Source organism: Pagrus pagrus (assembly GCF_965226575.1).
Source record: "Pagrus pagrus genome assembly, chromosome: 18".
NCBI classification, from domain to species: domain Eukaryota; kingdom Metazoa; phylum Chordata; class Actinopteri; order Spariformes; family Sparidae; genus Pagrus; species Pagrus pagrus.
In genome coordinates this window covers 17,329,148-17,473,326 of record NC_140202.1, presented here as the reverse complement: position 1 = coordinate 17,473,326, position 144,179 = coordinate 17,329,148, and the positions used below count along the sequence as shown (strand labels likewise).

The 144,179-nt window shown below is 42.8% G+C and overlaps 4 protein-coding genes across 5 annotated transcripts; 2 read left to right on the top strand and 2 right to left on the bottom strand.

Moving 5' to 3' along the window:
* Positions 1-54,855: 54,855 nt before the first annotated feature.
* ctsl.1 (cathepsin L.1) lies at positions 54,856-58,019 on the bottom strand. The gene is made up of 9 exons (XM_084381179.1): positions 57,959-58,019; positions 57,594-57,698; positions 56,990-57,132; positions 56,683-56,880; positions 56,403-56,594; positions 55,924-56,089; positions 55,705-55,810; positions 55,145-55,248; positions 54,856-55,032 (listed from the first exon to the last, which is right to left on the bottom strand). Exons 2-8 carry the CDS (start codon positions 57,691-57,693, stop codon positions 55,149-55,151), a joined length of 1,005 nt encoding a protein of 334 aa, XP_084237305.1. The 5' UTR covers positions 57,694-57,698; positions 57,959-58,019; the 3' UTR covers positions 54,856-55,032; positions 55,145-55,148.
* Positions 58,020-63,723: 5,704 nt separating this feature from the next.
* vgll2b (vestigial-like family member 2b) lies at positions 63,724-69,576 on the bottom strand. Of its 2 annotated transcripts, none has more exons than XM_084382201.1 (4): positions 69,264-69,576; positions 68,480-68,825; positions 66,083-66,535; positions 63,724-64,759 (listed from the first exon to the last, which is right to left on the bottom strand). In XM_084382201.1, exons 1-4 carry the CDS (start codon positions 69,348-69,350, stop codon positions 64,716-64,718), a joined length of 930 nt encoding a protein of 309 aa, XP_084238327.1. In that variant the 5' UTR covers positions 69,351-69,576; the 3' UTR covers positions 63,724-64,715. The 2 variants fall into 2 exon arrangements, with proteins under 2 accessions (XP_084238327.1, XP_084238328.1); XM_084382202.1 differs by having other exon boundaries at positions 69,391-69,576.
* Positions 69,577-79,127: 9,551 nt separating this feature from the next.
* ythdf2 (YTH N6-methyladenosine RNA binding protein F2) lies at positions 79,128-87,801 on the top strand. Its single transcript, XM_084380816.1, has 6 exons — positions 79,128-79,329; positions 79,555-79,579; positions 80,804-80,883; positions 81,847-83,538; positions 85,382-85,447; positions 86,424-87,801. Exons 1-6 carry the CDS (start codon positions 79,303-79,305, stop codon positions 86,445-86,447), a joined length of 1,914 nt encoding a protein of 637 aa, XP_084236942.1. The 5' UTR covers positions 79,128-79,302; the 3' UTR covers positions 86,448-87,801.
* Positions 87,802-107,564: 19,763 nt separating this feature from the next.
* On the top strand, positions 107,565-141,387 carry msrab (methionine sulfoxide reductase Ab; the record flags this gene model as incomplete). Its single annotated transcript, XM_084381901.1, is given in 7 exon segments — positions 107,565-107,606; positions 107,610-107,877; positions 114,034-114,102; positions 114,644-114,763; positions 119,058-119,162; positions 129,778-129,884; positions 140,651-141,387. Coding segments are annotated over 7 exon segments (885 nt in total). The 3' UTR covers positions 140,825-141,387.
* Between the last annotated feature and the right edge of the window lie 2,792 nt (positions 141,388-144,179).

The following is a 144,179-nucleotide window of genomic DNA, read 5'->3' as shown; positions in this document are numbered from 1 at the left end:
GCTACAAACTGTAACACAGGGCTCCTCAAAATTTGGCAAATTCTTGTGAAGTTAGCTGCTGTCTGAGAAAAACCAGCCCCTCCTCCCTCTACCAGCAGCACCAGAAGGGAGTGAACCACATCAGCAGAGGGAGGAGGACTGATACTGACTGGTGTCTGTGTTCTTCATTCTTTCTAAATATCTCTCAGTATGTTGATGTCAGGAATTATTTATTTTGCTGCCATTTTAGGTTTGTTTCCAGTGAGTTGTTATTGAGTTTATAGCTATTTTGCTGTTGTAAACGTTACTGCCATTGCTCTAGGTAACATATTTTTCAAAAAGCAGTTGTTTCATAATGAAAAAGAACCAATAAAAGTATTGATAAAGGAACAGAACCAATGAGGAGCATCAATAAGACGAGCAGTGTCAGTAAAGTACTAACCACACTCTTCCTTAAGTTCGGGAAGTGTTGGTGTCTCCTCCTGTGCAGATCTAAGATGCTTCTGCTTTTCAAGGCAGTTGCTTTAATTTGGCCTCATGCAGAGGACTGTGGGGCCGTGAGAGCATTTGTGCTGTTTGATGTAACAAGCTGACCTAATTACCCACTAACAAGTTACATCGAGGCACAGCTGAGGACCAACATCCACTCCAACATCATTGGTCCTGCTCGCTCAACTCCGAGACTGCTCTGTGATTGGCTGTTGCTAGGTTACCCCTAATTGCAATTAAAGTCTTTTCAGTTCAGTTCAAAATTGTCGTCGCCTAATTAGGGAAAATGGTTTTCAAACACAGCTCTCAGTTGAAGCCTTTTCTAAACTGAAGTGATGACCTCCACAAACACCAAATGTTTGATGTAATTTATCACGCTGCTTGCTGTTGTTTGAACGTGTTGTTTGTATAAACTCCAATCAGCAGAACCAAAAGTACGAGATAATTACGTCTATTACTGCACGCAAATGTTTGACGGATAAAAGAATTGGAAGACTTGACTTTTTGCTTGATTATTTGTGGCTTCCCCCTGCAACACTTTTGGACACATCCCCAGGCATGTTTTGATGTCTAAATGTTATTTTAATCACTTGTAATTCAATATTTTATCAGCTCGCTTTTCTTTTGCATTGTGGGTAAAACATGGCACCGGTTCAGGCTCCATGAGCCAGCAAAATTAACGTCATGGCTCATACTGGGGTTTTAAAATAAACGTTTCCCACAATAGTTGTTTTTACACCACTGACAAATGTATTAAAAACCACTCAATACATTTCCTGATGAAAAGCCAGGGCCCCCTGTAGGTTTGATAAAACTTATTTAAAAGAATAATTATCCCCATTAAATTATCTTCTTCCTGCTTCAACAGTGCAACATCTTTCTGTGCCACTGAACGTCCGTCCTCGTGACTTGTCGGAATTCTCCGGTTGACCACATGTGAAGATTCAGCTCAGAAAAGGAGAAAAACTTGTAAGAACAGAGCGAGACGAAAAGATTTTCCATCACGTCTCAGTTATTGATGAGCCTCGGAGTGAAGCATGCTAGCTCATGCGGAGGATTCAGATGCTCTCTCTATTTACCTCCCCCATTCAGTCTCAATTTTGCTCCCATCCCTTCCCCTCTATGTCATTTGCCCATGACAGTTTTATCTTTATGTTGTCCATCAGTGTACTCTCCCAGGTCTTACGCACTCCCCATTTTTACAAGAGGGGGCAGATGTCGTCTTTGCCGCAATCAAACTTTTATGTGTTCATTTATTTCACCTCCTCATCAGGAAACTTTAGAGACGGGAAGAAGAAAAAAAATCATGTTTTGGACGGTTGGAAAATGTCCCGACCTCTTGTTAAAAATATGCATTTTAAGTGGTTCTTTCACTTAGCAGCGGTCTAGCCTAGGTGTCGATAAAGAGAGGACATCTGTAGAGCCAGTGGTTGGTTTTTTCCATTCTACTAGATGCATGCTACTAGAAACAAGGCGGTGCAACATGGCAAACTCTGTGGAAGTGGACCTCTTTAGATTTAAAAGACTTGTTTTGAGGCAAAGAGAACATTATACACTTATCAAAACAATTATGAATATTTTATTACATGTCTGCCAATAGATCCTCCTCAATCCCCTAATCAAAATTCAACACACTGGACCTTTAAGGGCATTTCTACATCCACTGACGGACACATGAGGGAGTGAAAATGAAGCTTTGGCCTTTGCGCCTGTTTACGCAATGATTGAGATTAATAAATGAGAATCAGACGCACACACAGCTTTGTAAATACGCTGAAAAGAATGCACATTAATAGTCGTAAATCTACACAGAGTTTTATGGATCTGGCCCCAGGTCTCCGGGGTGTGAAGCCCAGCGCAGTGGAGCTCATCCCACTTTTCCCTCTCACTCTCATACCTCATCTCCCTTGAGATTTCCTGACCCCGTCATTCTCCAACTCCTCTCTCCACTTCCCAGTCAGGAGGCTCCATCTCTCTGTTTTCTACCTCGTCATTCAGAATCAATACCGAGAAATACTTATATCCTAAGTCTTTCCTCCTCCTTTCTCCAGCAAGATCCCACCGCCGCCTCTCTCCTATCTGGGGCTTTTGTTCTTGATGAACTGCCTGGCTCACAACTGTTTGCATCCTGCCCTCCGATGCCTCATCCTCATCACCTTCAGAGAATAGAGAAATTCAATATGAATTGCTGTCATTATTGCAAGGACAGGCTGAGAGAGAGAGAGAGAGGGAAAGAGAGAGATGGGAAGAGATAAATAGACCAGAAAGCAAAAAAAGAGAAAAAAAAAAAGAGGTGGGAGGTGAAAACGGATAAAATCTATATTCACTCCCTCTAACGTGCCAGCGATAACCACAGAGGCCAAGCTCCTCTTTACAAAGCCGTCTAAACGAGGGCGCGACTAAAAGCCCTGAGAGCCTTTCAGCCAGGCCTCGCCACAGCTAGCCTGTCAATACAGCATGGCCACAGGCTCCGTGAAGATAAAAACTATACGATAAAGGGAAGAAAAAAACCTGTGCACCCCGAGGCCAAGCGCAAGTCCGACATACAGTTCCTGTATTCTCTTGTCTCTAACAGCATGCGAGTATCCAGTCTGCATCCATCATTGATTACTCAATTACATGAGCTTGAAACAGAAGAAATACAGGAGCGTTTAGAGGGCAGTTTATTCCTGAAATTACACACAGACAGGAGGGGAAATGGGCTGAGGCAGACAATGAAATTATGGGGGGATCTGGCGGGATCTCAGGCTGTGAGAAAACAGGAAGGAGAGGTGAAGTGGAAACTATCACCATGCATGGAAAATAGTGCTTCATTGCCTCATAGTCAAAGAGATTATGTCCTGTCTAGTCTTTATAAATGAGTTTTTCAGAGAGGAACAAGCTGTTTGTCACACACATGAAATCCTGCCTCTCCGTAGCCTCACAGTATTGAATTAACCACCTGTCCAGAGCTTAGATTTTGCATTATAACTTTAATATTGTATTTCTTTTTATTTTAAGTCATTAATATTGTACCAGGGGAAGGGTTTCCAACACTGTCCAGCTACATTATGTACATGAAATGTCTTTTCTTTGCACTTTGCACTCTTTTTTATTTGTCTGGAGGTGAATCAGCTCTCAGAACAGTTGACAGAAGAGTGCATGATCTCAATGAATAGACCAAGTGTGCCAATGACAAGTGAGTTGTGACTAAGCTGGCAGCAGCATTGTAATAATCAAACTATTTATATGATTGGTAATAAAAAAAGATCATGTACAGTAAGACACTTTTGCTACATAGATGATTCATAAAGTATGTTCTTGTTTGTTAACAGTGAAATAACTATTAACTAAAGTGAATTTACGATACATTAATGATGAATAAATAAAGTGTGAATATAAATTTGTATACATTCAACATGATGTACTATGAATATGTATTTCAAAACATATGAAGTTGACGCTAATTTCAAATATGAGCTTTAGTGTAACTTGTAATTACAAGGAGGAAATGTTGTCAAAACACGTGATATGCAATATTAAAACAAATGTGGTATTTAATATATTAAAACCTACATATATGGAAGATATATTTCCCTTGTGTAAGGGTAGACACCAGATTTACATGAACGTTTATCTAAAAAAGGGACCATGGATATATCAGCGCAGCCCCAAAAAATGAGCATGTAGAATATTATGTAAAAAGACTGATGACAGCTTGCAGGTGCTTTGAGTTATGGCCCGCTCACAAAAGCCTCTGATTAAATTGTCAGACCAGGAGCATTTCCTTTTCTCCTTCTTCATTTGATTATCCCACAAAACAAATTCAAGGTTTTGCGGCAGCGCTCGAGATTCACAAGGACATAATTTATTCAGCGTCTTGATGAACTGCATTCTGGAATATGCAAATATTTTGAGTTGCTAATATTATTAATGGTCATATCAAGTGAATACAGCTGAAATGCGATCATAGATGACTCCGTGCTTGGAGGCCCGATCATACATCCCACACAACATATAAAAATGAGCCAAGTGTAATCGCTGGGGAGCCGAGCCGATCAATAACAAGTAAATAATGAACTCCAGACCTGCTTTTAGCTTGAGGATTGCTGTATATTTACTATCGGCGTTACACTGAGAATATCTTGTTCAAGCGCCAATGGCAATAAGGTGCAGATGGCTGCTGTGGTATACCTTAAAAAACAATATTGTGACAGGGCAGCTGCAGTATGGGTCAGTGCCTCTGTGACGCTGCTTCGATCCACAACAGATGGGCCCTGCAGCAGCGCTGGAAATCCCCTGGTATTTTCCACCAAAAAAAACAAAAAAACAACACTGAACTCTCTGCCTCCATTTTACATCCAGGAACTGTGTTTATTTGAATAACTCCTCCAAACCCATTATCTAATGACATGACTCAATGAGTCACTATCCCCCAGATACTGCTGTGGGAGAAACATCAGGTTTTTGGCAGAGAGCGACTCGAAATGCAGTGGAAAGGGAAGAGTTTCAAATGAATTTCAGAAGAACAGAATATTGGAAAGATTACAGCACATCAAATCTGCATAACTACAGGGAATATATGTGACTTCGACAGAATTACCTTGACACACTTACTAACTGCCAAAGCTTTAACAGTGCTCATTTTTCTGCAGGAGGATTTAGAAAAGTTCACAGACTTTCACCAAAATCTTATCAACACGAATGCGTCACGCTCGCCAGACCCTGACCACATCCGCTTGGAGTTTACCTTGAACTCACCAGAGAGAGAGAAACTGTTCAACACAGCCCTCTGGGGGCCCATGAAGAAGCAGATGTGTCTGAGGAAGGGCCTAATGGGAAAACAAGATTTAAACAATGGACCAAGTGTGACGAAGATTTGTATTCTATGTGTGTTTGTGAGTGAGACGATTTTGTAAAAACATTTAATGAAAAAAAGATGAATGTTGCTGTATTTTTTAAACAAGTTATCTCACATTTAGGAGACTAAAACTACTCGGTGAAGATGTTGGAGACTGTTGAAGACTGACAGTTAAGGTCAGGGAAAAGATTGCCTTCACGACTAAAATAAATCAACGCTTTGTTGGAGACGAGACATGAAAACACAGTCTGGTGCTGAAATCATCATCCACCTTGACCTCATTCTACGTCTTTGCAGCTGAGAAATGTCACGCTTTTGTCTACCGTTGCTGATGTGTTTTCCTGCTGTATAATTACATGACGGCAGGATAGGAATGTGGATTATTCAAAGTCAGACAGTGTATCATTTTCACATTAAAAAGACTAGACCATTGTCAAGCATTTTGTTGAGTTTTGTACTTACATTTTCAAAAATGTTTCCAACAAATTTGGAGGAATATGTCATTTTATTCAAGGTAAGTAACGGTACATTTCATCTGGTCGCCGTGAGGAAGGAAGTTGGCGAACGTGACCCAACATACATTTCTCCAATGAATCAATGAAGCAATGAACCTTGAACATGTTCATTTTAACAATCAGAAAATCTGTATGTGGGTGAGCACATACAGTCATCACCGGCAGCAGGGGCAATGTGCCAGATTGTGCTTTCTTGTGCGCTTGCTTAGGTAGGTAAAGATTTCTGGGCGGCCTTTAGACTACTCTTTGTGCCATTTGTGTGGTTTCCATGGATTCAAAGTGATGGATTACTTTCCATTGAATTGGCTGTTTCCTTCATCCCCAATTATTCCACAGGTGGACAAGGTTGCAGCCGCTGTGTCCAGTCTGCCTCAACTCTAAGAAAAAGAAGAGAAGGTAGAGTAATATATTAGTTTAAGCAGTAACAGTTATATAACGTGTTTCTAACAGGATTTGCTGTTATAGTATTACAGTTACTACATCCAGTAACACGTTAGCACCCATGGTAAAGTTGGTTAGACCAGCGACTTGTTGGGACCAGTTCAAAGCAGCTCATGATGTTCAATATTGACATGCGATACATGGATCAGTTAGATTCTCCACAAGTTTAGTTGTTCAGTTAATTTAGCAGAAACCATAAGAACCAAAGAATCGTTCATTCAGACTTGCCGGCATGGAAAGCAAAACAGACTGGGAAGAAAAGTGTCAACACTACATATTGTCCTTTGAAGTCCATCGCTCAATGCCTGCCAACTTTGTTTGTCAAACAAAAACATAACTTCTTTAAACAGGAGACATATTTTCTTTTCCTCCTGACGGGAGTTGGCTGTGTTTGTTTCCGTTGCTGCCTACATGAAAGTGTCCCCACATTTTTCTTTTTAGTTTTCACTGCGGGACAGCCACACGAGTATTGCAAGCGCTCTCTGTCTATTGACTTTGAACAAATCAATTACACATCAAAAATCACTTTCCCTTTCCAGCGGTGTATGGATGGGTAGCTGGGTTGCGTCGGAGCCAAGCTATTTCAGTGGGTTACGGTGCAAAGTCCCGCCTCACAGGCCGCTTTCTTTTTGGGCCTGGACCGACCAGACCGAGCACAGTTTTTGCAGTAAGAGGCATCTTTCTCCTGTTGTTTTCTAATGCAGCGCAACTCAGAACAGAAGGAAAATGCTGATAAACAAAAAGGTTTTATAGTCAACAGAGACCAGGTTAAACTGTGGCTGTAGTAGTGAAACATAATTACCCTCTTTCTTCAAATTTTAGTATGCCTAGCGGTGGAGATAGTTGTTCAATAAAGTGAATGCTTTTTTTATTGCTCTTATGTTCAAGCATTACAGGAAAAAAATGGTGTCAAATTCCTGATATGTGTACATTTACTTACCCAAGATAGCTGATTCTGATTTCTTTATTTTTGCAGGCATGGTTGTATGTGTCATTTTATATCTTACTTCCAGTCCAAAAGGGCGTTTGAACCTGTTTGAGGCTCTGATTGGGCTATTGTGGTATCAAATCTGGCAACCCTGGTCAAGGCTGCTCACCTGAAACTTTTTGTTAGCTGATACATAAGATAGATAACCCAAAGTAAGGATCACAAACCTTGGATCCATGAAAAACAAAACGCAAAAAAGAAAGAAATGTGGTCTACTGAGTCTCATTTCTAACTCGCTGGAATGAGTTGATGTATGCAGAAAGCCTATCAATGCTCCGGCCCGCAATGTCTTTTGCCATCTGCTAAACATGGAGGATCGGAATGGGCACCGCCTGCTGTGTTCTTGCAGCAATTAGGTCCATTGATCGCTCTGCAGGGTCGCATAACGGCAAGCAGTTTGAGGACCAGATGCACCCCATGGTGCCAACACTGTTCCTCCATGATGTTCCCCATATTCCAAGATGATAATGACTCCATACTCTGCACAACACACACACGCACACACACACACAAAGGATAAAGGAAACACATCACATTGCCCCCGAATCGCCAAATCAATCCATTAGTGAACCTTCAGAAAAGCAGATGTCTGTCTTCTTAAACTTTCCAAGGAATAAAGGTTTTCCTCCTGTGTTTCATCAATGAGCCCCAATCTAACACAGTTAAGGTCAGGAATGAATAAGTAGGTTTGAGGTGAGTTTTTATGAAACGGTTTGCATTTGAATAGTGAGAGACAGACTCGGCTGATAAGGTCGTCTTCTTTGGTAATCTCTGACATTTAAAACTACTTGATGATGCATGAAAACTGTCCCTTTTTTCCTATTCAGTCACATCTCGTTGGCCATTTTGTGAAAAGAACAACAAACAGGTGATACTTGAGGTATATTCCTCCCCTTTTTATTCCTTTCTTTTCAGTTCAGTTGGGGGCAAGATTGAAAAATTCATGTCGGGATAAAACTGAGAATTCATCTCGAGTCCAACATGTTGTGCGGACATGGCACCTTGACCTCCCAAGAACAAAACTGCGACCACAAGTCCTGAGATTAGTCATTTTCAGCGGGAAGGGGGGGCAGTACATGTTTCAATCGATGAAAATGTCATCAGGGACAAACCTATTTTCCTCAGCTCTGTTGTAGATAAATATTGTCCAATCCTGCACTGTCAATCCCCCTCTGCTATCAAACGGAGACCACGCCACCCCCCTCCCCCCTCGCTCTGCTACACACATGGATACACTCGCATACACACACATATCGCATCAAAGATTTCATCAGGAGTGAAACACAAAGAATCCAAGGAAGGTGTAGCGGCTGGTGATGGTGTTTGTGTCAGATATGGATTTGTCAAGTGCTGATAAATTACATGTTTTGAAACGATAACCCCTATCAATCTTCTCGGTGCTGCTTTTGGCTAACGCAACGGACCCGACGCACGCTGAAACACACAAAATCGATGACACAACACTCATGCACGCACACACATCAGAAAGAGGGGTGACAGAAATGGATAGAAAGGGAGAACGAGATATGATTTATAATTCCTGCCTAGCTCCATACAGCAACCTATCGTATAATAACTGTGATCAGCGGCGGTGTTTTTCGACACCCTCTCGCGCGCACCAAAAAGAGCAGGCGGGGGGTATATTAGCAGACGATTTCAGGGATCTGAAGCATACAAACAACTTGACATTTTCGCGCTGAATGAAAATTAGGACTCTGTACATGGCACCACAGCTACTCATTGGAGTAATGCGTGATTAGCAATCACGGATGAATAGAAAGAATGAGGGCTGCGAAATGGAGGCACTTCTTCCACGGTTCTCTGGTCGAAAGCGGTGACGTCGTGGGCTCGTCTGACTTCCTGGCTGTGGAATCTTCTAATCAAAGATGGCTGTTGCATCGGATTAAGACGCTTTTTCCTCGAGCGTTACTGAGGAAACAGAAAAAGTCGAGCCTTTCAATCAAATGAGCTTTCATAGTTTGCACCGTCAGATTTATTGGAAATAAAAATAAGTTGGCGTGTGTGTGTGTGATGAAGTTATCCTGTTTTAGACTGCTGGTGCATTGTGAGGGCGCACATCTGTCCTTCAGTGACATAAATGCAGGACCTCAGCTGCAGCAACAGTCCCATCCATCGCTCACACTGGTATCATGGACCAGGGCCCTGCGTGTGTGTGTGACGCCAAAAAAGGGACATCAATTGTGAAAGTAAAAAACGAGTTAGGCATGGATGTTTGTGTGGCTTGCACGATTCTCTATGCATTCATGTTTGTGTGTGTGTAAATCGGGCAGGTGGCCATCACTGGCAGAGCCCATCTCCGAGGATATGTGTCTGAATACAGAGGGCCGTTGTTAATGAAGGGTCTGTCTCTCTGTTTTCCACATCTGAGGGTCCATACAGACCTCCACAGGCGCCCGTTTCACAGTGTGTGTTGGCAAGACATTCAGTCCCATCACACTGGGACTCTCTTCCTGTCGAACACCAGGGTGTCGAGGCTTTTCACACCACAGATCAGAGTCCAAGCCAAAAGGAAGAATGGGAGAAGGTCAGAGGGGTTTGTAGACGGAGGAAATGGTATCAGGATAATGGCCGCATGGCTGAACAAAACATCAGAGTTTTCAGGCAGGGATATGGTACCAGGGGAAGGAGCAAATTGGCCAATCTAACGCTGACTGTCCTTTGTTTTAACAATTACATTGTGTCTTTTGACTGTGAAATGCACCACAGATTTACATAAATTTTAATATGTTGTTTATTGTCGTTGCCTCTGATCGCTATGAATTTTAACGAGGGTATGGTCAGATATATTTTAAACGTACTGAATACAAATAAAACAGCGACTTTTAAAGTAATGTAATACACTGGATTACAAAAAGAGAAGGGTAACACTCTACAAACTGTGGGTTGTTACGAAGGAGCATGTAAGGAACGGATTAATAATGACTTGATTTTTTGACGGTTCACAATAGTTTCCTTTTGTGTCATGATTTGGCTCTGAAATCCTGTCAAGGTTTGGATTCCAGTAATAACCGCCACGTGTCTTTTCTTTTCTTCCAGTCAGACTTCAACTTCAACTGTTGAACTCAAACTAAAATGAAATAAGAACTTTTTCGCTGTGAGACACAATAACTCACCAATTCCCCCGCAAGAACATAAAAGACATTAAAAATGATGAAAAAGAATAGAAAAAAATGTGGAAATATTGTGCAAACTGGGAGGTGAGCTGTGGTGAATCAGCACTGATGATCCCTTACAGCTTGTTACCCCCCGCTGCTACAGAATGAAGCTCAGGCTGTCTTCAGCTGGAGGAGTGGACCTTTCTGAATCACAGAGGTTTATTGGAAAGTAAACAGTAAGTCACAGCACTGAGAGCATCAAAAAACTTGCGATAGATGTTTTCAATTATTCTGTGAGTCAGTTCAAGTAAGCTCCAGAAGGGTGAGACCAGAGAAATGCAGTAATTCTTAGTTGTCTCCATATGTGTCTGAACACTCATCTCTTCCACTTCACTGGCTTCATCGAGTGTGTCACTGCTACCGTTCTCATCGCATCTTGTTGATCTTTTAGTTCAAAACGCCAGAGTCTTTAATAAATTGGCAGAATACCAGTTTTGAGTAGCTCTATTTCAAATCTCATGACATGAAACAATTTCAAAGCCGGTGTGCTGAAATGAAGCGGCGCTGTATGTGCTATTACTCACATATTCAAAGCAACACCTAACGGTGCACTGTGGGTAGTCTGGCCAGGGAGGCTATACAGAAAAGTATTTGAATATTAACAATGGCAGCCACATGGTACCTCAATTTGTAAGCTTGTAAGCAAGTTAACTTCCCAGACCACACAGGAAAAAAAAAAAACCTGCTCTCTCAGGCCAGATTTTTAATTAAGAAGCTAGCCAGAGGGGTTATTGTTTTCACTGTGTGGCTGCAAACAAGTTGAAACTTTTCCATGTTTCCTTCATTATGCCAGCCTTCTGAACCAGTCTGTAAATGTCTGTGCAACACGTTTTCCTTTCTTTTTGCAGTCATTCTGGACCATCAGATTGAATTACCCAACATGCCCGAAAGATTTGGCACAGAGGGTTTGAGTTCCTGAGCGGGATGATAAAAGCGCTGTATGATCCAGGAGGCTGACGTGGTCTCTGAACATAGCCTATTATTTACGGAGACTGGTAGTTATGAGATTACAATTCATTATTGTTAGGCAATCAACTGCGTACTTACAATCAAAGTTATTAGACGGGTTTAACATCTGCATGTAATATAATGTAATTCGTACTATCACTTCAACACCAAAGGCTACACAGGCAGTTAATCATCTAAATGGCTGAAGATGTGAGCCGTTGCTTAGCCCCGTCTGTGATTTAAAGCGCTCCCTAATGTACAAAGAGCTGAGGTTATGGGATGGGACAAGTTGGGAGCTTATTTTTGAGTTTTGACAGTCTGGTCATTTGCCATCTCCACATCTGGACCGTTTAAAAGTGACAGCTAATGCTAGCTGGACCCAGTCCTTTTGTATTATGCAGGATGAAAACAACATTATGCGGTGGCTGTTTTAAGGGCGGGGGTGAAAGAAAGGGGCAGCAGCGACATGCTGTGAAGCACCAGCATGCAAACAGCTGTAATGCATTTATGGCGAAACAGCTCCAAACTAATACGATTTTATTATGGGACTGTTTTTTTTATGTAATGATATGTTTTAGAGGTACAACTACTCCACCTACAACCACACAGGGACTGTTAACTATTAAACCATTTACAGGCACATAGAAGCCAACTGACTGCATCATGTTTTCTTCACTGGAAGGGTATCGAGTGTGGCTTTTCTACTGGCTCTTTGGGGCATGCCACGTTGAACCGCTCAGCCCTGGATGGACCCTCTCTGGAGTAGGGCCAATGTGTCCGCCACTCCTCCACGCCGGCTGCAGTGAGACTCATGTCTGTGCAGGAGACCGAGACGTTTTTAAGAGTCTGTGTTCAGCTTTTGTGTTGTAATGAATCTCTTTAGTGTTTCTCCTGCAACCCTGTTTGTACCTTCAGATATTTATTTTAGTGTTTCATCGTGTTTGTTTTAGCTGTTTTGGGAGTTGTGTTCAGCTCCTGCCAGTGAAAACACAACATTTCCTAATTTTGCTGCTTACTAATAAAAGCTTTAATGAACTAAATAACGACACCGAATTAGCTGAGCGGGCTTTAGCAGGGATTCTTTGCAACCCAATTGCGAGAATAAGTGTTAACTAAGTACATTTCTGCAAAAAATACAGACAAGTTAAATTTTCTATTTCTCCCTGGTCACAACACTGTGCTGTGCTCATGCTCTGATTAGGTTTATGCACAAAAACAACTTGGTCAGGGTTAGAAAAAAAAAAAGGTCTGGCTTCCTGTGAAAAATAGCCACAAAAACAGCTGGAAATGTCAGCAGGTCTCCTTCAAAAACACTGCGAAATACAAACTTAACAGCATGGAGACTGCTCAAATAAAGGGACAGACTTCTTGAATTTCCAATGAAACATAATAAATGCTCGGTGATGGGAAGGAAAAACGGGGAAAGTGCTCAGAGCACCACAGAAGTCGACAGCCTGCCTCTGAGCAACACCGTCTCACAGATGTCAGTCAGCTCCTGCCATGGGAAACATCCACCCAGACGCTTGAGGCTTAGAAGCTGTTTCTACAAATGTGTTCTGTTCAATATGTTCTTTTGAAAAATGGCAACATTTTTCTCAATACGAGATATAGTTTTCACAAAAAGTGAGGAGAAATCGAATTTCCGCTCGACTTTAAAGCGTTTAAGTTTGACTTTGGTCTGTTTGTTGTGTCTGATATCTTTGGAGGTAAATATCACTTTTGTGCAGAACCACATATCACCAGCTAATAAAGTGTTATCCTTATAATAGCTTCAACTTCCTGCATGAAGAGACCTCTAAATCTGATAATTTGATCATCTCACTTCTTTTTGTTGATGCACTTCTCTCTTTGTGTGCGTGTAGTTTTTTAAACCCAGTCTCACCTCACTTCTAGCCTCCTTTGACCATTTCTCCTCATTAAACGTTCCTCCCATCCCACTGACAGTTTGTTGTGCACTTGTCTGACTAATCAGAATCTCCTGCTGTTTGAATGAGGTTTAACAGTGTTATGCAACATTGTTTCGTAACACTAATCATTAAGTTCAATTGATTGGCACATTAATCAGAGGAGTTAATTGGACAAGCACATGAATGCTAATAAGTGTCTGATTTGACAGAAGCAGAAATCTGTTATGAGATCGTACATCATCATTACCCACAAACCACTGTAACCCGCGCAAAAGTGTGAATATGCAATTTCATGTGCATGTCTCAGATAGATGGAGTTCCTTATAATTACGCTTTAATTGGATGTGTATCACTGAGAATTAGGGGTGGGAGTAAGTGGGGCAAAGTTAATCTCTGAGACTATAAAATTGGATTGAGTTGAAGGGTAGAAGAAGGTGTGAGGTCTTGTTGTTTTTTTTTTTTTATTCCTTCCTTCCCTCTGAGTCAGCACTTCCTCCAGCCAGCTTTATTCAGGCAGTTAGCGACATCATTAGCGAGAGTCTTGGACAGTGTCTGACCTTTTCACCTCTCAGCAATCACACCCTGCATCATTTCCTGCAGACTACCAAGTTTGGTCAAGTCCCTGTGGTGTTCTATAAGTTCATTAGCGAGGTGACGTGACAGTGCAGCAAATAGCTTTTTTTCTCCACGACAGTAAAAAAAACTAGAATCTCACAGGAAGTAGTTTTCTGTGTTTGATGACAACTTTTACAACTCCTCAGCAAATAAAGTCCTCCAAAACCACAACTGAATAAAGAGTAAGAGATATTTATACTGAAGTTATAGCAAGAGGTCAGCCAGTCCACCAGACTAATAGATCAACTACCATTATGTCCTCTTCAGGCTGAGCTCTGTTCATTTTGGTGGTCCCTTAGTCTCACAAAGCCAGGCCTACTGTATCTCCACAGCACTGTGTCAGCAGTCTAGCGACACCCATTATCATTCGGCTATAGGGGACAGTAAGCTCTAGCTTGTTTGTATTTGCTCAAACCAATCACAATTGTCTTGGGAGGTGCAAAGCCAAGGATGCAGCAGCGGTGCCCCTGCAAAAATAATAGGGACTTTGAGCAGCGACGGACGAAGGGATGGCTACTGCGTTCAAGAAAAAAGAAAGTTCAACTTGTCAATCTCAACACTTCCTGACACTGTAGCCCAGCTGTCTACGAAGGGGGAAAACCTGGTTTGCGGTAAACGTCACACCTGCTTAGCATCAGCTGCTGGCAATGAAACTTTGAGCATGTTAGCACTTAGTTTGAAACATTACTGTGCCTGGGTATGATACTCTATGCGTATGTCACAATGCTGGCTAGGCTGTCATCCAAAGCGACAGACTTGTGGTCTCATGTTTGAATTGATCATCTCTGCTCTCCAGAGGGCTGGCACGCTGCCCGGTGGTAAACTCCATGCCCTGCAGAAAATAGCTGGATCGATTGATAGATTGTCAGCGTACACGGCTGCAGAGATTTGAACTACATTAGGCGCAGATCAAACATGTGCCACCCTCATGAATAAGTCTAATTGATCCATTGGTCAGTGGCGCCTTCTATTACTGTGCTAATAGTCCATGTGTACAAACAAATAACCTGTAACCAGAGCTCTGACTGTGGACGTACAGTTGATTCATTTATAAACAGAAAACTTAATATTGTGAAAGGCACTGATTAAAAGCAACATCAAAAAACAGGCTGCACAGCATCTAGTGACAAGTTTGCCACCTGCTCGCCTGGCACTAAGGTGTCTGCGCATGCGCTGACTGACATAATGTAGAAAACAAGTGCACATTTAAATTTAGCAGCGCTATTGGTAAGTTAAGTTATCAGGTAACTTCGGGAGACTACTGTGCTCCTTTGATATGGAGTATCTAACACATTAGTACTCTATTTCTTCATTTATTGATCCGAATAGACAACCTGTGGAAGTGAAGACAAATACGCGATGAGCAAAAGTCCTCAGACACTAAAACTAATCCTACAGCCAGGTTTTGTGTTTGTGCATGTCACACTTTATTTCAGTCTCCGCACAAAGATCTGGGGAATGTAGGTCTGTTTTCGTCAGTCTCATTTGGCTTCTCTGTTGTCGCGTTCCCTGGTGATGCAGCCGCGTCTGTGCGAGAGTATCAGTGTCAGCCGGCTGATTTCTCAGCGCAGCGTGGCCAACGTGACTGTTTATTTATGGCAACAAAACATTATTCTCATGCCAACGAAAAGGCCAAACGCTTTGAAAGGTGTGGCAGCTGCATCCACACTCCCTCTACCTGAGACTGTTATCAACGAGAGCACATGTTGGAAGAAGGAGAGGAGGGAGACTTCCAGACAGTCTGGTAGACCACATGTAAACAGCACTTAGAGTAAAGACAGGTCTGCTGTTAGACTGATTGTTCAATTCAGCTGTTGTCTGGCTGGAACAACGCGCAGATATAAAGTACAGTGCACATCCAGACGTAACTGCAGGTGCTTTAATTAGAAACTAAATAATGAAACAGAATGGACGAGTGAACCTAAAGCAGGAAAAAAGGACTGGTGGCCAGACTGAGGGGGGAAAAAATGTTTCTTAATCATAGCTTTGTGCCTTGGAGCATGGTAAGTTTTAATGAATGATTGAAAACCAATCATAAATGGTGGTACATTAATACTGCAGGAGGCTGACTGACCTTTTCCTTTGAACTGAGTGAAAAATGGCATTCCAGCTGAAAAATTTGATGGATTTTTTTTCCCTCTGTCACCTATTACGTGTTTCCCCCCTCCTTGTACAGCCACCCAATCCCTTAAGAGATTTCAATTAAATTGTCCCACTGAGTTCTTCACTTACTTTCCTTAATCTCTCTCTTGGCTTGTGGCGAAGTGTGATTTTGTTTTTTCCCCCCGATGTCATTTCCAATTTAATAGAAGTGCATTTTTTGTTCGCCTGTGTTATGAATTAAAATGGAGTTCTTTATGGGCGGAGGTGCATGCTGCCATGGTTGAGCACCCCTTCATTCAAACTCTCTGTACCTTGAAGGTGAATAGTGCATTGCCAATGTGAACTCCATAAATTGAGTTGTAAGAGTTCTCCTTTTGGTGCTGTTGAGGGTAAGGCTCCAGACTCGCCCTTGAGAAGGTGTTTTGCTCCTGGTGAATTATAGATGCAGTCAGTCCGGGTAAGTCGGTTCACTCAGAGGGTTATATTTTCTCGGGAGACATGAGACTCGCTGTGATGATGAGCGTTATCTCCATTAAGAGAGACAATGTCATGGCCGTTTATGTGATTCATTATTGAAAAATCCAAATTAAAACCGGCCGTTTGAAGCAACTGCTCTGGTAATGTTATAAACAAAATAACACAATCATCCCTCATACATTTCATGACTCAAGTATGACTCATGGCAGCTGACAGATCACAAATCTTTCAAAAATTTTCTCAGCTAGGCCTCGCGGTTCTGGGCTTCGGATTCAGAGGCATTAGAGGCTCTAATGAGGACAGCCCAGAGATCTGTGGACCGTGCAGCCCATCCTCTCATTTCTCCACAACATGAAAAGACAAGCAGAGAACCGCCCACAAGCCATCCTCGAATAAATGATGAAGCTTTTTGTGCCTGTAACACTTTTTTGGAACGGCCCAGCATTCCCTGGGAGACAAGGCAATCTTTCACATCAAAACTAAAAGACGTTTTGTTCAAGCAGCTCCTAAAATTACTCCCAGCTGACACACAGCTTGTTAGCCTCCCCAGTAGCCATCCCTGGGACATTTGGCATGAGGAGGGACACAGACAGTTACGTAAAAGCTAATGAGTGGCTGGCATTGGACTGACAGAGCCCTTGGGTGTTTTCTGCTGACTGTCTTTGTATGTGTGGATGTGTAGATGCGTATGTGCATCATTAATGTCCTGAATTAGACCATGCGTCTGTCAGTCTTCAGGCCTGTACTGATGGCTCGTCATTCATGGTTGGTTAAACGTGGCTGGTCAGTCAGTTTATTGCCTTCTACTTGCTTTCAACCATGCTTTCAGCCACATCAGCCTATGGCTTACAAGACACCACCCTCTGCTGTTTACAGGCAATGCCACCATGCTACTGACATGACTCAATCATGATTTGCAGTCATATTAGCGGTGAGCTGACATGCAAATTGATCCTTGGCTAAGCTGCTGTTGCTACACCTGTCTAGCTTTTCCATCAGGTGGTGCATATGTGCAGTTTACAATAATAATCATGGTCATTTTTAATAATAGCTTCTTGACTTTTGAAGGAAATGGACAAAAGCAGGTTTCTCATTTTCTTTTCTTATTTGCAGTCAATCATGGCACCTGTAACTGGCGTGTTTATTAGCTAGCTATTAGTTAAATCGGTAGCACTAATAGTATTGGTATCATTAACCCCTTAGCTGGTTGAAAACTCTTTTCTCACACATATTTTTAATTGTCTCCAGCTGAGTCGTATGGAATGAGATCCCAGCAAGAGGGTCTTAAATATGCATTTGAAGTCTAGATATATATACATTGTATATATGATACCATGCTCATTAAGTGCCATGTAATTATGCAAAAAAGACTGAGGCTAAATGCTCCAAGTCCCCGGCATAAAGTCAGCAGTTGATAAAACATCCCGACATGGAAATAAAGGAGCTGCATGTTCTTGTAGAGCTGATTAGTCCTGCTATAATCGCATTAAGGCAGAAAGAAACCTAATCTTACTTTTTTTTTTTTTCTTATAACGCCATTCAGATCTTCACTATAGAAATGCATACAGTCACACTGTTGGGGAAGGGCGGCATGTGCAGTGGTTAGCACTGTTTTCTCACAGCAAGAAGGACCGAGGTTTGGGGACCTTCTTGCTGTGAAGTTTGCATATTCTTCTTGTGTCCGTGTCGGTTCCCTCCGTGTACTCTGGCTTCCTTCTACAATCCAAAGACATGGAGGATGGGCTGCACCTGTCCAGGGTGTACCCCGCTGCTTGACCAATGTCAGCAAATCAGTACGTGAAATGCATTTTGCAATTTGATTACATAATCTTTTCCCACCCAACCTTGAGTGTCTTCCATGATATAGCCCCACCATATCTTGCTTGACAGGCCTGTCTTGCCTAGTTACAGTTGCTAAGCTAAGATTGGACAACTACTGTCAAGGACTTGAAAGGCCATCAAGTCAATCAATTACTTCATTCCGAGAACAGAGCGTGGACGAATCATTGAAGTTTCTGTAAAAACTCAGTCAGTTGCTCTGAGAGAGAAGGAGAGGATGACTTTGTGATTCTTCAGCAATAATCAGCGGGGGCATTTGAAATGGAAAACCAGACTGAAGTAATAATTCTCCCTCATCTTGAAGTATAATTGCAGTGAGGCATTTGAGGGGAAAAGAGCAGCAACTAAATTTCACTCTTGAAGATTTGAAGCCGTTTGCAAGTCGTACCTCAGGAAGTGTTTTTTTTCGCTGGCGTCATCACGTCTGATGGCCTGAGCCCCCGTGTATCTGTCGCAAAATGTGATTTTTGTGTCGGCTACATTTATTTTGCAAGCATTTCACGTTTTTCTGGCACGATCCTGCTAAGTTGCATCGATTTGTCACGAGAGATATTAGCCTGTCACGACCCAGGTATATATTTTGTGGAAAGATTAACATTCCCCCCTAAGCTCAGAGTGCAGCTGCCATTTTCCAAAGTGCTTTATACTTTCTTCCTTTGCTTCAGAGTCAAGAGCCAAAAGTCTTAAGCGGAATATTTCTGCCAATATATAGATCATGTGCTGACACTCTCCACCATTCCCCTGATTTATTTCTCTTTCTCCTCACACTTCTTACTCTATATATTTTATTTCTTCCTCAACTACAGCTTTTGCTAGTTAGTTGAGTCTCAAGTCCTTCATCGTGGAATAAATTGCAATTTGAACTTTGTTTTCAGTGGAACGAACAAACCAGTACTGATTTTGTGCAGCCATAAAAACAAGATAGACTAGATTTACAACCTCATTAGCAAAAAGCCCATCCAACTTGGCTTAAGAGTTGTGTTCTGACAAGCATATATCACAGATGGCAAACTGTTGGGTGACTTTAAGAAGTAGAAACGGAGTGAGATAAAGCGAATGTGCTCTGTGCTGAGATACAGAAATAACGGAGGGAATGGAAAGAAGGGAGAAGTGATGCATGAAGAAATGAGCAGGAAGGAGGACGCGGAGCAAAGGTGGGGCGCAAAAGATCAAGATGTTGCATTGAAACTGCAGGAGCTTAGTGTCGACACAGCAGGAGGCCAGTGGAGGCAAAATCATGTCAGGGAATATCACGCTGTCACAAATCACATCGCCAACTCCCAGCTGAGATTGATCCGTCAACCTTCTGCTACCCGGCCTTAGTTTTTTACTTCCTCGCGACGCAGCTAAGACATTTCTCTGCGAGGAATTGCTGTGTTGTCATGAGCAGGTGACGGTGGTACCAGTGTGGGATCGCAAGGTCAGGGCTGTGACTGGAAGTGGCAGAAGAGGATTAGTGGCCCAGTGAAGGGAGAGAGCGGCCTCCCCTGCAGTGGAGAACCAGCTGGTCAGCAGGCCGGCCAGCCCTGCTCCATCTGTCAGTCACCTGCTAGACCCGCTGGGAGCTCTGGTAAATCTCTCCGCCTCCCGTAGCTCCCCGAGATTATGTCATTCAGTTTGGTCCTGCAGTGCTTTATCTGTGATGGAGGTCTCACGGAAAGTGGCATCAAAATCAACATGAAAACAGAACAAACATCTAAAAAGTGACAGGTAGTTGAATCAACAGAGCTTTTGGACAGATCGGGAGTCAAAACTGGCTGCAAACACATGATCTGTAGTTAACATGAAGAATTGAAGAAGTGCATGAAGTATAGTACATGAATAAGTAATGTACGCTCGAGTTTAATCTTGGGGCCTCACATAAAAAAGTCCCGAGATTTGACACAAGCCAATGATCAAGGGTCATTGACCAAGCTGCCATATTTTGACGCGCTGAGACTAAGAACCGGCTGGTCTTGGCAGATGTGCACAACTTGACACATTGTCAGATTAAACGTGACCCTCTGTTATTCAGATCCAGCAGAGAGTGGACAACGATGGGCTGAAAGGTAGTAGTGCCCCCCTGTGCCAGTGGATCTGCTGGGCAGAAACCTGACGCTCAGAACAACTGGAAGGAGGTGGACAATGGCGGGCAAATATTTTGTTCACAGTGAAAATATTAATTATGGTTTACACTTGTGATGTCGATGATGAATGCGATGATTGTTTTGGACGTTCCATCCAATTTCAGTCAAACAAAGAGCTCCTCTGTGCTGCAGCAGGTGCAGAGATTACATCAACAAAATGTTCGCCCAAAATGTCATCAGTCGGATGAGGTTAACGGCTTTGTCGATAGGCAAATGGTAAACAGCGGAGATTTCCTGCTACCTGGTGTACTTAAATGCACGGCACACTTTGCCTCTGCATCTTGCGGTGACCTAGTACCATTGATAGTCTGAATGAAAACAACAAAATTAGGTGACATTGGAAGATAATTCATAACTGGAAGATCGTGTGATGAGGAGATTTTAGATTGTTGTGCAGATTTTGATCCTAGAAATACCTGATATCACGTTCATGTAGGAGCTCATCGCTAATAGTGAGAGGTTGATTAAAACTTATCTTCGCAGGGAATGCCCACATGATGACAGTGTAATGTACAATGAGTGAACGCTTCCCAATCAGACTGGTTAAACCCAGATGTTTCTGGAATCTTCTGAAGACTTCCCAGGAAATGTTATTTTCCCAAGCCTTCAATCACCCCAGTTCTGTCACCGCCTCTGTTCCGTATCTCATCCATACCCAAGTCAGGTACCAAAAACAAAAGGTGTTTTTTTTTTTTCCTCCCTCCCTTTTCGAGACGATGCTGCATTTTGTTTTTACTGCTGAATCCCTCTGACAGCTGTTGTGGGTTCCTGTCAAAAAGTGTTGTTTCATTTTTTTTTTCATTTCTCAGTCTCCGTCACACTAACAAGGAGTGAATAAACAGAAGGTAGAGAAGAAAAAAAAAACAGCTCTGGAAATGCCTGTGCCCAAGAGAGTCAGCAGATTTCTGGAGCTTGGAGAGGTTAAACTCTACGACATGATCTTTGTTTTCTCCTCCATCTGATATACATGCAGAAATGTCGAGAAAAAAAATTAGACGGCAGGCTGAGAGTTGGAGTAACAGTTTTTCGATAATGGCTCGGTTTCGCTCATGTTGCCGCCTTTGTGCTGAACACTGAAAGCTGCTGTCTCTCCCCAACAATAACAGATGTCAAAATCATGTTCTCCTAAAAGTTTATAACTGCTGTGTGCTTATTGCAGCCATCTTAGTAGAAAGCCAATTGTGTTTGATTGACTGTGACTGTGATTGGCAGAAACTTGGCTCTATTGTTTGGCCACTCATGTTATCACATTTGAGAAGCCCGGTTAGCCTGCAGCAGTAAAAGCAAGAGGGGGATATTGGCTCCTGAGTAGCTGGCATTGAGCCTCTTTCAGACAGGCAATTCCAGGGGAGCAATTGTCTGGTTTAATTGCTCTAAAAAAGAAAGACAGAGAGGCGGTGAAACTAACAAGCTGTCTACAGAATCAGTAATTTACAGGCTCTGTGATAAAAACAGATTTATATTTTTCTATTTTTTCCCCTCACTCTCTCTCTCTCGCTGTTCCAGTTATAGTAAAATATTCACAGGGTGGGTTATTGGGCCTGTGTAATTTGCAGCTGAGATTTGCACAGTAGGACGGACAGAATGATTTCTCCAACTCTCAGTCTGATTTGATGGGCCTGAGATGTCTACCGCTTCATCACCTGGCCCATTTCTGAAGTAGAAAGCACTCAAACTTTTTTTTTTTAAAAGAAATTGTTCAATATACATCTGACTCTCAATCGGAGACACGGTTGGTAGATATTTTGTTTTCTCTTCACTTTAAGAGGAAATAGCAAACAGGTTCATTTTGTGATGTTAAGAAGTCCTTCACAGTAATTTTGTTTTTGGGACTGAATGTTTCTTGTTTTGCTTATTTACTTTACTCGCTATATTTCCATTGCACTTCCAAGTCAATTCCAATTTTAGTTCTAGACTTTAAGATGTCTTCATAAATAAGGCACAAACTGGGCCAAAAACACAACCTCCCTCCAGAAACATAACCTTCATCCTCTTGACTTGCTTATCATCTTCTTCAGGTTTGTTTACCTTTTGCTTTAGTTTTATTCATCATCACCTTTTATTATTATGTATCTACTGTAAATATAAAGGGTCCATATTGTAGAAACTGACATTTTCATTTCTTTTTTTTATCATAAAGCAGGTCTAGTGATGTCACAACTATACAGTCACCACCTTAATTAATGCCCCCAGCACGGCTGTGGTTGCAAAATCACCAAAAGAGCTGATGCGAAATAAACACGGTTGGCTGTGTCTGCCCAGGCTTGTGAGAGCTGACCAATCAGAGCAGGAAGGGAGCCTTATGTAGTTTTGGCAGATTCAGACGTAAGAAATAGAGCCCGACCGATGTGCACTTTTTGGGGCTGATGCCTGATGGTATCTCAATATCACAATGTTGTTTAGGAACATACTGTCATTATTCAGTGCCTGAAAATTATTCCACAATGACAATCATGATGATTATTTCATGGTTTCTTTAAAATTGCAACAATTATATGTATAGTAAATACGTGTTATTGATGAGTTGAGGTAGCAGCAAATCTAAACAAGTTCTGCAATGAATGACTTCATAGTCGTTATTTAAAGAGATAGGAGCTCAAACGAAGCGCTCAGACGGAGGTAGTATACAGATTGCTGCAGCAATGAACAGTATGTAAAGAAAAATAATGTGTTTTTTTAACATTAAAGTATCTAAACCAAAAATAAAAGTATTAACCTGATAATTATTGTAATATGGGTTCTTCCAGTATTGGACAGGGAGTCAGATGATTACAATATCGTCAAGCATGCAGTTTTCGCCATTCTGCCTTTAAAAGACAACCGAGTCCTATATTTCACTGTCAAAAATGCAGCTACTGCAGACAGACAGTCTGACATTTCAGGGTAATTTTCTCCTAAGACTTACCTGGATTTGAGCAGTGCATAACCTACATCATGGAGGCAGACAAACAGCAGGCACCAGAGCGTCGGCCAAATGAAACACGAGCCTTTGATCCTGCCACAGATATACCCTTTCCATCTATTGTTGTCACAAAGTAGCTTCACTTTTACACAAAATTATTGATTGTTCTTTGCAGAATTAATGACCTGTGAAATCTGATTTGAAATCTCAGCGGTGAACACAGAGGAATACCAAAATAGGGGGGAGAGGGGGAGAGGGTAAGAGCACAATGTGTACAGTAGTAAATCAATGTGCCACAGACACAAATGCATCCGAAATATTGAATAGTCATGTCAGGGCAAATTCATGCACATACGTGAAGCTGAGCAGGGGGAAATGGGCGCTAAGAGGCACAGGCACAGTCACAAAAACAAAGTGCATAGTGTTTGTGTATGTGTGTGTGTGTGTGCGAGGTTGTGGACCATGGCCTATTCCTCTCCCCTCTGCAGCAGCCTCCATACATATTCATAACCTCCCACAGCGGTAGCAGAGGAAAGAAGGGAGGGGAAGAAAGGTGTAGGAGGAATAAGAATTTCAGTGTGTGCAAGTTAAAAGGAAAGGAATAAGGAGCACAGCATTGTGTGTGTGTGTGTGTGTTTGTGCCCATATTGTTCATTCGGGTATCTTTTCCTCCGTGATCCTGGACAGTCTGGGTTTGAAAACATGAACTGAAGTGTAAACTAGAAGCCATAAACAAGACGACAAATGAATGCCGTTATTATCAATCTTTCGAGAACACCATTTGCGGTTCACATGACTTCCACTTTATGGACTCTGCAACAATACGCAGGGTGATTTAACAGGGATACAGGAACATTTTCCGGTTCATAACCATTAGCACCACAATTAAATTCAAATGGATGTAGACGCTCATGCAAATATGCATGGAATATATCAAGGTCCAATGAATCATCAGTGGAGGAGCCTCAGACTGTCTGTTTATGAAACAGACTCTTCTGCATTTCTTCTGCTTATAGATATCACTGATCGATAAAGTATCAAGGTTTTTTCGCTCGCAGAATGTTCTGTGTTTACTTCCTATGTGAGGAGAAAGGTTTTGAGAGCAGGACTGTTCATCACTCATTCAGCCGGCTGTTTAAGGGTTAGGACCGGTTTTTTAGGGTCAAGTGGGCTGCATTAGAAAATAAAAAATTGCCTATTCAAGGGCTGCATTGATTGGGGTTTGTTGTATCAAGTACTGGGAAGACAATGAAATTCAATCCAGTTTGAATAATACACTAGACCAATGACTTTGAAGGTCTGTTATATGCCACAACACTGCACCGTGGTATATCATGTTAGAAAGAGGAATTTCATGATTGCACCAAAAATAATTTGACCTTTTGTTGCAATGACTGCAAGGATACCAGTAGAAAGACGGAGCTTGAGTGTGTTTGATTAGCCCAGTCACCAGGATATAATGTTCACAGTTAATGTTTCTGCAAACCACGGATACATCTGAGGTTGACGTTTGTACCAGACACACCATATCACGTTCACATTATATGCTTATTGGAGGACTATCACATGATGAGATGGAGGAGAAGGGGGTGGCGTCATTGCAACCTACAAGGCTGCTAAACAAGAGACTGCAGTTCGAGGCCGTGGCTACATTTCCAGCCATTTTAATGGCGACCTTAAACAGCTAAGTCGAACCATTTCCAGGTGTTTTTGTGGCATCCTAAACAGGTATTTCAAGCCAAACCATGATGTTTTACTAACCCTAATACAGAGAAATTGAAGATGCAACACACTGACATGCGTCGGAAGTGGTGGTTCATTAGAATAGTTGACAAGTGAATTGTAATTGAATCGGGATCATGATGTCAGTGAAGATTCACACCTCAAGTTCTCACAAGAACAAATGTGTGTGTGATTGTGTGTGTGTGTGTGTGTGTGTGTGTGTGGCATATGAAACTGTGAAACTAAAACATTTTCTCACCTGCTTGCCCACCTCCTCCTGTATTTGCTCTTCACACATATCTGTCACACTCATCTAAATCTCTCGTTCCCTTATTTCCATCATAATTCCTCCATCTATTCGTATTCAGTCTCCCTCGTCTCTCTTTAGCCTTATTCAACTGTGTGTTTCTGCAAAACATGCGAGCGTGGCAAATGAAAGTCTGTCATTATCTCGGTTTGATCGCGTTCAGTTGAAACAGGGAGACAGGTTTGATGTTGTTTTGGCATTGATTGGTCTCATAGCGTCACGTGTAAATGACCCCCTGTCATTCTCTGCTGAGTTTAACAACACTTTCATGTTTGATTTCAACAGTTATGGAAATGATATGATTCATAACTGTACGGCAGGCAATTAGTACACACAGGCACGCATACTCTTACACACGTCCATGAAATCCCCATGGACCGCTTGATGGGGTGTATAATGTGTTTTCATGTTCAAAGCATTTTACAGTAGACTTTCTTCAGGGTTTTAAAGCATGCCAGACTGTTTGATCATCCACTTGACACTCTGTGGAGCTTTACTGAGCTCGAGGAGCCCACACATCCTCTATACAGGCCTGGACAGCAGAAACCAGACTCACGCTGTGGAGGGACAGAGGTTAGTGCACACATTTCTTGACAGAACAGAGAAAAATAAATGTTTCTTTTCTGAAAAAAATAATGTTTTCTTTCCTTGCCCAGATATGAGAGGTCCAGGAGGGTGGTTTGGAAACACTTTAGCCTTAGACTTAATGCCTATTCTAGTGTTGCTAATAATTACAACTTAAAAAGCATCAAGGAAAAACACTTAACAGCACGGTGCATGAGTACCATGTTTACAAAAAGGTTTATAGAAATTTTACACCAAAATTAGGTTTTTAAAGATGTAAAATGTAGGAATTTTGCATTAAAACCTGTTTTATATTTTGTTGAGTTGTGTACTTACATTATTGCAGATGTTTCCCACCATGTCCAAACCCAGAGAAATCCACAAGTTTATTCAAGGTAACGGTGTGTTTCATTAGGTCTCCTGTCGCTACTGTACTTGCAGGATAGGGAAGTCCGCCAGTGAGACTAAACTTAACACAAATAACCTCCTCTTGAACATTTGTGCCTCAGTTTTTTTTTAATTGTGGTCATCACCAGCAAAGTGAGTTTGAATGCAGGATCATTTGTGTTTACTTAGATTACTCAGGCAGTGTTTATCCGCCCCAAACAGCCAGATTACTTAACTGTACATTAGCTGTAAGCTAACATTAGTGAGCAACGGCACAAAAGGAGGGTTTGTATGTCTGTTTTTTAAATTCAGGCCAACTCTCAGTGAATTTCAGCACCTACCAGAGCTCCCGGTTCAATCTCTTCTGTCCCCCTCTCCTCTCTGTAACGTTACGCTCATGTAAACACATATTTCCCCTTCGGCTCCAGCCGGCAGTCAGCGTTACAGAACTTAAACACCCGTCAATGGAGGTCACTGCTGCGGATCGCTGCTGCAGTCAGGTTGATAAACAGGAGTGAAGATAAGTCCACTTTTTAATCCTAAATCTTTGAGCTCTCCTGCCATTGGTAAATAGCTTTGGATCAGAGCAGAATCCAAAGTGACTCCAGGTGTTTACTAGAAGGTCTGGCTCTTCACCTGACTCTCCAGCAAGCTCTAAGCAGCTGGCCTCCCTGCTCCCGTTAGCCTGCTGCTTAAAACCCATTTCATACACTGTGGTCCATTGTCTTATGTCCAGTTCCGGCTGTGGACTATCATTGCATGCCACTCACTCCCTGCCTGGTGTCTTGTCTTCTCTTAACATCCTCTATTGAATAAATACCCAAATTTGCCCCAAAATACTTTGAATAAGTCCTATTTATAAATTTTTGATGACTCACAGACTACATCCTGAGAGTTTACCAAAGAGAGAGTAAAGAAAAAAATTCAAATCTTAACAACAATTAAAAGCTGGACTGTGAGATAGTAAGTCATTAAAACTCGGAGTTCCTAGATGTCTTTAAAAAATCTGACGGCTGACCATGTCTTAATAAATCAATGCTGCTTCACCCTGTCAGGCTCCAATTCATGCAAAAACAGGCACTACTTATACCTTTGGTTCAGGCAAACTAAGATAGGCATTATTCATGTTTTAAATTGGTTTAAATTTTAAACAGTGAGTTGAACAATTGTAAAAACAATGACAGATTAAAAGAAAATAAGTTTTGCAGTCCTCATAATTACTTCATTATGTGCATATTACTTACTATTTTTGTGTTTCTTTGACCAGGAATGCATCATTTCTACTTAACCGTTCAACCATAATGCGAGGAAGAAAGTAAGGCTCGCACAGCTACTATCTAATTAGTGTATTTATGTAGCTGACACTTCAAGTCGAATGTCTTCAATCACTTTCGGATGGAGAATCCAATTCATGTACAGTATGTTCTCTGCCCACACTGGCTATTAGCTACCTCCGCTTGCCTAATTACTGTCATTCATCCTTTATCAATGAGAAGTGGTGGGAAGCAGCTGCTACCGGGTGGCAGTGCTCTCATATGCATGCAAATATACATGCGCGCGCGCACACACACACACACACACACACACACACACACACACACACACTGATAAACATACTGCACAGAAAATGTCACTCACTAAGAAAAACATGATGGAGAAACGGGGAAAGTTTTTGCATATTTTACGTTTCTAAGTGATCTTCTGCCAGTGGTGTGCGTCTGTATTTGGTATTCCCACGCTTTCTCCTAGATCACATAGTGTAGCAAACTAAGCCTGTGTGTGTGGAGGAGGGGGTGTGATATGCAGCAATCTATTTAAGGCTGTATCTCTGACACCGAGGTGATGGCATATTTTATTAGCTCGTGCTCAGGGACCGGCGAGAATCTCACCTGAGAACTCAACTGTGACACTGTGGATCCTGAACTTCTTTGTTCCTTCTCATCTGTCTTCCGATCCCGTTTCAGCTCCTTCGAATCATCCTGCCTCCTTCTCTCCCCGCCCACCCCTTCCACACCTTAATCCCTCTGTTATTCTTACTTCCCCTCTCTCCTGCCTCAATCCTCCAGCCGCTCACTCTGCCCGGGCCCTCTCGTTGCAGATCCAACAACAGGCGCCTGTTATCGCCGAAAACGATCCTGCCATGCTGTGCCTCCTCCCACAAACCGGCCTCCTCTCATGACAACTGGCTAATTAGGTGTCACCACGGAAAATGAAAGGTAAAAAGGGACAGCAGATACGGTAAAGCCATAAAGCTGTCAACCTCTCTCCCTTTTGGTAAGAGAGGAGGAGGATTGGAAGAGGGTGAGATGAGGTAGATTATATATTATAGAGGTCAGTAAAAGAGTGAAGAGCGTTGGAAGGACGATGAACGGATGAAGGGATTGGGAGGAATTAGGAGGTAGGGGGATTGAAGCTAGATAAATGCCGGTGAGAAGGAAAAGATGAGAGAAGAATAGATATGCGCTGAGAGACGTGGGAGGGGAGAAGGTGAGAAAGTGATGTGAGAGGCAAAGGCCACTGCTGCTGTTCTCTGTGGCCGCTAATAAAATGTTCCAGTCAGACCTCTTGCATGTGCACACATGCATAAGGAAACACGCACAAACACACACAAAGGGCAGGTAGACTTCCTGATCGATTGAGCCATGCCCTGCTCTGACGTCTCAGCAGGCCTCAAGATGAATGAGTTGACCTACCAAGGAACAGAGAAAGAAGAGGAAAGAAGAAAAAACAAACCTTTGGCTTTTGAATCTCAGAGGTTTGTGTCATGTTAGTCACAGGATGGGAGGGTGTGTATCAACACTGGCTACCTCTTTTTTGTTTCTCTGTGTGTGTATAACCTTGTCTCCTAAAAATCAATTCTAACCACCCACACATAATGTTTATTCTGAATGTATGACCCAACATTTTTGGAGTTTATTCAGAAAGTCAAGGAAAGTCATAAATGGTCAGAGACAAAATGTGAACTTGATTTATCATCTACCTAAATACCAAAATAGCTGGTTTGTATGACAGTATTACCCACCTCTCTTAAGCCTTCACAAATGGGTGTCATCTCACCCTGATTGGCCAGGAGGGGAATGCCCCAAGCTGCCCTTAATCATTAATTAGGAGCCTCTCCATGCCCTGCAGAACAGGTGATCTGAATCTACTGCAATCAGTCCAGAGGGACTTTGGCATTCAGCTAAAATAAAAGATAGTAAGTACCAAATAATGGGACTGTTCATATAAATTCTTTTAATCTGACATAGGAAAGGTTAAGAAATCACTGTTTTGGTTAAAGGAAAGAAACCACTATAAACTGTTGGTAAGAAAAGCGACAATTTCCTGTATCAAGGTAACCCACTTTCATGACCCAGCTATCCAAATCAAAATCCTCTCTTAACTTGTTGGCAAGTAGTTTAATAGTGCCGTTCTACCTTTGCTTCTTGGAGAGGCAATAATTACTCTCATGTCCACAGGAGGTCACTTGCAGGAATAAGTGCAAGCCAGGCAGTCAAAATTGTTTGAACAAGAAATCAATGCTGTCATTTTTCTGGTTTCTGAGTCCAATTTCCTTGAAAAAAAAAAGCAAAATGTGAAAGACGAAAGGTGACAAAAGTGAACTTGAAAGAATGATTTTAAATAAATAAACAGTCAGAGTCTCACGCCAAAGCCAACTTTGATTTATTGCTAACTGAAATGATGACTTGATCGGTGACGTGAAGTTATGAATGATTTGCGAGCCTCCGTGCTTTTCTATCTCCATCAGATAAATGGCAAATGGCTTTGTGATAACACCAGGATTGCCACAGTAACACAAGAGGAATCGCTACAGCTGAAGTCGGCCTGTTTATGCTGTGTTTGTATCTAGTTGTGTGTCCCTGTTGTCGACTGTGCAAATCTGTCTTAAACTGAGCCATAACCAGAGACAGATTTGAGCTGCCTCTGTTCACCCAGCGCTTGAGAACCATCCATCACCTCTCAGCTGATGGTCCACCGCTGGCCGACCTGTCACTGCCACTCAGACAAGGCAACACTCACACAGCGGCCAGGAGAATGACTGTTGTGCACTGAAAAGGGCACATCGACTAATAATTGGAACGGTGCCCACACTGAGCTCGGGGCTAATTAGCTGTGTACCACCAAAAGTGTGACCTCCATACTAATAGAGGATATTTTGTCAGTAGCTTTTCAGTCGACAGCAGGTAGCTGAAAACAGACTCACCTCCCATTCACATATCCTTCGGTACGATCACGAAACGTTAACATAATATAATCACTCTCACAAATATTCAGCGATGATATTAATTCTTCATTAAGGCAATTATGAACAAGAGCATCCAATCAATCAATCTCATTAGCTTCTTTGTCAAGTAGACGCTCTCACTTCCCTGCATGGCATACAGTATTTATGGCTGTGATGCTCATTTAGTGTCAGTGCTTATTTAAGTCACTGCATAGCTATGAAAATGCCGCTCACAGATGGCTGCCTATTACGTTCCATATAGAACGAATAAATGAGAATATTAGTCAGGGAGATGATGACTACACTGTTTCATGAGAATGGCTGTGATTTTCTATGCACAGTAATAATGACAGAATGCAATCCCTTGTTTAAGAGAACAGCAGGTACCGGTGGCTTTGTAGCTGTAACTATGTCGATCTATCAATCGCATACGCACACGAACATGCACACAAAGCACCTGTCTGGTGAACTAACAGTCCTCGCCACACAAGCTCTAAAACCATCTTTGAAGCAGGCCTGGGTCAAGGAAATCACTGAGGCTGATTCTGGCATTAGAGGCGTGCACAGTAGCCACGGTGAAGACTGCATGCAGGAAATGGCTATGAAAAAGTAGCATACAGCGTACGGCTAATAAAATACAAAGTGTACACTAAATTCATTCAATCATGAATTAAATGGCTTATGTCGGGTGGTTACAGTAATGCATTTTTTTAGTAAGCTTATTAGCATCCGAAAGAGGAGAAGTGTGGCTCCTGGTGACTAATGCCACGCTCCCACCACAGAAACTTTCCACAGGGACTGGGAACCTTTGGAGGAACTGGAGCGTTTCCACCACTGGGATCAGGGTCCAAATTTAGTTTTGGGACATTATTTTTTCTTTACTTTGGAGTTACCAGGATCTTCTGCGGTGTGGGGCCCATAGTACATGTGAACTAGATGCTGTTACAAAGTGTTGTGATTGAGATCCTAACCCTCCATGCGTCGTGGAAAGTAACAAAGATGAGTTTTCTGCTCTAAATGACATTACATAATCGCCATCAGCTTGTAGTCTGCATCATTAAAATTTGGTGATTTTTTTTATATATAAGTAACTACAACAACACAATAGTGGAAGGTGCAGAGGCTGACATGGGCTGTAATAGTATGGTAATTTTTTCTTTCAATAATATGTGATGAGTAATTCATTACATTTCATAACTAGCTCAACAATGAATATGGCACAATTTAAATCACATGAATAACTAAAAGAGGCAAAGGATCAAGAATTAAAGATAGTGTGCCCCATTTAAACTTTTATATCTCCTCAATGGGACAATAATAATGGAAAATAGCCACCCCGGCACACATTAGATGAAGTGAATTTGGTTTCTACTCGCTCTTTTTGATCCAAGAGCCACTAAAGGACCTTTTACGACCACTACCACTGAAGCAGACTGTGTTGTTGAATCCCTTCTCACAAAAGGAATACATTGCTGACTTTATCTATCTGTTAAAATGATGGACTTTTGTCATTCACATATAGGTGACTTTTGCATTAATGTGTCTTTCAGCTACATTCAGATATGACAGCACATTCAAGCAAAAAGCAGAGTGAGAGAGAGGGGCAGCAGTGAGATTTGTCTTTCAAAGGCTCAGTTTCATCTTTTAATGTTATGTGATAGTGAATTCTGCTGAATGTTTCGCCATATCTCACGGTGCATGAGCATGAATGACAAAAAGTTAAGTCAGTTATTGTTTGCTCACATACAGTCTGGAAAGCATTTGTAATATGGATATTAATTTATTAACCCACACAGTAGAAACACAAGAAAATACATAAAAACAGACTGTTGGTCTGATTATTTTTGAAAGTGGGTTTTTTAACCTCTTAGATTTAAATTCTCTGTATGTCTCTGTATGAGCTAGTATAGGCCAAGCTTATTTCAGACAGTTGCTCTGCTTGATCACCTCAATTTCCAGGGAAACAGCGTCATCTGTTAGCTGTATTGTTCAGGTTTGGGAGCCATTTTGTCGCTGCCCATGAACCCAAAAGTAAAAAAGAAACCATCCGAAGACAGTTATTTTCAATCCTGGTAATCAGCTTTTCATCAAGCTGTGCTGAAGCTGATAACGACCCATTAATCTGAATTGGGTGTGTTCGAGCAGGGAAACATTTGAAACATGCAGGGCCAATTATTGAGTCCAATATTTTGCATTTTTCGGATTATTTTCGATTAAGTGGAGTTGCCTAAATGTACTACTATCCGTAAGTGTGATGATGTAAAATGCGAGTCGCCGGTTAGCAGAGACGTAGTGAAAAGTTTCCCCCTCAAAGTCATCTGAGGGAGTCTCTATATTCGTCTGAGGGTGCTTAGCATCCTCAAGCACCCCTATGGAGCTCGGCCTGCTTTGAAGCAACCGTTTCCAGACATGCATGGATGGCAAAAAGACAAAAAGCACCTGCACACACGCACACACTCGCATGTACAGTAGCCTCAGGGGAGCATCACTCAAACCACTGAAGAGCAACAGGAGGTGATTACCGTGATCTCGCAGTACTCTCCTTGTACTCCAGTAATGGAGCCGGCCACAGTGATGCCTGTTGAGTTGATGTTTTAAGAGCTTTAATGGACTGGCGAGCCACGGATAAGAGCTGGGCCTCAGCTGCTCTATTCTGATGATATACTCATATATATAAATATATATACTCTGTTATATGATGTGAGCCAAATTAGATGGCTGAATATGTTAGGAGTAGGAACCTATAGAAACGGGAGGTGTGCGCAAATATAGATTCTCTGAGGATGGCGATGTCGTGCAGTTCAAGTATTTTGGTCACAGCGGTCCCTAGAGGCTGACAGTGCTTATAGACTAGTCTTGATTACTGCTTGAGCTACAAACAAGCATTGCATTTAGGGTCTTCTAAAGGCACCATTATTATGTTGTCTGAAGGCTACAATCACATTATTGCTGGAGCTGGAGACAGTTTAAGTGTGCTTTTACAAGCGATGTTCTAAAAGAGCCACGGCTGGTGATTTAGTCTATCTTTAGTCTATCTCTATTATAGATAATGCTGTGTAGCTCTCCCAGGGGCTGCATTAGTAGCTCAGACTCCTTTGTATCTTCCTTTAACTTCACAATCCACCTCTTCAGTGCATTTAGCTTCTGAAAGTCTTTTTCTTTTTCCCCTCATGTCCGTCTCCGCTCCTGCTTCCTCATTCCCCTCTGTGCCCCAGCCTTGTGTCGTGCAGTGTAGCAGATTCAATATTGATGAAGGGGATCGATCAGAAGGGCCACCCTCCCCTTTCTGATACGGAAGGTGTTGAATAATCTATCTCTCGTCCAATATTCTGATGCAAGCAATAAATGGCTGAAGTTAAGGATTCCTTCCGCTTTCAGATCATAAGAATGCTGACTGACGAGACTTTATTCATTTAGTGTTTAAACTCCTATTTACTTGCATCCTGGGAATGTTGCCAGGTAATATTATTAAGTTAATGAGAAATAGCAAAGACTGACTCACAGGTGCAAGCATGATTCAGAACAGAAGCAATTCTTTTAGGCTAATTAGTCACCTGATATATATATATATATATATATATATATATACAATCCTACAGAGATTACTCAGATTAATCAGGTGGTTATTAGCAAAGTTTGAGAAAGGTTTCAACTTTAAATTGCAGATCTGACCTTTAATTTATAGCATTCTCTGTTCAGACAGTGGTCAAGACAATGTAATAAAGAGCAAAATTATAACATACTGTATATCTGGGTGAGGTGTTATGTCAAAGGTGAGAAAAATAAAAGGCGGCAACCTTTTCCTTTTTTTCTCCGATCCTCTGGCACTGTGCCATGTTCCTTTGCAACCCAATCACCAGAATAAGTGTTCGCCAAGTAAGTTTCTGCAAAACCACAGATAAGTTAAAACCGGACGTGTCTTTATGTTGCAACTTTCCGTTTGTTCAGGTTGAAGTTTCCATTTCTCTTATGTCACAACGCTACGCTTATGCTCTGTTTAGGTTTACGCACAAAAAACACTTCGTTAGGGTGAGGAAAAACATCATGGTTTGGCTGAAAATCCCTGTTTCGGTCACCACTTTCATGGATGGAGATGGTCCATAGTTTTGACACCATTAAAATTGCTGGAAATGTCCCGAGGTGTCCTTAAAAGTATCGAGTGATGTGACTCAAACTGCAGTCACCCGTTTGCCCGCCTTGTTGGCTTGTAATGATGCCACCAGCTTCCCCTCCGCCTCCTGCCGCGGCCAATAAGCATATAATGTGAACATGATATACCATGTTTGGTATAAATGTCAACCTCGGACATTACCGTGGTTTGCAGAAACGTTAACTGCTAACATAATATCCGGGCAACTGGGCCGTCCTTTGTACCTCCTGTCCACTGACATCTGTTTGTGTCGAGCCTCGACCGCTATAAATCGAGGTTTAATCTCGACTCGCGGCCTCTGGAGACTTCGCCACAGAAGTGATCCTTGACTGTAGCACCTCGGGTAATCACACAGGATTATGTGACTGTTGGTCCAATACTGAGCAATATCAAATAGTTTGCACTACGCTCGCCTCGCCAGGAATTTAACTAGATACAAGATACTCTGATGATTGCCTTCTCCTCCAGAGACTCTAAACTGAGTTACATTTTAATCTTCTGTCGAATCTAAGTACTGTGATTTACAGTATCTAAATTAAATGAAGTGGTCTGCTCCTGCAAAACTGACACAGTGAAACAGATCAGGCACAGGAGTAATTGTGGGAAATTAAAGTTGTGCTTTGTGTGCTGTGTTGTTCAAGAAATGTAATTACTCAGACACTGTACCGTACAAACACGGTGACATCCGGCTGGCTGTTGCAGCAACAGTTTGGTCGCACAATACTCAAACCATAGCTGACAACTACCCACAATTCCACCATAGCTGATCTTGAGGGACTTTGACTGAACTCAATCACAATACAATTTTTTAAATTATTTTATCCCAAACGCTATCACAGGCGGTTATTAAATTGAATATAATGTCATAATGATGGGCTAGTTGTTTGCCCGTACTCGTTAATCTGGCTGCTAACAGTTTGTTTGTGTTCCCTTAATCCTCTAACAACAAGCCGGTGATGATGGTAATCAGCCTTAATTGTGAATTTGATGTGATTTTTGAAATTAAGGCCGAGAGTGAGCTCAGTGGTGCGCACAGCTCAGGCCATATCCGACTAAGTCTGATTGTTATTGATTGGCTTGAAGCTTTGCGTGATTGTGTTGTGAGATATTTCTGTTACCAAAGACAATGTTGTCAGATGAAATGTTAATCACTCCCCTCCCCGCGAGGACTTGAAAAGTAAACAGGGCTTATAGAAATGTTGTCATGCACTCCAATGCTTGTTAGCACTTGCAAAAAAAAAAGACAACAAGGAGATAAGCTTGAATAAATGCATGCGCTTCCTGGCCCTCCTTTGTCTTCACATGGAAAAACTTGCAGAGGACAGAGGCAGAAAGAGCCCACATATTCCTCGCCACATCCACACACACACACTTGCTTTAACACACACACTTGCACTTTTACTGCAGAGGTCTCCGAGACAGGAGTGTGTGCGATGATGGATGTGTTGTATCTACTTCCTCCAGACAGCCGGTCTGCAGTGTGGACAGAGGGATGGGGAAGGCCATCGGTCAACACACACTTTAGCCCCTATTTTAACTTGAATGTGTGTGTGTGCGCGTGTCAGTGCACATCCTGGCTGCTGTCCTGTGCCTGTCTCCGACCATGGTTCCTCTGGTGGAGGACTCCGGGCCACATTTTCCCTTCCCATCTGCCCCGGCACCGCCTTTGCTTCCCTCGGCTTGCCGTCCTGACAGGCGGAGTTGCCACAGTGATGGATGACTGTGCGCTTAGTTTCAGTGTCAGAGTCCTGCACCTCTGCTACCTGCCGTGTGGGTCCCTGTCAAAGACTTCCTGTCGGGTCAGCTATACTCTGTCTCCCCCTTCCTCCCTCTCTCTCTCTCTCTCTCTCTCTTTATCCAGCTCTTCATCTTCATCTTCCACCTCTCTCATCTCTACTTTATTTAGCTCACTAGTGGGACCCGTTCAAAAGCTGGAGCAGAGCACAACAATTTTCCCAGAAATAGGTTGTCAACCTGATAACTTCTGAAGAACCGCAGAACAAAGGCGCTGATTATGCCGCCTAAATGCTCTCTCACATCACACAGAGCAACATCTTCATTCAAAGCAAATCTCTTTCAATCAGACTGGATGAGTCTGTGAAGAGTTTAGATACAAAGCATGTTAACGAAGGCATTTTTCTTAATGAGCTGCATGACGTGAAATCAGTGCTTCTTTTTTTTTCTGCCGATAAGTTGTGCGTGAAAGTGTGTGTGATGGTATGAACGCACCTGCATTTGTCAGTGTGTGGTTGTGTGTTCATTACACAGCCGGCTTCCCTGAGAGTGACCCCAGTTTTACGCCCTGCATTTCAAACGGTGGCCCTTTGAAATGAGGTCCATACGCAAAGCACTCATGAGCTTGGTCTGTGAATGTAATTAGCCAATTAGTCTGTTCTTTATTAGAGACCAGCAGCAGCCATGCGACTCCGCTACCAGGGACTAGTTAGTGTGTTCTAATGAGCCTTTAGCTTCCAACCAGAAGCCCTGTCAAGCATTATTAATAAAGAGGCTATTTGTGCAGGCCTTCCAGTTTAAACACTGTTAATACCAGAGAGCCATGCTTATTAAGATTTATCTACAAGCTTCCTGAACAAGGTTGCACTGTAAACCCACAATAAAAGCCGGTGAGAGAGACTCATTCACCTCACATTGTGGTTTTTATTATTCAAAATGCAACATGTTTTCATATTTGTTGTCCTAACTTTGACCTCCGCGATATAAAAAGCAGTGATATGTTTCCCACAACATCTACTATAAATGTCCTCTGGCTGTTTTACAATTATTTTTTATATTATACCCACAATTTCACAAACCGTTCTATTACACTATTAAACTGTCAGTGGGAACAACAAAGAGCAAAGACATGTGGAATTACTTATTCTTTATGTGGCAAAACAGAGAATATGTTCGGGATTCAATTCTCCATGCTGTACTATTGCACTGTAATCATAACGGACTTGATACGCCTAATAACAAAAAGCAATTTGTGACGTTGTGAGGTTAGCTTTGGAGTAATTGGTGTGGGATTTCACCGCGCTTTGAATTGATCAAAGAAGCAGTGGATGAATAAGGCCATAGAAACTGCCGTCATCACGTTTGAAGGTTCAGCTTTGAAAATGATTTAATACACCAATACCAAGCACTAGTATTACCTTCGCTAGCGCTAACTGCAAATTGCACAGGATTGGATGATTACATGTGTCTGTAAGCCAACTAATATCAGCATATCTCTGAATATCATGTTCGCATAGTCCTGAGCTTAACCAAATGATTTCCAACAAGACAAAAAGCAGTTGAACACACCGATCTGAAGAGAGAGATAACAGAGCATCCCTAATGAATGGAAGCAATAATGTTACTCAGTATAAAGTATCTTGATTAACCAAGGGATTATATGTCTTGAGGATAACGAAGGTGCTCAAGTGAAAGATTTCACACTACAGGAACTGCCTATTTAAAGTGTTTCACAAACAAAATGATGATGCCAACAGAGAATTTCCACCAGCTGAAAAAAAAAAAAAAAGCAATTCCAAACTGACAAATGAACAGTTGAGTGAAATGAGTTTATATGCTTACCACTGATATAGGACTGTTGGGGGTTGTAGTATAGCTTCTTGCCACCACTGGCAGTACTGAGCACAATGCAACAGAGCAGCTTCAGTAGAGTGAAGAAGAAACTTTGTGCCATCTTGGATTTTACATGGCAGAATCCAAATGTCCACCCTCTGGACTTTTGTTACTTTACACATACCTGACATTGATTTGCATGATCTGCTGTTCTGGTCAGGCCCGCAGCAAATTTCTAACTTTTTGTTTCTACTCATATTCTGCACATGGTTGGATGTACCTTCAGATTATAGATCATACATTACGTTAGACCATTTATAATGTGGTAGTCTCAAGGGAAGAAGGCCGTTGGTATAAGCCTGACATTGGCCGACTGTGTTCTCCCTTCTGCAATCGGAGTGTGACTGTTTTTGAAATCCTCATCTCGACGGGAAACAACAATTTCTGAGCTGAAAATGGCAAGTTACGCCAACACTAGTGTGGTCACCTACAATACAAACCTAAACCAGCTAGCAGCTCATACCTTTTCATTTGCAGGCATTTAGCCATTTAACGCCAGCGATCACCTCCTCCAACATTCAAAACAAGCTCTTCCCGACAATATTTTGCAGGGGTACCATCGCTGCTTAGGCTTAGTGCCGCCCAAGACGATAGTGATTGGTTTAAGGAAACACAAACAAGCCAGTGCTTTATTTGCCTCCTGTACCAGAATGATAATGGGTGCAGCCAGCCCTCACTGGCACTGATACAGCTCTGTGGAGAAAGGTCTGGCTATGCGAGACTGATAATATGGTTACTATATCCCTTCAATATCTCTGGTTGTATGAGGCTCTTGAGGGTAATATTGCAAATCAACGAGCATGACTGCTTTATGGCAATATTGGATTTTTATGCCATAGTCTTTAATTTAATTTGCTGGATTAGCCATCAGATTTTCCTGTCTAGTTGTTTTATCCATAAACAGAAAATATACTATATTGTGATATACTGATACTGCAATATAAAATAACACTTACCTCGACAGATAACACCACCCAACGTTTCTACCTCTGTGAACATTTTTATGTTTTTTGTTGCTCCGTTTTAAATATTCCAGACGAGTAATCGACCGGGCTCAGTGCCTTGCAGTATATGCAGACCTGATACCCCCTTCCTATTGGATGTGAAACCACTTGAGCCGTGCCTGCACCGCGGCACGGGTTTCCCAACTGTATGGAAATTCTGCATAACAGCAGTCAAGACCCCAGCTTATCTCAGACGCACAACTGTGTAAACCACCTGGGACTCTTTACAGTCTGAAATGTGACTGCTGCCTCTCATTTTCTCTCCCTCTCTCTCTCTCTCTCTCTATTTCCCCCCACAGCCTCTCTCCACAACACAGGCATGAGTGATGCTCTCTCTGTCTCGTCTTTGACTGGCAGAATAAACACTGTTACCACAACAGCAATGCTGGGAGACAAACTACAAGCAACAACGGAGGTAGACAGACACACCACAACTGTGACAGTGCAGGGCGGGAGAGATAAAGGTGTGACAGTGTTAGCGGTGATAGTTGTGTGAGCCCAGTGATGATAACAGAGTTCGGAGGCAGATGTACAAGCATGACAGTATGAGAGAAGATTCACTATATATTATGAATATGACAGTGCAGGAGGAGATCTGGGTGGGGAAACTTTGAAGGATCATAGTTGGTGGAGGCAGTGACAGTGAGACTGAAGGGTGGACTTGGTAAATAATCATAACTAGGGTTTGTAGTTTACCTTGTTACTTTCACTGTTAAAAAAAATCTGTAGATTTTACGGTTTCGTTAACAGTGAAATGTCGTAAATAAACATAGATTTTTACATCTCCTTTCTGGGCGAAATACATTATCCTACTGTTAAATACTACACTGTGTTTATAACGGAAATCAGCCGTAATATTTATAACAGCTAACACTGCGATTTTTGCCTTTATTTCCTTTAAAAATACAATTTATCAGCATTAAATGTGCTTACATTGTCATTCATCCACACTGCGAATCACACTCCAACCTGAACCATAAAATCAGCAGTACAAATACCCTTTTACCACAGTAGTGTGAAACGGTGTTTTTTACAGTGTATTATCAGTAGGGGGAATGGTGAAAGAGATCTTAAGAGGCATTTCAGGACATTCAAACGGTGTTCCGAGCACAGCTGGTTCGGTTTTAGCAAAACAAAACTAGAATTAAACAAACCTCTTAAGTCCCACCTTGCTCTTTTGCTGCCTGTAATTAACAGAAGAAAGAGAGATCAAGAGAGAAAGGTAAAAGCAGAAATGGGTAAACTGAGACGGGGGGTGGGGGGGGGTTGGCGAGCAGGAGCGAAAAAGCAAACAGGAGCGAAAGATGGAGATGAAACACTGGAGGCAAAGCAAGGCACAGGCAGCAGAAGGAAATTTGCACAAGAAGCCAGAAAACGCAGCAAGGATAGAAAGACTAAAAGAAACAAACAAAAACGTCGGGATCGAAAGAGAAGCGGTGAGAGGCAGCGCAAACAGAGAGAGATAAAGGAAGATTGACAGGCCAAAAGGGAGACCACAGAAATGTACATACCGCCGGGCTGATATTGTCATTCTGTGCAGCAGCCCAGCTCCAATGTGCTGATTATGAGAGCATCATTTGAGACTGACAACCTTGTTCCTATAGTACAGCATGCCAAACACATTCCCAGCCCCCATCTTTCTCTCTCTGCGTTCTCCCCCTGAGCCCGCACAATAGCCGCCTGATGAAGACTGAATGATTGGAGGGGGAATGAAGTGAAACGTGGAAGACTAACAGAAAAACACACACTTGGAGAGGCTGGTGGTGATGCAGAGAGCGCAAAAAAAAAAAAACAGATAGAGAAAGAGTGGAGAGGAGGTGTGGAGAACACGGGCTCAATGCAGCTGCAATTAAGGGAGCGATTTTGTGCCAGAGAATATGCTAATTCCTCCTTTGTGTGAGCAGTTGATTGGCCATTGCGCTGCACACCAGGCGGTGAGAGAAGGGGAAGTGGTGGGCTTGGACGCCTCTGTCTGGCACGACGTCCATCACAGGCCTCATTTAGCTACACCATCGCAGTTAGCAGCGTTGCTTGAAAAAAAAAAAAAAAAAAAAGGACACACTTTTGTCATCTGCCTGTCTGTCTCGGCACATACATCCAAGGGATGTAGGGGAAGAGATGCTAGCTCAATTAGCGAGCTCCAGAGACGGAGACCGGGACAAAGATACTCATTAATAGTCACGTATGACCTTTATATAGATGAGCTAAGTCTCAATCCACTGATGACTGGTTGTAATTTTGGACCTGAGGGATTGTGGGAATATTGGAGGAGTTAAGGCTAGAGCGAGGAAACTGAAGCTACTGTATCACTTCCACAGCTGCAAGTTTTGCAAGACTAAACCAAGAGATATAATAATTTGCAGATTACAGATACATTTACTATTATCAAGCCTCTGTGTGTATTTTTTTTATCTCCATATTGAGACCAAATAAACAGATGGAGGTATGGCAGGACATCATTGTTACAGCGGTGCATTTTTTTCCCCCTATATATATATATATATATATATATATATATACAAATGAATCAAATAAGCATAAGTAGACTTACATGCTCTCTGATTCAGAGTCCATGATGTTGCTGAGACATGTGTTGTCATTCAGCATATTGTGCAGCAGCGGTGTCGCACACAATCAGACACTCTTGAGAAAAGTGGAAGAAAAGCATCACAAGGCAGCGTCAGCCTGTGAGCTGAGGGAGTGTGACTGGTGATTAGCGCCCCGTGGCAAATTTGCACACCTGTCCCCATCATATTGCGCAGCATGCACTCGAACACTGGCATGATGGGAAAAGTGAGGCGCCATCACTAGTGCTGATCAAGCAGTCGTGTCTGACTGTCTTAGTTCTTACATGTACTGTGCCCAGGAATCTTCCCAGTCTTAGACACGACAGCTTTTTTCCTTTTAAGTTGACATTTTTCTAAAAATCTAACAGCTATAATTGCATTTAGAATAAAGAAAAGCTTTTGTTCTAATCTATAATTAATCACGAGCGCAGGAAACACAAGAAAGAGCACAATATAGAGTTGTAATCCTAATTGAAGATAATTAGCTAAAGCCTCATCCTGCTGCAGTATGGGATGGATCAGGTCTAGCAGAATAATCACATCCACGGCCTTTTTACCTCAGCTACAGTATATAACTTGTAATTATTCTCTTGCTTTGTCTAGAAATGTGGTTAAATAGTTTCAATTATATTATATCAATTTAGATATTGAATATTAGGAACATCTCTCAGTTTAACTCAACAAAATACAACAGCACGACAAAGTGAGCAATATGTTAAATCACTTCAACTACTTGAAGACAGGATTTATTGCAGTGCTGTTGCATTACGTTTAGCTAGATGTACCAGAAACTGCGCATTTCTATAATGAGGACTTTTACTTTTGAACTTTTGAACTTTTGACACAGATCCATTTCAAATAGTAAATGGACTTGTTTTCATACAGTGCTTTTCTGGTCTTCCAACCACTCAGAGTGCTTTAAATGACTTGTCACATTCACCCAGTCACACACAGACTCATGCACTGAGGCAGAGGCAGCCATGCAATTTTGATGATAATTTGCAGATGCTTTTAGCTTAGCTGCAAATTTGAGTGCAAGATTGTGGAGTAATTATGTATTGTCACATTGCGACTTTTACTCAAGTACATTATGGAATCTGAGTAATTATTCCACCCAGTGTGCGCAATACCCGTCAATATTGGGGGGTCCCCATCTCCTGATTGTTGCGCAATACCAATCTAAATTTTCTCAATATGCATTAGGCCTATAACATTACAATATTTCATGGATGCAAGCCAAGACAATCAGTCTATAGCCTACATGACAACACACACACATAACAATTTTTGATAATCCGATATGCTATAGTATTTGTAAAGCAACACTGACATAGGAAGTTGCATTGGCTAAAGTTGTTTAGATGCACGTTGTTTTATAACAAGGAGAGGCAAAGTTGTGCATTAGCTACAATGCAGACATGCCAATGATTGGCACCAATCTGGTGCACTTAGAAGAGCAATCAACTGAATAAATGCCAGGTACAGCCTATTGGGGACTGGCAGCAATCAGTGCACTTGCAAATGGGAGCCTGCAGTATGACCGATCATGTGACATTATTTAACCACCCATCTACAGCAAATAAGATCAGACAGATACATTACACAAAGCACATTCGCCTAACCTTGCAAACAGGCCATCTCTCAAACTGAAAAAAGCACCACGGCGGATGCTGACAGAGCTTACAACAAGACCACAACCAACCACAAGGCCTACATAACTCGCGCCACCTGTGCTAGCAGCAGTAGCAGCTAACGTTACCTCAGCACCTGCTGCGTCTTCGGAGCACTCGGCCTCAACTTCACGTTGTTCCTCTGGGGAGTCACTGAGTGGGAGAGGGTCCACTGTTCTGGTACCGAGTGGGCCCACTGTGCTAGCTGCACCGGCATCGTCTTTCGGTGCCTCTTCATCTCTGAGTGCCGCCTTTTTGGATGTGAACCCAAAGTGTGTGAGTGATACACTCTGGTTTAGCTTTCGCTTGCTAGCCATTTTCAGTGTGACTTCTGAACGTTACGTCTTTCTTCTGTTTGACGCACATGGCTAATTTGCATACGTGCGCAGGACCGGCTGCTCCGCGTGGCAACAAATACAACATATTTGTGAATAAATGTTTTGGATTCTGAATACTGGACATGGTGAGCTGAAACACATTTTAGTGACCATTAGTGACAATAAATATTTTATTTTTAATTTTTTGACAAAATTTGAGACCCCCTACAAATGTTGCTTTAGAGGCTTTCAGGGGTCTCATGGGTTAATCGAGGGTCTAGTGTCAAACTGTTTAACTCATCATGGACAGTTCAAAAACAAATGATGAAAATCTATACAGCAGAACCAGAGATATTGCTATTTTTTCATGCATTCTTCTTGTGTTGCACACATTACCCAGAATGCAACTTGGCCACTGAGCGTCATCACTGGAGGCAATTAATCATATTACATGAAGCTTCTTCTGAGCCACAAAAGACTTTATACTACTTTTTTCACATACGCAGTCGTACTCCCCAAGCCCTGTAAACACACTTTAATGTGTAAAACTCATGCACTTTTTATTCAGTCACTGTCCATTTCAATATTTTCACTTATAGCCTACCTTTAACACTGATACTGCCTCAAACTGTGGCATCCCCCGGCAGAAATTAAGTTCTGTCTTTAATGCTAGTGCTGTCCGCTCAAGTTAGCAATTTCATTGGACAACTTGGCGGTTTAATGTGGAATTGGGATAGAAAAGCCTCCAAAGAACATGTTTATAAATCACTGTTTAAAATCATGGACCTGACTACATGAGTTTATAATTTAGGAATGTTCTCTCTCTCTTTCTATCTCTCTCTCTCGCCCATTGTCTTAGAGTGATGATGTCAGAAACAGTCGTGTGGAGGGACAGGCTCACCATCTGGTCCCCAGGAGAGGGAGGCACAGCAGTACTCTCACGATGTACACCCACTCACTGGCCCACAACATACACACACACACACACAACTCTAGGCAAAAGCCAAGATCCTGCAGTAGCACCTACGTGAAAACACTCACTCACACACACACACACACTCACACACACAGACACCAACACACATGCTGGCACCAATAGGAGCATTCACAAGCACCCGTACAGGGACATGCAGACTTCACCACCCACTCTTTCTGCAGCGTGCGGTCCATCTGCTCACTGTACCACTCTCTCCATGGATTTAGATGGTCCAATATGGGATGTGACATTATACCAGCTTGCTCTACCTTAAAGTCCCAATATGTACAGGTTGTCTGAGGTGCATATACAAACCACTAGAGCCTGACCGAAACATTAGCATAGCCATATTTATTGCCTGATTTTAGTTTGGCTCACATATAATGGCATCTGTAACTATGTCAGCTAATAAATAACTAGAAATTGTGTTACATAAATGACAAATAGAGTTGGTTAATCCTTTTTTTCCCTCGCAAAAATGTTTATTGGATCCAGCTTCTCACTTGCGGGGATATAAAACTCAAAAATAAAAATAATTGAATAGTGTTGTGATCCGTCTCGGCCTATTATCCAAGTGCTCATTACAATTCTTATTATTTCAGTCATCTTTACAGAACTTGTGTTACTGGTCATGTTGTCAAGTTTCAGTTATTATGTGTGATGTTAAACTCAATATTGTTTGGGTTTGGACTGTTATTTGGACAGGAAAATCAATTCGGGGTTCTTGTTTCTTGGTACTGATATTTTGTAGATCAAACGTTCACAAAAATAGTCTTTGGATGATTGAAAATGACAATATAATGGAAAAAGTATATTTCCTATTTTAAAAAATCTCCCACTCAGTTTATATTTTTGTTTATAAGTATTTCATTTTACATTTAAAGGATTCTTTTAACAGGAAAATTCACCCAGCAGTGGGAGTGTTTATTGGTCCGGTGCTGCGCAGTGCATGCTGGTTGTTGCAGGCTGACTACCTTTTCAGCAAAAGGCAGTAACACAGCCCTTTTGTTCCATTTTAGTAGCACCAGTTTCAAAAGTATTTGCATCTCTCTGCAGTATAGGCAGCCCAGCTTTATGCAAGGGCCATCTTTCCAGCAGTGACTTCTTTATCAGTTGCTGTTTGCATACACACCAGGTGCAGTACGGGATTTGGCAATAAGTGTTTGTTGTCAAATACTGACACTTTGGGTTGGTGGCTCACCTGGTAATGAGACTCAAGAATCCAAAATCGCTGTCGCCTAGAAACGTCCCGAAGACAGCAAAATACTATAAAAGGAAAATACAGGCAGAGAGCAGGATTCTTGCAGATACAGACACCACCACACACTTCTAGTGGATAGTAATTGATGATTGAGAGGGATTATTTTTGTATGAGTCTATGCATTTTTGGGTTGTTTTTAGGAAAATCCTGCATAGTGTACCTTTGATATGTACCTTTGATATGTCAATATTAGTGTTGGTCCTAAATATCTAGTATCGTTTGGTTCGACGCATCAGCAGAAACAGAAACAAAACTTGCACTCTGGAGAGGCGAAATACAGATATCCACCAGAAACAGACAGACACTGCTTAAGGTCATAAAAATGCCCCGAGGCATGTTAGAGAACATACAAAGATCCATGAATAAAATATACTTCCTCACTCTGAACAGGACCTGAGGCTCAGGCAGTAACATCTACACTTGTGTAAACATCACTGAGAAATAATATTCCAATATAGAAATGCTGAATGACAGATTGTCGCGCGCACGAACACGCAGACGGGCACACGTGTGCGTGAAATAAATTCCCAGAGCAATTTAATGTAACACTCAAACCAAAGTGAAGCTGAATGCCAATTGAGAGCAGACTACAGAAGAGATCAGCCTACGGTACAGAGCTCTGAGCGCTCAGGTTGCTTGCTGCGGCTTAAAACATCACTGATGGCTGTTTCACCCTCTGACTCACTAAATTAACTCCAAATCCATTTACCAGCGTTGCAGCTTAAGCCCTCCAGTTTGGTCTTGGTCTTCAGCGGTTTCTTCTAATTGAGTTTCTAGTAATTACCACAAGGCTAATGCATTGTAAGTGCCTTCTAAATCAGGGGTAAAGATTTTGTTTCAGACTACAAGTGCCCATAGTGATCGTATGCAACGGGATGTAAGAGACGGGATGGGATGTATGTGGATAAACAACACCAAAGATCCATCGCAGACCTTTTTTCTGTGACAAGCGGCTCACATCCCGAGGAGAGGATGATTGTGTGTCACATGGCCTTGAACCCCCCTCCCCCACTTTTTTCCCTTAATCCGTGACTTTGATTCATAGTGCCAAGCAGAGGTAACCTGGCTGACACGCTGCTCGAGGCCCTTTGATCTGTGCTGGCAAATTTGACAACAATGAGTGGGCTGACACCGGTTGGATAAATACACTTGAAGCTGAACAAATTAGCTAGTTACCTCGCGTTAGCCGTTTCTCGATTTTCGCTAAAAATACGGCAATAATTCTGCAGACTTTGTAGAAACGTGGTGGGATTGTGTGTACGGTTCCTCAGGCCTTTCATTATCTCGGTAAAACTTTTGTTGTGGCGGTCAGGAGAGAGTGAGGGAGAGCTCACCAGAGACGTGAGTAAACACACCGCTCCTTTACCCTCATGAAGTTGCCCGAGACCTTCCCTCTCTCTGAAGACTCCTTTAATTAGGCTTTAATTGCCTTATTAGCTCTGGCTATCGATGGAGGAGGAAAGGCAGAGAGAGAAAAAGGTCAGCCAAGGAGGAGAGCTGGAGAGAGATAACAGGGGCAAACAAACAAGGGTGATGCAAAAGGGGCAGACAAAGGACTGAGGCATCCACCCACACATGCTTACATACTGACATGCATACAGCAAACTCATCTGCACACATACGTGAGCCGCAGGCGAAAGTGAGGCCACCCTCTGCGAAAAAGAGTTGTCAGGCGATATAAAACAAAAGAGACAGTTACAGCAGTTACACGCCTTCAAGAACGGGCTCTGCGGTGCGCCCAGGCAATTGACCCCTCACCCTGAACTCGGTGCGGCAGGGGAGATGGACGAGGTAGAGGAGAGAGCGAGGGGGGGGAGAGGAGGGGCAAAAACGAGAAATGATGAATGAGAGGGATGTGGAAGAGGAGGAGATGAGCAGGTGGAGGGCGGGGAGCTGCTGGAAAAGCAGGACAAAGAAGAAGAAGGGAAAGAAGGAGTAGATATTCTCCAGGTAACTGATTGGAGGGGGGGTGCCCCTGGTGCCCCCATGTTCGAAAGAAACGCTGCGAAAGTACCCTCTTGGATTCTCTGATGATAGATAAAACATGATAAAGTGCCCTCTAGGGTGCCCTTTCACCGCATACATCAGGTGCCCTTTTTATTCTTTTCGCCCTGGCCCCTCGAACACCCTGAGTCCGCTACTTCCTCAATGTTCGGGCATGAGTCACTGAGATGAAAACTATGGAGTTAGCATATAATACAGATGATTAGCAATGCTGGCTAAATGCCTGGCTTGTTTACTAATGACTCATGATGTAAACATTTAAAAACTTGCAGGTTTAGGACTTGCAGTTTCTCTCCGCCGCCTTGCTCGTGCACTCTGCTACCCTGCGTCTCGCATATCTGCCTTTTAAGATCCATACACCAGGCCCGGGTTGCGAGCTAATTTCATTTCCGATTTCTGTTTTGTTGACAGCGATCGTGCGAACATCATAGCTTGCATTTGTGAATCTCATTAGCCTGTGGCTAGTAATATCCGTTTCAACTTTCATTCCCCTGAGAACAAAAAAACAACAAAAAATACTTCAAAGATGTGAAACCTAGTGGAGTCGAAGTCCAGCGCACAACACAGCACAGAAATAAAACTAACATCTGTTATACAGGCCCAACAAGAATAACGGATGACTTTTTCCTTTTTTTTTATCGCTGCTGTAGGCTTCACCAATCCATCTGTTGCTATATCCAACTCTACCTAGTGAAGTGATATTATAAAAGGATGCCAGTGGGAGTGAGGCTTTCACATAGGAGCATCTGCAGAGGCAATACAGGAGGTTACCTCTCCTCTATCTCCTCTTCATCTGCCACCCACTGCACACTCTCACAACTTTATAGCTGAGATGTGGAGCTGCTGTTTGTGTTAGTTGATTTGCTTGTATCTCCACTGTAAGCACACCTTTGCGCTGTGACTGTGCGCTTGTGCCCGCGTGCGTTTTGTCTACGCGAGTGCACGAGTGAATCAATCCATCAGGGAAACTGGGGGAGTGTTTCTTCCTTTCCTGCACGTCGTTCCCCAGCCTCATTAGAACCCATTCAGTCAATCAAGCATGAATCCCTAACACAATAACATGCAAAGTGCTTTGTCTGGGTGTAATTGGCCTTGCCAGAACTGCTTTTCTCAAACGGTTAGCTCCTCTCGCCTCGATCAGGCCGCAGCCAGGAGCCCCGTCCAAGAAACGCAGCTGGCTGGAGGAGGATGGAGAGATGAAACCGGGGAAAGAAAAAGGGATAAAGATAAGGAAGGAAAGAGTAAAAGGAGGGGCGATTATGGATTATTGGCCTCCTGTCTGGATTCATTTCAGAACTATAAAGTATTTATAAAGTAATTTAAGCCATTTTTCATGCAGTTCTGCTCTTTTTCACTCTCGATGATTTCTGTATGCATTATGCCAATGCTTGCGTGCGTGTGTGTGTGTGCACGTGCATGAGTCCCGTGTGCGGTCATCCAGAACTCCTGTCTGTCACAATCACACATGTTCCCCATTACCATGACAAACCAGTTGACATCGAATTTCCCCGCACAGCCACACCACACACGTGCAAGCACGCTGCACGCGGAAAGGCATGATGGGAGATGGATAATGCATGGGCGCAGAAACGTTCCCCATCGGAGAGAGTGTTTGTTCGCTATGATGGCTGACACGGCTGACTGACACGTTCCTCCACACCAACCCAACAGCCAATCTACTGAAATTGTGTGGTGACATTGTTGATTAAGCAGACATTCAGTGTATGGCGTGTGTGTGTGTGTGTGTGTGTTGTGTAATGGGCTCACTGGTGCAGGGAAATGCAGTCTCAGAGTGTATGTGTGCTTACATGGATGTTTGTATGTGTGGAGGGCACGTGACAATCAAAGGAACATGTTTGACTTTGAACCAGAGCTTTGCATGACTCCAGCCAGGCCGCAGCACCCCAAACTGCCGAGATAATCATCAGCAGTCGAGTACTGCCATCTAGTGACCTTAAAACGGAGCTTCTCCTTCAGCCAAAACTGCTTTAAATGACTCACGTTTACCGGAAGACTGATCTTAAGTGTATGGAGACAGCCCAAAGCTGATCTTGCATTTAACTTTAATCATTGAGCCAGTTTTAAATGGACACAGCAAGATCACTTTTTTTCTAAACCAAATCTACTTTTATCATCCTTATTCTCGCTCTTCCCCGGATCTCCTCTTTTCTCCTCTCCTCTCCTCTCCAATCAATAGCTGTGTTTGTTCCAGCAACACCTCCCAGTGTTTTCACTTGTCCCTCTCTGCATGATGCGAATTGGACGTCCTATCCTGTGCCGCGGTTATGCTGTGAATCAGAAAAGCCAAATTAAATTGCCTAATTGGTTTCCTTGGGAAGGGTAAAACAGATTTAAATTGATTACCGGTAATGGCCTTTTGTGGAACCACATTGGCTTCTGCTGTTTGAGGAGGATTTAGCAAAACCAATTAATTTGCCTCACCTCTTACGCGCCCTCCTTCTGTTTCCCTTTGTGTCTTTCTGGGAGCTTTTTCATCTTTGCTTTTTCCAGTTTCTAATGCCCTCCTTCGTACTCCCCAAAATAAAAGGGATGATGATGATAACGTCACTGGATAACAATCATTCAGGCCTAATTGGCTGGATTCTGTCATACTGCGGTGCTGATAAAGTGGCAGAGATGTTTTTTTTTCTCTCCAGGTCTACAGTTACGAGACTCGCCTGACAAAAGATAATATAAATCTCTCTTTCAATTATGTTGGCTGTTTGCTGCCACGCAGCAGCTCTCGCTGCTGCCGCTGCTGCCTCAGCCGAGGGAGGAAAAAGTAAGATGTCAAGGTCACATTTTGTCACACAAGCTGATTAAATCCCTAATATGTTCCCCCTCCTCGCTATGTTTTCCACCTCCCTTCAAATATTTTCACAACCAGACCTAATGTGACATTTAGAATGGGAAAATTACAACCACTTAATGTCAGTTCATTAATTAAATTTGGGGTAACTATTGTGTGTGATTAAAACAGATGTCATCTCCCTCATGGGAAGAGAAGAACAATCATTTTCTCACCGATGACTTTTGTAAGAAAAGTCAACGTTTTTTTTTTAATGATTTCTTCCAGCAAATGATGAAATATCTAAATCCGGAGGAAGATTGCAGCGTCGTCTGTTACTGTGTTCTGCCACTGGTGTGCACAACTTTCTTCAGCTTCATTGCGTGCAGCTAAATTAAACACAGCAAAGCTGAATAGCCTGTGACAAATTAACAAAATAAATTCAAGCATTGTAAATGTATTAATAGCCGACTTCATGGATTACAGATGAGTGAAGCAACCTTGCACAGCCTCAGGTCCAATGGAGATGTAAGAATAATGACTTAAGTACTGCTGTTTAGTTGGATTACACGCAAAACCCTTAAGCATAACAAATTACTTCTGTAAGAAGGCCGGCTTCCATTATGGTATTACTTAAATATGTGTGTATTACTTTACGCACATATGGCGTGCATACTGAACCAGAGTTGGTTCATGTTACCGTGGAAGCAATGTTCAGGTACTCACTTGACCTTGATGGGTGAAGTTAATTGGTGTCATAGAAAAGGTGAAACGGATGATACATACCTGAGTAGCCAGACTGCGTATAAAAAAAGAAGAAAGAAAGCAGTTTCTATAAAAGAAAGTTACACTGGCATTTAATATTCAAGCAAAAACATGAGAGGCAAGGTTGGTGAAATCATCTTCTTTAAGAAAGCCTTTAACTGAATACGTGCAAGGGGCCAAGCAGGGAGGTGAGGATGAAAAGATGATGAGAAAGTGATAATTGAATATTAGCTTAGAAAGGCCTGAAAACAGGTCAGCAGAACTGAATATAAAATGCAGCAAATTGAACAGCAACGATACTAAATCGACGAGCTAAATGACTCAGAGGAACGTGAAGGAAATATTGGCTGGCCACACCATGACACATGAGAGAACTAACTCAACTAAAAATAAACACAAGAAAGATCATTATTAAAGGAGACCTGTCATGCTTTTTTGTTCATATATACAGTATATATATATGTATATATGTTCTTGTGCATGTAAAAGATCTTAAAAGTTGAAAAGGTCAAAGTCCGCGCCAACAGAAGCTCCTCTTTTCCACAGTAAACAGAACAGAATGAGAAAACTGATGTGTCTTTTGAGCACTAAAACGTGTAAACCTATTAAGAGTAACCTGAGCATCATACGTCTCCTTTAACTATGAATCAAACAAAAAATACCTCGGTATATTAAAACAGCTGTAATTTGAAAACTAAAAAGCAAGAAAATGTAACCTCCCGGGAGAAAAATACTCGATTGTTGAGTCTAATCCCCAGATCCTCAAATACTGACATTTTGGGTGGCAGCTGGATGGTAATACAATGCATCAGTGTTGAACAAACTGGGGATTAGAAACAACAAACAACCATCTTTCTCCAGGAAGTGACATTTCATTGCTTTAAGATGTGACGCATTAACAGTGTTTGAAGTCATCACAACACAGCACAGGCGAAGAAAATGTGGTCGTATTCAATTATGTGACTCATTTTGATGAGCATATTTTGTTCTGGTAATTGATTAAGTCATTCCCACATTCAGAATCATGTGTTAAATCGGCAGTTTTGAAAGATAAGGACAAAAATATACATTTCTGTCATTTCTATCTTTGTACAGCGTTGTCATCGCAGTTTTTATGGAAGCTGATTATCAAGGATGTCTGGATCAAGTGTCAAGATGGGAGGATGTGACAGCAGGAGAGGATAGTCTGTGAAATACATTGACAGTGAGAGAGGTCAAAATACATAATGGCTTTTTTTTTTACCACATCAGACAAGAGGTTTGACCGCAGAAGTGTTTAATTTCTCTTGCTCTTCGGCTCTGTCGCTGTGTCACGTTTGCTGCCCAGATCTGTTTCCACTTCTACCTCTACTTCCCCGCAGCAGCGTCCCTATACCTGCATATGAGGAATGAATCTGAGATAACCTTTAACAAACCACAGAATGCAAAAAAAAATAGAAGGAAGCTTATACAAGAATATAAAATGCTATCCAAGCAAACAAAAAGTACAAAGACAGCAGAAAAAAGAAAATACAAGGAGGAGACATTCCTTTACCAAAATGAATTTTCCACTTCTGAAACTCGCTGCCCACAGCTCTTATCTTTGGCCGGAGGTTTGCAGGCCAACGGCTGCTGAAAAACAGTCAGTATCAGAAGTAAAAATCTGAGCCTCGAGACTTTTTGAACAACAAACACAGTTGTTTTTAGTGAATAATTTATATCAGTCACAACTGGTGTAAGCAGTGAATTCAGATGTGACATAAAACCCCAAGATATGAGGATAAAATCTGCTTTCAGAAATATGTTATCTTTAAACGTTCAACTCGTCTTCAAGCAAAGTTCTGAGCCAACGTACTTGACTGAAGCGAGTATATTTACAATGTTGAAAGCCACTTTAATGTGTAATTCACAGAGCACAATGTATTGTTCGACGCACAAGCCTTTACTGAGGGCATATGGTTAAACTGAAGCTATTTTATGTCACTTGAGTCACTTGAGGCAGTTGTATTTTATATATTCAATATAGATGTGAGCACATATTCACTGGCATTTTTATAAATCATGCAAATATACTGTACACTTGTGATTAAGTCAAGAGGCTCATTTCCGTTCAGAGTTTATGTTTATCATTGACTATGACTCACTTTGTTGTGAAAAGTGCTGAATTGTCAGCATCAGGTGCAAGACTCATCCTGTTTATTTGCATGCAGCTGCAGAGTTAAATTGATACGATGCGTCAGGAGCATTGTGGGTTGTTTGATACATGCATGGACTCTGACTCAATATGTTTTGATAAAGCTACACGAGAAAAAAATTCAATTTAAAGGATAAGTTCAACCAAATTCAATGGATGGAAAGTCGAGCGAAGCCTTGCAGTCCACAAAACATTTCTGGAGCTTTGAATGAAAAAGCAAATGAAAGAAGACATAAAATGGCTCCATACAGCTCATCCGGTGTAATACAAGTCTCCAGAAGCCCTGGGATCCCCAGCTGATTTGAAAAGATGTTTTTTTTACACCCTTTTTTAAGCAGATATCTTCACTGTAGCTGCTAAGCTAAAAGTGTTAGCCCACACCTTGTCTAAAGTGGGTGCATTAACTCCAGTGCGCTTTTCAAATCAAATAAGGATCTCAGGGCTTCCACAACAAACTTGGACTATGCCAGATGAGTTGTATGGAGCCATTTTATGTTTTTGGGTTTTTTTTTTGGTTTTTTTTCAGTTATTTTTTTTTCACGTTTTAAAAGCCCATCTCCTTCAATTGTTTAGGAGAATGCTGTTTTGCTGTGAAACTCCAGAAATGTTTTGTGGACAACGATACAGAAACAGGAGTACTGGACAAACTTAAAGTTTGACCTGTTGGTGATTGCTGAGGTTTTATAAGTGTCTTAAGGGGGCAAACCATCAATAAATGAGCTGACATTCACTTAAAAATGTCAATATCAACCCCGTCACAGACAGTTTAAGTTGAAATTTGACTTGTCTGTACAAAATGTCACGGCAATCCTTCTAATAGTTACTGAGATATTTCAGTGTGGACAACAGTGGTGCGTGGACTGACCAACAGATGGACACTGCGATCTCTACAACCAAATAACAATGCACTGGTGATATGCAACAGGACATTAGTAGTAATCTAATGGAGGACAATGAAAATCAACAAAATCACAAACATCTAAATCTTTATTTTTTAGTATCAGTCAATGTTAAACATTTTTTACATTTATTTACAATCTTCATAAAAAAGACAAACACAGATAGACTTTGTACGACAACAAACGGACATGTTGTTATATATAACTCATTTTCTTGAAGTCTACGAAATCAAAGTAAATTATGTCATTGTTCTCCTCCTCGCTGAGCGAAAGCCCTGGACCTGAAAATCCAATGAACAACAACTAGTTAATGGGTGATATAGTCCAGAGTGCACACACACATTCTTTCAAGTGCATGAACAAAGGAAGGACAGATGTTGAGTTTGTCCTCACCTGCTCAGACCAGCGGGTAGCTGGCTGCAGTCGCAATCCCACACTGGTTGTGTTTGTTCCTGCTCATCATGATGTATCCTTTGTCTCCCCATTGTAGACCCCAGCTACAGACACACACAAATTACCAACAATATTCAGCTGCTCTGTACAAAACGGAACCATAATCACCATATTAGCTACAACAACATGCAGAGCCATAAGGATTTGTATTCTGATGGAGGTGAAATAATGGCTGCAATTCTTAGTAATTGATAGTTTGGGAAGTTGTCAACATCCTGAGTGAGTTTCACTTCATTTTCTCAGCTATAATTAAGATGCCTTACCGCTGCTGCCTGTGGACACAGCACTTTAGGTTTCAGTCTGAGTGTTAGCAGGAGACTGGCCCATAATTTAATAATATGAGCAACCAATTTGGGTGTTAGCGCAAAATTTTACCAACTATACAATTTTAGTCAAATTTCTAGTCAAAATATCTCATACACAATTAATATCAGACACAATCACCCAGAATTTAACATTTCAGTGAGATAGAAGGTTTTTAGGCATTTTTCCCAGTGTACCTGTTCTTGACCACCCAGTAGTCATTTCCGTTGTCACTGCCGTAGCCCACAGCCAGTACGCCGTGGTCCAAGTCTGTGCTGCTGCAGTGTGGCTCATCATACAGACCTAGAAACACACATAAAAACAGATTAGACAAACATATGGATATATTAGAAAAGAAGAGCAGAAACCATTTCATTTGATAAGAATGTTTTGGGCGGAAGCAGAAAACTGTTCACCTGACTGATAGAGCTGGAAGGAGACCTGAGAAGCATCGATGGCCACAGACACAGGTCCGATGGTGGCCAGAGCCTCCTTCAGGGCATCTTCATCACCTTGTTTCACATCAACGTAGCCCGTGCATTTGGCCCCAATAGAGTCAGGCTTGAAACGGCACTGACCATCCTAATAACAAGAAAACAGTTGACAGGTTATTACCACAGTGACACATTATGAACATGGAGTACATCAGAAAACAAAAGCCCATGAAATTACTTTTCACTGAAAGGCAGTTTCAGGGTTTGGGGTCACTTTACATTTTGTCCACAAGATGGCAGTATCGTACACCTCTTACATTGAGGGCCATGCAGTCTTTTCTACAGTCTAATTGGTTTAAGAAAAATAAAGAATTTGAACTTATTCAACCCAAGTGAAGTTATTTTACATTTTTAAGTTGAAACAGCCCAAAAGCATTTACAGTGTGACTTTTTCTGTTTACCTCAGCCTCATAAGGGTAGGACTCCTCTGTGTCTATGCCTCCATTGGCTTGGATGTACTTGAAGGCGTTGTCCATCAGGCCTCCATCGCAACCCATGTTGCCATAGTCGGTGGAGCAGTCAACCAGCTGCTGCTCGCTCAGAGACACCAGCTTCCCAGTCTTCCTGAAGGTCTGACCCTCCAGTGACCCAGTCTGACAGAGACATAGATTGATGTCAAAACTAGTGTAAAGCTTCCTGCATTGACAAAAGAAAGGACATGATGTTATTTTTTTTACATACTGTACTGAAGGCCCAGCAGGAGCCGCACTGCTTCTGATCCTTGACATCAGTGACGTATCCCTTCTCCCTCCAGTCGACAGAGGTGGGCAGATCGTTGCCTTCAGGCATGCGGAGGAAGGTAGAGCCCTGGCGAGGCAGGGAGGTGTTGAAGGAGCGCAGGCAGCCCTGGGAAATCAGTCGTTTGAACTCCTCATTTTCCTGGTGAAGAGGGACAAAAGCGTTACAAGAGCGTTACTTAATAGAGTCTTCACAAAATGTCACTGTACACAACCAAATGGCACAAATGGTGAAGTTTCCTTTGGCATACCATGTCAGCGAAGTAGGTCATGCCAAGGTGGTAGGACTTGATGCCCTCATCGGCCATGATGTTGTGCACCAGCACCAGTTTGCGGTTGTTGAGCCAGATAAGCTTGCGCTGAGCCTCCTCTGATGGAGAGCTGTAGGACCTTCCTGCGAACCACAGAGGGAAATTATCAGTGATAAATTATTAATCAGTGAAATCCTTTTCCAGTGAAGACATTAAGCTTTATTAGCTGACAAATAGAGTGCAAGCAAGCCTTAAAATAAACTACAACTGAATCTCTATCAAGATGTATATAGTGTATGTAACTGTTATGTATTTATTTTATTCATATCTTTATATATATATATTTTAATCTGGTTTCATCTTTACTTGCTGCTGAGTCACTCTTTCCTTTACCTTTGGACTCTTGAGCCACTATAACATGAGAATACTCCCGGTCAATCGTCAATAAAGTTTATCTTGTCTTATCTTAAACACAAACATGTAGACACCTTTGTGTTTGTGCTGTGTGTGAATAAGCACACACTGAGCTTTCACCAGCAGGTTAAACTTAACTAGAGATCTAGGCTGCTGTATTTGACTTCAGACCACAATCAAAGAAACTCACCAAACTTGAGCTTCCAGGCGTGGAACTCCAGGTCCTCCAGAGAGAAGCTGGCACAGCTGGCCACGGCCAGAACAGCAGCTACGACCAGCAGCAGCTTCATCCTGACTGGCAACAGAAGCAGAAACAGAAATGAGATCGTCTGTGACTTGCAGGAAACCACACAGGTTGAGACTGAACTGTTTCACTTCAGCTTTGCCTCTGAAAGGTTTTCTGACGTGACGTTTACTATCAGCTCTCGAGCCCGGTTTCTTTGACTCACTCTTTCATCTCACCCTCAAACTCTTTCTCGTATTTATGAGATTCTTCTTTGCACGGGAAGAGCGTGTGCTTGTCTGTCTGTGTGTGTTGTTGTTGTCTATGCTTACCTGCCTCTATGTCCGTGTGTGTGTGCTGAAGCCTGAGATTTAACCACCTGTAGGTGATGCAGGGCTGTGACAGAGTGGTGATCTTTTATAGCCGGCTGCAGGTATGACTTGGATGTCCAGTCAGGTGGCTGTCAGCAGCTCATAAAGTGAGAGAGAAAGGCAGAGTCAATCATTGAAATAGGGTTGGGTGAGTTATGCATTATGAGAAGTTCGCATGATGCAATTATTTTGGGAAACACATTTGTCAACCTCAGCAAAAGAAGGAACATCAGGCTCATGATTTCTCTTCTAAACCACTGAAATTCATACGAGAACATGATCAGTCACAGTTAGTTGGCAGTTAGTTTGTGTGCTGTAGCGATGCCTTCGCGTGAAAAACCACTCCGTTTCCTCCAGCGCTCTCTGATTCCACTCACATACTGACGGGGATTTCTCCAGAAAAACAAAAGTAAAACAGACAAACAGATGCGATAACATATGCATGTCCTAACATTTGGCGTCGCCCACCTGTTTTGGAGGTAACCTTAGTAACTACAGTATGGCACGCTGGAAAGTGCATGAGAATGGAGGTGCTTCTCGGATATGTAGGTGGCGCTTACCTACTGAAAGTTTGTTTGATTTACATGAATGATCAGGTTTAATTGAAACCTTTATCAAACTCCTCCACATGGGGCTGAAGTATTTTCTCTTTTGCTTAAACAAATCGAGCAAACCACGTCAAAATGCACACATTCAAACGAATAGTGAACCTTTACGAAGGATTTGTAGGGACTTGGTGTGAGACTGTGAGCGCAATCTGATGAATTGAACTCTCCTCCACCTTTTCATGATTCATGAAGGTGTTTCCATTGGCAGTTGTTCATGATTTCCTTTCTGTTTCCATGCACACATCCTGTTTTCAGCTTGACTGTATTTAGTCTGCATGTCATGTCAGGAAGTGCATAGGCAGATTTATTTTAATATCAAGCCGACAAAAACACGTAAGGAAACCGAATAACGAGAAGAAAAAGCAGAAACCAGTGCTGGGAACTTATTCAGTGAGTTCACTCTGATGGGAACTACAGTGTGAATTCTTCTCCATATAAACCCTTTAACACATAATGTATTTACGCTCTGTACATCACTGTGATTACTAATTGTTGTATGAGTGTCTCTCTGCCCTGCCCTCCTGCTTGCCTGTTGTCTCTCTGTCTGTCCGTGTGTCACAAGGCCTGCGAGTCGTGAAATGTGAGACCATAAAGACGCCGTGGCGAGAGCAAAAACTGAGAGCAAAGCTAAAAGTTTACGGATGTCGTTGAACTCTATCAGCTTGTCTCGTGTTTCTACAGTCAGACTGTGACAGTGTTTGTACACATGCTCGGGTTCCTTCCTGTAAAAACAGTGCAAATAGTTTGCCAGATAATAACACTGGTACATGATGGAAAACAACAGAAACAGAGGAGCTGCTTTTGATATATTTACAGCAGTTTGGTATTTTGAATAAAGAAATAGGTTATCTACTTCATGTACAGTTAAGTTGGGAGTCCAGTGGTTCCCAACCAAAGGATCACAAAATAAATCTGAGAGGTTGTGAGATGATTAATGAGGCTCTTTTCTTATCTTTGCCTTTTGTTTGCGAACAATTGGATGCTTTCATCTCGTTGAGCTTGGAACAGGTTTTAAATGAAACCAGGAGAGAAGTTAACTCGTAGACGTCTAAACGTGAGGAGAGGAGCCAAATGGACACTGCTACTTGGGGCCTTGTGATGTCAAAAGCTCGTCATGTTTTTTTTGTCCAAATAAAATCAAAATCTGAAAACAACTTGGAACAACAGGTTTCAAATAAATGCAGCAGAGTAAAAGGTACAGTGTTTCCCTTTGAAATGTAGCAGAGTGGAGGCAGAAAGTGGTGTAAAATTGATATACTCAAGAAACATTTAAGGACTTTCAAATTGCAGAGTATAGTACTTAGCCACTATCCACCACTACAGTTGGCCAGCGGCTCTCTGCATGCTTTTCACCTGTTTTTAAGTACGCTTAGCTTGAGCATAATCCTTTGTGATGTTTTTGTTTTTGCCAAAAAAAGGCCGGAAAATGCTTGCCCTGTAGTCACTTACATTGAGTTTTACTAAGAAACTAAAAGGTCAAGTGCAACTTTATACAGACATAGAGTTTGTGATGTACCTGCCGCACTGTAAACCATTTACAACAACAGTCAAGTGACAGGATTGGGTCATGAGACAGCACAATACAAATACGGCACAATAAGAAAGCCTCATAGATCAAGGTTTGTCTGTGCATGTGGCCTTGAGAAAGCTTAAAGTTAAGCATGTAAAGATGTCTATCCTTACGACTAGATTTACGAGGACATGTGCGTTCGTGCGTGCAGCGTTTGACGGTTGTTTAATTGCACAAAAAAAGAGTTTTCTGTGATTTCTTTGCGTAGCTTTCACATCTTTTGGTTGCAAGTCATTGTGTTTTATTTGTTTCCTACTGCTTGCACATGACCGTGATGACCATTAGGTTATAGTTCTGGAAATGACACATTAACTATCTGAAATGCAAAACAGGGGATAGACAGGTTATGTGATGTAAGGCAAGTAAAATAAGCCTTTGTTTACGGCCTTATACAGTCAGTAAACAGGTTGAGTGTCAGCTAGTAAAAAGATTAGAATAAGATCCACAGTAGTCAGTTAAGTGGAATAACAATAAGTGGTTTATGATGTAGACATTGATTAAATTGGATGATCAATAAAGGCAAATATACAATATGGATCACAGTTATTTCAGATAGAATAGAGAATATTTGTAAGACTGGTTCTTGATTGGTTTTGTTTTGATTCTTGTTATGATCAGAGTGTGAGTCTGCACTTTATATCATATGACTTTTACGGGTGACCGGTCACAGGGCTGGTGTTACTGTAAACGCTGACTCAATGCATTGACACCGTGCGTGACATCAGCCGTTCTCAGGAAATGCTGGTTAATGTTATGGACTGATAACACTGACTTCCCCATTTTGAAGTTTACCAGGGTACTGTCCGTGTATGGGGACATTATAGCAGGTTTTTTTCCAAAACTACTTTTGGTCAAATTACATCACAACACACTGCACACATCATTAGATTTTCTGACTCATCACTTACAGCACTCATATGGTCCAATGATACATCATTTATTATTTAAGTAGTCATTTTACATATTATAAGTGTAACATTGCTGTTCCAATACCTTGACAAGGAGATACATTTATTTCCTATAAGCTAACTGTAAATTATGGCTGCAAGATTGTCCAAACACAATAAAATATACCTGCTATTCTTTCCCGGAGCCTGCTGTCATCTTCAGATGTCTTCTTTTTGTTTGACCAACAGTCCAAAACCCAGAGATATTCAGTCTGCAACCAAACACAACACAGACAAGCATTAAATCTGCACATTTAGGAAACTGGAACCAGCATCATGTCGGGCATTTTTACTTGAAATAACAGCCGACACATTAATTGGTTGTCCACATTTATTTTTTCTTTTCATCGACTCTTAAATTAATCAATTAATCATTTGAGCTGTAATGTTAGTATTCAAAACAGGTTTATTTTCTTAAACAAACAAGTATGAAAAGGTAGACTTTGTGTTACACATGCCAGACAGCCTGAAACCTTTAAACCACTCTCATTGCCTCTGTAGTTACTGCTCTCAACCCTTGTAGGCCAGAGTATCTCTGAAGTGTGAAAACTCTGCTTCTGCAGTGTTATAAACACACCAGGAGAGGGCAGCATTTCCCTAGGCTTTGCTTATACATCAAGTCAGCTCATAAGTTCACATTGCTCCCACACATTCAATTGCATGTCAGTTATAACATTAAGTACTTCGAAGTAAATTGAAGTATTTTTTTATGCTGCTTTCTCTGTGAATTTAACACGTTGAATTAATCAGTGCAGATGAGCAGTATGATCAGCATCCATAATGATTAAGCTTGTAAAACAGTGAGTTCCTCCATACAAACTGTTACAGTATGATGGTCACACATGGCTATTATCAATGCTATGTGGATTTATAAACATCTGAGTGATATAATGTGACAATAGCTGTGGGTGCATACTAACTATGGAGAAGATCCTGAAGGATCCCGTGTGAAAAGGAAACCCTCTGACCCAGTGACAATACGAGTGTGAAAAGGCAGCGGGCTGCTTGGCATGGCCGCTCTCCCCGGTAAACTCTTCTAATTTCATTACTCTACATGATTCCTCAGCTTAGAGCCAATCACATAGTTGGCTGCTCTCTAGCGGGGGTCACGCATAACAGCCGCTAAATTGTGACAGTGGCCCAGACCGGCATACCTTAGCACATAATCTGATTATCGGATCAATAACACAGCAACATTTGGTGCATAGCTGGGATGGCTGGCCCCTTCTCTGGTTACACATTGCTGGCATTCACCACTCGTTCCCACTTTATAGGTGACAAAGTGTGAATGCGAGCAGGAATTCAAATGGAAGGCCTTTTAAATAAGACGAGTTGCATAGCGTAGCCTTGATCACATCTGGCTGTGCTACTGTCTCCACGATTCACACGGCTACTAAAATATCCACACATGGATACAGAGTGCGGGGATGAGAAGCTGCACATAATTAGGCCTTAATTGTATATCAGGTGTGTTCTGTCCAATATTGAGACAATTTTCTTGAAGCTAATATTAGCATTAATCCAACGGAAGTATTAGTATTTGCTTACAATGTCCTCTGATTTAGCAGCAGCTCCAGTACTGTTGTTATAATGTCATGCAAGGTAAACATTTAGGAGGGAGGTGCCCAAACTTTTTTCCTTGGAGGGCCAACATTTAAATTTAATGGTGAGCTGTGGGCCAAAAGCAGCCACCTATTATACTGTATTGTGTAAAACAATGTGTAATTAGGGATCTATTATATTTGATATTTAAAGGTGCTCTGTGGAACTGCTGCGTTGTGCTGGGAGGTAGTCGTTCATTTATTACTCCATTTCTAAACTAACGTAAGCTGCTGTTCCTCTTTGTTAGCGGCGCAGAGAGGCACCGAGACAAGGCACTCGACAACGTGCATTAAGTCTCATCTATTGGACTGGCGTGCAAAATCGAACTTGAGTCATTCACAAAGACATCCACAGTCCAGCAGCATTAAACAACTTGCTGCTGCTGGAAGCGTCGTCGTCATTTTAGTTAACTTCCTGCCTGTTTTGCAGTTAGCAGTCCCTCCCTCCTCTCTGCGTCACCACACGCACATACAGCGGTAATCACTGAGGATCCTGCTTTCTACAGACAGGACCTCTTTATGGAGTTCTCCGTCCTGATTGGATAAAGTAGGCAGGGATACCATAAAATGTACTTTCTCTTTTACTGCATGAGCAGAGGGAGGAGAGACATGGGTAACTGAACAAACACTTTGGTATTACTGCTGGAATATAGAGCTATTTAACAAGTATTTAAATACAAATATATCACTTACAGCAGCTTTAATATATGCAAATCACTACAAATTGTTACATAGAGCCTCTTTAAAGAGCAATTCTTCCTTACAAAAATGAAACAGCTTGAACAGCGATTCATGTCATATATATCTATGTTTAATTAGGTTTTATTTTTCTCGAGAAAGAGTTGGCGGGCCAAATTGAACCTTATGGCGGCCAACTTTGGGCAGCTGTGATTTTGAGAAGGGGCAATTTACCAAAAAATATTTATTGACATCACAATCTTCTTGGACACAAATCTGAGAACTGACACACACACGTAAAAATCCCAAAATATTTAGAAAGTCCAAAAATGACACAGAGAACTTTAATGGAACAGCATCATCATATTGAAACACAATCTCTGAGTCTGTTCAGAGCAACAAAAATATAATAAATACTTGTTGAACTGATCACATTTTTGACATGTTTTTGACCTTTATTTCCCACAAAAGCTTCCATCGTACATACATGAGAAACTCCTCCAGAAACACCTCTGTCGACACGCTCTCGCTTTAGAAAACAAAATAAACTGAATCACGATCATTTCGGAACACTGGCCTAACCAAACATTTTTAGAAATGCACATAAACACCAATAAATAGAAACACTTTATTTCAGAGAACAAAATGATATCATAACAACCAAAAAAAAAAGGCATCATGACAGTCACAAAGCACAACCCGCCATAATTGCTGCTCCTGTTTATCGCTGCATGTTGCATTTGTGCAATGCAGATAAGTGGATGATGACGACCACTGTACCAACAAAGAGCATGAGACAGAGATAACCAGGGACGTTGGAGGGAATCCCTGCTCGCCGCTATCCATCCCCCTGTCCCCACATTCATCCCTCTATCTCTCTGTCCTCTGCAAAAGTCTGTTGTGATCCCGTCTTTCTCAGTCCAAACAGGTCACTGTGGCTCGCACCTCGCCAAGGTCTGTGCTGCACCGGCAGCGTCAGGAGAGAGAGAGAGAGAGAGAGATGCGAGCAACAGCACAGATTATAGCCAGTGACACTCTCTCGCTCTTCCTTTCTCTCCCTCGCTCTGCTTTATCTCCATGGTGCACACACGTCGACCTGGAGCAAGGCTGTATACTGGCAGGGGAGGCCAGGAGCAGAGAGAGGAGAGGGTGGATGGATGGGGATGGAGTGTGCGTGTAAGTGTGTGTATGTGTGTGTGTGTGTGAGGGAGAGGAGGTGGGGGGGGGATAAAGGGACACGCTGCCTCAATAGCGGAGCAGGTCCAGGGACTAATTGGATCTGGTAATGGCTGGTCAATGTGACTGAAGGGCTCGTTAGAACCAGTACAGCTCCTTGCCTTTCTTGTGCTGCTGGAGGCCTGAGAAAAAAGGACAAGGAAACAATGAGGACAATGGCGAACAACAGAACACAGGTTGTCATGGAGCCTACTTTTGCCAAACATCCTGTTTTAGAGGAGCTTCTGTGATGATTATGATGTATTGTGTGTGTCTGTGTGTGTATGTTTGTGTAAGAGGATGGTGGGAGTGTCTATGGCATCTATGGCGTCTATGGGGTGTGTTTATTTGTGTGAACGGCTGTCGGAAGGCACGAGTTCCTCTGTGTTTGGGTCAATTAATAACATGTAAAAGCAAAATTGGTGCACTGAAGAATTTTAGCCTATCAATGACTAATTGCTACATTTAGTATTTAGTACCTAACATAAAAATACTTTCATAAAAGGCTAAAGGTTTTGATTTCACATATTAATCGTGCCTTAAAGGTGCTATATGTAAGAATTGTCCAACTTCAATTCACACGACAAACAAATTGGTTTGAATAATTGCTAACTGCTGCTAACTGTATCCTTTTCATACATCCATGACTGTTAGCTTGTTAGCTTGTTAGCCAGGGGGAGTGTTGGTGATTACACCGCTAGCACTGGAGCTTTGGACCACTGGGAGAAACAGGCTTTACAGGCCTGGAGCTAGCTGATTAGCATGCTAACCTCAGTGTCTCTCTCTCGTCAACAGAATACACAGTCACGGATACATACTGTTGTTTCCTCACATGCTGTTGATAATTTTAGTTAATTTCTGAATGTTTTGATCTATAATTCTTACATATTGGACCTTTAATTGGTAGAAAAAGTTGACTTTAAATGCAAAAAATCACAAAAATAAGTTTTAACATTCATTTGACATGTTACATGTGAGATTTACACTGGATCAAAGTATATATTATTGAAATTCAAGTTGTTTGAATCCATTGCTACCAAGAATTTGATATAACTCCTTGTAGTTTTGAGATTTGAGATTTAATTAATTACATTGTGTTACTCATTTGTTTATTTCTTCAGAATTACACAAGGAAATACAGATTTCAATGGTCCTTTGTGACTAACAATTAAAAAGGATGTATAATTCATGCTATTTCTATGGATTTGTTCAGCTTAGATGGTATTTTAAGTGCCGTAAAGGGAATGATAAACTTCCACTGTGGACATCATGGGTTAAGTGTGCCTTTATTATGTTCAACACTTAGAATAAGAATAAGGAAAAAAAAGCATCTGTTTCTCAAAGTATCGTAGCTACTGTATAAGATGATCCAAACTTTCCACTTGCCTTTTTCTACACTGTGAATAAAAGAACATTTTCATTGTCCAAACAGTATTGGAAAAAGCCTGACACAGTTGTGTGGTTACCTGCATCCATGTTGAGTGCCAGCGACTGGCTGACATCTGCAGGTTGAAGCAGGCTGGGCCAGGAGGCAGTGGGCTCCAGCTTGCTCACCTCATAGTGGCTTGGCAAGGTGGGGAGATGAGGTGGCCTCACCGTGGGCATGAGCAGGGGCCCGTAGTGGGGCTCCAAAGCAGACGGTGAGTACAGTTCGTGGAGAGGCCGTGGGGGCCCGTAGGCCTGGGCCTGGGGATATGCCCAGCTTTCTGGGGCGTGAGGGTGGGAGTGAGGATGAGCGTGTGGGTGAGGGTGAGCGTGCGGGTGCGGGTGCGGCAGGCCCGGGTGCAACCCTGAAGCGTATGGGTCCATGGAATAGGAAGGAGCGCCCGTCTCACAGTGGGAGCGACTCTGAGGCGAGGAGTAGTTACTGTCCCAGAAGGAAGGGGGGAAGCTTCGTCGACTGCTTGGTGAAGGGGTATCTAAAGATGAAGGAGGATAAACAACAATCAGATTTAGGCCAAGTCACGAACAGTTGCACAACTGTGTAGCTAATCACTTGATTTATGGAGACAAACGTTGTGCGGGGAGGAACCCATGCTAGAACGTTGATGTCGCTCACATGACTGCTACACCCTCTAGCCCAGATATCTTCCCCATTGGATCATACTGTCACACAGCCCGAGCCCCAACAAGACACAAATAAACACAACCACGTTCTAGCAGACAGACAGAGAGAGAGAGAGAGTGACAGAGAGAAAGGTAGAAAGAGAGACGTCCCTATATCCTAGAGTTCTATATAAGGCCGACGCTCTGACCTGGAGGGAGCCCAAGGCCTTAAATCACTCGCTGTGGTGACATCTCTCACTCTCATGTCAGCCCGGTACTTCTGAAAGTCTCACAACACACCCATGCACACACACACACACACTCAGACATGCAACCCTGTGCTAGCACCCACCGCCCCTCTCCTCTGTCTCCTGCACCCCCACCTGTTGTTTTCTCTGCTCCCCCCTCTCCTCGCCCTTGACAGAATGTCAGCGAGCCATTATATGTTTCTAGCAGTATACTTTTATATTTAGATATTCCTCTGAAAACAGACACCACGCAGCACCCTGAGAGGTAGTGTTTCCCTCTGCCCCTATCCCACCGACTGCAGCGTATATAAATCTGACGGGCAGGCAGGCGGGCAACTGACTGAGCACCCATTGTGGGGCAAGAGCTGGAGCGAGAGTCAGAATGGCAGCCGCGGAGACGTTTGAAGGGGATACGCCGGCGAGGCTGTGCGCTTACGGCCATGTATAAACATAGCATCTGTTGTGAGGCAGGAAGCGTGTGTTAGTGCCGAAATGAAGACGTCCGACTGAACTAGGAAAGAGACTAACAGCGACAGCAGAGAGAGGGAGAGAGGAGAGGCCATAGGCCCTACATGGATATCCAAGAGACGTCTGCAGGCTGCTGGTGGAAAGGGTGTCAAAAAGGTTGCCAAAGCACACAAGACCATGTAATAACTAAACATCAAAAGTTGCCTTTAATAATTTTGGAGATTTTTTCACCGCAAAAGCTAAAAACAAATCTAGGTGCGCATGCTTTCTCTTGCTTTTCCTTTAATTGTTACCCTAACCAGAGTGAAAGAAGTCCCTTTGACTCCCAACAGCTCCTGATCTTCATGACCTCTGAACCCTGCTCCCCGCCCTCTCCAGGGACAACAGTCCCAACAAGCAGCTCTTAAGTGCTGTCACCGGATCACATCACCTGTCTGACGCTCTGCTGTGCTCTGCAGAACTGTCAACTCACTCTGTGTGGCCTCAAAAGACAACTGTGGCACCTGTGCTCACATAAATAAATGGAAATGATGAAACTGCAGAGCACAAAACCAGCCTACACTCAGTTCACCCAACATACAGCAGGCTGGTGTGACTCTCTCTCAGCTTAACTGGTTCAGTAACAGTCCAACTGGGGCCCTAATTATTTTTGAGATTTAAAAAAATTGTTTTAAGGGCAATGTGTACATTTTTTTTGGTTACTCTGGTGATATGCTGCCCCCTATGTGTTTGGAGTATGAATTTGACAGGTGGCCAATTCTGACATATTGCACCTTTAATGGTTTTGCGTAATAAAATGGTGCTTGTTGTCTTTATGTTTACACACTGGACGTGAGATTTACTAAGAGTTTGTGCTTATCATTACACCAACGGATGTAGCCAACTCAAATCTGTGGTTTTACTAAAGGTCCAGTGATTATACATGAATGAAAACATAATCATGAATATTATATTCCTTCTATAAATCCTACATACTGGACCTTTAAATCCCTCCATTACAATGAATGGGCAGCATATCTCAGAAAGTTCACTGCATATACACAGACAGGTGTGTGCTTTTATTCTTATGAATAGTCTTTAGACATGGACAATGCGGTCTACCTGTGCCCCGTTGGTCTGATGCCCGCCGTTTGCCCTCTCCATCCATGTAGGTACTGAGGGCCCTGGAGAAGTGCTCATCCACCACACTGCTGATGTCCCCCTGGTAGTAGGTGAAGAGGACACAGCGAGAAGTCAGATACTCTGCCTCGGGGGCTTCCTGCTTCTCCTTGGGGCCCTCCTCTGGCCTCAAAGCCGCAGGCGTGAAAGAGGATGAGGAAGAGCTGGATGAAGATGAGGAGGAAGTTGATCCTCCGGGGCCTGGGCCCCCAGACATCCCCTCGGGACCCCTGGGAGTGTCCATAAAATCCCGGCAGTGAGAAGAAGTTCTGCTCAGACCTGTGGGAGCCTGCGAGGGGGGAGTCAGAGAGAGGGGGGTAAGACAGGTGTTGCAGAGGACAGTCCCAGAGCTGCCTATGAGACATTTTTGACATAATGTTTTTCTTTGTGTGTGGCAGCACGGGCATGTGCGCGCGACCGAGCAGTGCGCGCGTCAACATATGACTTGTGTGGGTGCAGAAGGACTTGTGTGATTGTTAAAACACAAACAGCACTGCAAATATAGATGCTCATTAATGACTTATTAAATGAAAAAAATACTTAGCCAGCATTACAAAGATTTAATAAATACACGTGACAATGTATCCATCAGTTTTTTTGCTTTTACGCACAAGTTGCGTAAACTAGCCTAACAGTTGCTCCTCTTATCAACCACCCATCTCCCTGCTAACACTGAAAATCAGAAAAAAATATGACAGGAACATTTAAACGGTCGCTCACTTCCTACCTGAAAGCTACTGATAAAAGCAGGAGCAGTCGGTGCGTACGGTGCGTAATGTCCATAGGCTGGGTACATAACATCCAAACAGCTCATGGTAAATGAGCGGTGTCCTCACTGTTCTGTGGAAACCGACCTTGCTGTGAGAAAGAGGAGAGACAACATTCCGGGCTTGTCTTTTAGCCGAAGAGAAACGCGCTCGGTTGATCGCTGATCAGTGTGGAAAAAGCCCTCGCCAGACTCGACATAGTCACCCCCAATAGAAGGAGCGCACCTCTCCTGCTCCCTGCGTGCGCCACGACAGCTGCGGCAGCAAAATGTGGTGAGGTTTATGGAGCAAGCATGAGGGTGTCCTGTCCTGTACATCTCTGTGTCAACCCCTCCCACCTTCACCAGACAGCAGCCCTCCATCCCCCCCACACACACCCCACTATCACACAACATGTATGGCAGATTATTGATTGAGGGGATTGTTTCCTTTTGACATTAAAAATAAACTGATGATAGCTGAAATTATTGAAAGCATATGACAGATAGATAGATAGATAGATAGGCAGAGGGAGAGAAAAGATAGGTGTAAATCATGTCAAAATTTCCTTTCTAATGTTTTCTAGATAAAAGCTAGAAACCACCTGTGACCAATCATGGCTCCACATCTTCTTCATCCGTGTAAAATAAAGGTTAAATAGAAAGTCAGCCAGCTACACAAATAGATCTGGATGAAGTCATGGAGCCACCACAATGAGCACATGATACATGCGATACAGTGACTTTTTATTTCTTTCCATGTACTGTGTGCGGGCACTGACAAAACTTTGTGTTCAGTCCAAGCTGGAAGTGTATCCATGGTCTTAAAACAGCCATCGGTTGCCAAGTAAACCCCGAAGTCATCTGAAGTATTTAGTGTGTTCCCAGAATGACACATAGGTGTCAACTATAGGTTGCATACACTGGTCATACCAACACAGAGGAGAAAGGGACTCTGCACAAATCTATGACAAATTATCACCTATCAGCAGTGCAAACAAAAAGATATTTTCACACACACACACAAACATACCTGATGACAATCACAAACACAGCCAGAGAACAGAAATCATCATACATCATGTACAAAATGTCAAAAAATACCACTTGTAAACATTAATCCTGATAAAAACAACACGTTAGATACATTCTCCAGAAAGCGTAGTTTAGTTTTCTTGTTTTAAAGCTTTACAGGTGTCTTATGTTTGGGCATGCCAGTCTTTTTGACAGGCACTTGCCTGTGTGCCTCGGAGAATAGTGTGGAAAATTTGCAGAATTCCATGGACGAGTGTCAGATGAGGTGGAATGTCTCTGATGTATGCGAGTGGACGAGCTCCTCGGGAAGTTACATCGTCCCTGCGCTGCGTTCCCTAGATGGGGAACATGACCAACATCTCGCTATGCATACATCACACATAGTATGAATGACTGGTGGCAGGTTAATGGCATGCTAATGAATCGAACATGCTCTTAAATAGCGGTGGATAAAGTGGACATGCAACACTGCGGTTCTCACTTTGACCTCTTGCACCAGGGTCTTGATAAACGGATTTTACAGCATGGCACTGCAACATTATACGCTAAATTGCATGGTTTTGTGTTGTATATAGCCTCAACAGAGTGTGTCAGTTTCTAAAACACTTTAATGAATTGATTCAAATGTTTAAATCCACAATATTAACACTACTGGGGCACTACTCCGTCTTCAGTCCACTACCCTCGCAGCGTGCTGTGCAATATGTGCCACTTGATCCATATATATGCAGTGTAATGCAGGCCAGAATTGGAGTCATGGAGAAAGAGAGTGATGCAATGCTAGAAAGCTCAGTGTTACACCAGCGTGATCAACAGCTGCAGCTGACAGAAGGGAAGGGAGGCCACTATTAGTATTAATGGCTATGACTAAATTTCTCTCTGTGTCTCTGTCTCTCTTTCCGTCTCTGCCTCTCTCCCTCCCGCTTGTCCTCCCTAGTGATACACACACCTTTTCTCCATTTAATCGCCCCGTGTTCCCCCCAGAACAGCCACCCCCCTGCTGTCAATTGTGTGCACGTACAAGCCGCAGCACTTGTCATCAACTGACCAAACTAGGAATAGGACAAGTGAGACAAAAAGCCTGCAGAAACATGGCAGATGTCCCACATTTAAAAACTACCGACAAGTGGGTCGGCACTTTTGTGTTTGTCAAGGATACCCAACTGTGCATGCTAAACTCTTTGCATGTAAAGAACAGTATGTGCAAGAGTTGTGTACTTGTACTTGTGTGTGTGTGTGTGTGTGTGTGTGTGTGTGTGTGTGTGTGTGTGTGTGTGTGCGTGCGTGCGTGCGTGCGTGCGTGCGTGCGTGTGTGTGTGTGTGTGTGTGGAGGTGTCCCTGTGTCTACATTTACGTGTATATGCTGAAAATAAACACGGGTTACATCACTCCTTGTGACCCTGCAGCACATCTAGGCCCCGCCTCTGTTCAAAGAGGTCTGACCAGGCAAAGTCTCTGATTGGCTGAGATGTTGCAGGGCCAGTTGCGGTAGTAATGGCAACCTGGTTTTATTTAGACCACTATTCACATTGCAACACCACCATTAATAGTTTATACCCTATGCTACAAATACCTGAGTACATTAAAGAAAAGGGAGCACTGCTCAAGATACGGTACAGGTCATGGAGCATCACTTTAGTGCTCTGTGCTATTACAGAAATATAAGACTATAGGTGAAAGCTTTATGGGAAATCAATTAGAGAGCCTGCCATGTGTTATTCGCACTAGGTCATTTTAGGATTGTTAACAGAATGTATTTGATGTTCTCTTGTATACATTTAAGCTCAAAAGAGACCCTGGGTGCTGAAAGTGCCCTGACGAGGCTATGTTAACATATGTCCCACATGGTTTTGCACCAAAGGACATGAGTTTTGGACATTATCTCATGATTATATGCAGAGAATTGTTGATCAGAAAGTCCCATTTTGTATTTACGTTTTCTTTTGTGGGGCCTTTCCACCCTGAAAGACACATTCCCCTACATCTATACAGAATGGGTCCAAACCGCTATAATTTTAGGAGGGTGACTGCAACAATGGAAGTCAGCTCACGCAACACCAATCATAGATTGGCATAATCTGTTTACAGGGTTGGGTCATTACTGACCCACTGAGCATTGTAATTGGTGGTGTAATCCATTGGATTAGAAAACAATGTAATCTGGTTTGAATACCTTTGGATCATGTCAAAACCACCAGTGAAAATATTACGCCTTATACTGAAAAATGGACGCACCCACGAAAATTTGAGTTCAACAAATGTTTTTTCAAAACATTTTCAATGCTAACACAATGCATGTTGCATATTGAGCATTCACAGCTGGTCATATTGAATTACCTTTACAAAAACTATAATGGTACACACTGCAGGTGTACTGTGTGCACTTCTACAACATGTGGGATGCTGTTTTTGTTGCTGCTGTTATTATTATTAAGAAGCAACTGTAATGGACCCCATTTTCCCTTCCGGGGGTCAATAAAGTATTTCTGATTCTGATTCTGATTGTAACACAAGAGGAGCACTGACTCAAAATCTTCCATTTTTAATGTAAAAAAAAAAAGAGGAATAAAATCTCGAGTATCAATAAATCATCATTTAGAGAACACTTGTCTACAGACTCCAAATGTCAGATGTGCTTTTCATGAGTTAATAGAGAATCGGTTGTCATGATTTTCTATAATCTCATCATTTTTTAATTGCCATATTTTAAAGACGTTATCAAGAATGTAATCAAGAAATCCTTGACAATGTAACTATAATGTAATTACACATTTTTTTCAAACGTCTGGGTTTATTGTCCTCATTAATGTTTTGTAATCAGATACAGATACATAATTCTCCTCCCAATAAAAGTTTATATAACCATTAAGGACATTTGTCAGAATGTAAAAACAATTGAGGAATCATGTATGTAAATGCAGCGTGATCAGTGAGCTTATGGTGCTTGTCTGTAAAATGGGGCTTGTTGAGATATGAACCTGAAACCTTATAAGCTACCTCCTGAAACAACAAGGCCTTTATTAAGGTCTCAGTCTGGCTCGGTCCCAAGGGGGTCGGACCCTCGGGATTCCACTGTTGTTTTTATGCCTCGATGTGTATGTGTGTCTATGTGTGCGTCTGTGTGTGTGTGTGTGTGTGTGAGTGAGTGAGTGTGTGCATATGTCCAAGACAGAGATGTACAGCTGCCCCGTTGTCCAGTTCCACACAAACTCATCTCAGCTGTTCAAAATCATCAGTAAGTGTCATCGGAAACACAGACACACACTCACACACACTCACGCACACACACACACACAAAGGGCCACATATGGACAGGTTTGGCTCATTCATCCTTCTACACAAATGTTGGTGATAAATCTGCTGTGATAGAATGTGCAAGTGTGCAGCTATTTTCTCCCTAAAACAACTCCCTCATTGTCCGCACAGACCACCAGGGCTTAGAGTACCAGAGCCTCCAGTCAAGGAGTCAGTAAGATATAAATTAAGCATTTTGGGGATTACATTTAATTCAGGCCATTCATTAGAAATCATGTACACTTTATATCACTGCCAACCAATTTCTACAGCATACCAGAGTCTTACATTGGTTAATGCATTTTTACTACCCGAAGCAATTAAGTTTCAGATGAAAAACAACCTGCGAGCACATGAAACCTGATTGATAGCAAACATCTAGCTGCTTTAAAAGCCACAATTTGTCTATGTTTCTAATTTTTCATTCTATTTCTTGAAATATATTCAGGAAATACCTAAAATCACCCGCAATATATTGTCTCTTCATATCATTATTCGTGACATTGTTGAATGAAATCCGTGTTAACTGATTTGCTTTCGACTCTAATGCTTTCTCAGGCAAGTTTCAAGTACATGGGAATTAATTTACAGGCCATACAGAAAACATCTGTACAAAACATCACATATCTAGGCTATTTTCTTTTTTTTTTCCACATAGGGATTAGAATTTCCACATGTGGAAACAACAGCACTGGGCAGTGACAACACAATGCTTTGAAATGAGGTCAGCAGTGGCATGTATGCTGTGTGATAAACTGGCTGGAACATGCCCAAAACATGGCACATGAGATCACACCAAGACTCCTTCTCTGTGTGTAACTTCCACATTTTCAATTGCAGTTGGTTATTTTTATGTGAACTAAAATGATGTCACATGCGAGTGATGGCCTTTTTTTCTGTTTTGTTTTGTTTGTTTTGTTTTTTTAACAAATGAATACACATTTCCACATAAGAAATTCTCCTTCTTACATGTGAATTACATACGTTCTTAGCTTTTTCAGCTTTTTTAAAGTGATAACACTTCTAATTAAGCCCATGCCTCTAATGCCTTGTTACGCATTATGAACATACTTATAATGTGTTATAATCTGCCTACAGCAATGCACTCTTAGACATAAGCACTCATGGATATTGATAATGCTCTATAGCAATAATCATAACACATTATGATGCCAATGTCTACAATGCATTAAAAAGATAGTTATAATGCGTTATGTGTGAGTATTATGAAGCATTCACTGATGGCCTCAATCCTTCATAACTGCTGATCACTAACTGTTTTTGCACGGATCATAGTGTATATCAATACACATAGTTGTAATACGTTACAATCATTTTATAACACACTAGAATCCCTGTTATAATGCACAATAATGTGATTATAAGTAACAGTAAGTGGCCACTGGGTTGGAAGTTGTTCGTGTGGAGTTGCCTGGAGAAATGTGTACTAACCAGAGCTGCAGCACATCAACATAACTTCAAATGTCACTATTATACGGAAGCAATTTGCACACTGTAACACACACGAACACAGGGATAGCGTCTACACAGGTAAATGTTCACTGTTTATTAAAGGCTAACCCTCTGAAATGGACAGAATGTGAATTAACAGCATCCTCGGAGAGGCTGACAAGTGCTACATTCCTAACATCCTATTACTGAGGGTACCCTGCTGACACGTTGCCACTGGGTCACTGGAGTTATGCACACACAATCACAAATTCACACACTAGATAGAAACGCACGCACATACAAATAAAGCCAAAGGAATAGGTACAAACACACGAAGATGCACACTAATCTGGGACATGTGAGATTGTCACCCTCCTGCCCGACATTCATGCTTCAGTGTGCCAAAGGGGGCTGCAGCTAGAAGGGCACTATTGGTGGCAGCAGGTGGGGGGGAAAGAGATACGGAGGGTGGACGCAGGGCAGAATCACAATGCGGCATGTCACATGGTCAAACAGAGGAGATTTACGACTGATCAAGTTCCACATTGGCAGCATGGTGTTGTGACTTCAGAATGCCAGGTATGGGAGTGAGATCAGACTCCGGCTTTAGTTTGTACACCCTTTCTGGCAACTGCAGCCTAGTGTGACTGACTGAAGAAGGAAGTTTGGCCTGCGGTACATGGTATTTCCTTGTCTGGTCTTTTAACGTCTTGCCGGTTGTATAGATTTACATACCTCTGAATATGCAGATGTAAGAAAACAGGGGAACACATGCAAAGAAAGACGTGCAGAAAACTGAAGGGGAAAAAAGCAGCTTAGTGTGAAATGCGTTTACATGCAGACAGGTAAGGAAAAACATTATAAAACTGTTATAAAAGTGTGTTCCTCTTTTCTTTCTCTCATTTTATTTCTCCCTCTACAGTCAGGAGCTATGATTTACTCACCGGTGACATCATGGAGACCACAGCTATTTTTATTGGCTGGTAAATGGCCAGCTCGTCTCCATGCTATGCCACCTGTCCAATCCGCACCAGTCAACAAGCCCCTGGGAAAAAAAAAAAGTCAACCACCCAAAAAATGATTGAGAGTTGAAAGGCGGAATATGATACACGCATGCCGTGCTACTGTCCAAGGCATGTTTCACGAGTCAAATGTCTTGTCACAGCTACTGGTTCGCTATCCTTATTTGCCTGTGTTATTCATACACCGCGTATACAGTGCACAGTGTGTCCTAATTAAAACACTCATACACATACTGTGGCTGCCCGGCGTCTATTCCTGTTTCACCCAGGATTTTCTTTTAGTTTTAGCACGTGATTTTAAAAAGAAGTACCCCTGAAGAAGCTTTGTAATCTGCTCCCCTGTGCAGGGTTTGGTCATGTGTGAGTGTGTGTGAGTGTGTGTTTGTGTGACTCCAGGGTGGGGTTATTCCTGGCTCTGTGTTGTGTGTTCTTTGGTGCCATTTAGTCACATGCCATCTGACCAACCCTTGGCCCTGAAAAATGATAAGTACAGTAACAGGGGGTCGTATAACCCCTGCATGATGTCAACTTTCAGCACTAAACTGGTACTAAAGGTAAAGAGTGACTGTAGCTAAAAACACATTTATGACATTAAACAACACATTTGGTATATATTAAAGGATATATATTTTACTTTTTCATTATCTTTACTTTCCTTGAGTGTTCTGTATTTGTTCTTGTGCATGTAAAATAGTCTTGAAAGGTCTTACAAACGGGAGCTCCTCTCTCCCACACAAAACACTGCTCCTGAAGTGCCTGAAACGCCTCGCCAGTAGTCCCACCTTTCATTCTGTGACTTTGTTACATCACACCACATCACCATGTAATCAACATATCAACATCATGTCACACATTTGCTCCTTTATGCCAATATTCCCGGTAAAAGCGAGGCTAACTGTAGGCTGATAACAGCACATAACTGACCGGTGAGGCGACACCTCTAATTAGTGTCACAACTGCTTGAGCTTGGATGGAAACCAACAAGAGCACTTCACAAATGAATAGTCTGTAAACCGCAGTCTAACAACCATGAGAGGATGTCTTGTATGCAAATAGAAGACCTGTGTGATTCAAAGGAAGATAACACAGAGAACTAGTCCTGAATGGTGATGAGTGACAACTGCAAACTACACTGAAGCTACTGCTTACCTCACTGCCGCGCTTACATCACAAATGCATGACTGTGACAAGGAGTCCACCTTGTGGTGGGGGCATGAAATGTCAAGTAATGCTCTATATTTCAGAGAGTTCACGGTAAAAGAGCTTTAATCTGCGATCCAGTGCTTGTGGGTGATATAGGTTTTAAAAAGGAAGCAAGAAAAACAGCTCACTCTTGTTATTTATGATGATGAACATTAGAGTTGCAACAATTAATCAGTTAGTTGTCAAATATAAATCACCTGTCCACTATTCTGATAATCGATTAACTCGGTTTAAGTAATTTTTTAAAGAATTAAGTAAAAATTGTCGTATTCCAGTTTCTTGAATGTGAATATTTTAAGGTTTCTTTATTTGACAGTACATTTAATATCTTTGGGTTGTGGACAAACAATACATGTTAGGACATTATCTTTGGCTTTTATCAACATTTTTCACAATTTTCTGACATTTTATAGACCGCGCAACAAATAGATTAATCGAGTAAATAATCAGCAACTTAAACAACAATGAAAGTAATTGTTTGTTGCAACCATGAAGACCTTTTTAACACCTGTCAATAAATTTAGGCTATCTTGGTGCAACAAATAGAGATTCTAGATATAATTTAGACATGAGAAGAGAGCTGATCACAGTCCCACACATTAATATGTTCATTGTGTGAACAACATATCTGAACTGAGTAGGATTCTATTAAAGGATAGAAAGCATTTGTTTTAATCTGTCATGAATATTAATTATGTAGTGTACTACATTTTCTAGTCTAGACAGTGTTGTTTTTGGATTGTGCGCTTTAAAGTTAAGTGATGCCTATGCAGGTGTGGTTAAGTTTTTTTTATATTCTTGCAAAATCAGAATTAAAAATATTACAGCTGGAACAAATAGCGAGAATTCAACTGAGTTTCATTTGAGTGATATATATTTTGTCTTTGGGATCCAACCACAGGTTTGTTTAAAGATGCCAAATTTCACAAAAGCTGAGAAACCTTTGGCTAAATAGTTGGCTACTGCTGTGACACATTTATCAATTGGTTGATTATTATCATTATTATTAGCTTCAATTCTTTTGTTTTAAATTAGAGGATGAATACAGTTTAAGTGCGAGCTTTACATAGCTGCCTAATATTGTCTTTCAAATGACCATATTGTAATTTCATTTGTTATTTCTGACTGCTCTAAACACGTGACTAAAAAGTACCCAAGTCATACTTGAGCAAAGGTAAAGATATCGTGTTAAAATGTTCCTTTGGTACATGTAAAAGTCACCCATATGAATAGTACTTACGGTAAGTAAAAGTCTGAAAACATCTGATATGTAGTATTAAAAGTTATTTTTCTGGCAAAAAATGTAAGTAAAATACAAGTACAACTAAATTATACATATATTTACTTGTATATATACTGTGTATACTGTGTATACTATGGGTCAACCAGCTATTGACAGATCCAATTAGTTTGACACTGATGCAGTGTGCAATCTGCAAAGTAACTTAAGTTATCACATCAATGTAGTGGAGTAAAATGTAGGTAAATTGTACTTAAATACAGTACTTGAGTAAATCTACTTAGTTACATTCCATCACTGCACATGGCATCTATAACTGCGTGTCTGTTTTCACCTCTGTTTAATTGTATTATTCCAATAACATTTCATGATGATTAGTTATGCAGCTATTGCACAGTTTATCAGTTCATTCAGGCCTACAAAGTCATATATTAATTTATTTTTCTGCTCAATATCAAACACTTTGAGGTTTCACACCGTGCTGTGCCAGTCTGGACGTTAATGTGACAGGTAGCGGGTTCAGCGTGGCTCCTCCGCGCCACTAGGGGGCGCTTTTCAGTTGTAAATAAATGCCATCGTGGGTTGACGAGGGCCGCCCAGCCATGTTGAGGAGTGAGTCTGTCAGGCAAACTGCAGCCCGCCATTGTGTAGAAACCAGGCTCTGTAGAGAGATAGGGGCGCTTGGCTGAAACTCTTCAATAGATAGACCGATTCTACACCCTGCCGCTTTTATTTAGGAGTAAATACAGTTACACAGGCTCCGGGGGGGAAAGACATGTCAGCCAGCAGCCTTCTTGAACAGGTAAAGAGAGGTATTTTCTGAACATTTACGAGGGCCAAATTTCTCAGCATCGCGACGGCTAACGAGGATAGCTTAGCTCAGAGGCAGCGGCTGTGGCTCAGTAGTGCAGTAGGCCTGACCACCTGCTAAAGGAACTGACTGCTGAAAATATATCTCTTCATCTATTTTTCCCCTTCCTCTCTTCTCATAAATCAAACCTTCATGAATCACCTGGACCCAATCCAGAGACCGAAAGGCCAAGCTAATAAAGGTAAGAGCGAATATTGTCCAACATTGTCGACTTGGGTTGAGTGAATGCGGATCTTTTTACGTGCGCTTTGAAAACCTTGCGTGCGCGGATGCGATAGCTTGTCTTCTCCTAGCAGCTTGGCAAGTGGGGCCTGTCTGTGTAACTTGTGAGTAATCTTGCGCTTAATTTGCCACTTAAATGAAACTCAAGACTGCCTTGCGTTTCATAAGAGAGCTCTCGGCCCTCAACTTAACCCCCTTTGAGTTCCCATCACATCCCCGAAATGGCACTTGTGAGGTTACCACAGTTAGCATTAGCTACCTCTCGTCTAGCTAACGTTAAATGGCAACTTGATACACATCAGCATCCTTTTCCTGGTTGTGCTTGCAACGCTATTATATCGCACTGACAGGTGCGAGAATACACTCTGACCGCCCAGTCTCTCTCGACGTTGGTCACTGGCAAACATTTTCGCAGTGTTAAGCTACAGGTGCCATCCTATCACGCTTGGCCACTCGGCTAATGTTAGCCAAGTCCGTCATGTTGAAAGGACTCTTGGCGCTCGTTAACATGAAGACGCTGCGCACTGCATGCAGCTAACCGCACAGCTAGCGTGCTAACGTTAGCCGCTTGCTAAATTAACCCAAAAATGACACGTCTTCCGATATGCTTTTCCTGGGTCCAAATGGGCCTCGCTTTTGCCCGTCTTCGTGCTGTTCAGGCTGTCCTGTTAGATGACATGTATTTGCTAACCTGTGTGTTTTTAATTCAACTTTTCCACGTCCTGAAAAGCTCTCAAAGAGTCTCCTCCATCTAACACAGTAACATCTGAGCGCACTCCGAAACTTGTGAAGACAAACCAGCACTGGTCCACCTGTATTGAACATGCATTAAATCTATTCTGGAAATGTAACTAATGGCATAAGCTAGCCTACATTTCTATTTTGATGAGGGAATCAAAATGTCTTGGGTGTTATTTAGTGCTAACATGTAACACTTCACTGGTTTCACCTCAGTATGCAAGCTCATGCTGTGTTATCTGAAGCATTTTGAGCTGTTACATGATGTTTTGTCGTTTCTCAGCTTGATTGCTTTTCCTGTTACACTCATGAATAATTGCAGGAAGAGTTATGTAATAAGTTATGGTGATGCTGATGTGAAAGGACCCGAAAATGTAATGTATCCCACCACTCGCATCTCTTCTTGTCACACAAACGTGATAACACCAGTCTGTTTCTATTTCAGTGCAAAACGGAGCTGTGACCCAAAAGGATACTTTGAATGACGATGAGTTTGAGCCTTACCTGAATACTCAGGCCAGACAGGTAAGCTGCTATTGACCGGTCTTTGCCTACAGGTGCTGCTTTACAGTTGAATCATCTTTATTATCAAAAGACTGAAGTACCTGCTAAAGAGTTGTTGTTCTCAGTTAATCATAAAACTTTTTATTTCTCTCTGATGATCGAAGGGGATTTCATGGATAAATGTTGTAACTTCCACCTGGGCTTTCGATTGTTGCTTTTATTATTATTATTATTTTTTTCACTTTTTAGTCATTTTAAGTATATTTAAGAACAAGGTAGCTCAAAAGTTCAACCAATTTGTTGGTTGGTTTCAAAACTTCCCTCTACGAATATAAAACAGATTACTTGGAAGATACAAATGTAGTTTTGGTGTCACTTTTTTGCAACACCTCTCAAAGCTGTTCCCTACCAGAAGATACATGTACACATAGTCTTCCTTGTGTCTGCACATCCTTGCTTTTAACATTACTGAGGAATACAAGTAAAGGAAGACCTGAAGGAAATGCAGCTGGAATACGGACTTCTGTTGATTATCTAGTTTTCGAGTGGCCTTGGATTTTAATTCCTCTCCACTGTGCGGTAGATGGAGATCCCCTTGTATAGTAACAGACACGCAGCGCCTGTGAAGTGGGTTGTCGAGGAAAAGAATGGAGTCTGTATTTCCCTCCTCTTAGAAGAATGCACTGTCCTTATGTGAGAGAGACTGTTACTTTTTCTTCATTGTACAGTTCAGTGCTGTGTATTTACAGATCAGATTAAAGAGGAGCGGGAGGGATATAAAGATAGCTTCATTATTGCAGGGTGACTCCTTGGTGTATAACGATGATGATGATGATAATAATAACAACAATAATAATAATAGCATATCTTTGCTCATCTCTTTTATTGGTGTGACTTTTTGGATCTACAAAATAAAAGGTATACACATGTAAAACATTCTGTTGCTTTAATCTTGTTACTAAAACAGATTCTCTTTCTATTTAGAGCAATGCCTATACGGCCATGTCGGACTCGTACATGCCCAGCTACTACAGCCCCTCCATAGGATTTTCCTACTCACTAAATGAGGCAGCATGGTCCACAGGTGGGGACCCTCCTATGCCTTACCTGGCCTCCTATGGACAGCTGAGCAATGGGGAGCCCCACTACCTCCCGGACGCTATGTTTGGCCAGCCAGGCCCCCTGGGGAGCAACCCTTTCCTGGGCCAGCACGGTTTCAACTTCTTCCCCAGTGGCATCGACTTCTCGGCATGGGGCAATAGCAGCTCTCAGGGACAGTCGGGGACACCGCAGAGCTCTGGCTACAGCAGCAGCTATGCCTATGCTCCCAGCTCACTTGGGGGTGCCATGATCGATGGACAGTCCCCGTTTGCACCTGCTGCCAACGAGCCCCTTAACAAGGCACCTGGTATGAACAGCCTCGATCAGGGCATGGCAGGGCTTAAGATCGGCGGTGCTGCTCCAGGTGGGAACGGGGACATGGCGCCTAAGGTGGTTGGCTCTGGCTTACCTGGTGGGGGTCCCCTTGGTCCTGTATCATCTGTAGGACCTCCCAGCATGCCTCCTGTCTCAATTGCACCTGCCAAGCCTGCCTCCTGGGCCGATATTGCCAGCAAGCCAGCCAAGCCTCAACCCAAGCTGAAAACCAAGGGTGGCATGGCCGGTGCCAATTTGCCTCCTCCGCCCATTAAACACAACATGGACATAGGCACTTGGGACAACAAGGGCACCATGCCTAAAGCTGCCACCCCTCAGCAGGTGCCCCCTATTCCCAGCAATGGGCAGCCACCCAACCAGGCTTCACCACAGCCCGGAGCTACTGCTGCGGGGAACCCACAAATGCCCCTAAGCAATGGACAGATGGTACCACCTGTTTCCCAGATGGGGCAACATCAGCTTCCACCTGGGCAACCAGGTATGGCTCAAATGCCCCAACCTCCTCTCTCCCAGGGTCCTCCTCCCCCAAGCCAACAACAGCAACCTTCTCAACCTACTCGCTGGGTCCCTCCCCGGAACCGGGCCAATGGATTTGGGGATGGCAGCGGGGGTGGAACAGGCCAGTCACCTCCCACCTCATCTGGGGTGGGTGTGGTTCCTGGGGTCCCCTCTGAGCCACACCCAGTCTTAGAGAAGTTGCGCATGGTCAACAATTATAACCCCAAGGACTTTGACTGGAATCCCAAGCAGGGCAGGGTGTTTATCATCAAGAGCTACTCAGAGGATGACATCCACCGCTCCATCAAGTATAACATCTGGTGCAGCACGGAGCATGGCAACAAGAGGCTCGATGCGGCTTACCGTTCGTTGGGTGGCAAAGGGCCGCTTTATCTTCTGTTCAGTGTCAATGGGAGTGGTCACTTCTGTGGCGTGGCAGAGATGCGCTCACCCGTGGACTACAACACGTCTGCTGGCGTGTGGTCACAGGACAAGTGGAAGGGTCGTTTTGATGTGCGCTGGATCTTTGTTAAGGACGTTCCCAACAGTCAGCTAAGGCACATTCGACTGGAGAACAACGAAAACAAGCCAGTGACCAACTCTCGGGACACACAGGAGGTACCACTGGACAAGGCCAGGCAGGTGCTAAAGATCATCGCTGGATATAAACACACCACTTCCATCTTCGATGACTTTTCTCACTACGAGAAGCGTCAGGAGGAGGAAGAGTGTGTGAAAAAGGTAACAAACTCACTGTCGAATAAAGTGAATGATAAAATGGGTGAATGAAAAGTGCTCTGCTTCAACTTATGTTGAAAAAGGTGGTGTATATGAAGCCATTTGGATGCGTGTGTGCATGTTCTGCCTTTCTTTTTACATTAAAGGAATACAGGAACATCTCAAGGATTTACAGTTGGACTGAGATCGTTGTCAGAGTTCAGTGATTGTACATGGGAGCATATTTTGTGGTTTTTCTTTCTCTTCAGTTTTCACTGTGGTGTTATGGGTTCTACGTGTATTATCACTCGTGTGTATTGCTCGGCTTTAAAACAGAATAACAGACACAGAAGAATGAACACCAGAAATAATTTTCAACGGTGATATTCATTCCAAGCTAATGTTATGAAATGGAAATATTCACTGGATTACATGAAGACATTTGAAGATTGAATTGATGGATTTTATATTGTGCTTTAGCTTTTCCATTTTGAAACTCTTACCAGGGTTGTACAGCTACCTGAAGATATGTGAAGTATATTTTTTTTTATACCTCTTATGTTTGAACACATTTTGGTATTGGGTGAAATCTGTTATTCTTTTGTTGAACTGGTAGCATCAACTTAAGAAACAAAATATACACGCTAATGTATATTACAGCTCACTCAATGAAGTGATGCTCGTTTACATGTCTGATAGTTGTGGGAAAAAAAATACTACTGGGGTTTTGATGTCCTGCACAGCTGTATTACACATTCTGTAACCCTTTTACCCAGCAGAGGGACAAATGAAGGGAAACGTTTGCTAAGATGGTGATGATAATATTGGCTTACCTTCCTTAACACAGCAGCTCGTTAACCTTTTGTAAATTGCCATTATGTGCCTACTTGCTAGTGGGCGTGGGTAAGCTTCTTTTATTCTGTGGATATGGAAACATTTCTCTTCCAGTGTGTTGTGAGTTTAGTTGGATCATGCTAAGAAATGTGTTGATTGATCTCTATATTTACTTTGTTTACTCCACTGTATCTTTGTACATTTGATGTATGCTTGAGGAACGTGATGCCTAGCTTGTTTACGCCACAAAATTGTGCTGCTGAAAGGTAACTGAGTGCTTAAAAGCCCGGATACAGTAGCTCTAGAAATGAGTGTCGGTCAGAATCCCTATTTTAAAATATTAAGTTTATATTTGATATTTTGTGAGGAGCAACTGAGGATTTTATCTGCTGCTTGCTTTGGCAAACTTAACAGCAAGCAAGACCTCTGTACATAAATTAATGTAGCAACCATAATTGTACTGTTACTAACATTCATATATTATTTGCAGTTGTATAACTTGATGCTCTTTTCAGGTTTTAATTTATGATATTTTAAATACTGTGTCATATTTTAGCGGCTTATGTATGAACCAAATCATTTGCCTGACCAGCAGTTTTTCAAACATGTGGAATTTTGTGTCTTGAGAGCTGTTGACATATAGACACCCTGTCTTCAGATCTAAAGTACCTTATGTCCATGTTACTGTCAGCATAGTGATAGATGCAAGGGATGAGCACTGCCAATATACGAAAGGTTAAATAACTCTCCAGAGCACTCATTGTTTATTCAAGTTATAGTCTTTAGTTTTAATGTAGAAGCTCTCAGATTTCTCTTCAGACATCTGTAACTAAATCCAATGCCTGTGTGATGTCTGCAGGCAAAGTTATATAATACACATTTAAGTTTCTGCTGATGAACTGGTGGGTAAATGCAGTAACCTTACTACTCTTATGAAAATCTGTTCAGATTTTAAACAAATGCCTGACCTAGGTAAATTGAAGTGTCTGTGTCTCTTCCGGTCATGCTCAGTTTTCACTCCTCTGTGTGACAGGTGGAGGTCCAAGGCAGTGAGCCATATCCCAGCAACCCAAGCAACAGGAGTCATTACAGGCTTCAGGTAACTTGCGTCATCTGTCACCATATGCAGAAGCAATGTACATGATATTTTTGGATACATGAAGGATACTTCTTGAAATCGTTTCACAGAAATGTGTTACTGTGTCTGAACTGTCCTTTTGTAGCACCCACCACAATGTTTGTTTACAATAACATCCAGGTAGAAAGCCCCTGCATCACACTAGCTTACCTACAGTTGAAGTGTCTTGTTTCACAATGTTATTTAAAAGTGTATTCATATGTACTCACTCATCTAAAGTACTTGTTTGATTCTTTCATATCTCACTACTAACAACACTTACACTGTTAGGCCACAGACTAAAGAAAACGGCATGGGTTAACCCCAAAGTAGCAGTACGAGATGTGGCTGTTGGGTGGAGATCAAATACATTAGCAAAGCAGCACACTTCTTAAAATAGGCCCAGTAGAAACTTCCTGTTGGACCACTGTGTTTTTTTTCTACATCACTAAACCTTTCTGTTCTGTTGAACTGAAAATGACAATGCAAATCAACCAGAAAGTGACTGTTAATCTTGAGGTGATTCGGTCTATAGTTGGGCAAGAATCATCAAGAGCTAGAATGGCACTCAGTAGAGCGCATACCTCTGCCAAGGCCCAACAGTCCCCTTTTAATTCAATCAAGCCTAATCCAATATCAAACTGGATAGCCCTGTATCACTCTTCTGGGGGTGGGCCTCACTGATTGCTGTACACAAACACCATTTTATAACTGTATTCACTGATTTGGTGAAACTGAATCATATTTTATGGAGATCACAGATTTTGATCTAATGTCCTCTGGCTGCTCTGCCTGAATCATCTCTAATGTTTTTTTCCCCTGATGAACAGATAGCTTTACTTATGGCTAATGTAACCGCTGACTTGAAGAAGTTGTAGGGATCAAATGTGATTTTTAAAAATATAAATATTCTGTCCATTACTGTGTGTAACTTGCTTTCTTTTTGACTTTGTTCCAGGAGCGCCAAGGACGAGTCAAGTAACAGTTGGTGCTTTGGTCTAAAGACTGCAATGGCCCCCCCTAAAGCCCTGTCCACCCCATTACATCATTACATCCAGATCTCTAAGAAATTCTAATAGGGGTGAAGAATTAACCAAGGACAAAAAAAACTAAATGAAGACTTTCTTGATTTCTTTCGACTTTAAAGACTTACTTCGAACTTGTAGTAAAAAGAAAAGGAAACGATTATTCATAGGACTACAACTAAATGCATAGCATCCTTAGGTGAAATCTTTTTTTTGCCCCACCCCATTCCACTACATATGCTTTTCCCCCCCTTGTATGCTGCTTTTTCCTTTTTTAAATGAAAGGATCATCCTCTGTTTTTATGGTCCAAAAGCAAGTCTGTAATTCTCACACAAACACACAAATCCAATAGAAATTTGTAGTGTTTGCTTATAATAGTGTCCCAAAGTCAAGAATGGGCAGTTTGTCTCATTTTCTTTGTAACCCCCCTCCTTCACTCCCCCCCTGTCTTCTGAGGATGCTCACATCTTCAACCAGGACCCAGTGGAGTTTCCTCCTCAGTGGATTTTCATCGTAGACGGGTGTCAACTGCGCTCACTCCAGAATCTGTTTCGTACATGCTTGCCATGTTTTTGTTTGAGAGGACTGCAGATGTTCAGATATTCGATTTTGTTTTCGCATGTGTTGGACGGAGTGTGTGGGGAAGGTCGGGTCTGGAGGCTCCGGAGAGGAATAGTAAAGAAGAGGGGGGTCAAGAGTTTGAAAGCAGAAGAAATGTTAAGTTAATGAGTCTTGCTGAGTGTATAATTTTATGGTCTAAAAAAAATGAGGCCCTCTGTTAACAGTCTTCATTGGGCTTTATTTACCCTCTTTATCCTTCTCTTGGACAAGTTGATTCATTGTTGCTTTGGGCTGCTTTCTGTTTTTGTTTTTTTTCTCCTTCCTCGGTTTTCTAAAGACAGTGATGCGAGTGGCCTTGCCCCCACTCTTTCTATTAATCAGTTCAAAAGTAATAAATGTGGTATATTCAGCAGAACTGGTGTGCATTCCCCTTGTTTGACTGTGTAAAGCAATTTTGTCATGCAGCTTGTCTGTGCATTCTCTTCATCTGTTTTTACTTTTCCCAGATGGGTAAATGAATGTTTTTCTGCTAACCTTCATACTCAACCCGTCCACTTTCTGTCACGACGTCAGTTTTCACCACTGTACCCTGCATTTCTGACCTCAACTTTCCAAACCCGCCTTGTCCTCCACACTCCCATTTTCTGACAGCTCAGCCAACTATACATACTATAATATCACAATCAGCTTCCACCATTTTCAGAATGTCATTGTTGGTGAGTTAAAAAAAAAAAAAAATTCGCAAGGTCCTCTTTCAGAACTACTGGCTTTTATTTGTGGCATAATAAAGATGCTCCACAAAGTGGTGTGTGGGTTTCTTCCTCTATTATTTTTTTCTTTTGTCACATGGGTGGCCTGTTGTACCTCTACCAATGTTGTGTACTTTTCCTTACAGCAGACAGAACATCGTACCCTATGGAAGCTCATTTCTGCCAGTTAAAGGGAAAAAAATGGATGAAAACTTAGCCTTGATTAAAAAATATATGAATATTCCCATAATGCATCAATAAGAGGTTAAAGTTATCTCATATTTTTTACTTTTATCATAATTCTGACTATCTCTCAGTTTTGACTTTTTTAAATCTCAATTCTGACTTTTAATACTCAGTAATACTCATACTGAGTCATATTTACAACTTACTCTGGAATTTATTTCTATTTTTCATCAAGTTAATTTCCATCCTAGTTTTGTCTTTATCTGGGGTAAATAGGCTTCCGTACATACGGGTATTAGTTTGAACGAGGCTAACCTGTTTATCATGCTGTAGGCCCAATTCATTTGTTCTATGGAGGTTCAACAGTGTAATGCAGCCCTCTGAAAACAGACCACATTTGCATTTTATGTTTATATAGCGGCTATAGCTCATCCTTAGACTTGTGAAAATGTATCTTGCATACCTGCGTGTGTAGATGACAGTTGTGGGAAATCATCTGCAATCCGCCATTTTCTGTCCTCATCAGTGAGGGTGTAATGCATGTAGCGTCCACAAGAGGGAGACACCGCACCAGTTACTGCAGCTGATGTCCTGTCCTGACCACAGGACTGGCTGGCTTTAAAATCGGATCCCAGCATCAAGGCCTTGTTTATGTGTACTCAATTATTAGTCTGTTTTGTTTGAACCATTTTAGTTCTGTCTTATAACCAACAGTTAAACAGTCAAATAAAAAATACAGGCTTAGTAGGCTAGAAACCCTATTAATTAATCACTGCAATGTTATTTTATAGTTTATTTTGAGATTTGGATGTGTTAATGTGGCCTACAGGAGCAGACGGTAGCCTATTAAAACACCACCAACAGCAGGAAGGATGAAATATAATACATTTCAGATTTACCTACTATGCTGATAATGGCCTTTCCAAATAAAATCACACCACAAGACTTTTTTTTGCACATAAACTTAACGTTACAGTAGGGTAAGCAAAGCTTTGCCAGATTTTGTTTGTTTAGCCTACACTGCAATGATTGCAAACATTAAAAATCACCATAGGCTATATAAATCTTAGTAATCATTATGATCTAAAAAAAAAAAAAAATCACTCCTTTTAATCTTCATGTCAAAGACTCAGTTACACTACAGTGTTGATTACTGTAATTTAATAAAGTAATTTATCAGTTACAACAATATTTTACAGAATATTGTTGGCTTCTGTGATTTAGCACAGGACATAACCACTGTGACATTTTGCAGAAGCGACCTGATTACTGTTATTTTCACAGTAACTTTTTATTCGCTGTAATTTGGATTGAATACAGTATTCTGCTGTGAAATAGTCGGATACACAATAAATTCACAGTACATATTTCACACCATTTAAAAAAAAAAATGTTTGAGTGTAGCCTCTTTAATTTAGCTATGATTAATATGTAGCTGCTTTAAATCACACAAAATGTTGCACAGGCCATTGACGAAGCACTGCCCTGAAAAGTGTTGTCATTGGGTGATTTTATTTAGGTGTGTGTCTTCCGGCTCTGGACACACTGCCTGCTGCAGGCCGTACTTTCAGCTCCAACACTGATGGAGTCGTTCACCCGCAGCCTGCACAACCGTGACCTTTCCTGACAGACTCTAACATAAAGGCCTCTTATTAAAAAAAGACCATGGCTGCGAAACTTTGGCTGCATGGTAGAGAACAACTGTGTGTGTGTGTGTGTGTGTGTGTGCATGCGCCGGGTGTCCGGGGGGGTTGGGGGGTCGACGGCACGTGTCGTGTCTGCGCTGAGGGTGCGTGGCAAACACGCTGCCTCGAGGGGATCTCCCGTGACCCTTATCTGCGCCCGTCTCTGGGGACGCCTGTTAGCCCCTCCTGGGATGCAAATGAACGACCATAAAAGAGAGGCAGCGACAGCCACCGAGACGATGGAGGAGAAGAAAGGGAAATGGGACCATGGGGAGAAAGTGGTGGTGGTGGAGGAGGAGGAGGAGGAGGTGGATGGGGAGGGCAGGGGGGTGAAGAAGGAGGGGCGGAGGTCAGCAGCACTCACATCTCAGAGCGCACATCAAGCTAAATGCACAGAGAAGATGGAGGAAGAGAATGAGTTGCCCTGCAGTGGTGAAAGGAGAGATTCCTCACCATTGTGTGTGTGTGTGTGTGTGTGTGTGTGTGTGTGTTGGAGGAGGACTTCTTGCTTTTTTATTTATAGCCATTGGAATAACCATCCCTCAATTTGAACTCAAAATAAACCAAAAACAGTCATAAAAACAGTCTAAAATGGCCTCTAACAATCCTATTGTTGCATTGACTACTTTACTCATTTAACTTCTCGAATATTACTCTCTGCATTTCTGCAACCGTAATGTTTAAAAACACTTCTCCGTTGTATTTCAGCGTACTGTTCAGTCAGAGTGCCACGCATTAGGTGCGTTGTGTCTGCGGGTTCATATTGCTCTGCAAGGTCATGGTTCTGCTTTATTTTCCCCTCATTATCATAAGGCATCCATCTCTTTCTTCCATTAGTGACGCTTCACCATGTCGCCAACCCGACCTCTATTTACATGACTAAATTAGATTTCTTCTCTCTTTTCGTGCGTTTGGTTTCAAAGAGCCTGCCTCTAATAATCAAAAGAGGGGGAAAAAACAGGAATATATGACAATAACTTTTTTATTTTTAATAGAAAACCAAAGGAGACAATTTTACTTGTGTTTTACAAATTAAGTCTATTATAAGATCTCTGTATGTCATTATATTTTTCTACAATACAAAATTTAAAGTGATTTTATTATAGTCTTTTATTTATTATTATTTTTCACTTTTTCAGCATTGACTGCAGGTCTGTAATTCCACCCCCGTCACCAATATATCAGCATTATTTTTGCACCATCACTAAAAGCAGCAGGAGCTAAAAGAAAAAAAAAAAACTCTATTTAGAAATAAGAACATGTCATGATGATGAACGTTCTTAAGCACGTGAGTCGGGGTGGGGGGGGGGTCTGCATGCGGTCACCTGCTCACCATCACCAGGGGTCCCGCACTGTTGACATATTGAATGTTACCCCCTCATTTCTCCCGGTGTCTCGATTCTATTGAGAGTTTTTGCAGAATGCATAATGTGTAGACAGGCGAAGGAAGGGGCCTGAAAACAGTTGATGACCTCTGTCTCAACATATGTGGCACACTTGCCCTATTCACGCTCTAATTGTGCGGAGGTGACAGGCAATAATGAAATGTCATCCACTGGTGTATGGAAACATAAAGAAGCGCATAGGCCGGATATAGATGCAGGAGGAAAAATGGCTTTTTACGATTATCTTAAAATCTCTCTAGCCCAAAACTTACTATGATTTTTTTTTTTTTTTATCTATCCTGAGTCAAATTTTGAATAAACTAGCCTTTTTAAAAAATATATACAATTAAAGCTGCAGCGGTAAGAAAAATACATAGAAAGGAATCTACACAAACATCCACAATTTCCTTTTTCTTTTTTTTTTTTTGGCTTATTCCGCCTCCATCATCTGAGATGTAGGTCAACTCACATCTCTATCGCCTACAGCGATTTACAGCTCCACACAGTATTGTGTTATTATAGGAGTTGAAATGAAGCTCATTATTTAAATTAGTTGATGTGCTTTCGGCCTTTTTTTCCCCTTTTTTTCCTTTTTACTTTGAAAAGAAATACTAGATAGAACAAATAGAAATGTTGTCCATGAAATGACTTCTTTATTGAGACTTTTTTTTTTTTTGCAGCGACAGAAACACAAACAAAAGGCGTGATATTGAAACTCACAAACACAGAAACGAAAAAAAAAAAAGCTTTAATTTAACGTATATTTCAAAATAAAGCGCCAGAGCTGTTATTTTCGCAGCATGGATGGTCGTGGTGGAGTAAAATAAATCAGCATGCATGGGAGTGATTCACAAACACTGATTCTCCTACAGCAGCACATGATGCTCTTTCGGGATTCTCACCCTGTTTTTCCATCTTCCTCTCAGACAGGGCGAGTGCACGCTCATGCGTAAACACACAGACCTTTGAAGTGGCCCTCTGTCACCACATGGCAAATCCCCCTGGTGTGATCCCTCTGTCCATTTGGCCACAGGACCGACACTGGTAGGCTGCCTACGGTTCTGTCTGTTCTGTCATTATGGAAACCGGTATATTACTTCGACTGGTTTCTCCCTTCGCTTCCTCAATAATATCTCTCCTAACTGACCTGTGCACCTGTTCTTAGGTCACTGCTCTGTAACCTCTCTGCCTAATGCTTCCCCTCCGGCTCCTGTTAATGTCATTGCTTGTTAATCTCATAGGATTGTAGTGAGCATCCATCTGCGCAGTTACCAGTCCTGTCGTGGCTTTACGCCGGTCTCTCAGGTGAGCGAAGACTGTGGCTTCTCTCTTGGCATTCACCGCGTGCCTTAATTGTATTGAAATTAAATCAAGGTCCACTGTGAACACAAAGAGCTCAAACCCAAAACTTCCAAGAAAAACGTTCTCAGCTTCACATCCTGTTCTTCTTCTCGTCACTTACCCTGCTTTTAGCAAACACTTTCCCCCTTCTTTGTATTCATGCTGTGCAGCGATTTCTCAACACGAACGCTGTTTGCTTAACTTAATCTTAAAAAGTGCATCCTATTGTTGCATTTCGTCAGTCCATCAGGGTTTGACTTTCTCCTTCCTCCTCTCCTCACCTGTGATCTCTCCTCCCTGTGGGCTCAGAGGCGGCTATGCGGTCCTTTCACACGTCAAAGTACATCGCATGCTAATCCCACACCGACATGCATTCTCCCCTTTTGCAGATTTTCTATACAGACAATACAGGAAAAAATAACAAAAAAAAACATACATGATACAAGCGATGACATTGTGATTTCCTCAGACTGAGCAGCCCAGAGTGTGTGAATGCATGCAGGCGTTTGTGGATGTGCAAAGAGAAGAAAAATGTGAACAAAAAAAATAAAAAATATATATATATATACATCTAGTGATCATCAAAGCAGCAGTTGCAGCATCAAGGCGTTCTCTGTATGCACGTTTCTACAGCACATCATTAAAAAGCACCACAGAGAGAGAGGGGAGCACAGAGATAGAGCGAGCGAGCAAAAGCTACCTTTGTTGCACCAGAAAGAGAGCAGCAGCCCAGCTACCTGATCGCTACCATTCCTGCAGACCATCTTCCCCTCAGAGCAAAACAAAGGATGACGACTAGGTATTTATGAGTACACACGGCGATGTGCCGCTATGCCTTATCCTCACCATAGATAGCACTGCCTCCTCTGTTCCTGGTTAAGAGCTTGGTACGGTTTAATCAGACCAAGCAGTTCTTCATTACAGTTGGTAAAGCTGTGTCGTTATCTCCCCCTTTACCCTCCCTCTCTCCCTCCCTCCTACTCTCCTCTCCTCTTCTCTCTCTCTCTCTCTCTCTCTCTCTCTCTCTGTGCACTCTGCGCATGTAACTATAGCCATGTACAGACTGGAAAACAGGATCTAAATAACAACAGTCTCCATCCTCTGATTAATAACTACATACACAAATGAATAATTTAGCAGATGTTTTTAACAAAATAAAGCAAAAACACAGAATTTAGCTTTCTTTGCTCTCGCATCCAGAAAAACTGTTACATTTAAAATCCCTTTCCTTTTTTAAACTCTTGACCACTGCGCTCAATCTCTTCTCTACATTTGCCTATAGCACAAGCAGAATAGGGTTTGCTCGGGTCAAATATACATCCTTCCTCTCTAAAGACGAGGCGAAAAACAGCAGAGAGGCTGCAGAGTATTTCCTCCTCGAGGTCCCGGGTCCTGGTTTTGTTATTGTTGTTGCTGTAGTTGTAGCTGTGACTGCGCAGCTCCATCCTGTGAAGGTCCTTGTGGGTTGGGAAGAGGAGCAAAGGGGAGCAGGCACACACGGGGGGGTAGGTGGGATGGCGGACAAGGGGTGCTGGAGGGACGGGAGGCAGGCAGGCAGGTGTCACGCATGCAGTCAGGGGAAAGAGGAGAGAGGGTAGCAGGAAAAAAATTTAAAAAGAACTAAATTCTACCCAGTCACCACCATCAGAAAAAAAAATCCATTTGGATCTGCTCAAGACAAAACCAAAAAGGAAGACAAAAAAGCCCAAGATGTAAAATATACATATATACGCCAGGTAGGTATATATGTATGAGGATCCAAGGGAGAAGGAGAAGGACAGAGATAAGGGATGGACGGACGAGGAGGAACAGGCAACTGGCTCACACACAGACACACTGCGCCGAGGCGAAGGCACGGGCTTCAATTTATGCTTTCTGGTCGACACCACCCCCCACCTCACACGCACGCACACACACATACAGACACACACACACACACACACACACACACACTCAGAGCGTCCCGCCCCTATCTGCCCCTGTCCCTGTCCTGTCCCGTACTGGATGCGTGGCCCAGCTGATCAGTGCAGAGGGATTAGCCAACGGGGCCAGCTGGCAGGGATTACACAGGCAAAGTGGGGGGAGGTGTGCGTGTGGGGGGGTGGGAATGGGAGGGGGGACAAGGGGTGAGGAGGGGAGTCCTAATACTGGTGTGGGGGGGGTGGGTGGAGGATGGGAGGCCGTGTCTTGTCCTGCACACACACACACACACACACACACAGATGTGCATGTAGATACTCATGCACATCACACACACATTTCATGCACATGCACATATGGATCATGCACCAGCGCCTGAACACAATATAAAATGCTTACGGATATGGCGTTGGCGGTGAACGCACGAGCAGCAGCGGCGGCGCAGACTGCAGGGGTAGCCAGCCAGTAATGCATGCAGTGCATCCGCCACGGCAAAGCGCACTGTTGATAAATGTATGTAAATGTGCAGGAGGCAGCGGAGGGATGGATGGATGGATGGAGGAGGAAGGGTGGGGGGGGGGTCGAGAGAGGGAGGGAACCCCATGGGAGAGTGGGGGCTAGGCTGACAATGCAAGGCTTTGACCCTTGACCCCTCTCCGCTCCATCATCCGCGGCCATCAGCTGATCCCGGGAAATGGACAGCCGCAGTACCACCCCCCCCCCCTCCTCTCTTCTCTTTTTTACCTCTCATACAAACACACACTCAAACAGCGCTGAATGTAGCAGGGCCCACCTCACCTCTTATTTTTCACCAATCCTTTTCCATCTCGCTCCCTCCAGCCCTCCATCGCTCTTCCGCCGTCTCATGCCTCACTTCACCACTTAGCTCATCCCGATACCCCCGCTCCTAACCTTTCTCATTATTTTGAAATGTGTCGACATCTACAACTGTCATATCCATGCAGGAAGAGATCCATTCTGCATGAGTATATTTTTATTTTACGGGTTCATGTTTTGACTGATCCCACTGTATTCCACGATTTTTGCTTATATTGGCTGTCAGTCGTGGTTTTCACCATTTTTTTTCTTGCTCTGTTTAGACCTTCGCCTCAGCTCTTTCATATTATATCTGCAGTCCTACATGTGGTAGTTACAGCAAATGACATTTTAGGAATAAAATCAAATGAAACACTCCCTTCATCAATATTTCAAATGCTTCCATGTACTTGAAGCTGCAGGAAAAAATAGTGCAGTTATTGTTTTATGAGCATTAACTCTCAAAGCATATTTTAGGGTAAGCATACCAGCTGAGGATGTGCAGTAACAACCATTTTTATAGTCATGTCAAACAGGCAAGTATATTTCTGTTTTTTGTTCATAATTTCCTGATGTTCAGGTTATCTTTAATAAGAGGAGGAAAAGGGAAGAGGGAGGACATTTTTATCAGAAGAGAAAGATCTGCTAAATATCTCTTCATTATTTAGTAGTAGTACCCTCCATTTTCATGACTGAATAAACTGAATAAACAAACCGACCTTTAAGGACAACACAATTTCATCCTGTTTTACTTTATTTATATGTGGCGGACCCTGCCTCCTTTCTAGCTTCAAACAGTGTTCTTGGGGACCTTATTTTCCTCTGAGAACAGCTTGTTTATTCAGTCATGGAAAAAATAAACATTTTGTATTATTACCTCATTAATATTGTAAATACTAAAAGTCTGAGTTTGAATTTCTTCTCCAAAACTACACAGTGGCCCTTTAAAAATGCAGTTGCAAGCATTGTTGGAAGTTTGAACCGCCTGCTCCCGTCCCTGCTGGTCGTGCGATATTTTTCAGGGAGCAGCAAAACCACGCAGGCTAAACGGCTGCACGTCTTTCCAGTAGCGATTTGACACACATTTACTTCACCCCCTTTGATCTCCATTTTAGCAAAAGCGTTCAAAAAATATATCTATTTCAATATCATGCAGAAATTCATACCACGATGGGATAAAATAACCCAGAATTTGATATATTATTTTTCATGGAAAATACGATCCGTCTCCCGTCTGTGACCAAAGCTGCAACAACTGCCAGGTGCAGGGGGATAATTCACAGACATGTTCAGTTAGCATTAGCTGCGTCAAGTGTTATTTTGCGAAAAGCTAAATGTCAGAAAGTTTTTGCAGACTGTCAACAGCGGTTTGAGCCACAGTACATGAGACAGAGATGCGGCTCAGTCCAAACGCACACAAGCTCAAGCATACACAGGCAAACACGCCACAGATGCACACACACACACACACACACACACACACACGCATAGAAGCAGACATAGACTGATTTCTGTAAAATCAAAGAGACATTTTGTGGGGCCTTGCAGGCATAAAACAGCAGCGGTGTTTTATAGTAAATATATAAAATCAGACATGGTTGATGTGTGACAAATAGGACATTAGTTTAGATCTGTTTACATGAAATGCACAATAACGTTGTAGCAGAGCTTTGGGCCTTACATTTTAAGAGTGAACGTGCACTTTGAATGGAAGCAACAAAAAAAATTAACTACTCCTCCCAAATTTTTTTTTTTGTCTATTTCTTCGAGAAAGCTACAACCTTATTATTTATGGGCATAAATTACATGCCATAAATTCCACACGCTTTCTGCTGTATATGCTTATATGTTTAGGTTAGACATGTTTACCCTCGTGTGCGTTGGCATGAAGCGAGGGAAGGAGATTTGTGACTGCATTTTGATGTCCTGCTACCCCGTTCTCCATTTTAAAAAAAGGCTGTACATGTGAGGATGAGAGCGGGGCGAAACAGGCGTGCAACCCCTACCAGCAGACAGCCAGGGAGGATCACAGAGAGGCGAGCAAAGAATTTTTTATCATACAGAGAAATGCAAGAGCAAAGCGGTTATACAAAGAGACAAGCCGGGAGAGACAGACAGGCAGGAAGACAGAGAGACAGGACAAATAGACAGTGCTGGTCCCTAGTTTGGTAATCCGATGGAGAGATTAGCAAGCAGGCAGCATTTGGGTCGGATTATCGAGTCATTAGAAAAGACTGGTGCTCCAGAGCCTCTCTCATGTGTTAATGTGGCTTTACAGATCCTCAGTGCAGTCTGCACAGATTGTCTAGATTGTGTTGAGAGTACATACAGGAGATAGTCTTTCAATATGTAAATAGGGCCGCATGAACCTAATGCCCCCACGGATTGATTTGTTTGTATGTATATGTGTATTATTGAGAAATGCACTAATCTCTATAACTCACGTCCTATTTCCTCTAATTCTTTTAGTTATTTTCCAACAACAAAGCGGAGAGTTATTGCTGAATTAAATTTTTGTTGTGTGTCACATAGAAATATTGATGAAACCAATCAGTTTTAATAACCAATTTTTATTTTTGCATCACTTGAATCCTAACTTAGTGTTTATTCTAGGAAGAAGCACTCATTTATTTTTATTTTTAACCTAAAATTTTGCAATTCACCACCTATTATCAGAATGAAAAAAAAAAAAAAAGAATCTAAAACACTACTTCGCATTTTTATTTTCTCGCCCCACTTTTCAGCAATGACGCTGGCCCGGAGGCAGGTGAACCTGAAGACAAATCAAGAAGTCTCTAAGCAAACGCATCAGCACTGTGTCTGACTGTACAGCTCGCTGTAGCGTTTAGCGCTGTGGGTCAGGGGAGAATACCGAGGTACATGACCCTTGTGCACTTGCAAATCATACAGCTGTGATGACGGGATTTAAACGGGATCAGGAGGAAGCCAGAGAGCTTACGAGTGTGTGTGGGTGTCTGTGCAAGGGAATACATGTATTTACAGTACGTTATGTGGATTTTGGGTATTTGCTCTTTAAACATCAGTGGCGATACGCACCAGCACAGATGTGTGTGCGTGTGTGTGTGTGTGTGTTTAGTTGTGTCAGGGGTCGGGGGTAGCTGTGCAGCTCATTGACAACTGATCAATGCTGCTGACACATTCTGTGTCAGATGTGCTGATATGGTCCAGTGACCGCAATATCAGTTTCAATTTCTCTGGAGTGGGCAATGGAGCCTCTGATGAGTGTGTGTGTATGTGTGTGTCTGTGTATGTGTGTGTGGTTTGGATATTTACTATATACCAAAAGGTGCACATGATCATGTGTCAGCAAGTAGACTTTTTTTTTTTTTTTTTTTCTCAATTTCACACTGACCAAGCAGTTCCTGAAGGAGCCATAACAGCTTCACTTCCAGGTCGAACGCGAACAGTCACGACACACACACACACGCAAACACACACTATCTGATCTGTGTTCCCAAAAACCTTCCCTTTCGCTGCTGCCTCTGCATACACCATGCCCCAGTTCCCCACCCCCATCCCTTTTTGTCAAATAAATTGCTATGTGACCTACTTCCCATTTTGCACCATTTCTGTCATGTTCAGATATTACTGTTTGAACATGAGTGATTTGCTTTGGGGCATACAGTATCAAAGAAAACACGGTGTATATAATATGGGGCATACTGTACTGTAAAGCGTAATGAATGAAATGCGTTTTTAAAAATGTGGAAACGTTAACATCAGCATTAACTGTCTTTTTTTCTCTGAATTATGATTCAGTGTTGTTGCAGCGTGGCAGCTTCTTTTAATGTGTGGGCACCGCTTTTTTTTTTTTATAAAGGCTTTTGTTTTTAAAATTGCCCTTGTATGATTTGTAATTAAAATACATGCTTCACGTATTTTCTGATTAACACATACAATAATACTCATAGCCCTCATAATAACAGGATGTCTTTGTGATGGTCATAGACTGGGGAAATAAGGTAAATCAATTTTGCAGCCTAGTTAAGCAGAAAGCGCAGTGGTAATTTTCAATAATAAGCATGGCTAATTCATTGGACCACATTGCATTTATAACCTAGTTAGGTCTGCACTAGTTGGCATCCAGTATTCAGTTTGGACTCGAGGTGCATGCTCAAAAAGCTCCTCGTGATGAAGGGGTTCTCGTGGCACGGCACCCTGGATCCCAAATATCACATGTAGGCAGATTATTGCAGCGGCAAGTGTTAGGAGTTGTTTTACATTTCTGTGTATTTTATTACTTGACTTTTGTGGCTGCGCAGATTTTATTTCGGCTTATATTTTTTTGTCATAATGTATTCGATATATTACATTTGTACATATTCATGCACAACAAGTTCCGTCCGACTTCTCATATTTTTTTGTTTAAAGTTTCATGCTTTGTTACATTTAAATAACAGTGTGTATCTTTGTGCATATACATTAAAATATATATTTGTATCTTTTCCCAGCCATGCAAAGATGGCACCGGAGACCACACTGACCCTGATTTATTGGGATCAGAATCCACATGACAGCAATTAATTTACATCCATTAACTACACCGCTCGCTCTTTCCTTCGTGCTCTCTGTGGACATTTTGCACTCTTGCACAATCACTTTGAACATTCTTCGTTCTTCGCCCCTCACTCTCCCACTTTTTTCCACTCTCAGCATGTCCTGTCGCTCTCTCCCCTTTAATCAGTCACTCTCGCTCTGCCAGTCACTCCCACATCTCGCTACTGGTTTTTTTTCTGCTCAAGGTACTGGGATTCCACACGCCTAATCCATTTAGAAGACCTTCAGCATCTCGTCCTACTCTCCTGCATTAGCGTCTGCTACCTAAATGATAATGTCATTGGGTTCGTGCTACATGTATGTGTGTTTTGTGTGAGGCATGAGGAACCTCTGGCTGGCTGGGAATAATGAAATTATAATAATAATAATAATAATAATAATGAAGGCTATAAATAATCATTATGTTAGATGTACTCAGACTTTTTAATAAGCGAACAGACTATCTGTGTAATTGGAACAAATTAAACAGTGCTCAACAAACTGGCTGATTATGATTACACGTGGAATTTGACATTACCATTATAAGCTCAGCATCTTGTGATCATTTCAACGGATCCTCCATGCCGTTTTCTCATTAAAGAGTCCAACTCATGCAGGTTCTCATGCTCAAGGGTCTTTCTCTCTGCCCCCTTACGATAAGACACTTTATGGCTGGCCTACATCTCTCGCCGCTTCCCTACCTCTCGCTCCCCATTCTACCAGGTCCTGTCTGCCAAGTGCTTTTTGCTTGGCTTTTCAACTCAAGAAAGGAGACTTTGCTTGAGGGAGAATTTGCCATTTATTTCCGGAGACAAAAAAATGAAAAGGGGCTTTAGCACTTTGTATCTTTCTCCCTTTTTTGTCTTCATTCTCTACGCATCTTTGCTCTCCGCACCATTGTGGAGCCTCTTCATCCAAAGTCGGGCCTCCGTGCCTTCAGTCTGTCCTCGGGGTGAGACGACCGGGGGAGCTCGGCTGGCTGAATGCACTGGGGGTTGGGTGATCGGGACGGCAGAGTGCAGGATGAATCCTCCAGACTCTCATCTAAATCCCGTGTACTTATGAATTGTGCAAGCACTCGCAAACAATCATAGACAAAGATGCATACATACGCCATTACACTACAAGTCCTCACACTGTATGCACACTTGCTAAGTATAGTCACGTATTAGCGCATGCTCATATGCACACATATACAGGCAAGCATTTCATTTTATTTCATAGTGCTTGTGCTCGTCTAATTCCAAATTTATTCTAAAGAGGCCGACAATGCAAAAATCCTTTGCGCACATCTCTTAACCAACATTGCTTGGGGACAGGTTCCACCAGTATCTGTTTAAAGATTGGCTGAGGATGTGGTGCGGGAGGAAAAGTTGCAGTTGGCAGCAGGCAGAAAGACACTGCAAGGGGAGCGGGGGTTCACAATAAAGGATTTTAAACCAAAGCCTCTTTGGTAAAGAGGAGGGAGGGAGGACGGGAGGGAGGGAGAGAGGAAAGAATGGGGCTGTGGGGGTGGTGGATAGATACAGGATGACACTAGGTCCAGATTAACCCTAATCTCAGGCCTGGTGGTTTAGGTGAGGCTGCAGGACTGGAGGAAGCTATCCCATGCCAGGTGGCCATGAGGAGGTTAAAACTGGGAGCGGGTGGGGGGGCACGGGGAGGATGAGGATGGGGCAGGGTGTTGCTAGGGAAGACAGGAGCGAGAGACATTCCGGTGGAATGAAGTATGTCGATATCTCATCTTCCAGGGCGCTTCATTCAGATAGAAACAAACCCGAAAAATCCAAAAACGACCGACCAAACGCAGAAACAAGAGAGGATGTTGGGGGATCGAGGTGGGGTGGGGGGGGGTGCACAGCTAGCAGAACAGCAGGCACGGTGACGGTGGCTGCAGGGTGATTGGGTGGTTGGTGCATGGTGACAGTGGCACATGCCCTGGTGCATGGGATTAGAGGGACAGTCAGTAATCTGCTGTTTAGGCTGTATGTAGGGCAAGAGTGGCTTAGCCCAGCCACTCTTAGCACGGGTGGAGCGCCAGAGCGAGAGGGAGAGGAAGTGGACTGGTGTTATGTAGCTGCACTCAGCTCGCTCCAATCACCTCTTGTTTTCTCAGTTTATCCATCTCTGCCCTCTCCCTCTACTTGTATCAGCATATGGCATCCTGTGAGAATAAAAGTTCCACCTGCCATTTTGAAGTGTATAAAAATGCAACAACTAATGCGCAGAGAAAAGTCAGAAATCTATAAAGGGTTCTTCTGATACTGATACCAGTATCGGAAATGCTTCCAGTACTGCCTGAAATGCTCGAATCGATATCAGTACACGAGTGTATGCACCGGTCCAAACCCACATGATTTATTTATCAGAAACAGGACCCTTGTTCTTCCTAGCCACGTCCTATACACCTGAATGCAACTTAAAGGTGCAACATGTATGCAATTTTGACAGACATTCAAAAATTAACTAAAAATGATCAACATAATGTCAAAAAGGTAATTTGTTTTTTTACTTTGTATGTTGTTGCCATATACCACTACGTATTTTCATAGTGAGGCATAATACTTTTACCAAAGTGAATGCTCCCAATACTTCCTACACCTCTGCCTGCTGTAACTGTTTACAACATCATCAGAAGTTCTGTAGAAAAGTTCGGTCTGAACATGAATGAGCCCAAAGAATCTCATGTGAGACATTTGACTAAATTAGACAAAATTGGGCTTATTATATTTTATTACAGGGACAAACATCCAACAGAGATCCAATATAATAAAGTCTGAAGGTTCATGAGAAGGAGTCCCAAACAGTCCTTGTGGAACAGAGCTTCTCTGCCCTCTCATGAACAATATGGAAAAAGCTATTAAACTTAAAATCTAGTCCCTTCCAGTACTGTATAAAGCCCTTCAGACACAGGAGCTCTCAGGATTTACAATATGAGCACCACTTAGACCACAAACTTCTTACAATGAACCAAAATCACCGAACAAATTAATTATTTGAGCCACCGAAATAACAAATCCAAAACCCACAATAAAACGATACGCTACACAGCTCTGAAGAGAGACTGCAAATTGGCAGCCTATCTGTTCAGAAGCAGCCCGAGTATAGAGTATAGACTCAGTGACCATCAAATGAGAAGAATACACAAAAAGACATGGCTGCCTAAGCAGGAGTGTGCACAGTTTGTAATCAGGAAAGGATGACACAGAGATTCATTTTCTCCTTTACTGTGGAATGTTATTAAAAGAACATAATTTACAGTGTGTCATGACTAAGAATACTTATGAAGAAGAAGGCAGTTGTACATATACGATACATCAGCATGCTGTAAAATATCCTGCCTCCATTACATTTCTTCGTCACAAGTGTTTGATAATGTTACATCTTCATGTTAATAAGCCAAAAGCAAGATACAGCCCAGTAGAAAGGCCAACATAAAAGGTTAAAGGATAAGTTCACCCTAAAATGAAAATTAAGTCATTATCCACTCACTCCAATGTGGACGGAAAGTCCACAAAACATTTCTGGAGCTTCACAGCTAAATAGAGTTGCAGCATTCTCCTTAATAACTGAAGTAGATGGGGACTTGTTTTTAAATGTAAAGAAAAACAAATGAAAAAACAACAACAAATGTTTCCATATAGCTCATCCGCTGTTATCGAAGTCTCCAGAAGCCCCAGGATCCCAAACTAATTTTTGAAAAGACGTTAAAGTCATCACCAGATAAATGGGTGACACGCAAAGGCCCACAGGTCGGACTCGAACCCTGCGCCACTGCAGCGAGGACAGGGCCTTTGTATATGGGACACACGCTCTACCGACTGAGCTATCAGAGCACCCCATTTTTCACTATTTTCTGACTTATTGCTGGCAACTTCCACTGATTAATGTAGAGAATTATCTGCAGATTAATGATAAATGAAAATGATCATTAGTAGCAGCCCTGGTTGTCACTCCTGTGCTGTATGTTACTGCTGATTTTGTACTTCTTGTCAGTGAAGTTCAGATAGAGACAAAGGGTAAGAGAGGATGTTGCATTGCAAGGTCACCTGGTGTGACACATTATGGCCTCAGCAGACTGTATTTACTTCCCCGAAGAAAGCAAGCGAAAGACACAACAACCCGTCCTGGAAAGTTACCTCTATGCAATCTCCCCCCAGTGTTTCATGTCATTCAAACAAACCCCCCATCTCTTCTCTCCATTTTTCCAATGAGCCAAGTGATTTATGTCAAGTGAAGTCAAGCATGAGCCAGCGTATGAATCAAAATTTGTCAAGTTGGCTTTTCCCATTCAGGTCTATAAACTGATACAGCTTAGTTTTGAATATGAATCCCCAAGGGAGCGCCATGTTGCTTTTAACTGACTGTAGCTTGAGCAGGGCAATCAAAGCCTTTGTTTTTCACACCATCCCACCATCCCACCTGCTTCGGCGAGACGATGGAGGGCCCTTTGAAAACAACGAGGCGGCATGATTTATTATTCTAATTAGGCGAAGTGAGACTTTAGCAAAGCCACAATTATACTAAATCGCCAAAACAGTTTTCTGTTCGGCTGGCTCCTGTTCTGTTCAGATGTTAATCAGAGGTAGCTGTTGAGTCAAGGTGCAAAGAGCTTGTGAGTCACATTATTGGCTTGGTAATATCTTCCACAAACACACAAACAATCAAACACTAGAGTCCTGTATGGAATTACAAATAGGCGTTTTGCCTTATTAAATAAAATTACATTTAACTGTCTAACCCAGGTAAACATAAACACGCAGCTTTCCAACCACCTCCCAGTCAAACAGCGGGCTTAACATGCCACGATACCCGGTTAAAACCTACTGCGGTGTTTAATTCCAGGTCATTTCATAATCTCTTTGATACTCACTCACATCTGCACATCTCTCCACTCTCACTCACTGACAATCAAACAGCTGCAAGCTGGCATACTCACTAAATCCTCCGGTACAACACACAAACCACACACATGAGCATATGCAATCACCCACCACATGCACGCACATACACTACATACACAAGTGCCCATTAGAGAGCCCGCACACAACGGTGCACCCAGGCGCAAGCACTTATGCATGCAAGCGTACACACACACACACACACACACACACACACACACACACACATTTCTACTCAAACTGCTAGCGCACTCGTGCAAAAAACTGGTTTTATTCACCGCAGATATTCTTCTGAATTAAAAGTAGATCCTTCCTCCATCATAGCACACGGCAAAAACTCAGGGAAACACTCAATTTATTGATCATTTGTTAAAGGGATGCACACACACACAGGGAGGAAATTGACACACACTGTACGTCTGTGGTTCCCATCCATCCCCCGTGCTTCTCGTCACCTTTTTGTCCCCTCCCTTCCCTCTCCCCTTTCTTCTTCCTACATCGCCACACACCCCCAAAACACCCCAATCATCCTGCATCAACAGGCATGTGAACCCGGTGTTCGGTTATCTCTTTCTCTCTCTCTCTCCCTCTCTCTGCCTGCTCTATTTTCATCCTGTGTGCTTCCACTCTCCTAGCTTTCGGGTAATTACCTGGCATTTGCATTGCAAAGTCCCCTGTGCCGCCCTCAGCTCCTCCGCAGGTGATTGAGCTTCATTTCCCCGGCAGATAAGAGAGAGAGAAAGGGGAAGAGAGGGAGAGAGGAAAGGGGGATTGCAGCAGGGTGTGATGTTATTCTGGCTTGCAGGATATGGGAACAATGGCCTGGATTCTTTGTTACTGGTAAATTGGCTGGTTCAGAGCATGCACAAGAATGCTTCAAGTTATCGCACGTAAATAATCATCCTCATTACTATCACATTGCTGGTCTGGCCGTAGTGGAAGTAAAATCACATCTGAGAGAGTGAGCTGACCGGTGCAGGCCTGTGACTCTTTGAGACTTTGTTGGGGGGCATTTTGCCTTTATTAGATTATGTATTATTATTTATTATTTGACACTCAGGCAGAAAACATGAGGGTAGGGAAAATCGGGTGTTGCAATTATTTGGTGTGCATCTTCAGCCTCTAGGCCAACATGATACCAGACTCTTGGTGACTCTTGCAGGGATGCAACCAACGATTTATTTAATCACAAATTGATCATTTGGTACATAAAATATTGGAAAAAAGTGAGAAATATCCATCAGTTTTCCAGACTCCACAGTGACGTTGGCCTTATTTTGTCAAACCAACAGTCCTGAACCCAGATATAAGTCGAAAGCAGCAAATCCTCACACTGGAGAAGGTGGAATATGCAGAGGATGTTTGGTGATGGATTGCTGCTGAATAACTATCCGTCTATAGAATAATCATTTCACCTTGACACTTGTCCTTTTTCTCTTTTTTGTGCTTTTTTCCATCTATAACAGAATGTAAAGCACAGCTTCTGATGACTGAACCACAGCTTGGACATCAACATTGAGCGTTGTACTTTTTCTGGATGAAAAGACTTTGGACTGCAATTCAAAACTTTCTGCTAGTATAAACTGCAGCAAAGATAACACAGCATGTACTGTTGACCTCAGTGTTGTTGTTAGGCCTTGAAAACACCATCGACTTAACAGGTAACCTGAAGGCAAATATGTTATTTATTTACTTGTTGAAAGTTGTGAACAGATATGACCCTGGTGTAGCTACATATTAAATCACATTTTTCACGAAAAACAAAAGATAAAGAGACCCAGTGTTAAGCTGTTTTGTGCTAATGTACATTCAATTGTACCATAGTCGTTTTGAGTGCTTTAACCACTTATGGCTGGTCTGTTCAACTGGCGGCCAGCAGGACACATCCGGACCAGAAGCAACCTCCGAACGGCCCAGCATACATAAATCCGATACATGATAAAACTACAATATATAGTGTATATGTCCGTGTATGTCTCACACACATATGTGCATACAAGTAACCGTATACATTCTGAATTGGAAAGTTTTTTCCAGAGCTGATGATGGAAGTCGCTGATGAGCAAGTACTTGTTTCTTTTACCGCCATCTCCAAACGCCAAACCACTGTGTTTAATGGGCGCGTTGCGGTGCTTAAAGAATGATATTCAGGCACCACATTGAGATGTATAGTATTTTTTTTTTTAAACATTGCCATTTTTTTTTATTATATTCATTTGTGTCTGTGACAAAAATATCATTACCAAAAGCTGATAAAAAAAAAAGGTCTGTCTGCAGGCTTACCTCCATTTCTTGGTTTTGAATGAATCTGTAATTGAGCAGCCCTGACTTATAGGATGGATGGTGACTTTTAAATGGACATCTCTCTTTCTGAAGGTATTGTAGCGGTGCGGTGCCCCTAAAGAAACATCATATGATATAGTGGTAAGTGACGGCTAGTTACACATATGAGGAACTTGCTGTGGTCTGTAGATGCAAAACAACAAACAATACTAAAAATACTTAAAAGACATAATAAAACACAAAAATATAAAGTGTGTATATAAATATAAATACAGTGTGACTGATGTTAAAGTCCACTCTGTCCAGATGTATCCAGCAGTGCAAAAAGTTTGACCTGGATTGTGCAAGGTCGCAGGCAGATACTGATGCTGCGATGTGCAAAATGCACAACACGTGCACGGATTGATACTCTTTTGTGGACTATTACCAGTGGGCCCTTGAAGTTGTTAGTCATCGGGATGAAACCCAGGACACGCATGCAAAATGAACCACAAAGAGAAAAGCTACTCATCCATACATCCATCCTCGTCCTACCAGGAGCACCTCCCACGGAATGAGAGCTGATAATTGGCGGGAGCTCATTTGCATGCGGAACGGCGTGGATATTTATTTAAATTTAATTTCGTTCCCGCACACGGTGCACTGTAGGCTTTTGTGCCAAAGTCATATTAACCCCTTGATTAGTTAATATGCAGTGCACGACGTTGCCCACGCCCGATGAATATTCATATTGATGGCGTTTTCGCCGCCGTGTCTCCACTCCTCCCCTCCCCTTCCCATCCCTCCACCCCTCCCTCTCTGCCGTTACGGGCGCCGCTATGGAGGCATCCCGGAAGACGGTGTCGTCTTCGCGGTTGTTCTCCCAAACACAAGCACACACCGTTTGGCTCCTTCTAGTTTCCGTGTCGCTCGCTGCCGCCGACCCAATGGCAGCCGATAAGACTCAGCTGCCCAGCAGAGACCGCGCTCTGAAAGGAAGAGAGGAGAAAATGGTCGTGGCAGGTAAAACAACACACGGCGACACAAAGTTGTATCCGCCACGGTGAAGGCGGCATGCGCGAGCTGTCACAGGTGACCATTACGTGCTCGTGTTACGCGCCATTGACGCACTCGAGTTACCCTATAACGGTCCATGTAGAAAGTAGTGCTAGAGAAGCTTACAGGTTATTAAAGGAACAACTTTAATGTAATAAGAACTGGTGTATTTCAATATTTAGCTGCTACTTGTGTTAAATCATCGACTTATAAGACTAAGAGGAATATTTGAAGATAAGCTGATGCACCTGACTAGCCAGAGCTTTGATGACGCACTTTATTTTAAACGTCTGTCAGCTGAAGTTAGGCCCTAACTGATTCAGCATGATGTCATGGGCTAATCTGCAAGGTTTAACTGTTTTGTGATCCCATTCTGCAGAAAAGACGTATGACGGAAAAGGCAAAACTGGATTTGAAGAAATTTCAAGGTCAAAAAACAGGGAATCGAGGCTCTCGCCCGACAATAATGCTTAGACAGCTCTCGCAGGGTTGCCAGGTCCGTGCGACAAAACCAGCCCAGTACCGAAACTCAAAATACGCAGCCCTTTCCAACAGTAATGCTGTTGGCCTAGTTTTCCCTAAACAGTTATATTGGAAACGAGAATGTGTGTCTGCATGTCTCTTTGCTTGCATTTGTGGACAAGACGTGCCGTTTCTTTCCGTGAAAAAAAGGTCTTCCTAGCCCGTGGACAGAAAATTCAACATCAAGCAACACATCAAAAGTAGCGCAATTCCGCTGACAAACCGCAGACCTGGCAACCCTGCTCAGAAGATTAGTCCTGAGATCAGTATTAACATGTCGGTTACGCAACCTGGCTGTTGGAAATGTCAGGGGCTGAGAGATAAAACAACAAAGACATGATTTCATGTTGAAATGCAGAGCACATGGTGTGTCAAATGTGGCTTTTAGAAAAAGTAAAATAAACCAGAGAATATTACTTTTTGAAAGTTAATAAACCAATTGTATGTGTACAGTGCATAATGTTTCACATTTGAGATGTTTTCTAACCCTTTGTGTGAGAAAGTCACTCTAGGCAACAAATGCTGGATGAGCTACACTGACTCACTGACTCTCGGCCTTACTCGGGGTTGCACTTAACATATTCTTTATTCTGCTGTTTGGTAAATATGAAAAAAGTTGAAAGTATTACCAGACTTTGGACTACGTATTGCATACACTTTTTTGCAATTCACGATTTCATACAGTTTCAGAGTGATTTCTCTTTGAGTTATGGCCATGGGAACGTAATCTCATACGAGGCCTTTTAAAGCAAGTATGCCCTGGGTGCATTTGCTGCGGTGCTATTTAACCTGTTTGGTGTTTTGTGTGGTTTTTGGATAGTCTTGTGTTACAAATAGTTGTTGATGAAATCAAGATAAGACAAATCTGCACGGATCAAGTTCTCAACACTGTCAGAGACATACTAGAACTCAAAGAAACCAAACAGTTTTTACTGTTTATGATTTCATCCTCTCTTACAATGTGGAAGAGGAGTCCAACCTCTACGTCTCATCTCAGCCCGTTTCATCCTGTCATTCAACTTTTCATCATACTCTTTTGGGACAGGAGGCCTCGTAGGAGTGTGCGCCGCAAAGGCGAAACGGTGCGATTTGAACCCGGTTTCTGTCTTCACCTACTCAGACTGAGATGTCCACAAAGTGCATTGTGGGAGCTGGATGTGAGTGCATAGGAGGAAGTGGTGCCGCAGCGTCCAGGGGCCCATCTGGGCATTATGCGCATGAAGGCTCCGCCCCGTCGTAAGTTCCTGCTCCGTCTGTCGAAGCAGCTCGGAGACACCGCATGGCAGAAATCTGTTCCTCCCCTTTCACCGTGGGGGGCAGCTTAGGTGGAGACGGGGTTGTTCTAGTGTGTGTGTGTGTGTTGCAATAGCACGCTTCTGTGTTTGTCGGTGTGGGCCAGCAAGCATGAGTGATTTAGGGTTTGCAAGGACTGTCTCCACATATGCCCTGTGCAGTCCCAGCCTTGTGTGTGTGTGTGAGTGCACACATTTGTCCCCTCTCTCCAATGAAGATCACTAATTTTGAAGTTGCCTCTACCCTTCCAGCCTCTTTAAAGAAGCGCCTTGTTCAGACGTCCTGCGTTCCCTCTCTCTCTCCAGTCTGTATAATGTACTCTGTGACCTTGGCGAGAATGATCCAGTGGCAGATTGCTACATGGTAGGGGCACAGTAGCTATTATTTTGAGTCAGTGCTGGATAGACTGCCAATATTTCTTCCAAAACAGGATGGGGGAGGTCAGCTGACCAAAATCAATCTCTGTTACATGCTTCACTATAACTCTTTAAAGCAGGTTCATGGCGAAGATATATTTCTGGCATTATTTCTCGCTTGTTTTCCCATCTCTGCTGTAGCCAGATGCCCTTGCTTTTTTGGCTTTAGCAATCAGCTCCAAGGGAAAGAAAAATATGTAAGTGAATGGGAAAGCATGCAAATTAAGTATACAAACAGATAAATAAATGATGGATTTTGCTCAAAGGCAGCACTGTGGCTTACTGATTAGGGCTGTTGCCTGAGCACAAGAACTTTCTGTCTGTTCACCTGAAATGTGAACTTTGCATGTTTCCTCATGTCTGTGTAGGTTTCCCTCAGATGCTCCTGTCAATTATGTGTATCGGATACCCTGAACAGTGTATCATGCATTTTGCCCAATGCATGCTGGGATTGACTGGCTCTCTGTGACAAGAAAATAGATGGATTTGCTGTTGTATATCTGCATAGGAACAGGTAAAGGTAGATTTTACGATGTAGTTAAAAACATGCATTTATTCATTTTTGCTGACCAGGTGGACGCCGTCCTGTCCTTTCAGACTGGCGTTTGCCTAAAGATATTTGAGCAGGCCCCAACAGGATGTGCCTCCATCTTGTTGGGAGGACATAATGGAGCCATAGTAGGTAGTCTTCTCCATAGCAACTGTTTCCGTTGCTAGGATACAGTATGTATGGAATGCGTGGATGGCTTCAAAGTTGCGCACTCTTCAGAGTCTAGACAGTTTTCCCACTCTGAACAGAGGCAGCTTTAAATGCATGTGTCACAACAGCAAGTTGGGCTGATTGTTTTGAGGCCACAGTATCATCATTTCTTTTACTTACCTCGTACTGTTTTTTAAAAATCAACCACCTCCCACCAGCCTTGCCTCTTTTCCTCCTCTCCCCTCCCCTTCTTTGCCCCACTCTTTTTCGCCCCCTACCCATCCTCCCATACAGCAGAGGGTAGTTGGCACCGGTATAAAGCATCACCCTCCTCCGACGACTCGTGCCTGACTCTCTGCCAACCTGTGTGAAGCTAGAAAGAGGAATTGCGAGAGGGAGGGAAGAGGAAGAGAGGGAGAGAGAGAGAGAGAGAAAGAGAGAGAATGGATTTTTGGAAGGAAATAAACAGAGCAGCCTGGAAATCGACCTTTCCGTTCCCACTTTTGGCATCCAGGGATAGTACCTCTCCCGTTTCTCTGCATGAAGGGGCAGCAGCGCTTGGACTCCAGTTTAACGGGTGAGAAACAAGGGACCATGGGTTGAATCCAAGGGTAACAAAGACTAAATACCCGCCGAAACAAGTCAAACTGGACGTTATTATCCACTAAGCAACAGATAGATCGTCCTGCCCTTGAATGATAGCAACCATGATACCAGCAAAAGTGGCGGGGCGCCGGGTCCGATGTTTTGGTTCTTGTCCAGCCGCCTACAGCCACCAAGCTAAAAGCAACAAAAGCTGACCAAAGTATTCCGCTTTAGTCCCGTTGTACTGTATAGCCTGCACTGCGCTTTTTCAGATATCCTCAAAAACAAAGGCGCACAAAAGAAATTACGCCCATATCTCATTCAAGTTGGGAAAAAAATCCTTTTCATGAATCCTTCCCCCATATTCAGCCTGTTTTTCTTCTTTTGTAAGCTCAGTCAGTCACCCTCCCTGCTTGTTTTTTGTCGTCCTCTGTTCTTTCTTTTGCTGGCGTAGTGAGGCAGCGTAGTGAGGGTATTCAGCCAGTTCTTTCTCTGTGCCTGTGTGTGTTAAGGTGGGGTAATTCTGGCAGAATGGGGTGTGGGCGCTGGGGCTGGCAGGGGGGAATGCTGGGCTAGGCACAGTGAAAGGAGCCAGCCTGGCACCACCTGGACCTCTGCCAGCTCGCTCCATGGGAGAAATACCCGCAGCAGAGGTTGGTGTGCGAGTGATTGTGCGGCTGATTGCGTGCATGCAGGCGTGTGTGCACGTGTTTGTAAGGGGAGAGTGAGGGATGCTGGGAAGGTGGTGTGAGGAAGAGAGTGTGAAGTGAAGATGGAGAGCAGCTGAGAGAGACGAGAGGGCGGGGAGGCTTGGCTCCGATTTTGGCTTCTCTGGACAGAGCTGTGTCGGCGTGTTCTTGGCTGTCTTCGTTTCTACCTCTCTTTTTTTGTTTGTTTATTTGTTTGCTTGTTTGTTTTCCCTGTGTTCTCTCTTGGATGAAGTGCTTGGTCTTTTTATATAGCGCCCAAAGGCATGGTGGTCTGAAAGCCAAAAGAATCCTTCACTGCCTTTCTGCTACCCTCATCTGTTGCTTCTCACTGGCTATTTACTCCTTTTATTGTTTTGGCAGGCTGAACTCTCCTCCTCCCACTCCTCCTCCTCTATCGCACACTTGTCTCCCTCTCACTCTCTTTTCCTCTCGCTGTCATTTGGCAACTTCAGTACTTTTTATCTCTGTGGCCAGAAAAGCAGGACAGGATGGTGAGAGGGAGCAGCGGATGGAGACGAAACAAATTCCCAGGAGGAGGATGAAGATTTTTCCTGTCCTCCCACCACCTTAAGTCACCCCAATGCACTGAGAATATTTAGCTGGTAGAGTCACTGACAAAGATATACTTTGATTGCAGCTGACTGTGCCCGTGAACATGACCTGGCAGTGCCAAACAACCTGCTGCTAAAAGACAGAACTGTGGCGCAATAGGAGGGCAGGAAGGGACTGCCTGAAGGCAGTCAGGCCTCTGTGACATGACATTTCAGGAGTCCTTCATGCTACTGCAATCTGTTACTGCACAGAAAAACCAAACAAGTTTGTCTGATATCAAAAAGTGCCCTTAAGCTGACATGCCAAAACAGGTGGTATCAGCTCAAGTGCCGTGGTGCCTCTTTTGCATCTTATATTCTTCAAAAACTACTTGTTAATCTTTCAAGTCCAGGCATGGCGTTGTTTCTTGTCATTGCTTCTGGCTGTACAGTCTGAAATTAACTAACTGGTCTTTGGCCCTTTGTGACAGTAAGAGATCATCCCACTCCTATCAAGGAAATGAACTATTATGTCTCTATCAGATTAGAGATTCTTTGTATTCAGGTCAATGTCACACATCACATCCCCGAGCGGTCAGAGAGCAATCACACATTGAACTTTGAGCAAGCATCCATTATTGGTATGTGCCTAAGCTCTTAGTGTACCCTGTGGCCTGTTTATCTGTCGACTAATATTAGTGGTTGCAGTACAAACCAGCCTTGCTTAGTGGAGATTTGCACGCTAAGTCACCTCAGTCTTCTTAAACCCTAATCCTCCTCACACATCTGTGGGCTACACATACACACACACACTTCCTTTTTAGCGCTCTAATTCCACGCAGCACAGTTGGCAGTAGAGTGCCACCCCACCCCCTACCCCCCTCAGCACTCCAGTTTGTTTTACTTATGAGGTATTTTTAACATAGCAGAAGATTAGGGCAGCATCGGGTCTACTCGCAAGGCCCTTCCCTGCTCTTTAGGTTAAATGAGAGCGTGCCCCTGAAGAGCCGTCATCGGTTTGCTTCGTGGACACCCAATGGTGCCAAGCCTCGCACTTAATACACTCCAACTTCAAAAGATACAGTAGAGTAAGCGAGAGATCAGAAAATAACTGCGTGATTGTGTTTAATTGTGGGTATTGAGGAGAGGACAGCGGGGATAGAATGGCGGTCAAAGCCGTGTAATCTCTTAAATGTCTTCCAGCACAGAATCCTCTGCCTCTGATCCGCTGGCCTGGGTCAGCCTGTAACGAAGTGCAGACCTATGAGGCCTAGTTGAGTTCGCTAATGGGCCTCTTTACCCGCATACTGTAATTTGTACTGTTGAAACAGTGTTATGATCTGATTTCACACTGTTTCCCTTCACAGGCAAGCATGCAGTCAATGGGAATCCCACTGTGGAGCCTTTTCCAGAAGGCATGGAGACCATCATGTTTGGTGAGACTGCACATTCACACATTTCTGTAATCAGACTCAAGCCAATATGGAATCCTTGGTTACCAATCTGGTTATTGACACATTTTGGTGAAATAGTGGCCTCTCAGTGGATAATATGGTAATACATAAACACAAATACGATGTGTTAGGGATGCGTGATACTGTTTTTTTGTAAATATCCTATATGCTGATAGTTTCCACCTCATTTTGGCCTGTTGAGGATGCTAATACCAGTATATTCACTCATTTTATCACCTAATTGATGAGATAAAGTATAAAGTCTCTCCCTTCGTGGAATCAAAATATTATTATGCCTTTTCAAAATGTACACATTCACTTGGCAAAATAAGAAAACTACTCAGACAACGGTTCGAGTCATGCACAATTAAATCTTATGTGCCTGTTGTATTGGAAGATATGTTCATTTGGGCTGATGTAGATACTTTTTAAAGCCTAATAGCCGATACCGATGATGTGCCGACATTATCATGCAACCCTTCTTTCTGCATTCATGTGTGTTTGCATGCTGTCTTTGGTTCAGGTATGGGCTGTTTCTGGGGAGCTGAGAAAAAGTTTTGGCAGCTTCCAGGGGTCTTCTCCACACAGGTGGGCTATACCGGCGGCTTCACACCAAACCCGAATTACCAAGAGGTCTGCTCAGGTAATACACTCTGCACCTCATGCGTTTATTTGCACATTTTTACATATGCATGCCCTCTACACTTTGATATAGGATACCTGATCGTGCTCCCTCCCTGTCAGGAGGTGTGGTGGCTTGGCGGAACATTTCTCCGTGAGATCATTCAGGGTTCAAGAGACCAAAAAAAATGCAAAGGAAAAATAAAAAGATACGGCGTCGGAAAGGGTGTTTTAAGTACAGCGCTCTCATCCTCTTGCCGCCTTCCCTTCATCTGCAGTCAACTACTCAGAATGCACTGCTCCAGATGGGCTGTACCCCCCGTCCCCACCCCCCCATGACCTACTTGTAAGGATTGGGCTCTGTACTGTGCTGTACTGCGGCGTTTTTGCCAACATAGGTTACTGTGTATAAAGCGCCATAGATGGGCTTCTTTCCCTGAGACTATGATTTGGCGAACACGATGCCAGAAAATCAACCTTTAATTTTGTGTATTTGCAATCAAAGCCCTCAAAAATGTTTGGCTGCCTCTCTACGTCCGAAATTGTTTCTTTCTGTTTTCCTCTTCGTGAGAATCAAATAGATTCATGTAGGGCGTCGATGCATAATTAAAATGTCTAGCTCTGTCTTGTTCTGCTTGCTTCTCTTGTGTTTTAGGAGTCGTGAGCTACTAGTTTGGGGCTTCTACATTTACGAGGGCACATCATTGCAGGCAGGCATGGAGTCTAGGTGCAGGCGCAGCATGGGGGACATGAAGAGGAGGGGAAAGATGCTTTGGGCTTGGCTGGCAGACTTTCTGAGCGCAGCCCTTCAAGGGATTGTATGTTTCCTATCTTTCTGCCTCTCCCAGTCTCTCGCTCTCTCTCTGTCAGCTTCCCAGCAGCAAGATGGTCAGCTAGGAAGGGGGGTGGAGATGGAGACAGATGACAGAAAAAGAGAGATTGAGAGCTGCCACAAGTTAGGAAAACGGGTAAAATAAACTTTTGAGGGGAGAGAGAATTTGAGGAAAAAACAGTGTGAGAAAGAACGGTTGCCTGTCCATCGGCTGAGAGAGTGCAGGCGTCGCTCCAGTGGCCATGACGGAGCAGAACACTGCGACGGCATGAGACCGAGGAGCTGTCAACACAGCCAGGGCAGGACAGACAGCTGGACAGACAAGACAGACGGACAGAAAGAAGGGGCTGATGGAACTGTCAGCAGAGCCAGGGAAGGATGGAAGGACAGGCAGATAGGTGGATGGTGGAAGGTATGACAGACAGAAATAGGATGTTGAGATGCAATCAGATTTGTCTTAGGAAGACAGACGATATAGACAGCTGAGAGATGGATAGAAGGGGATGTTATTACCAATCAGCATATTTTATCTTGACTAATTACAATTCTGCACTATTCCATGTTGCAGTATGTTTGCATGACAGAGCTGCACAAGGGTTAAATCCAACACTCCTCACACCTAATTGACAAAATTGATTGCTGGGCTTGTCAGTGTCAAGGATTCATGTCAATGTTTTCTGCTCTGCCCAAGTTTAGGCAACTAAAACTACATGTTAAGGTTAAGTAAACCATCCGCTGACATCCTCCCTGAGACATTTTAAGGCAGTACAACAATACCATGCTGCTTCTGTTTTACTAAGAGCATTACTCTCACAACCATAAGAGAAGCTTGCAAGAAAGACATTAACATACAGGGCGCTTCCATTGGTATTTTTGACCTCGTCAAGTCAAATCTTGTTGCGTGGATTAGTTTTGCCCCTAAGGGGTGTAACGGTACATGCATTTGTCCTTTACTGTCATGGTACAGACGTCCCGGTTCGGTGCATGCAGTTTTAGGAAAAATACCTCTGACTGTCACACTGTGGCAAGAGCATACGTCTATAGGCGAATGTCAAACCATTCAGACCCAGACTCCAATCTGTTAAGTGGTGGTAGTGCACCTAAAAGCTCCATTACACAACCAAAAGAAAAAGAAAAAGACACTGAGACACCGGAGCTCGAGGACTCTAAGGTGGAACAAACTGTGACAGTTAATGAAAAGAAACCTAGCCCTATGCATTTTCGATTTCTTGCTTTTCTCCCGTTGTACCAAACTGTAACCGCAAACAGACCGTGACTCCTGTTACAACCCTAGTTGTGCCTAGTCATGCCCAAGATGGACCATCTCTGGAGGGTTAAATCATGCCCCTCCGCTTCAGAGTGAGTTGCGATGACGTCAAATGAGCTTTGTCATTATTTAGGAATGAATGGTAGCTTCCTCTTCCCCTTCTAGATCCATTTCCTCATTCCACTGCCATTTCTCAAGCAATAAGTGGTAGATGCCAAGCAAAATCACAACAGCAGCCTGAAAATCCATGATGATACCAACAACTGTTGCACAGAGAAATAGTAAACAGCTCAAAGGAGGCTGCTGCTTTAAAACGTTGTCAATTCAAAACGAGCGTGTCAGCACTTAAAGTCACTCCTTCAAGTGGGTACTGTAGCCCTCTTGTATTGGAGATCCTAATCCCTGCCGCTCTGGGCTGGTGCGCTATGACAAGCCTAGCCTGAACATGTGTATGGCAAAGGGCTAATAGGTAATTTTAAAATGTTTGAACAAGCAACCAGCGCTGTTGTTTATCTGGTAAGGACGTTCTCTTCATAAAGTCAAGTTTAACTATATCCAGCAGCCGAGAACAATTAAGCAAAAAAGGGCAACAGGATGGCATGATGATTTTGGAGGTGATTTTTTTCACCCTGCTGAAGTGTCCTTGAACAAAACATTGAATCTGTAGCAGCTCTAGTGGTGCTGGTGTGCATCACTTCTCAGCCTTTCACCCCCTTCAGCGTGGAAAGTCACGGTGCATATTTACCTTTTTATTTTATTTTTTAACAGGTCTTGACAGTTTTGTTTTTAGGCTTTCTCCTTTTTTTGTTGACTTTCATGACTGCTAGCCATGACTGCTAACCTACAACCCAACTCCATGCATGCATGCATGTGGTGAGCGTATGTGTAGCGTGAAGCCCTTCCCACTGTCTCAAAGGCTGACAGTGAAGGGTCGACAGCTGATCAAGCTCACCTGGGCCTTTGGCTATATAAGCTGGCCCACGTGCTACCTCCTGCCTCTCCCTTGCCACAGCTGATGTCCACCCTGCAGCCTCCTCTAATGCTTTTGCACATTCAACACCTCCACAGCACACGTGCCACATATCCATGCATTGCTTTCATGGCTGACATCACAGACTTTCTACAACAAATTGCTTATTTTCTTTACTCTTGCATGGGCCCCCTTCCTTTCACATTCTCTGAGCCAATTTCTTGCAGCATGTACATTACAAAAAAAGGTAGACATACACTGATTAAGTATTATATTCTTATTATATTTTGCTATTTTATAATAAAGCGAAATTGGCCATTCATTGTCAGGTGCCCATAACAGACTGCTAGAATCCACTGAAAAGTGTGCACATTGTTGATTTAGGTAACATCTGTTTAAACAGGTGAAGTCTTCATTTGGCATGAGATGATCCGTTGGGTCTCAGGCCAGATGTATGTATTTGGCAGCCCTTCTCCTATTGTCTGTGAAGCACTTGATGCATCTTTCTGTGTGGGCATGTATGTGGTGTGTGTGTTTATATGTGTGTATATACTGACTGTGCGTACACCTGTGCATGTGTCTGTTTAATGTGTGTAAAAGAGAAGAGAACAGCTACTATTGATGCGGAGTTAACACCTCTACATTTACATTTAGCAACGGTATATGTTAGCTTTGAGGTATGTGTGTTTGTGTGTGTGTATACCTTTTCTGCCGTGAAGCTGTCTGTCTGTCTGTGTGTGCGCATGTACTTGCATGCTAGACCTAAAGTATCCCCCCGTTTGAGGATGCCTGCAGGCAGCTTGTTGAAGCTTTGGGGTCCTGGCAGCTGCAGACAGGAGAGAGAGTCTGTGTGCTTTTGGCAACTTTCACCATAAGCTCCAACCTTTATTGTGCCTTCTCTCTCACTCTCTCTCTCTCTCTCTGTCTTTCTCTCTCTGCCACTCTCTCTTTCTCTCCCATTGTGCCATAAGCAATAACAAAGCTCTGTGCGGATTCAACCTGAGAGTCTTCTCCCCATGGCACATGCACTCAATGACACGTACAAGGATGCTATTCATAATCTCCCCTTTGCTATTTTCAACGGGCAGACAAGACATGTAGACATCGTGATTTTGGTTTTATTCATTTGTGTCCAAGAATTTTCGGCATTTAAGGGGGAAAGAGCAGGATGAAGAGGATGCGGAGTCGTGAACGAAAATGTCACTCAACTTGATTTGAATGATTGCAACCTAGTGATTCTCCTTCAGGTCTGACGGGTCACACTGAGGTGGTGAGGGTGGTCTTCTCCCCCAAAGACCTCAGCGTCGAGGAGCTGCTCAGACGCTTCTGGGAGAGCCACGATCCTACACAAGGTAGCAACATGCACTTACACACAAAACCCAAAAGTCGCCCTCAAATAAGACCCGTCCCGAGGGGCACGGGGTGTATTAGAGCAGAAGGATGATGCCCAGACGTGTGCCTGCGTGTGCGTTGTGGTGGGGGGGAGGTCTCATGGGTGTAAGTCAACGCCAGACAGTGTTAATGTGTCTGAGACCCAGCCATCCATGGAGAGACACACCAGTGTGGGGCATGTTCAAGCCCTAACTGCAAAAAAAACCCCTCTCTCTGTGTTAGAGCATGTACATGGTATCCACTTTATCAGATGTAAACCAGCCATTTGTCATTCACTTCACATAATTCTAAATTTGGTCATTCTCGGTTGAATAACGTCTGTGAATGTTGTGTTTTATTATGCATAGTATGTGTTAAGTTGTTTATCTTAGGAACCTGGTGAAACTTTGCTGTGGTGGTGCAACATTTCCCCCAAATAAATTTTGATCCCTACACTACATACTCTATACAGCACGTTGCATATACTTTAACTTCATAGCGTTTGAATCCTGGTCTCCTCAACACTCCTCTTTTAATGACACACATCTCTTCCCCATCCGCCTCACAACACACACACTCACACACACACACACACACACACACACACACACCCAACGGCGACAAGAACCCCATCCCCCCAAAAACCCATCTCTCCATCTATTCAAGTCTCTTGCTCTCTTGTTTTCTCTGCTCACTGGAGGAGGTGATGTAAGAACATTAATGCACCAGGAGGGTGTGTGTGCATGCGTGCGTGCATGTACTGTATGTGTGTGAGAGAGAAAGGACGGGCAAAGAGGTACTCTGCTCACTCATATTGAATGTAGGGAGGGGCATGACAAGTTGGTAAGAGATGGATCAAAGATTCATAGGTCCGACCTTCAGTTTTAAACACACACACACACACACTCCGCTCACTCTGTGACATTGCCCATGTCAGTTCTGTCATCTCTGTTGCATCTGTCATCATGTTTGTTTTCACCGTACACCGTGTGACCTAAATACGCTAAAATGTCAGCCATGTTTGTCCGGCTAAATGCATACATGCGCTGACACATCAGGTGTGTGTTCATGTTCTTCACATCCCACTTCACCTGCTCGACTGGAGGTGGGTTGACAAAAAAGAGGCAGCGGAAGAAGAAACTATTTGCATTGAGGTTCATCTGAGAACCACGTCATCCCAATCGGATGAGATTCCTCTCCTGTTCATCGTAGCCAATGGCGGAGACACGTCTTACTACGGGCAAAGGCACAAGCGGAGTTGAGCCGACACGCTACGGGGCAAAGGCAGTGAGGCCAAAAGAGTAGTCATGCATTTCCCCTGACTCACTGCCTTGTCTCATCTCATGTTTTATTAATAGCATGCAGCTTATTGACTATGCACTCCGCTATTTGTTTTTTACTTTTTGTCACAGTTAAGACCGGGCGACATATTCCGAAATAACCACAAACTCGAATATACATTTTCTTTGCCTTGGAGTGTCGCTCGTTGCGCGTGACTTAAATGTGAAGCCCTGTCGCTTCTCTCTCTTCTCTTGATTCTGGGTTCACGTGTAGAAGAAATTCCTCTGATTTGACAAATGTGGCGTGGAGTGGTGGAAAGGGGCCCGCTGGCTGTGCCTTCACGCATGCTTAAGCTCCAATTTATTCTGTCCACCTTAGAGCTGGGCTTAAAAGAGAATGGAGAAATTAAGGAAGTTCGCTCTTTTCCCTTTCAACTGCGAAGATTCACTAGAGATCATCATATATGGAGACGAGCCCAGGAACATTATGAATTCTGTTTTCTCCTGACACGATCAACACAGAGCGGATCCTGGTTTATATACACACACTATGTTGGAGTGCATGTGGAAGTATCATGTGCAGATGCATATTCAGCTGCATGCAATGCTTCCTTTTAATGCGTGTATGTGGGTGTGTATCTGCAAGTGTGTATGCACATGTGTGTGTGTATGTGTTTTGAGATCTGTGCCTCTCTGCTTTGCCTCAGTTCAAAAGGGTTTAGTCCCGACAACGTGATGTCGGGCTGCGTCAGCTCCACCAATCCCAGCCTGGATAGCAACATTAGCAGCCAATCAGAAACTCCCAGCAGCCTTTGCTGTGTGCCCTCTTTCCATATTCAGCAACACTAGTCTCAATCTGCCGGCTTCCCTGGGATGTTGCATAAAGACCCCCCCATTCAACACGCACCCAAATTATAAGTTTCTTATGTCTGCGTTAACTGTAACATACCTTCACATGCGTGTGTGCGTGGAAACACACTCGAGCACACATGAACGCTCAACAGTCAAAGTGACATCTGCACGTCGGAGGGCAACAGCAGTTCTGCTTCATCATCGAGGTTGAAAACATGATTTGATGTATTTGGAATGATCACACACATCTCGCTGTGCTTTCACACACTGCACATCAATTGTGCACACATTTCCATACACAAGCATACTGTTCACTTCACATTATGCACAAGTGCTCATTATGCCTACTCATAGACAGCTTTACTCCATTTGTGCGTACACACGAATAGGCAGAACATACACACACGCGTGCTGTGCACATGCAGGGTGCACACAACTGCACCAACGGCATGGCAGTTGGTTTATTGGGTACTTCCTTATTACAGAACATAGGCCCTGTTTAACTCCCCATACCCCTTGTTCCCATAGCTCCCAGTGGAGGATCGAAGCATCTTTTCTAGCCATCCTGCCAACCTTTAAACTCATCCCTCCATTTTACCCTGCCCTTCCATACTCGCCACCATTACCAAACTTTTTGCTCCTTAACCTTTTCAAGCATTAGGTCACGTCTGTTCCTCTTCTTCCTTTTTCTGTGTTATGCCTCCCTTCTCTTCCACCCTTCAGTTCTTTCCCACAATCCATTTTTCCACGTCTTTTCCCAGTTTCCCGCTCTCCTCCTGTACCCCCCTCACCCACCTCATTCGTCTCACCTGCACCCCCGCCCCTGTCCTCTTTGCAGCGCACAGAGTGGAGGGGCGAGTGAGTGAGCAAACGGCCTGGAGCCCGTCAGCACATCCGCAGAGCAGCGCAGTGAGTCGACCGCTCCCCGAGGCCATCCGCTCATCACACAAACACACTCGCATCCACTCACTCCACTTTTATCTCTTAGTCACTCTCTCCTCCCTGCTCCTCATCCTCCCCCACCCCCTTCACCATTCTCCCATCTCTTCCTCCGTTCCCCTCCTCCACCCCCCTCCGCCGCCCTTCATCTTAACAACCGAGGCTTTTCCCCTCCTCTTTGTTTCCTCCTCATCTCTTTTCCTCTCCTTTCCTTCCTCTTCCCTTGTTCCCTCCATTCTATTTTTTTTAGGCCATGCAGTATTTATGGTGTGGGCTGCTGATGCTGCGTCAGTGAACAGACATCGCAGGCGTACGTCGATAGACACTAAAACACCAATGCACAGCTAAGATGGCCGAGGCGGCTGTCCTCATTTGATAACGTCTGCACGTACGCGTACGCTCACCCTTCTAGGTAGACGTTGGTGGAGTCACGGTAGAAAAAGGATACATTACAGGTCCAGTAAATAGGTAAATGCAATTCAAAAAATGTTTGTTTTGTTATTTTTGTAAGCTGCATTGTGTAGTTGCTGCATATACTCCAAAATATCTTGTCACATGGAGGATAAAAAAGGGCTTATCACGTATCACACACATGGATAGGGTCAGATCAAAAAATAGATATAAATCAAGCTGTCTTCCATCTGCCAAGTCACGCTGGTGGCAGTTACTTTCTGACAATTAAGATGAGCATGAATATTCCTTTTATATAATATCTTCACCCCAGCTGGCTGCGACACACGCCAATTCCCTGTTGGGGTACCCCCATGTCCTCCTGTGTCACCACATCCCTCAATTTAGGGATGCCCCAGCCATCTAAAGGCAAACCCCACAGGAGGTGACCTTGACCCCTGACCTGTGACCTCTGCCACCCCCACACTTCTAACCCAACCCCTTACCTCTCCACCGGTTGGCTGAGAATGGCATGCTCATTACCAGGTGTCAGTTATTACACCCTCACACTGAGTGACGGTCCTAATTTATGGAGATTGCGGCACGTGTGTGCACTGTGGGGGTTGAGTTATTTGTCCATTTGATTATGCTGAAGTTATATGTTTTATAACTTAAAGATCTCTGCTTTTGTTTTCAAAATTCTCTGCACTTTTTTTTTGTCACTTTTGTGCACTAGCACACCAAATACGCTCCTGTGGATTAGAAGCATCATTGAAACTATATGGGAGAAATAAAATGGAAAAGGAGGAGTGGAAGAGGTAGTGAGGAGTAAGAGACAAGCGAAAAACAAAAAAACCCATTAGATTCCAGTCTGAGCTTTGATTGTTGATTAGAGACAGACACCTCAGCATCAGTGTTTGCATAATAATGACACCAAATAACACACACAGACACTAAAATGCACACAGAGCCTTGATATTTGCGCCGTTAATTTCAGGTTGTCAAATTGTCGTTTGAGTGTTAGAATATTGAGTTGACATCGCACAAACTCATATGAACTGTATTAAATGATTTTTGCTCTGAAATAAGATGAAGCAACCTTTGAAAAATTTATTTATTTGTTTATTTGACAGGGACGGTGCACAGCTTCTTATCTGTACCAGAGCTGACTATCAGCTCGTTTACATCTGTAGTCCCTGGTCCGAAGACAGAGACAACATCTCTGTTAAGAAAAAACAGAACCGTGTTAAGAAAATTAACACAGAACATTGATAAGACAAATCATAATCGCTTATACATCAACAACACAACCAAGATTTCAGAACATGAAAACACCACAACAATAACAACCAGAGTTCATGAGATTAGGTGTTTTCTTTTATGGTTGATGAGTACATGACTGGGTTGATCTTAGCAATGATTTTTCATCCTAGAAAATTCCTAAAAATTAAATAAATTGATCCTTTCTTGCAGCTCCATTTTTCTACAGGGAACTGACTCTGGATAGAAAGTTTAGAGGTTATGTCCCTGTTCCCGAAGCTGTGTGTTAGTTGTGGGAAGGTTATGATAAAAAATGGTCAAAATGTATTTCCATCATTTGTTGAAACTGCTGACCTGAACACTAACTGAAATACAGTTGAAGCAGCGGCTTTTTTATTGTCATGACCAAACATTATCATGTGAGATCACAGATTTAAATACGTGGAATTTAACTTAAGCTCTCATCCGGCCTGTTTTGAGTACAACAGGAGAACAAGCTCTACTTGTTAGATTTAGATGCAGCTAAAAATAAACAGCGCAAGGGCCAGAATCACAGTGCTCTGACAGCATGCCCAGAACCATGAAGTGATCATGTTAGAGAGCACTGCTCCAATAGAGAAGATAAAATAGAAGCTAAGGGGGGAGATAAAACAGATTTTTAAAAGAGATGATGATAGTTACTGCAGAAACCTACGTGATGTGCCTGTACACCTTAGTCACATATATGTATATACTGTATACATACAGACATGCACATGTGCCCTGACAACAGTGCTGTTGCCAGGGCACACACAGCTCTGTTGTTGGTTTAAGGTTTGCCTCCGTATGTGTAGCGTCACCATCTGACAGCAAGCAGAACATCACTTTCTCTTCGGCTCTGTATGTTTGCATATGTCACATTCACCCGCCTATATATTCTGTGTGTGTGTTTGCACGTGCAGGCGAGTGTATGTGTGTCCGCTGGGGATGCTCTCACCATCCCAACTCCGTACTCTGCCTCTGTCTCCAGCGCGTCAGGAGCGGCTTACATAAGAACAGGGCAAAAATAGCAGCTGAGAGGGGAGAGGAGGAGAGGGCTCTGCTGGCACGCACACAGTCGTAACGGGACCGCGGGGCACGGCACAACCCTGAGTACTATCTCACACACACACACACACACACACACACACACACACACACACACACACACATACAGGGAAGACTGCAGTTATCTGGCATTACACTTCTTTTTTTATTTGTAGTGCGCTCTTTTTGACAGAATAGTAGAAATAACGATAGTTGGTCAGACAACATCAGAGTGAAAAACACCAAATAATCCCAGCTGAGGTTTCAGCTTGGGGAGAGGGTTAGGGTTCTCTCTCTAAACCCAAAGTGGGTGAAACAAGTATTGCATTGTGTGGCAGTGCAGGGGGAAATGCACATAGGGAGTGCGAAAGAAGTAAAAGAGGGAGAAAAACTAAGCTACATTAGATTGTTCATTAGCACTCACTCTGCTGCAGTCTAATTGGTACGCACTGCCAAGTGCAATAATTCTGAATTCACTTCAGTTGCTTTTCCTCCGTGCTCAGAAGGATGCAAAAAGTCACCAATTATGCAAAAACATTTCTTGATTGCGGACACTGACAATAGCTCGACTGCTGAAATGTTTATTCTTTCGTCTCTGCAATTAAATGGTTGTGTTTTTTTGAGCATCATTTGAAATTTTCCCCTGTTTTACATCTTTCTGAGTGTCCTCCTCAAGCGCAGAGGGAGTGAGAGAGCTGATATAGAGCAGGGACAGTACATGAAGAGGTGGAGAGGTGAGGCTAATCTCAGCTCTTACGGTTGTTAACGGATGAAGGATTGTTTTGTAAAAAGATGCCAGGGAGGGATAAGCTCAGGTCAGGCCACCGGTTCTGTAGAGGAGCAGGAATAAAGGGACACGTTTAAAGTGGGACATGCATCAGTCGGATCCTTTACTCTTACTTTGTGCATCACTACCCCGCGACCGTACGTTTGCACACATACATGAAGCATGTGCTCACGTGGTTAGAGAGAACAAGGAATGGAAGTTGGAAGGAAATGAGTGAGATAGGGGAATAAGGGAACAGCAAAAGACAAAAGGTGAATGAGCACGATTTGCAGAAGGAAGGACTGAAGGTGAAGTTGGAAGTGGGAAAAATAGCAGGCTTTTATCCCCAACAGCCAGCAGGGACAAGCTGAGTGGTGCCATTTTTTCTTTTTTTTTTCGTGCAAGGGTAAACGCTAGAAGAGATTTTACTGACTTGCAAGAAATCTCAGCGGGTTTCAGCACAACATGCCCAAAAAGTGTATGCCTGTACGCTTGTGTACGCAGGTTTGTGCAAGAAAGTGTGCAGAAGAGAGTAGCTACTCCCTCCGAGACCTGACAAACCCCACCACCCTCCCACTTTGTCTAATTTTGTCTCCCATTTGTTTTTAAAGGGCTACTTTTAAATTTACTGATACAAGGGGGGAGCAATTAATTAATATTTTTGCCTTCGTGGGCGTAGGTCAGTGACTCTGCGAGGCAGTGTGCGTATGTGTGTGTGCGCGTGTATGACCCGTAGCCCCTCCCCTTCTGTCCACCCCCCATTACCCTCTGCTTTCAGAGGCAAGGCTCTCATGCATAATGCAGAGAGAACAGGGAGGCTCTCATTAATAATTACTGCCGCCTTTGATGGATGGAGAAAATAACGAAGGGGGCTGTTAAAAATGGAGAGAGCAAGAGAGAGACGGCGGAGGCGGGAGGGGGGAATTGAAGTTTTTTTGGGTGGTATTTGTTGCTGTTGTAGTTCTTTGAGGATTGAATGCTTATGGGGATGAATTTGGACTTGATATAGTTGAAACCGAGGCCGATGTTTTGGACGGCGTTAGTATTTTGATTGGGGAGTAGCTCCTCTTCAGATGGTGGAGGGATCTCTGAAGATGTGATGAATCTTAATTGTCTTTGTGTTGGAAGCAGCGAGTACCACTCAAGGGTTTTTTGTCTCTTGACTTTTCTCTGATATTCCGTATCATCAACCACTTCTTTGTGATGAAAAGCCTTTGTCCTTCTCTTTTCTTTTTTACATGACATATTAAACATCTACTTTTGTAGTAAGGTAAAAAATAAATAAAAGAAAATTGATTCTTTGCTTTAATCAAATTACAGCAGTCCAACCAGAAATTTCATGATGCCTTATTTTTATATCATATATGTTTTATTAATTCCTTTCATAATTGATGTGCATATTTTATCCATACATGATCTTGTCCATGTATATGCAAGCATAGCTGTGTCTGTGTGGTTTTGCCTGTCAGGACCTCGGGGTCAGCAGGGAAGGTCAGGAAACGGCAAAGCTACAAGACCCCTGCCAGCCAGCCAATCAGGGTAAAGGCTCTGGTGGACAGCCAATGGCAGAGTGGCTTGGTGGCCTTTGACGGAGGGTCCACCATTAGCTTCGTCACTGAACAACAGCGCTGGGGGCAAGATGGCCGACATCCAACACTGCAGAGATGGAGAGAAAGAGGGTGAGGGTAGAGGTGGATGCAGTGGCAGAGGAGACAAATGAGCGAGTGGCTTTAATTGTGGTTTGGTACAATGAAGACAAACAGATGGAAAGAAAAAGGAATTAGGAAATAAATGTTGATGATGTAGCAGATTATGAAATCTTCATTGTTTTTTGCTACTCTAGCGACATGGCTTCAGGGATGGAAATGGTTTGGTCCAAACTGAAATACTTTTAACAACTAGTGGATGGATTGCCATTAACCAAACCAACAAACAACAAATAAACAGACACAGGGAAACATTACCTCCTTGGTGGAGGTAATAAGGGGGGCCCCCTTATTACCTCCACCAAGGAGGTAATGTTTCCAAGGTCTCAACATGAGTTGTGGCGATCAGCAGCTATCAACACTCTCCTCTGCCCTTTTTTACTCTCACCTCTGAGAGTCTCATATTGGAGATGAACCGCTTTCTTTAATCTTGGCAACCAAATCTAAAAGGACAAGTGACAACTTGTGATTGTCTCATTCGTGAGCATGTTGACATTTAGCGCCAGGCGCCGCTGTGTTTCAGTGCGGCTTCACAGGGCCACTAGCATGGCTGTAGACTCAGTCTTGTTTATATTCACGTTAAGATCTGTTGAAGGACCACCAATGGAGGTGGAAAAGTTGTATGAGAGGTTAAAAATGGAGGGAGTGACAGAGATTGCGGTGTGTAAAGTACTTAAATTTATCTCCAAGAAGGGACACACACTTTGCTTTCTCTCTGAATGTGCCAGTCACTTTAAGGTGACAGACATATTTGTTAGCTTTCATTTTGGCTGCTATGGAAGATTTTCATATTAAAATGTATTGCATTTTTGATAGAAAAGATATTAAAGGTCATAAGCTCTGCACTGAACAGAGACTAATGATATGCACACATTTTGTTCAGCAGTGTGTTCACAACACGCTGCTTTTGTATCATATTTGAACAACTCAAGCATTTTGTGTTGTTGATGAAAATTTCAGTGAAGCAAATGCTCAGAGGCATTCAGTGTGTGTCGGAGAGCAGCCAACGTCTGCTTGTCTGCTCTGATTTGAACGAGGACCAGATGAATACTTATAGCCATTATGTCTGAACAGACTGTGTCGCAGATAGGTTGTGACACTTTATGATGTAAGGTAACATTTAATCTAAAGAGAACACGTTATGCAGATCACTGTGTCAGGGAGATGCTCGCAACTTGTGGCTCCGGCTTGTCCGCATATTTATTTTAAAAGTCAGTTATCTTCCTCAGTATGAATAGAAAAGCAGTGTATGAGATGTTAACAGGTGTACAGTACAGTATGGTGTTTGACATGACATGTCATCTACCTTTTACCACACATTGCAAGTAAGAGATGCACTGTTTTACTTTTTTCAAGCTGCTCTAATCAACAATTTATTTTCACAATGGATCAGTCGACCATGTGTTGTGATCGCCTGAGCAGAAAACAGCAGACAGACAAAGTAAGCAACAACCTGGTGGATGAAGTGGAGAATTTAGATGCTGAAGAGCCAAATATTTCCCAGATGGAGAGGAAAACAGCTGAAAGTTAAAGGGAGAGTGAGTTGGTTAAAACATTTATCATAAAAGGGGAAGAAATTGACAGCAACAAAAAACAAACACAGTAAAACTGTTACATGACCAAGACTCTGCATACAAGAGTACTCCAGAATCAGCTCATCCATCAATATCGCCTTTGCCCTTTCATTTTGATCAGCAAATCACTGACGAATAATCTGTTGTTCAAATGAATTAAGCCACTGTCGCTGTCTGCAGGCTTAAAGGCAAAGCTGCGACAGACATAGAGAAAAGCACACACATGCCACTCGCCCCAACAGAAGGGCAAAGATTAAGAAAGACAAGGATTTAGAACAATAGATGAGAAGAATGACGCTCCTCAGTGAAAAGAAGAAACAATAGCCGAGTGGGAGAGAGTAAGACATGAAAACAGCGATGGCGTGGTCCATGGATGCCAGAGCTGCTCAGGATCATAGCCTCCAAAAAGCATAGAAATGATGGCAGCTGTTTAGCCTCCTAATCAAGGTACAGTAGTCCTGGGCCTCCTCCAAACACACTGACGTAAAGCTGATGAAAATTTCGACAGTGCCACATAGAGGACAAAGACGGGAAAAAAACGCACCCACCTACATGAGCCCGTACACCTACACACCGCAGGCCTCCCTAATGAAAGCCCAAATCTACTGTGATCTTTGAATTCATTTGGCTTCATGGATTCAAGATGCTGGATGATGACATAATTGTGAAAACCTTTTTACATGTAAATGATGTCTGTGGCGATTGTGGTACTTATGCTTGTTTGTGGGGTGTCTTATTTTCCCTTTGTGTGTGTGTTTATGCAGGTATGAAGCAGCACAATGACCGCGGTACTCAGTATCGTTCAGCCATTTACACATCCAGCCCCGCTCAGCAGGAGCTGGCATTGAAGAGCAAAGTGGTCTACCAGCAGGTATTATACCAGCACACACATGACAAGGTTTCAATATATCATTTAACCTAACACGGTGTTATATATAACCAAACTATGTGTGAAGTAGGGGTGGGAATTGCTAGGATTCAATATGATTCTGATTCAGAAGGCTATGATGCATTTATAAAACTATCATCGATGCACCTTGATGCATCAAAATTTTGATTTTTACACACAAACATTGCATATTTTTAATGATCCATAATCCATAATAAAAAAGATTAATTTGCTTCCATTATCTTTGCTCAGACTCACCTAAACTCAAGACGTAGACTACAATGTAAGCATGACGCACATGTTTATGTCTGTTACTCTTAAACCATCCAAGTGGTTCAGCTGTAAGGAACGTACAAAATTGTTACGGGTTCATAACGTGAAGAACTGGGTTTTTAAAATTTCTGATTAGTTACTTTTTTCAATCGAGATATAATCTTTCCAGAGAGATTGTGCTTCATCTAGGAATCAGTCTTTCCCCCACTCCTAGTGTGAAGTCAGGTAGTCACAGTCACAGTCCCATCTGATGAAAAAATGTTAAATGATGCAAATAATGGTAACCATTTTTTGTATTTTACTGTTCATTGTCAAAGCGTAACACACGACGCATTGCCAAAACTTCACACACATCATTCCTAAAAGAACACCGTTTTGCTGCAACTTTCAGTAATATACTTTGTGTTTTTGATCATTGTATCATGTCAATGATCATTTCAAAAAGCATTTTTGGCCGTTAGGCAGAGTCGAGTTGTAGTTTGGAGTTGTCCCAGTTATTTGAATAACAATTAAAAGCCAGTCTCTGGAGTGGTGACCTCTTAAGAGTTTGATGCTCTTTAGTTAAGCAAAGCCACCTCTGTTAAGTTGATCCTCATCTACAATCGGTGACACCCTATTGGGGGTCGATAGGTCATCAAAACTAATTTCTAAAGCTCGTCCTTTCAATGGCACACGCGTTGCCCTTTTGTTCTTCCATCCATCTGTCCGGCCGTCCATCCATTAGTCCATCTATCCGTTGATCCCTACATCCGTTTGGTCCTTCTCTTAAATGGTATTCATGGACGAGCTGGCAGGGGGCAGAGGGGAGCAAATTACGATCGTCATGGTAACTTGGGGCTCCCGGGGTCAGTAGTCAAGGGCCACAGGGATGCCCTGTTGCCACGGCAACAACCTCCCAACCTTGGCCTTGGGCTGGGGTCAGAGGTGAGAGCGGAGTAACAGCTGGGACCAGGAAAGTGGGGAATGGGTGGGGTGGAGGAAAGGCAGGAAAAGAAAAAGAGGCAGGCAATCAGATCACAGGGCCGTGACAGGCTATCAACTGAGAGTGACCCCACACAATCACACACAAACACACACACACCCCAGGTTTATAAGCTAAACAGGAAAGAGTTTAACATATAAGGTTTGTGAATTAAAGAAACAGGGAGAGGAACACACAGACTTCCAACATGCATCACCCAAAGCTTGATGAAAAATGTAGGCCAGAATATGTTGATACTGTATATATATTTATATTTATACAAATGGAAATTAGAAAATGAGTGCACTGAAACAGTAAACCTCACTGGGAATAATTATAAATTACCCGAAGCATCTTTTACTGTATTATGTTTTGTAAAAGTTTTCATATCTGACAATATATATGCCAATTTGCTTGCTGTTGTGTTTTCAAGAACTCTTTTTGCATAATAAAGCTAACAATGCCCTTTCTGTATGTTCTTAAATCTGAGGTACAATTTTTCTCTGTCTGTCAATTCATGCGGTACACATATGTATGCTTTGTGTTGAAAGTATTTGGACATTCAAGCAAAACCACCCAAAAGTGTCCTAGTTATATGCATGGTACGGCTGACATCCCAAGTGGTGGAATCTATGAGAAGACCTTTCCTGAAAATAACAAAATATGGGAGGGCTCCACGATATTGGAAAACTGACATATACTTTGGTTTCCTGTAAAATATATTGCATTATGACTTGAAATAGCTGGTAGAGAATTAATCATTCAATCTGCATTCTATTAAATAACCAAAGCAGGCCTTTCTTTGTTTGATCATTTGATCAAGAGTGATTGTGAAATCCAAGAACCCTTAAATCGGACTAAATTATGTAATATTAGACAGACGTCTCTTGAGAGAATGAGAACTGTGCTAGTTTTGCTTTTGTATCAACCAGCAAAAAGTTGTAGCGGGAAGTGTTTGTCAAATAAGTTGACAAACACTTAAGGCAAACACAAATAAGGCAAATTAATTTGCCTTATTTGACATTGCCCATCCTGCATGCACACATTGTGATGTCGAGGCTGAAACAATATATTGTGTAGCCCTATTATATGGCATGCCTAACTGAGACATATCGTGACTACTTTCCACAAACCTCTGAGTAAACTGGGGGAAAACCAAGCAAAAATAGCCAAAGGTTCAATGGGTTAGGGTTATATTACAGTGCAGAGACAGCCATTATATAAAGAATTACCTTCTTGTCACCTCCACACAGGGCAAAGGCTCAAATCCTAACCCAGTTTGCAGCAGGCACTCACAAAACACACCCATTTACCAACATTCAGAGGAGAAACAGCACTCTGCCGCTTTCTGATTCACCCCTTCTCTCTCCCCACCAACGCTGCTGACACTACCGATCTGTCAACCACTTCAGTGGCACCCCAGTTTCATCTGAGGGCCACTGGGACACGTAGCTTCTCAAAGCAGCTGACACGCTCTGAACCAAAATGGCAGCTTCCTGCCCCTGAAATGGTTGCCTTGCCGCATTGATGCTGAGTCTCAAGAACGCGTGGCTTGAAAATGGCATCTCTACAGAGGAAGGGGCTTGCTGTGTGTGTCCGTGCGCGCAAGGTTGCGTTTGAGCACGTGTTTTATCCTAAAAGGCCAACGCTCTCTATCAGGGGGAAGTGGCTGCATGTTCGGTAGAGTGACAAGAGGGAGTGGGTGGAGGCGATCTAAGACGATCAGAGATAAGACAGGCATCACAAAATCCAGATTCCACCCCACTGCCAGCCCATGACTCACACACACTTGCATGTACGTACAGACACACACATACACACTCACACACACACACACAGAGACATACATTTGGCTCATACACGCACAGCCCAATGAATAATTAACCCATACGAAGAGTCTCTTCTGCAGGGCTTTCAGTTTCTTAACTTCAGCATTGGGGGAGGGAGGTGGGGGGGGGGGGTGAGGAGAGTGAGGCAGAAAAGCTTGTTTAAGCGCGAGAGCAAAGAGGGGGAGGAGAGGGAGGGGGAAGGGAGAAGGGGGTTCTCTATAATGAAATTTGAAATTTGCAGAACATCAAAGGCTTCTGTAGCCAAGCCGCTGTGGCAGCAGAGCAGAGAGGAGGAGTGCATCTCTTTCTCTCCCTCTGTCTCCCCCCGTTTCTCTCTCTCTCTCTCTCTCTCTCTTTCTTTTCCCCTTCTCTCTTTCTCTCTATCCCTCCCTCTCTGCTAAAATGTGTCTCCCCAGAGCTGGGTGAGGGGGGTGAGTGGAGGGTGAGAGAGAGAAGGGATGGGAAGAGTTGATTAGGAGGAGAGTGCTGGTTGGTGATGGGGGTGGGTTAGACATGGGTTAGGGTTTGGAGAGAAAAATGGAAGAACGAGGGTTCTATATATATACGTGTGTGTATGTGTGTGTGAGAGAGAGAGAGTGTGTGTGTGTGTGTGCATGTATGAACAATAGGTTTTATCAAGCCAGCTCGAATATTGCATGTGTACGCGCGCGTGCATGTGTGTAGGGCCTTGGAGGGGTGAGTGTGCCCTCTGATAAGGCATCCTAACTTAATGAGCTTGAAAGGGGGGAAGCGGGGGAGGGGGGGTGCACAGGGGTTCGGATGATGGTTGAAAAAAAAAAAAGGAGGAGGATCGTTTGGGGCTAGAAGTCTTGAGGAGAAGCTCGAGGGTTGTTAAAACGGGGCACAGCGTGTCACACGAGCTCACATCTCTCATTTTGGAAAGTCTTCAAAAGTCAGATTTACCCTTCCAACTGTCCCCCAGCCCTCACATTTTACTGTGCTCTACATGAAAACCTTACAGCGTTTTTGCTTTGTGGTGTCGCCACAACACAATATCGGCTAAGATATAACAGTTGATAGAAAATTGTTCATTGTGCACGCATAACTTTTAATCGCCGGGAGGTAAATGCACATCCCTCAGTGAGGTATTTGTCGAGCCCGACGCAGCTGAAATGTTTAAAAGGCGATCGCTTTTCACGAGAGCGCAGGGATGATCTTGTGCGTTTTTCGGTCTTCAGATGTTGAGCTACTTGTTGTCTGCCCTGGAAAAGAAAAAAAAAAAAAAAAAAACAACAACGTAGGAGCACACACCGCCTCGCTCCGAGACTGAAGTGTATGCCTCCTCTCTCCCTCTCAAAATGTAGGAGTGTTGGCTTCCTCGCTCACAAAATGTAGGAGCGCTCGCTGAAGATTAGAGCCCAGCTAAAATGGATGCCTGACCCGCGCTGAGGAAGAGAAAGAGAGATGAACAGGGGCAGGGAAGGGCAGATGGGAAAAAAGAAAATCCTCTTCATCCTCGCTCGCACAGAGGGAATACACACATAGACGCAGTGATGTGCGTGAATGTTTAACATACATGGCATTTTACAAAACATCACAGAAACAGGAAGCATAACCTACAACTCTTTCTTTCACATTATTGTTTTTTAATCCCCCTCGCTCTCTTTCTTTCCGTCGCTCCATCTCTCCGTGCGTGTCTCTGCACCATCTCCGCGTCCCTGTCCATCTCTGTCCTTCAATCCCGCTCCGTGTCTCTCTCCCCGAGGTCATTGAGGGCAAGCGTGGTGCCGCGGACTAGTCGATAAGTATCATGTCAGGCTACTTTGTGTGTTTTCCGGCAGAGTCGCAGTCTATCTGTTACCAGCATGGCACGGCAGAGCAGCTTCGCTTTCTGCAGTCCTCGAAGTGTATTTCAATTTTTGAGATGTTGAAGGGCTTTTTGCGCTCCGGCGTTGAGGTGCATGCTGCAGTCAGTGTTGTATGGGTTTGAAATCAAAATATTCATATTTTTTATTTACATTTTTACTTACTGTAATCGAAAGTTGATCATTTTTAAGTGCTAAGTGCAACTTTAAGAGAACTTGTTCTTTACTCAAATATTTTTTTTGAATTATTTGATAGATCTGTCAGCAGTGTTTTAGTGTATGTATGTGTGTATGTGAGCGAGGGGTGCTTCTTTAGTGCATTTGAAGCCCTCTCTCAAGGTGTTTAGAAGGTTATTTGAATTCTACATTTCACAGGAAATCTTGTATTTAACTACATTTTTGATAGCTGTGGTCATCAATTAAAAATCAATATTTTACGTGCAAAACATAAGATCAGCTTATTAGATCTTATGCAATATAATAAATTAAAATGCCCATCAGTATTATAAAGTAGTTAAAATAATCATCTAGACCAGACACAACATTAAATGCTGCTTCACACAGTTACACATCAATAATGATAATCCATAATAATCCAGTGACAGGACACCTTCACAGGCATCATTCGGCTGCCTGACGAGTACTTTTACTCTCCATGAGGAGTACTTTTGTACTTCTGCACAAGAAAAAAAATATGAATGCAGGACTTAATGCTAGTAATGCAATACATTTACATTAAGGCATTGCAATTTGAAAAAGCAAAATAACATTTAATCAGTACTTATTGCACCATTGCTAAATATTTATAAAAAATGTAAAACATGCTTTGGCACTGCTGAATTTAATTATGGTAATGGACACATTTTTTTAGATCAGGACAGATGTGGACACCAAGAAAAAAATGAATAAAACGATGGAGGTGAGAAGTCAGAGAAATTGTAACGACACACCAGCAACAGGAGTGGACTAAGGGATGTTACATAAATCACCGAATTGAGGTCATATCCCTCTTCAAATGTCTTCACCATGAGTCATCGGGTGTCACAAACTCTATGTCAAGGCGCGCCTCTTCCCCACCACTCTGCAGCCGTAGGCCTTCTGAGGGAAAGGAAAAAAAAAAACGGAGACAAGACAGTGGGGTAGGAAGAGAGGACCGAGTACATTTTCCTCCTCCCTCTCCTCCCCTTTTTCCTCCTCCACCTCCACCCTCTCTCGGGGTGTCACGTCCTATTTGTGTCCCGGGGCCGTCTCTCTGGCGATGGTGATGGCGAGAGGGGCTCTCTCGCTTGGCTGGAGAGCAGGGAGGACTTGGTAGCACGAAGCGGTGGTCTGTGCTCACATGGGAGAGAGAGACAGAGAGAGAGAGAGAGAGGGAGAATCAGCAATGGAGGGAGATTGAGAGAGTCAGGAGAGAGAGAGAGAGAGAGAGATGCACCCGTTCAGCCATGTCTTTGACAGGGGAGTCTTTCCGACAGGCGTGAAGAAAGGAAGGGCTGACTGGGCTGAGTGAGCTCAGCCCTTGACACACACACACAGACCATGGTTTTGTCACTTATGAGGACATTGCATTGACTTACATTCATCCCCTGGCGATTCAACCTAACATTAACCATAAGCGGGACATGCCTCACCTTCCCACCCTTAACCAAATATAAGTCCTAACACTAAAATGTAAAGGTTTATCTTGTGGGAACCCACTTTGTCAAATGGGAGGTGAGTCCCCATAACGTGGCTGTGTGACTTGATTTTCGTCCTCCACCGTCACACAAAATCTCACACACGTTTCTGGGCTACACCTGACATATCCTCCACAAACACTCACACATACATCAAATTTGCATACAGAAACGCAAATGAATGCATCTTTCTCTCTCTCTCTCCTTTCTCTCTCTCTCTCTCTCTCTCTCTTTCTCTGTGCGGCCATCATTTAAACGTCAGCATCAAAATGCTCAACTTGAGGACAGCTGGTTCTCTCTTCCTCTCTCGAATTTTCCCTCCTCCATCTTTGGCGTTTTTACCTTCCACATTCTTCCCTCCATTCCTCCGCTGCTGCTGCAGTGTGTGAGAGAGAGAGAGAGAGAGAGAGTGAAGCCACATAAGGTTATACACAGTGGCGTGACGCCATGCATTCTGATTTATAGATCTAAAATGGCCGCCGTGTTGTGACTGCTGTAGAGGGCTGGATGGAGAGCGAGGTAGTCATGCAGGGATGTCAGGGCGGGGGTGTATGTTTGCCCAGAATAGCAGACCTTTTCTTGGACATTGTGTTCTCCTCACATGAAGCGTCCTCTGCCCCGGAGGCTTTGCTACTACAGTGGTTCGTGATGATGACTGATTAATTAGGCCATGATGTACAAAGCTCCATGCTTGTGTCGGCTGATTTACAATGCTGCTGGATAGGAAGAATGGGCTCTCCTGTGTCAGACAGCACACACTGTGCATTAAAAAGGTAAATACGTCCATGCTTGAGAGGTTGGTGTTCTGTTGCGCTGTAGTGTTGGTTTGTGGATGTTGGGTCCTTCCTGCAGGGAGATTGGAGCCCTCACATTGTAGCGGCAGCCACTGAGGACTTGGAGGTCAGCTGCTGCCTCAGCCTCTCTGTGGGGCGCAGAGCTTTGATTTACTGACTCCACTGCATCACCTCCAGCACACACTCAGACACACACACACACACACACACACATACACACACACACACATACACACACACACACACAGCCAGTACCACACTGCCTCCATGTGGACAAAGTTAAACACTACCCCGCTGCTCTTCACTGACATTATTCCCTCTTATAAATTGGTTTATATTATTTTTTCTTTCTTTTTTGACAAAAACAGAAAGACAGCTGATACTCACATAAAAGGGAATAAACGGGACAAGAAATTGGAATTAAAACATTGTTATAAAAAATGTGTAAGCAGAAAATGAAAACTGGAATGGCACTCAGAAGTGTATACCTCCACCAAGGCCCAACAGTGCCCTTTAATTCAATCGAGCCTCAACCAAAGTCAAATAAAACGTATGTAAATATGTTGTATCCAGATTGTTGGATTCCAGACCCCTAAATATACCTGGATAAAGATCCATGCATTTATTCCCTGAGAAATTAACAAAAATGTCAAAAGCACGCCCTATCTCTCAAGGATAAGGAAAGTGAGAAAAAAAAACATGGTCTGTTTATCCGTGTCCGCACCAGAAGTCGATGGGGTCTATTCTGGGCTTGGACCCATTCTCCATCCAAGTTCTGTGGTAAACTATATTGTAGTTTTTGTGTAATCCTGCTGACAAACTATCCAACAAATGGACATGGGTGACAAGCTGTTAACCTAGACAACCATCATCACTATCAGGAACTAATATAGACAAACAGAATGAAACAAAACAATAATGAATATCAAAAACAGGTGATTCTGTGTGACAAACAGGCCGGTTACTGTCACACATCTTCCAGAACTGGTGGGAGTTTGAGCCGCTGTGCTGGCCTCCGTCTGCTGCAGCCATACCAAGACGAGTGAACCACACGCTTGCTTGTGTTAAGAATGGCAGCCTTCCATTCCCCAACTACAAGTTTCCTTCTTAGCGTGAGGCATGTGAGGACGCAGTCTGCCCGAGGCACAGTGAGGGCTTCAAGTGGTGACGATATCACCCGAGACAAATAAACTCAGAGAGAATGGGATATCTGTTTTGAGGATTAGTTTGATGTTCTCATGAATGGCTTAGCGCTGAGTCTTTTTACAAACATAGTTTTCCTCTTCCTCACGATTGCAAATGACCGAAAAAAGGCTGGAACTTGTTCCGTCCTCGCAGAAATAATAGTTTCCATACTTTTTTTTTTTTTTCAACTTTGTTACAGTATGATGAAAAGATTTCTAGTATGTATATGGCTTGTTAAAGCAGCTAACCCAGCAGACATGGAACATGTGGATTAATAAGGATTCATGTCTGTGGCCAACTGAACCAAAACTGTATCAGTGCAGTCCATAAAACCAAAACAAGAGCTCAAGCCTGCTGAAAAGGACTGAAGTGTTTGGTGATAATTTATAACACATAATTGAAGCTCTTGAATACATAAAAATATTGATCATAGCAGCTTTGTCTCCTCTGAAATGTACATCGCCATGTCCCAGGATTAGAATGATAGCTGTGTCTTAGGAACATGAAGAGTGTTACATTTCAACTTTGGAGAAGCAGATGAAGCAGCCGTCTTTTCTTTAATAAGACATTTATGCAACCAATTTTAACCTTTCACCTGAAGAAGAATGGAATCTTCTTTAAATTCTCCAACAGTGTCCATGACATCATCGTGCATAGAGACGGGACATATGCAGAACCTGATCAGACCCGTTTGAGTCAGGATTCCTTGCATTCAGCTTCTGTTTCGTGTTGCTTGCTGAACGCTGCCAATTGACGCCCCCGTGAAGCAAAGCTTCACGTTGCTGCACACTGTTCTGAGGTGTAGCGTGCTACATGCAAAAGCTACTTGTTGCCCACAGACAGGCCCGGCGCACCTCGAACTTGTTGTTTTGTCAGCTCTCAGGAGCACTGATCTACAGAGGGCTGAGTGCTTGTATTATTAGATAGAGAAAACCACTCAGCACAGCAGGTATTTGATAGATCTGTCAGCAGTGTTTTAGTGTGTGTATGTGTGTATGTGAGCGAGGGGTGCTTCTTTAGTGCATTTGAAGCCTTCTCTCAAGGTGTTTAGAAAAGTGTAAGTATGAAAGTGTCTTAAGGAGTTCTCAAAGAGAGCGGATACTCTTTGATGCTCTGTCCCACAGAGAGAGCCACAGAGGCAAGCTGCACTACACAAAGAAGAAAGATGCTCCTTTCTTCTGTCATTCAATCACCCTGCCTTTCTCATGGAGGAGCAGAAACTCTTTACTGTATTAGCGAGAGGTATTGAGAGTTCACAGCCAATACACTACTGAATAAAATAACTATTTAAGGGGTGTGTTCTTTTTAAGGGAGTTGGAGAAAAGGGAGAAAGTAGCGCTGAATTTTTTTTACGTGACACAATCTGAACACGTGAAGATGCTGCATGCTAGCGTCTGTTTAACCTTCACCAGTGCTGCTGTCGGTCAATCGCAAAATGTCACGATTTATGATCATGGACTATGTTTACATGCCAATATCCCACAATTATTCAGAATGTAACAATATTCCATCCTTCCCAATGTGGCATTTTCCGATTAAGACATTTGGGATATGTCAATTTTATTCAGCATTCTTTGGACATGTAAACAGCACATCTGATTTGTTTTACTGCAGTTTGCAACACTAAGCTTTTAAGGTCAGCTATGTGCTTTGTCCTGTACATAAACCAACAAGTAGTGTTGCAGTACTCAAAAGCGGCCTTGGTCTTGAGACCATTTTCTCTTATTGTTTTGGGCTCCATTTTTACTTGGTATCATCTTGGTCCCAGACAAAGAGGACTCTGGAGTTTGTGTCAAGACCAGTCAACTGCAGAGGTGTCACTTTATTGATTTTCCGCCCCCATACTTTCTGTTCTTAATGATGGTTCGTATTGAAAGAAAAGAGTCACCCAGGAAACCTGATTCATGCACAAAAAAAATGTTTTTTTTATTTTATAATATTGCACATGGGATTTAATATCAATATTTTTGTAATGCATCAAAGTTAGAAAATCCAGTGTCATAACAACACTTATGTAAACATAGTTATTATATTGTGTGTGATATCCATAGAAAATATAGGTTTAAAAATGTTAAAATGAGATCTTAAAAATACGATTTTTAGTTTCAGCTGAACTACCTAAATTATCTGCTGCTTGTCATCTCTTTATGAATAACCCTATCTGTGCGTTAACTATTGTGGGTTATGTTTGGATTCGTCTCTAGGAGCTGGATAAAAAAGGCCTTGGTACCATCACTACAGAGATCCTTGAGTTGCAGCAGTTTTACTACGCTGAGGACTACCACCAGCAGTACCTGAAGAAGGTACCCAAAGGCTACTGCGGCCTCAAAGGCACCGGCGTCTCTTGTCCCATTGGAGCAGGGAAGGATGAGCTGTGAGGGAAGTGTGGTGAGAAAGAGAAGGGTTAGAGACCTTCTGAAAGCTGTTATCTTATCATTTTCTGTCCTAAAGCTTTTATTTTCTTTTATTCAAGCCTCAGGGAGTTACGTGAATGTTGTGTCTTCACTGAAAAACTCAAAAGTGCTTTACATAAGGCATTAAAACATAATTTAAAATACAAAACATGAAATAAATAAATAGAAATGATGAGAACATCAGAATTAAAATTTGATTTGTAGTGCAATTGTAGCAGTTTGTTAGGCTGCAGTGACTGTTAGCTGCCATAAGATGGCAATATTTCTCAAAAAAAACAACAGAGTAAACCTCCAGCAGAAGGTTTTTAATACCTACACTTTGATGTGATATATTTTAGCTAAGAAACCATATGAAAACTTTAAAACTCTGTCTTCCTTTTATAACACAATAATACCAGCAACTTTAATGTAATCATATTACTTTAAATAACTGATGTGAATGAATTTACCTCAGTCAAACAGGCTGAACTCTGCCTTTTATTTTCTTAACGTGTCACTGTGGAAATAATAAAACATATCGCCTTCAATCTTTTGTTCATTTTTTTGTTTGTGTCAGCCTGTTCATGCATGCATGTGTCAGCCCCTGTAGCTATATATATCTTAAAAGACAAAACCACTGTTTAGATTAGTTGCCCCTTTCCTGTCCCATTCGAGAGGGGACATACCAATGAGGGACAACTGTGTATGAGTCACTGTGACACAGTCATTTATCGCAGAGTGAGACACTTGAGGCGCTCATGTATGCAATATGATACACACTTTGCTTAAACACTCGCTCCACTCCCCGACAACACATAATTATGTGTAATGGTCTTATTACACAGCATGTAATCACATATAATAGAGAACTGAGCGATTACTGAACGAGCATTGTGTGCTGTACCAACAGATTTACCTGAATGTTATTTTAAAAATGAAAATCACACTCATCGTTGCTCTCCAAAACAGAGAGATGATATCTAGAAAAAGCTTTTTGGTCGACCGCAGTAGTGTGATTCACCCCGCTCTCGTTTTTCCCCCTCCCTCTCTGCTATCTCTCTTTCTCTGTCTGTGTGTGTGTGTCACATCCTGACACCTGTGTGTAGGTGTGGACCAGGGCACAGGTGCAGGTGCAACCTCTCAGGGCCTATTTTAGTATTGGGACAGATATTTTTTGCATGTGTCTGCATGCAGCAGCCTCGCACGCGTGCATGTGCATATGTGTGTGTGTGTGTGCTGGGGCATGTGAAGCTGTGGCTTGCTTGATCGAACCGCGTTGAGTGGTATGTGGTTGGGCCAGCTAGCTGTTTTCCAGTGCCTGCCTATCGTTTTTTGTTTTTTTTTGCGTGCTGTTGTGTTTTGTCGAGTGTGTGATAGGAGATAACCTTTTAATAAAGTGATCTTCATTTCCTCGGTTTTGAAGAGAGTGTGGCATGATAGCTTTAATCGCGTGGTGAAATCAGTTTCCCTGCCGCCTGCAATGACGTCTGACTTTAACGCGATTTGTCTCAGTGAACCACGGCTTTGATCTGTTTATTTCCCTCACATTATGGAGAAGCCAAAAGTAAAGCTAAGAGTCTATTTTATGTAGGGAGAGATTCAGATTTCCTGCTGAAAATGACCACGTTTAATGCAGACACATTAAAGTGAGTGACATTTAGGAGAAGCTGCGTGAGTGAGTGTATGTTTTCTGTGTATTCCTTTGTGATAGATTAAAATGGGGCATGGAAATGCATGGTACTCTCATATACGCATCCATACACAAACACAGTGAGGCAGGACAGGAACCAGGCTGTGTGTGCCCTTCAGACAGAGCCTATTGTCTGCAGATGGGCCTTTAATGGCCCCACAGCTGGCCACAAAGAGCATACCGCTCCAGCTCGCTGCTATGCCTCTCACTGTCCTATACTCAGTCACCCTGAAGAGAGGGGGCAGCTCACAGGCACACCAACACCGCCATGTGTGTGCATACATTTGATATCGTATTCTATTATACTCTCAACAGCATGTTTCGTGCGTCGCTTCCTTCCCGTCTTGTCAAATTCTTTACACTTCACGAAGAGAAATCCTCGCCCCAATCATCTGAAGAAAAGAATAGGTTTGCGAAAAATGCGTGGAAGAGTGGGCTGAAACGGAGAGAGAGGTGCTGGTTGTTTATCAGAACTACTCTGCACTCTTACCCACACGCACACGCACACACGTATAAACACCCGTCCCAACCACTACCTCTAACTCCGTCCTGTACCTCCGCCTAATGTAAAAGGCAGCGCCCACGCAAAAGCAACAAACACGCCAACAAGACACCTTGCAGAGACGTGCACCCACACAAATTTCTTGCACTCTGATACGCTCTCTGTTGTGGCCTCCTTTCACGGCTTTTCATTTATCTTCTCCTTGACAGCTTTAATAGATCTAACCATATACATATGCAGCACCCTGCGTGTATACATCATTGATAATAGCATTGTTTTATACCATTTCCTCTTTAGATGCTGCGCCACTAATTTGTTTCTTTAGACACCAACACAGCATTGTTTGGTGAGCTTTATAAATAGAACAATAGCGGAGAGTATTCTGGTGATGCCCTACCAGCTGGAGAATTGTTGTGCCTTCTTGTCCTGTTCCTCACATAATTACTTTTCTAGATTGTAGAGGTAGTAGGCACACAATTGGATATGTGCGTGGGTGTGTGTATCTTCCGCCGCATGTGTGATAGCGGAGGGAAAACAGAGCTCGCTCTTCTATATGGCCCGTACATTTCTCTCATGATGTTATGAGAGTTGTGTGCAGGGTTTTTTTTGCAGATGCCAGATGTGTTTGCATCCCCTCCCTTGCTCTCCCTTCCCCTCCCTCTGGTTCCTGCATGGGCGCAGGGTCTCAATCAGAGCGTCAGGGCTCCAGGAACCGGAGCACAGCAGTGTCTCTGTGCTGCCCAGAGAAGTGCAGCCTTGTCTGGGTCGGTGCATCTGCAGCCCGGGGGTGAGTTGGGGGAAGAGGGCGAACCCTGGTGCCCCCTTGCATGCTGGTTTCACTTGAGGTCTTCTCTGCGTGCGCCGCCTGACCCCTGAACTCTGAGGGAGAAACACAAGCTTATTCTGAACATAAACCAGATAGGCTCCTGTCTTAGTCAGGCGAAGATTAATGACACAGTGAAACTATTAGACAAACTGTATCCTCAAACAGGTTAGTTTGGTGCAGCTTTCACAAGAATAACAATAAAAGGCGAGCTCACACATGCCTGCACCCTCACAGGCGTGCACTCTTTCCCATAGAGAAAAGGTCAGAAGCCTGCACATCCTTTCCACAGGGAATAGCAATGGGTTAAGGGTGGGGGGTGCAG

Bases quoted from the DNA above. Each gene is read 5' to 3' on its own strand.
- ctsl.1 (XM_084381179.1), bottom strand. From the start codon at position 57,693: ATGAAGCTGCTGCTGGTCGTAGCTGCTGTTCTGGCCGTGGCCAGCTGT. The intron at 56,090-56,402 runs GTAAACAGAAAA...TCTTGTTATTAG, and splicing joins CCTACCCTTATGAGGCTGAG to GATGGTCAGTGCCGTTTCAA. The intron at 55,811-55,923 runs GTGAACAGTTTT...GTGTGTTTCTAG, and splicing joins CTTCCAGCTCTATCAGTCAG to GTCTGTATGATGAGCCACAC.
- vgll2b (XM_084382201.1), bottom strand. From the start codon at position 69,350: ATGAGCTGTTTGGATGTTATGTACCCAGCCTATGGACATTACGCACCG. The intron at 66,536-68,479 runs GTAGACCGCATT...CTTCATCTTTAG, and splicing joins ATCAGACCAACGGGGCACAG to ATACCCCTTCACCAAGCAGT. The intron at 64,760-66,082 runs GTAACCACACAA...CTTTTTTCTCAG, and splicing joins GGCACTCAACATGGATGCAG to GCCTCCAGCAGCACAAGAAA.
- ythdf2 (XM_084380816.1), top strand. From the start codon at position 79,303: ATGTCAGCCAGCAGCCTTCTTGAACAG. The intron at 79,580-80,803 runs GTAAGAGCGAAT...TTTCTATTTCAG, and splicing joins GAAAGGCCAAGCTAATAAAG to TGCAAAACGGAGCTGTGACC. The intron at 80,884-81,846 runs GTAAGCTGCTAT...CTTTCTATTTAG, and splicing joins TGAATACTCAGGCCAGACAG to AGCAATGCCTATACGGCCAT.